This window comes from Genypterus blacodes, unplaced genomic scaffold (assembly GCF_046128005.1).
Source record: "Genypterus blacodes isolate CSIRO-AG114 ecotype Tasmania unplaced genomic scaffold, CSIRO-AGI_Gbla_v1 ptg000027l_1, whole genome shotgun sequence".
Classification (NCBI taxonomy): domain Eukaryota; kingdom Metazoa; phylum Chordata; class Actinopteri; order Ophidiiformes; family Ophidiidae; genus Genypterus; species Genypterus blacodes.
The window spans coordinates 549,696-693,874 of NW_027466840.1; the positions used below are offsets into that span (position 1 = coordinate 549,696).

The 144,179-nt window shown below is 45.0% G+C and overlaps 1 protein-coding gene across 1 annotated transcript; it reads right to left on the reverse strand.

The window, feature by feature from the left end:
• Window positions 1–5,132: 5,132 nt before the first annotated feature.
• On the reverse strand, window positions 5,133–106,444 carry LOC142993203 (adhesion G protein-coupled receptor L3). Its single transcript, XM_076143909.1, has 23 exons — window positions 106,227–106,444; window positions 84,926–85,035; window positions 74,687–74,701; window positions 71,288–72,088; window positions 59,828–60,178; window positions 56,097–56,200; window positions 53,269–53,454; window positions 51,058–51,096; window positions 43,953–44,136; window positions 40,833–40,955; window positions 39,199–39,404; window positions 37,118–37,294; window positions 29,705–29,914; window positions 27,258–27,478; window positions 23,616–23,682; window positions 21,655–21,746; window positions 16,657–16,683; window positions 15,628–15,796; window positions 15,188–15,313; window positions 13,280–13,376; window positions 10,033–10,158; window positions 7,021–7,315; window positions 5,133–6,936 (listed from the first exon to the last, which is right to left on the reverse strand). The coding sequence occupies exons 1-23, from the start codon at window positions 106,415–106,417 to the stop codon at window positions 6,330–6,332; spliced, it is 4,524 nt and encodes a 1,507-aa protein (XP_076000024.1). The 5' UTR covers window positions 106,418–106,444; the 3' UTR covers window positions 5,133–6,329.
• Between the last annotated feature and the right edge of the window lie 37,735 nt (window positions 106,445–144,179).

Here is a 144,179-nt window from a genome sequence, read left to right on the forward strand (position 1 = left end):
ACCTGATAATTCAAGGACATGAAATATATTTAAATGTGTTTCAAACCGTGCATTTCCCAAAACTTTTGGAACATTGTATAATTTTACAAAGCAAGTGCACACATTTTCAAATTCCATTACTTACAGCTGTTTTGTTGTCATAGACACCCTTACAACTGTCTATTTTGTATGTATTTGAAAAGGCATTTTGTCTTTCACAGTTAATGAAAGTTGAAAAAGGCCTGATTATCTTGCAAACATTCAAACAAGCACAACTACATTTATTTTCTTTAATTTTTCAATTAATTTTGGATTTCTTTTTAATTGTCGCTGGATTGGGATTCAAAGAAACAGGACCTTGACTGAAAAAGAAATTCTAGGCACTTTTTTTATTTCTTTTTAGCTTCTATCTTGTGTTAATGTTTTTGTAAGTATCGGGTTAAACAGGTTAAATACCCATCCCAGTGCTCCGGATCTGCAAACATAATCATAAGTCATAGATCATTATTCAATAGGTGTGTAATTCATTCTCAATCAATGATGGTAACTTAGAAACACCCTGTGCTTTGATCCAAACCCAACCTGAACCCTGCATCTCACATCCAAGATGGCTTTGTAAAGAAGACTTCAGATGGAGTGACAGAGTAGAGAGAGTAAAGAGCTGCAGGATGAAGTAACAGGTGAAGTGCGTCTTGCTGCAGTCATCTTTCTGCTTTCTCTCTCACACACACACACACACACACACTGCATCGTGTCACCTGCAGTAACACACTAAACTCCCAGGGTGGCCATTACGCTGCTTCGGCTTCTCTCGCTCCTTCTCTGGTGGCCTGTGCTCTGAAAATTATCTTCCAAATTAACTCACAGAGGATTCCTGTGAATGTCACGTAACCTGTTTGTCCCCGGCATGCGGGACCCCTTTGCGCCTCCCTGGTGAGTAAGTGTTGTGATACTGCCAGACATTAAAGGGGTACGAGGGGCTTTGCTGCCGACTCCATCTGCCATAAAGCGAGGCAGAGGTGAGACGTGATGCAGTGTATTTATGAGTGACACCAAATGACAAGGGCATATAGGGAATGCGTCAGGGCCTTAGCGAAGGACTTGTAAAGAGGAACTTGAGCGATTTATGTCTGGAAATGCACGACAGCAGGAATACAAAATAACCTGAACTACTGCAGCAACTACTAAAGCACACACAGCTAAAAAGACCAAACTGAAGCTGAACTTGCACTCAATGAAACCAATCAGCAGTCTTTGCAGTTATGATATGGCCTACTTACTGGATCATATACTTTAAATAAACATGCGCTCTGTAGATATTAAGGTTTGAAAATGTCTTTAGCAGTGGTACTCAATTTGTTCTGGGTCAGATTGCAGGGAAATTTCTGTTTCTGGCCCATATTAAATTTATGCCTACTGAGTAATTGAGGTCTATAATTTCCACTTCTGTGTGTATTACACTGAAATATAATCAATACATTTGGCATTGATTTAAGCTTTCGTCACACATGTCCATACATACAGTACAGTATAGTATCAGCAATGCATGTCTATTAACATTCATGTTATTCTATTTTTGCAATTCAAAAACGCAATCTTTTTCCCCATGCATTCTGGGACTATCTTTAAGTAACCTTCACTTTTTCAGTGTGAACACATAGGGGAGACCCAGTTAGGATTAATACGTACTGTAGTCTAGAACTGGGACACAGCTCGTAGCGTCGTCTTGTTCTCCCTCTTTACAGTGACATTAACTTACATTATGGACCAAATTTAAATGTCACTTGAGGCAGAAGCCCATTTTGCCCCAAAGTTTGAACACTTTGGGCTTCAAAAAGGCAAACATTGACAAAATCCCCTCCATCTTAAATCAATGTTATCTCGACTGAAAAAGGCAAAGAGGTATTTTCTTTTATGTGCTGAGGCTGTCAAGTTGTCCCAATACACAAAGCTGGAGATGACATTGATTCACCTTTCATTTGGAATTCTGCCTGGCACTCCGCCATTGATTTTCACCAGGGGGCGAGATATGAAATGTGCCATTTCATATATCACATCTGACCTGTGTGTGCACGGTTGTTCACATGGCACGTAGGTGTGCCTCAACGCTCACACGCACCTCCACACACAACCGCATGTGAACACAGACATATTGACCAACGCATGTGTTCTTCGTTATCTGCACATCTAGTGTCTTTGTGCGATTTCATCACCTCTGATCCAATGCTTCAAGCAGCTCTGTGGTGAACAATTAATATTTAAGACAGAAAATGCAGCACAGAACATACTAATGTAATATTCCATTCAATAATAAAAAGAATTGCATTTTCGCAAAATCACATAACAATACACATATTGGATTTTAAACCTCCCTAGGATAAATTAAGAAAGTAAAGTACATCAATGGAGCATATATGTCAGATATAACCAACATAAATAAATGCATGGATAAGTATAGATGGGAAGGTCACACGGTGGTGAAGGATAGTGGACGTCACCCTTACATGTCAGAAACAAGGATATCTCTCGTCATATGGATTGTCAAGTGAAGTGGCGTGCACATAGTGACACTTAAAATGATAGATCCATATGGTTGATTGACGTGTTAAGGGTGGCATTTGATGTCTGTTACTGAAAACAGTTTCTTACTTTATTATCAATTATTACTCATAATGTAACATAGTAGAAACCAGGCAGCCTATAGAATGCTATAGGTTCTGCTCTCGTGTAATTAGACATATTGTGCTGAGAATAGACCGGCATGGATGGAGTGTTTTGGCGATACAGTTTATAGATTCATCAAGGAATGAACTACCTGCATGTCACCATCAGTATCCTAACCCGATGGGAATTGTTGTCTCTGTGGTGTAGCTTTGATTCTGAAGTGTAGCGCCTGTTCACTGTTGCATTTTTGTGCCACGCAAGCATGTTCTGCAGCCCCGGGCGGCCTGTGAGCTTGCGCAACCCAACTCATTAATAAAGTGGATTGGAGGGGGGGGGGGCAGAGTCACATCTTCAGCACATTTCATGGACTCCCCCCACTTTGCAAATGCCAGTCAAACTGATGCAGTGGTGACGGCCGAAAGCACTTTCTGTCCACCCAAGTCATATCTCTAAGAGAAGATCCAGGCTTCTGACGCAAGATCCAGGCCGTGTTAGGGCCGGGGAGCACATCTTCGGTAATTTTTCACAATGACTCTGCCATCAATCACGGCGTGAGCCTGCTGAATATGGGGTCAAACCTACTTTTCTTCCTTGTTTGCATGTGGGGTATGCAGAAATGCACAAAAGCAATGGTAGAGAAAAGGAGGATGTCAGAAAGCCTGTTTCAATGAATTCATCAGCCCGGTGGTAAATACATCACTGTTATATCAGGCCAGGGTCATGGCTGTACATGTCATATGATGCAATTTGGGACCGGGATTCATATATGTAATCATTAACATTTAAAATTTGGCTGATGTTTATAGTTTGAGTATGCAGTTCAGACTAGTACTTCCTTTAATTTCCACTATGCATATTATTAGTCCTACTTGCAAATAGCCCCCCTAGCTAACCTTATGTGCAGTTATATGCATATTCAAAATACCCAATTCTTTTCATCTGGCTCATGGTTACAACAGGCTATGCTTTAAATCCAATATTTCTATTATTAAATTTCTGCGGCCTTCCTTTCTTTTTTTAATTGGAGCAGTAATTAATATTTATTTTTAAGCAGATAAACAGGCATGATTTAAACTGCCAGCTTGGCTCAATCAAGCAGCTAAATCGGAAATGCCACGAGAATAAGGAACTGCAAGAGGTCTAGGATTTCGAGCAAAAAAATATTTTGTTTTCTCTTCTCGTGTTCCAGATTTACTCGTTACTTGTCCAAAACATTTGGAATAGAGGAACATATTTTCAGCTTTGCAATTCCATTATTATTGAAGCATTTCTGACATTATGTTTTCAGATCCTGTTGAGAAACATCTTGAATTACTGTCCTTTCTTTTCACATACATTAACTCCACATATATGACAAATTACTATAATAGATTACTAATAGTATAAAACAAAAGGATTTGTATTGTTACCCACTTCTCTCCCTGTCTCCTTCTCCTGGTTGGATGACTTTCCTGCAGACCTGCAAACTCAAGAGCAGTGAAAAATGGTACACATACAAAGACAAACTGTAAATGAAGGAATTTTTCAATGTTTTTAACATGAAAATGCTTTGTTCTGGTGCATTCTGATGAGATTACAAAGAAAACACATTCAATCACACCTACATGACCTTTAAATCCATTAAAATCCATTACAAATCTCACGACAACAAGATCCCAGGAACAATCAGCTGTCTCAATCACACTAGTGTTAGTAACTACAGAAAGACCCAAGAAGTAGCACCGTGTTAGCATGTGTGTTGATGCAACCAGGAAATCAACACAACGCGATTACTTCTTCAGTCGTGAGACATAATGAACTGTGTGTTTATGCAGTTTATCAAGTGCTTCAAACTGTTAAAACCGAGTGTCACTGAACTCCTACAGCTCAAAGAGTGTATTTTCGGAGCAATGGACCTTGTTTTCCGGATGCCAGGCCGTTGGACTCATGGACCCCTGACTCTCGATCGTATCTTACACACATCTGTAAGGAATGCATAGGTTACACCAGCAGATGATATTGAAATATTTATTATTACAGCTTATGAAATCACTGCTTCTATTTGTAAAGCAGACCAGAGCATACAGAGCACATCATCCACTGTCACTGAGCCAAAACTGCAGAGCTTTTGGCATTAAAAAGGACAATGAGGGACAGTAACTGCTGATTAACAAAAGAATCCATCGTTTGTTTTTTAGTACAAAAGTGCTCCAAGACCCAGACAAAACACCAGAACCTTTTGTCAAAGCTATGTCATAAATCTTAATCAGTAATTTATTTGTTGGCAAACAAGTTTCACTGTTACAACAAATATTAGTTATGAGGTCATTCAACTTGGAAACCAATACAAAAAGGAATAAATAAAAATCCATAATCAGAGCCAATAATATAAACTTATCTGTGCCACTAAACTTATTCCCCCGCTCGTTTTATTATTATTGTTAAATTTAACAATAATCAAATAAATAAATTAGAAAAAGAAAAACACTTCCAGTTTTTCTCACTCCAAAACTTTGTCATTTGAATAAGTAAGACAGCCATTTTTCTTTTCTTTTTTACACAAGTGCCTGTTACTCACCAATGTTCAATTTGTTCACTTTGGGAGCGGCACAAAGCCACTCAGGATGCGCCGTGCACTTTAGCGAGGGACTCTGCATTGTTTACTTGGACCGTTTGTCTCCTAAACCCATCTCTGAATCTGAGCTCTGATATCTACACGTGAAAGGAACAAAACAAAACAAAAACCCAAAAAAAGAAACAGGAAGTCAAAGCAGAGCTGAAAGCAAAGGTGGATACGCTGCACAAAAATGCCTGTACGGTAAGTGTTGTGATTTCTTGTGTTATTTTGTCGCTATTTAGACGGTCATTTCTCTGAAAGAGCTTGAACAAAAAGAAGAAAACAGACTGGTACCAGAAACCCAGAGAGACCAGCACAACAGAACAAAATTGCTCCTAACCACTACATTTACAGAGACAAAAGATTTGCATGGAACAAATAAAAAGCATACTATTATGTGCAGTGCTAGTTATCTGTACAATTACATAGAAATATCTCATAGTTCTCTTATTAGTTTTTTTCTCCCTCTTTTAACAACTGTTATTACAGTAAAATGAACAAATAAAGAACAGCTATGCTTCAAAGCATACGATCAGTAATTCCTTTATGGTACCTGTTTCAAATGTGTGTTTTTTTAATTGCAGGGATACCTCAGCAAACAAAATGTGCTGCAACTCACCAAAGAGGAAGAAAAACTTTCAAAAAGTCAATATGGATACAGAAGTATAATAAAATAGTCCTTTTTCCATCTCCCATTTAATCTGCTGAAGTCTATAGTTTAGACTTGTTTCGTTATGGGCGATGCAGTTCCATCTGAACGTCGTACCAAAAGTCCTGCGTGAGTACTTGTCTCTTTTCACACTGAGACAAAACACATCAAACCACAGGGGGTTTGACGGAGAACACAGAGTCGACAGGTTTCCTCATGTCTACCCAAACATAGTCACATATGAGCCCCACGCAGCAAGTAACATCCTGCGTTGTGGTCGGTAAGAGCAACAGTACGGAGGGGCCTTCTGCTCGGCCTCAGTCTTCGGGACACAGAATAAAAAGAAAGGCTACCACTGCCAACGACTGATCGAACGAGGGGACACTGGGAAGGGAAAAGGACTACGGTCATCGGTGGGACACTGAAGGGGGTGGAGGGTGTCTATAGGCTGGTGACCAGGTGCGAGGGCTCCTGGTGGGCCTCGTCAGGAGATAGATCCTCTTTGTTGGGGGGAACTATGAAGCCGTCGCTGCTGCCCCGGCCCAGTTGGTAGTAGGAGTGCAGCTGGTGGAGGTGGTTACGCGAGCCCAAGTTGGGCATGCTCTTGTAGTAAACGTCATCTGAGCTGGCCTCTGGGCTCTTGGTGTCCCCGGCGTCCTTGGAGCTATCGGCGGATTCCACAGACACGTCGGGCAGGCCGGGCAGCATGGGCATGCTGGTGTAGAGGGAGTCTCTCTGGTGGTTGTGGCTGGGTGACAAGCCTTCGTCCTCAGTATGTTCGTTAGTGAGTAAGGGAAAGAAACTTTCGCTGTTCTCCTGGGGGATTCTCCTCCGAGACGAGGAGGATGTGGTGGCGGACGAGAAGGGGTGGTGAGGCAGCGGAAGAGGAGGCGGCACTGGCTGGTGGAGGTGATTGTGAAGGTTGTCCACCGCCTGCAAGGATGGGGGCGGCCTTTGAGGCAACAGGGGGGCATTAGACTCCTCGCGAATTAACTCCAGGCCCAGGCCTTCGTCATGGTGTGGACCAAAGGTGGAGTGGTCGTCCAGGCTCAGGGGGACATTCATACCCATACCCATCCCCATCCCCATGCCCATGCCCACGCCCACGCCCACTCCCATGCCCATTCCGTACCCACCGTCCTTTCCACCATTACTAACGTTGTTGACCAACTTGTTCATCAGGTTCCGGTTCTGCTCAGCTGAGCGGTCGTGGGTGTTGTTGAGGTAGGAGGGGATATAGTTGGAGGTGAGCTCTTTCAGAATCTTCTTTTCCAGGGTGGTCTCCTTGTGGTTGTAGCCCCGGTCAATGATCTGGACGCAGTCACTCATGTACTCGGCGCTGGCGATGCTGTAGCTGTTGCCATGGTTACCATTCAGTGGTAGAGTATCCATGACACTTGTATCCCGGGCATTGTTCAGGATTCCCTCTGCAACGACAAACACGGGGCGGGTTGGGGGCAGAGTGGGTGCATGAGAAAGCTGAAATCCGACGGGGCCTAATTAGCACAGCACCACACACTCATCAAACACACACACACTCTTATTCTGAAAGGTGTCGCGACCGGCAAGCATGCTCGGGAAATAATGTCATCCAGTGCAGTTTTACATTGCATTTGGTTTAGAGCACACTTACCTCGTTACAAAACACATGTTCTCAAACTGAATTCTGGGCTTTTAGTTCAAATTCAATTGATGAAATTATGGTAAAACACATAAATATGGTAACACTGATATACACGCGACACCAAACAGCACAAAGGTCGAGCACAAACACGAAAGCAAGAAAGCACAAAGCGTATGCACAGCCTTCAAGCCAAAAAAAAACACCAAAAAAGCCATGCACTTAATGCTTAAAGTGAAACACAAACCAGAACACCAACTGTAGATTTGGACCCCAGCCATATTGTCCCATATGAGCATAGCAAGGTAATATTAAATTGCTGACCGAAAGGAATAGATTTATGTATTTTCAAGATGTGTGTTACGAACAGGTCCACTTTTATAATTCTTGTATCAAAACATATTTTAGAAGAGGGATTTGAATCAATTAGAGACGAGACCGCCTGACTTGTTAAAATTGCCAAATCTCGCATCCGACGTAAGACGTTTAAGTGGTGTATTGTCTTGATTGAAGAGAAAAGCACGAACACAGGCACGGCTCGTTACAATAGAAAAGCAGAACAATCCAAATCGATTTGGGATTGATGTGCCTGGGATTGATGTGCCTGGTGCAATGATGGGTATGAATGTTGCCTGTAATTCAATCAGTTTAAAGGCTTCTGGTGTTTTTCTAAAGAGATGATCTGGGGCCAATGAACACCATGCACAAGAGGTGGAGTTTATCTGACCGCTTCCGCCGTTCGTGTCCGCAAGAGGGCGTCGCCGTGCCGTGGTCTCGCTACGACGACAGGGGAAAACAGTAAATGAACCTAAACTAAAGTGGGAGTGTAAATGGAGCCTGAACCACCATGTTTGATTCTTTATGTCTTTGTATGAAGCATTGAGTAATGGGGCGGTAATGTTCCGAGCGTGCTATCAAACGGTTGAAATAGCAAATTCCCAAACTGCGAGCAGAGAGGCCCCCGGTCCGATTTAGAGAGATTTGTTTCAAATGATGAGGGCCTCTGTCAGAGAAACACACGACTGCTTCCAAAGGGAGTGACATTTTCTCACTATCCCTTTGTCAGCGTCGGGCGGGGGGGTTGAAAAGAAAAGTAAAGCCGAAGTCAATTACATTTGGTAAGCAATGTTTAGTTTGACTCCCATACTTGTCTCTCTGTAGGGCTCTTTTAGTAGGGACAGCATGAGGGAGAGGAAAGAAGAAAACACAATAAGCATAACAGTGACAGGTAGAAGAGCAATGTGCACATACAATATGCTGATGACGCAATAAGAGAGTGTTCCAGGAATGCAATCTTTTTATGTCACCATGCAAAGAACCCAAACATATTGATGAATAAATACTGAAAGCCGGATTCAGGGCTCGGGGTAAATATGGTTACATATTTATATACCATCAAATACACCAGGAACACTAGGAATGCATCAGCAGTTTCAGCCTTTTAGAGGGTGAATTCAAACCTCCATCTTGTGCTAGAATGCTGCAACCACTGACCCAAAGCTCTCTGTGAATGTTCTAATCAGAAGTGGTTTTCTAATATTTACATGTCAATTGATCAATCGTTCTCTCAATAGAGGAAAGATCAATGTCTAAGGAAACTTTGAGATCAATCCAAAAATGGTTTTGCACTACCACACAAAGCCAATAAAAGTTCCATCAATCAATGACACATATTTGTAGATAACTGTGCTGTAAAGTAGCAGTTTTTAGAATAAAAGCATTTCAAAGGAAAAGACAATTTGCTTTCAACTCTTTTGCAGTTTGAATGAAACGAGCTTTAATGGTGTTGTTGTAATTGGCCAGAGGAAATGTGGTTATTTATACCATAACAAGGGATTTATATGTTTTCCAAAGTACCCAAACATTAATATCAAACAAAAGCCTCCAAATAGAAGGCAATCTCTCTCCCTTTTTGCTCTAGAGGCTAATAATTAATCTATAATTATTGTTATTCATTTGGGATAAGAGCTGCAGTGTAATGCACTGAAAAACAAAATTTGACAAACAAACAGACATGATAAAAAAATAAGAAATACTAAAACTAAAAACAGAGACAGAAGACGCAGCTCACAAGCTTCGTTGACATTAGAGCACAGATAAAACAGATGACTGGTGGTGTATCGGGCTCCGAACGTGCGCTCATTCTTCAATGTTCCAAATAGTTTGAGCGCTTATTAATGTCACAGTGTGACGTGCCCAGAGCAGGAGCCACGATACAACAACTCAAAACCCCACAGCCACACAAACCTGTATGCTTTTAGTGATGGAGCTGTGGACTTTTGCTGCCAACAGACAAGTTAGAGCAGTGTTTTTCAATTAAAACCCAGTAAAAACCCTCAAGGGTGAACACACTGGCATTTCAGCTCAGCGCAACTCCATTAAATTTGACTCTCCAATCATAAAGTTGCCGACTCTTGTGTCCTGGGCAGGAGCGAAGACGTGCAGCCTTAAAGGTTTCCATGAGCAGGCATTAAAAAACACTGCCCTAACCACAATGTTAAAGATGAAAAGAAGCTTGCACACCTTGTGTGTTGTACATGCCCAGAGGGTTGTTATAGACTGCCGATTCCCCAAGCAATGTATTATAGGGATTGTTAGTGCCATGAGGACGCAGGAGTGCATTAGGTATTAGATGGTTAGCCATAGCCCCTGGAGCAGCCAGAGAGAGACAGAGTGAGGGACAGAAAGACAGGAGAGGAAGGTGGGCAGATAGATTGAGATATAAACAGAGAAAAACAGAGAACATACAAATCAGTCAGGCGGATGCAGCTGAGCAATGACAGCCGTTAACATCCAAATGATCACACAATCATTAATGCGTGGAGTTTGGCTACATGAGGTGGCGCAGCTGAACTGATGCGGGGCCGATGGAAAGTGCATTCATTGTAATGTAAATGCTGGCCAGTAGCCATCCGCCTGTTTTTTGTGCATCACACTCACAAACCATAAACATGTTAGAGTCACCAGGACACAACACACTGTAATATACTGCCACATTCCTGCAAGGAGACCCAAACTGGACAGGGTGCAATAATCTCTTAAGACGCTTCATGCGACTGAATGCATGTTATACTGCGATTAAGGCTACAACCATCAACAGACAGTACATGACTTGATGCTGACAGGAATAGAGCAATCCATTTAAGAAGATAATAAGGGTAATTATTTTCATTTGAACACAGTACAGTACATAATTGTAGGCTGATGCAGGAGGTTGTAGTCAGAGTGTAAAAGCGTGTTGCAGAGATGAGATGAAACCATCTCCGCCTTTACTTTCAGGAGAGTCTGAGGGCTCTTTTAACTCCTTATCATGGCAAAGTTCCAATTGGGTATCGTTCTTCTGTAATCTAAATAATGTGATGGGACGCTGTTTTCCCCTCGCACAGCCTCCCTACCGAGCGGAGGCTAATTTTGTGTTTATGCGACGCTTGTCCTCAGGCGCTTGCTGCCAGGATCTCTCGCAAATGACTCATCAGTTTCCCAGCCACATACTACCACAGCAAAGCGGCGTTCACAGCCTGAGCCCTGTGATTAGCTGCAGATTTGGGGGGGCCGCAATCTTCGCTGTGAATGCCGCAGATTCGCTGATGTTTGTTTTGGTTACTGCCGATACAAATTATTCATTTTCCTGAATATATTACAGGGTGAAAATATTTGTGGCTCAGATTCATTTCCTGTTTACAAGATGCTTCTCCCCATCAACATGAAATCTATAATTTTTTGTTGTTGACATAAACCATATTCATGTGTGCACTTCCCAGCATGCATTGCACCACAGTGGGTAAACCTTTCATCTGAGGTATGAATATACAGCAATTAGTGCTTCTGGCAGAATATACTGTTCTTTTATAATGCTCCAAATCTGTCAGAGCGACCAATTGAGGGGGAGAGAGAGAGAGAGAGAGAGAGAGAGACAGAGACAGAGAGAGAGAGAGAGAACCCTGTTTTTAGTTGTGTTTTATTTGATTAAACTTACCTGTTACTTCACATTAACTCCTCAAACAAGACATCAATCATTATATATTATTAAACGACTAATCCAAATTCATCTTTTAACCTGAATCTGTTTTTTGGAGTGAAGCATGAATAGGAATTAATCCTAATTTTTCTTGTAAAAACAATTATTGCTTGCTGCTGTGCCCTAATTAGAGACTCTTCTGCAAACACCAGCCTCCTTTTGAATTTCCCCAATCAAAGATCCCCACTTATGCCACGTTTGATAGATTGAACAATTTCCAAAACGCTGATTGTGTGGTAATAATAATGAATGCTGGGGAGAAATTGAACACGGATTGCCATCAAGATGATTGCGTGACTCCCTTTGGAGAGGAGCGCGGCGGAGTGTCAGCTGCAGACCAATCAGAGAAGCAAAACTGGCTCCTCGACACATAATTCTTTAATAACAACACGGGAGCAGCCGCCACGAGTGCAATACTAATATACTAAGTATACTAATACTATTTGCATGTGTTCGATGTGTGATACTTGTGTGTCGACTCAATTCTGAGGAGGCTCTTCAGCTCCTTTGAACATTCCCCGTTATCAGATCTCGCCTGTGAAGAGGTCGCCCGGGGGGTAAAATACTGTTCATAATTTCTATTTCCTCCCTTTTTGTTTAATCAAAGATCTCCGTGTTGGCCTTTCTTCTGTTTCCTCGACTGCTGACCTACAAACCCCCCGCCCCAATTCAGTCTTGCCGTGACGGATAAAAAGCCGTGTCTGTTGATGGCGCTAAGCTGAGTGCCTAATTATTGAGATCTTGACACTTCCTCCCTGTGTCGAACATTAATCCATCATTGTAACGATGCATTAGTGTCGACGCAAGCAGGCGCCCAGAGTGAATTTAGAGAGTGAGCAGTGTGGAACTTGAGCCCTCCATCAAGAGATGCGATAAGTGAGGAGATTGTGAGGGAGGCCTGCCAGCGAGGACGCCATTAGCTGCTGAAGTCAAAACGCAGTCTTTCTATTTATTCTCCGTACAACCGTACGTATCAGATTTATTCCGTTCACTCTGCTACTGTCAGAGACATTATGGTAAAATACTTAAGGACTTCTGCGAGGGAAATCCATTTGATTGAATTTTTTTTGGTACAGTTTGTAGTCTGTATTATTCCTGAAAGCATGCCAAGTCACCGCTGCAGGGCCTGTGCAGTCAGATTTAGTGGTATTATTGCAGAGTTTAGGGGTGGGGGAAGTACATGTGAAACCTAAAAATGTCATATTTTATGCATAATGTAAAGGAATTACTACATTAATCTCATTAGTCCAAAGCCCGTTTTCACTGAATACCTTTTGCTGTCATAAAGTACTCTAAAAGTTCTCAAGTTGTTCCAATTTTTCTATGACTATGTGGCATCATAAAGGGTTTTATCCTTGAAATTCTGCCTTTTTGTATTCAAACGCCGACAGACCTACACTGCGGCCCTGTTCACATTTTAATTTTAGAGCCGCATATTCGATGCAACACAAATTTCGTATTCAAGATGTGGGCTTAAATTTGATAATTAGTCAGTGAAGAGAGAAACATTTATTCTGCTTGGAATTCTTGTAATCCGTCTCCTTTTGAAAATACCAACTCAAGGCAAAGGGACATTTTTAGGTGGCGGATGCAGGTTCTGCCATTCACCTCATAATACTCATAATAAAGCAAAATGTTACAGTGTGTGGGGAAGAGGACAACTAGAATGAATCATTTTCTGCAAGGAAAAAAGGTTAAGGCTCTTATGAAGAGTTCAATCTAGAAGGTACTATATGCAGTGCGAGGGAGTACCTCTATTGAGGGAAGCCGAGCTGTTGATGTCGGCGGTCATAAAAGACGACTCCGACTGTTTCCTGACTGTGTCGTTCCACATTCGGCGGATGCGGCTCTGCGGAGACAAACAACATAGCGAGAGTTAAGATTTGTTGAGAGAATGGAAAAGCAGGGATGGGCAGCTGATGTTTTCTCGTATTCACATCGTGACAGACATGAGCTGTCGGGACAAGTAAGCTCCACATAAAGACGAAAGCGAGTCCTGGGATAGGCGAAGTCAATAATAAAGTCATCAGCCGAGCTCTCCGATTCAGGGTCTTGGGTCGCAAAGGCTCAATTCAAGAGGGTTCATCCTGGTTAATTATGATGAAATCCCACAGGCTGTTGCACAAGCGGAGGGTCTGGATATTCAACCACACAGCTAACTACTTCTATCCTGTGCCAGAAAGTCTTGGCAGAGGATTTTAAATTAATACATCACAGGTTTGATGTTGTCGAAGAGAAAGCAAATGTGAGCAGCCCTTCTTTTGCACTTTCTTTTCTTACTTGGAGCTAAATTCATTTGTGGAAAGTAAAGCTTCCTGGTAAAGAGCTGATCTGACATCTGACATTACATGAGAATCCTCTTTTTGGTCCGCCATGAGCAAAATACCAGGGGGTCAACTCTCATAATAACTTCACATCTTTAATTATCATGTAAAGCCTTGAAATGGAGCAATGCTTTATTTTCCTGTGAATGCCTTCAACATATCATATTTGTCGGAGCTTAATTAAACCTTTTCCTGCGGCCAACAGGATTAAAGGAGGGAACACAACTCGTAAATGCCAAAGAATCTCCTCCAGAATTTCGAGGCCATACTATTTAAGTCCTTTGAACACATCAATGTGCGAAAATTTAAATAAAATACACACAGATCCACTTCTTTGTGTCCCTGATGCAACACCAACCTGCACACTGAGCGAAAACAGACCATTCTGGGTAATGTCATCCACAGACTGTGAATCATACATTCTCAGCACTTATGGTGTGTTGGTGGGCAAAATTAAATGTTACATGTTGATGTAAACAAGTTGCGGAAGTGTCATCATATTTTTCATCTTCGGCAATATTTAACCCAATACTGCACTGCAATTGGGAGAGGAATTGGGAAAAGGCATTTTTTATCCACTCTCCATATAAAAGGTAGCGGTGTTCTAATCAGTCTTACGCTCCTAGCAGGATGTGTCCCACACACATATATTTAGTATCAACTTCACACGACACTAATCTGACACAGCCCGTATCGTCTCCATCCTGTTCACTGCGCTATCTCAAGCACCAAACAGGCTTGAAAATGCCACTGATTTTTGTCTTGTTTTGGACGCATAAAAACCTGAAACGCAATCCAAGCAGTCAGAATGTATTTCACTGATGAGACATTCACTCAGACGGCGGAGAGTTCGCAGTAAACAACCGCATCTTTAGTGTTGCCATTCCTGTCTCGCCCATATAAAGAGAGAGAGGTCGGAGCCATCTTGTGTGGAGAACTGTGTATAATTAAAAGCTTTGATCTTTAGGCTGAATCCAGCTCGTTTTGTGGGCCTCAATCACGACTCTAAGGACTATTTATAATTGAACACCAAATTGAATCATAGCCTTTGGAATATGGATTTCATGTTCAATTATAATGTATTATAGGAATTCATTCTATCCTTCATGTCAACATGGGAGGAAGCCACTGACAATTTACGTGACATCAGGAGCGAACTGTTAAAGAATTTGCATATTTGTACAGAGACAGCCAATGCTTTAGTCTGTACTAGGATGCCATTATGAGGCTGCAAACAACTAAGTTATTAAGCTGGGTCAAGTTGTATTCCATGCACTATTTCAGTATTTTCTAGTAGATAAAGCGGAATGTGTAAGTAAAGAAAGTCTCATGCCACCTGTGACCCCGTAGCATAACGTCCTGGAGCGCGAGAGGCGGCACCCTTCGCTGAGCCAATGGAGCTCTCCGCGCTTTTGCCGCTGCAGCAGTGCGTACGCAGGCATTTCCCGTACTCCTTACGCACCTGTAGGGAAATACAGGAAAACTGACACAAAATCTACAGAAAACCATCTTAACCCAATATGTGATACTGTTTTTAGACCAATTAGTACTAAACAGATCTAATCATGAAAGAAACTCATATTTTTATGTAGAAATCATTAGAAAAAAGGCCTCCATCCTGTTTCTTTTTTGAAAGAAGCATTTTCCTTGCAGCACGTTATCTCTCAACCTTTTCATTGCTCTTTTGCCTGGTGGCGATTGCCCTCTGGCTGACTGAACATAAGGTCACCTTCTGATTTTTGTCAAAAATGTGATCTGGGCGCCGCGAGTCTGTACCTTCTTCTGCAGCACGCAGTGGAAGATGAAGATGAACATTCCTTGCAGGGAGTTGAAGATGGTGAAGAGGTACGCCATGACCACCGTGCTCTCGTTGACATACATGAGGCCAAAGGCCCAGGTCAGGCCCAGCAGACACAGCAGGGCAATGGCCCCAATCACCCACGATCTGGAACACAGTGTAACACTCTTACAAACCAATTGACAAACTGAGGATGATATGGAACGTGTGGTAGAACTGAGCCTGATAACTTTTTGTTCAGTACTGCTTGAGTAAAAGAAAATAGTTTCACGAAAAACAGTGAAACTTTGTGATGAAACTTTGCAGCAGCCCATAATAATGTATCACAGAAAAGCTAGGAGGATAAACAGAGGTTTGGCTGATTGAAGCTGTGAGTTTAAAGCTGTAGAGGACACTAATAAAATGGAAGTTTAGTCCTGATGACAGAAATTTATTTTAAAGAAAAAGCAGAAACCAACATGATGAAAGGAAGAGAAAATGGTGGTAACGTATGAAACGAGTGAATGCCTCTCAGCCTTTGAGCTGCATTCACTGCTTCAGTACTATTCATTGCGAGGGGTTTAACAAACCTACATTCAAATCTACAGCCTTGGGTGTTTGATGTCTTTGAGAACGCCCTTGAGAACTCAAAGTCGGAAGAATTCTACTGTACTACTGGCATTCATTGACTGTGACGAGTGATTGAAAAATATTTCTTTGCATAAATCCCATGTTCACTGGGCAAAAACACTGAAGTGCTCACAGATTCACAGAGCACACAGTTAAGATACTCGTGCCGTTTAAATCTAATCTTCTGTGTCACGTCTGTAGGCTGTGTATATCTAAGACACGAGGCGCGGCGTGCACGCTAATGCAGCCGTCACCGTGAGCGAGTGCTCCACAATACATCATGTTAATGATTCAGGAAGGGAGCTGGATGGGTTCTGAGTCCTGATTTGTTCATACGGGGGAGTGGATGACAAATGGCAGCGCAGGTGGGTGAGGGGCCCTTCTGACTTTTGTCTTACTTGATTTCAGGTTCGTAATCCTGATAGCTGAGAACGTGCGATGAAGACAAAACAAAAAGAAGAAGAACAGTCATGAAACGAGACAACAGAGAAGGTGGCAGTATAGAAAATGCAAACATTACGAGGGAGGGAGGTCACGGAAACACAAAGGAAAAGGGAAGAGTCGGATTTTGGCAGCGTGGCTTGAAAGCGTCCACATCCGAACATCAAGGCCGGGCATTCACACCTTTCTGGAAGCAATTTGTGATTTGCAGGTGCTAAGTGTAATTATCCCGGTTCAGGGAAGCATCTCGCTCCCCTTATAAATGCTGGCAGACCTTCGCTTTTAAGCCCTAATAAATGGGCCAGGTGTGCGGCAAAATTAATGATTTATGAATTCGCCGGGGCAACCATTAAACATAATTTTCCCAGGGCTGTCTTAATGACCTGGTGGGAGAAGTACTTCATCAAGCCCACTGCCCCCTAGAATGGACGGAGAAACAAGGCAGTTGGCGGAAAAAAAAGGGGGGAAAATATTGTCCTCTAACTCGTGGCGGTTTGTGTTCAGAACATGTTGGATGATGGAGACAGCAGAGGTCATGAGAAATGCGCCGAAGAGGACAGGATATGAAGAGGGTTCCACTCATATCGCACATAGTTTATCTTCCTCTGACGTTATCGGGTAAGAAAAATATGGATGGGTGTGGGGGTTGCACTGTTAGGGCCTTAACTCGAAACGGCTCGGGTTGCACAAAGCGGCCATTTGAAAACAACTCACGTGTATCACGGACTAAAAGGGCCGGCTCTTGCATGTGTTCCTCTGTCCTCAGAGGTGAACCAAAGTGGATCTCTGTGATATTTTGCAAGCGGGACTTCAGCTGGTATCATCTAAGTATAACTCTCATTCTGTGAGGATATTTTAATGAAATCCGGCTAGTTTCCCTTTCTTTCTTGTGTCGAAACGCAGATCCAAGAATACCACATGAGACTTGCCTTCCAGACAGCCGCAACAGAAGATTGAGCATGTCTCCAATGAAAACGAGAAAAGGCTTTTATTGTGCTAATTGTTGAGGGGAAACGACAAAAATGAGCAATTTCAGGCTGAGCACTATTTCAGACTGTGGCATCAAATTACTGCCAATTTTCTTGAGAATGACTTAATTTGCAGAGGTGTCATTCATTGGAATGGCGCAGATCATTTATGTATGAGACTGCAATTGGTCAATTTAACAAGGTTTAAATCTGCATAAAGTCATTTTAGGAGCCGTTACAGGGAGGGAAAGAGGGATTGGTGTGATCAACTCCACAGGGTCTTAATCGCTGCACCAAAAGTGCCTTTGAAAGGAAACACTAATCACCTGAGTGGCAAAGTTTTTGATGTCGGCAGGGGTGTTTTTTTGTATTTTTAATATCTGACATCATCAAATGTGGAATGTTACATTTGAAGTTTATCCGCGTGGAGACAGAGTCGTGCCCAAATCCATGAATCAAGACACAGAGGTAGTAGCGGCCTCAATTACGGGGTGAGGGGGGGAGAGAATAAAACACATCAAACACAATATCAATTCTATTCTACAGTACACCCACGGCTGGTAAATGTTGCATCTTACCCGTGCCATTCTACAATAACACATCCATCATAATAACGGTAGCTAGAATAAGGAGGGAAACAAATGGGAGATGAAAACAGAAATAAAAGAAACATAAAGACAAAAATTCAGGATGCGAGTACGGATCAAAAGAGGAACGCGACGGATGGGGGAGGACCAGAGACGCGCGGCGTTGAAAGGGAGCTGCAACATTCGTATGAAAACGAGGCAGAGTGATGAAATACGGACAGGAAACGTGACATCAAACCCACAAAGAGGAACCATGTAGCGGCGCGCTGAAACAAAGACACAGCTCATTAGGCAAAGCTAAGCTGACTTAATTAACCCACGGCGTTGGCGTCGTCGTCGCACCAGTTCACCTTGATGTGTAACTTTCGACTGATGGAGAGGCGCACGTCCAAGTCGGAATAGTCATCCTCTCAAACTATCAGCCATTTAAGAAGCCAATTTATTTTGATTGAGGCTGCGTTGACCCGTTCTAAATAAGTCAAATAAATCTCTGCTGGGAGCCTTAGCTAAACACAGGAGCTATTCAAACTCTTCAATCAAACAAGCAAAATTAGACCCAAGCTCGGAGCAAAACGATGCGTCCCCTTGTTTGTTCTGTCCGCCTCGTCCCTACCTCCTGACGATGAATTCCGGATACGCTCTGGTGAATATTCATGATCCCAGCGAGTTCTCCGATGCGTTCAATTGTGCATCGGATGAACGAGGGGCCGACAAAGCCCACAAATCATCGTGCCATTTTTCCCCCCAGTGGGTGTTTTTCTCAAAACACTGCAGATTGATTTGCGTCCTGAAAGACTGGAGGTGAAGGAGTCAGGTGTTTGGTACCTCACGGGAGGACCGGTGTAATATATCACGCAGAGCAGAGAACTCAATCCAGCGGTCAATACTTTTCTGCAGACCAAATGAGGCGATGCATCTATGAAGGAGCCAAAGTTGTGCGACACTCTCGGTGCAGGGAGTAAATATGAGCCAGATGTAATTCAGCCAAAGCATCTTAACGAATGTGAAGAGTGTCAGCTAGATTCCTGGCAGCGTTATCGACGTGACAGATGATAGTCAACGGTTTAAAAATAGTCAAATTCTTTCTTATGGTAGCCAAAAACAATGACGTCAACGGTTTGATGCCAGGACACACCAGCATTTCAGCCTGTGCAGTAGAAACCTAAAGCCTTATTTGGACACTGAATGAATTACGTGGGGACATTGGGGTACTCGCACCATTTACAGGTTGTTGATTGAGTTGGTGATGTCATTGCACGTAGCAATGAACAGTGTGCTTGTTTTTCCTCCCGTGACCTTGGAGAAAATTCATGACTGATCACTGATCGTCTGATGATATATATACCATCCAAATAAAACACCTCTGACTTTTCTAACACTGTCAACTTTGTATGTCGTTACAGTTACCAACATTAACTATTAATATACAGCGTTGAGGTAATTGTGGCCCAGGATTGAGAACCACTGATCTGACAGATAGGAGCTTTGTTGTTTTGGGACTCGCTGTTATTTTATGCGTTGCGGAAGTGCTGATGAAGTCAACTCCTTGTCAGCTTTAAACCTGCTGAATACACTTCTTTGCTTTACAGAGCAACACGGTAAGTGTCGGTGATTGACTTCCCCCAGCTGCTTCACAGTAAAACTCTTCTGGTGGCTCAGGATCAGGTCTCTGCATAATGACTATACTTCGCTTCTTGACAGGAGCAGACATGAGGTGCATCATAGTTATTCACAATTTTAACGTTTAAACAAAAATAGGGCCAAAACACTGCCAGAAATCTAATGAAATGGAACAAAAGGGAGGGAAGTGTCCCAATGTTAAGCATGTATCAACATTTCAAGGGAGGAATGGATCTTGTAGGTTCAAACGAAGCACGGAAAACAAAAGAGCGAGGCTCCTATCAGTTAATTGGGAGGAATGAAAGCGTTCAAGGGAACATGATGAGAAGTACAGCATCTCCTACTGCATGTTCTCTTATCAGTTAGGTGACTAAGACGTCAACACAGCTTGGGTAAGGACACATCCTACTCACCAGCAGCACCAACCCACTGAGGGTTCATAATGGAAACTCATGTTGGCATGGTAAAGTTGTAAAACTGGTGGGAAAACGTTTTCTATGCAAGTCTTTGTGCTGAGGAAAGCAGGACGACAGGGGCCAGTGTGCTGAGACACAACCGCCGATGTGATGCTGCAGAGCAGCAGCTAGTGCGCCGGCTATAAAATAGACTAATGTGTCCAGACAGCGCAGAGAAACGGCGAAGCAGACAGCAAAAACATAGCGGGAACGCTTATCTTTCACAGAAAATAGGCAGCAAAACAACTTTACACCATCTGCAGAATGAGTCTGCCCTGACACCAGGTAGCTGGAAGCGTTTGTCAGAGGCAACCACCGAAAACGCTGTGTCATTCTACAGGGCAAAGGGACTCGGAACAACAACTTTTTCATGAGAACTACACCTACAAATCGCATCCTGATTGTGGATGTGGTGGGGTGTGTGGTGCAAAAGTGGTATGGTATGGACCATCTAGCATCTTCTTGGTCACTGGTTTGGTTGTGTGTCCAAATACACTCCCTAAATCTCCACAAACAATTTAAAGCTATTCATAGCAAACAAGCTTAGCCAGATCAAAACCTAGAACGTGGATGGTGAAGACAGTTGAGCATCGTCACATATTTGTCCTGGAATGATGCAAGACAGCTGAAAACCAAACAACACAGTAAAGCGGTGCTGTAATGGATTAAAAGTTCTGTCACATATTTTGTAGATGAAGCTGAAGATGAACAGTTTTCTTGCTAAGTTATCATCTATTTCCTACTGATGCCTCTTTTTGCTACCCCTGGCTGCTGTAACACTGGAATTTTCCCCGTGTGGGACTAATAAAGGTCTGTATTATCTTATCTTATTATCTCCATATAGGAAAGTACTGCAGATACACTGACTCATACAGACTCAATATGAATATTCATCCAGGCTGTGTCAACACCATAGTAACACTAGTTCAGGCCTGTCATTGTGTCTCCTGACCTTTTATGATCCAGCCAAGCACATTCTCCAGATAATAATGAGCATGGAACACGATACTCATTTCATTTTAACCTCCCGCAGACCAAACCTATATCAGCTTTATCAGTTGTTTACCTCACATGCTTTATATTCTTGGACTGCTGTCAACAAACGTAAGTATTTTAAAATAAGGTTTCAATAGCAAAGGGAGAGGCAAGACAAAGTGGCTTGAATACAGCGAGTGATACACTGAAAGCTTGAGTTAAGTCTGAAATTGTAGGATTTGTAGGGGGCATGCGAGCCAATTGTGCTCGTCTTCAAACATTCTGTCCACTAACGCAGACAGCTCTATTTCTTGGATTCGAAAGGATATCTGGATGATGAGTGCTCTTACTTGATGTTGTCCAGGCAACCAGAGTCAGGCTTTAAGATGGCCGTGTGATGGAACATCTTGTAGAGGGCGATGCCCAGGAAAATCACGTTGAGCTGAGAGAGAGAGAGAGAGACAGAGAGGGACAGAGAGGGGCAAACACACAGACACAGACACACACACACACACACACACACACACACAGACACACAGACACACACACGCACACACGCACACACAGACAGCAAGGGAGAGAGTGTCACGTTTGAAGCTTGTGTGTTTCCTGATTCTGTTCCATTCATTTTAAATCAGGCCCCTTTGAAGCATGAAGCAGTAATGTTGCAGGAAGGCAGACATGGTTCCTCATTCCGCCAAACAGAGCGAAAAATCCCACGAAACTTCAATAGCGGCGCGTCGGTCTAAACAGGGACGAGCGAGACAAGGCAGCTGAGCGGTATGAAGGAACCTTTCCGTCTGACTTAATCGCACTTGTCTTATCTTATTCACATTTAGACTCAACTGTAGGGAGTTAGCGCAAGTGCTGAGCCTGCATCTAATGTCTATTATAGATGCGCCATGTGTGAGCACGGTTCAGTTCCTGTTGCCCTTTGCAATTTTGATATTCGGCAAAAACACATTTGTTGAAAAAAAGTTTTTATTCAGTGTAAAAATAATAAATACCTTTGATGCAAAAATGAGACAAATGATTTGAACTGACTTGGCTGTGTAGTGCCTGTGTCCCTGAATCCTCTTTAGTAAGATGTGCACTGAGCCTTTTATGTGAAAAACACTGCAAAATTAGTCAAGTACATCTCAATAAGCTGAAATATCCAAGGAAACCTAATTAGTCCAAAGGAAAAAAAAAAAAATGTTTTTAACTGCTGAAAATGATAAAACTTCCATTTTAATCCGACTCACTCGGGGGTATCTCATTATTTCTGCCTTCTTTGAGAGCAAATCACAAGAATAGACAGTAAGAGGATTTGGTCAAAACACAGCTTTGTTTTTCACAATAAAGTCTTTAGATTTTTTTGGGGAAAAAGATGAGATCACTTGCTGTGTCTGAGTCTTGTTACTAATTGCTGTAATTTTTTGAACTACGTCTCAACTGCATCTTTACCTCCCCCTGTGAAAACCCACAGGCAGAATTAGATCTGCACCCTAGCCATTTTCTAATCTAGCCAGTGTAGAGATTCTTGTTTGCGAATTGTAGAGCGAAGGCGGTGAGTCACAAGGCACACAGAGATGCTTTGTGAAAGATTACTCTAAACTGGAGCATGAAAGTGCATTATTCATGTTTGGATTTAGCGACAGGAGTGCAGCTGAGCATTAAGAGGCGGATAACAATTGTCAGATAAAAATGCATTTTTATCCTGCTGAGCGCAGAGTTGGTCCAGAGTTTATTTATTTTTACTGAATTTCAATATAGCTTAGAATGGGTGAATCAAGACAAGCTGGTCTCTGGTGACACATGAGCGTCCCCAGTATGATATTATCTGACTCTAAAAATTAATCAATAAATTTGATCAAGACTTAGATCTTCCCTCTAGACTGTGCACACTTTTGCTTCTGCGCTGGATGCGAGAAAGAGATGACACCAAGGCAGCGGGGTGTGAGTCAGAACAGGAACAACATCAATCATAATCCCAGCGCAGATTACTCCCGACGCTGCATACTGAGCAGAGTTCACTCCCTTCGCTCTCCCTCTATCTTTCTCTCTCTCTCTCTCTGTCTCTTGACTCTACCGCCAAAAGCCGTCTCAGTTAGTGGCTGCGGCGAGATGACAAACTGCAATATATTCCGCGCACCATTCATTCGTTTTTCCGGACGGCTCCATGCCCGGCGGTGGCGTATATGCTCAACAGGGCAGAGAGAGGAGGGAAGGATAGGACCTCGGAATGGGATCTCGGCGGACCGTTTAAGCGGCGACCCGCAGGCTAAGTAGGGTTAATGAGCAGAGGGGTGGGGGGGTGGGACACGCTTACCATAATTATCAAGGTTGCTGGTCCTATGAAACTCCAAATGAAGTAGGTGTCCAGGCGAAGCCAGCAACTGCAATGAACAATGAAAGAAATGGAGTGAGAGGAAAGGGGGGCACGGAGAGGAGTAGTAGAAGGGAGTGAGGGGGGAGGGAAAGGAGAGAGAGAGAAGGGGAAAAAGATTTGAGGTTATAGCTCTATACTCCGGCACAGAGGATATACATCAAGCAGGAGGCTGGCCTGACACAGAGGAATAGGCACTTCAAAACACAGATCCCCACAAGGGGCTTCAAGAATTATGGCCATCGCTAAGAATTTGGAGAGTGAGACTCTAAAGGGGGCTTTCAGCGCCTCTGACAGCAACGATGATGGCCTTTCATAGCTCAAACAGGTGTAGTGAACAAAGTGAGGGAGCAAACATGCTGGGGATGCGGCTAAATTAGTAAAGCATGTACCTCCAGGCTGCTAAACGAGGACAGTGACCAGACCGGGGCAGCTCGCTCTCAGTTTGCTGGGTTAAGGCAGCAAATTATCACCACGGATAATAATTTAGTGATTCAATTATTCCTCTGGTTCTTAACTGTGTCACTCCGAAGGGAATTGGATTGACCTTGACCCCGGCAGACGCCACCACGCTCACTTCCCCGTGTCTTACATGGTCGCAGAGTGTTGATGATGAAATAACTTGCCCGCTTGACCTCATACTTCCTATCAAAACATTCCCGGAAAAAAAAATCTTTACTGGGGCAGATAGCGGACGCGACAGAGCCGGCGGTAGGTGACAGTGTGAGCTACTCTGAAATGGCAAAAGAAAAAGGAAGGGACAAAAAAAATGTGATTCACGACCTGTGGCTAAATTATTAATCTTTTAATCTCCGCTGCTGCACCAGATAGACGCCTCCATTTTTGGCCACTGGAAAATTACAGTTCTCGCGGCCGTGTTGTCACTCAGGCTGACAAAGAGGGAAAGTGGAAGTGGCAGGGGATTTGCTGTAGTTTAATAGCATTTTAAGGCAGCTTGAAGTGTACGGGCCACAAAATCGCATCAATGTGTCGCTCTGCTTCAAAAAGTCATTCCTGATGAGTATTTGGGCTTACATTGATACGAAAAGTCCCCCGTGACAGCAAAACAAGGAACTATGAAATAAGTTATTCTACTGAGAAAGCTACAAATGCTGACTGATAAGTTCTGAGCCTGATGTATAAGCAGGTAAGGGGGGCAGTAATACAATTCTTCAGGTTCTTTTGGAGCATCAGCTGCATTCATACGAGTACAAGTTCCAAATGTACCCAAGGGTCTCCGAGTTATACACACACATCAGCTGAAGCCACAGCTGCTATGCCTGTGGCTCAGAAACAGTGTCGGACCGATGCTTGTTACACTATTCTGAGTTTCACATTTTCCCACACACACACACAAACGACGAGAGTCCAAAGTTCCTGTTTGCGCCTCAGGTGGATTTGGGCAAACAAAGATAAAATTCCCCCCAGCATTGTCGGTGGAAGTGTGCTGAGTTGAAAAGACACTGTGTGTGTGTTGGAGTCTCGGCTCAAAACTTATCAATCCTCATGTTTTCACTTAAGGAAAAACGAGCAGCAAAGTGGGCATCGGCGGCAACGCAGTAAACAGATTTCAAAATTCACACAGGGAGCTCAGCCGCCACAGCCAACTTTACACATTTTGCTTTTTGTCTCCGAGGAACTTTGCGTAGCAGTAGACAACACGCAGAAACACCGGGAGTCGATCACAGAAACCCGGGGACGCAAACTCTCCCCCTCACTGTTGTCAATAGATGACATGAGGCAGTGCGGATAAACACACACACAGACCCATAAAGAAGGGAACAAATGCAAACAAAGGATGCACAACATGCTCGGCTCTCTGGCAGCTCATCAAAGGCTCTACATGGCGTTGTGATAAATTATGCTCAAGGCAGTTTTGTTCATTTTTGGCTCTTTCTTCAGATCATAGAAAGATTTAAAGACATGGCGGGTGGTGGGAGCTGGGGGCTGTCACTTGTTCCTGCCTCCCCTTCCTTCTACTTGTGTCGCGTGTGTTTCTGTGCCGTTCGGAGTAGACTTTTGTCCATTTTCAGCGATGTTCCAATAGAACCGGAGCGCCACAAAAAAACACGAGAGCTGCTTTTGTCCCCATCAAATGCAGTCTGACGAGCATTTAGTTCCAGCGATCTGCAGTGAGCCGACACATCACTTTAGACCAGGACAAAAAGTGGCCTTCGAGTGGAGGTAAAGTAATCTGTAAATATGTCTGTGTGGGCGAGCAGGGGTGTCATTTTAGTGTCACGGGAGAAAACAGAGCACCGAGTTCCTGCACATGACTGGCAACCTCCCTCCTCTTTTTCTACCCAATGTGGGATAAAAGAGAGAAACGATTTCATGTCAGCTGGAGCAGTTGGGCTTTTCACCTGTGGGAGACGGGCCAAAGAGCCGCCCCTTCCAATTCTTGTTTACTGCCTCGCACATCGCCGTAATTCTGCCAAATCCCCCCTCGACTTTCCTCAGACACCACAATGTCATCAAGGACCGGGTGGCTTCATACGCTTGCTGATGCACCGTTTACAAGTCACACATTTTATTACATCAGGCTCACTTGTGACCAGAACAGTTGCACCTTTTCACGCAAAAGTGAGGCCACCATTCCAAAAATCAATTTGCAGCGGGGACACGCACCCCTCCCACCCCCACCCCCCCCTTTCCGCATTCTGCTAGTCGCTGCGTGTCACGCCCGTATCCCGTCCTCCATCCTTCAATGGCTGTGTATAATTGTTCCACCGGTGGCAGGCTTTAATTATTCACATGATGCCAAGGCTCGGGCGGTGGCAGCTATCGCCTCATCCATCACCAAGAACTATGGCTCTGCCAATCTACAAATGCACTGTCTACTAGTTACGTGTGTGTCTGTGTGTGTGTGTGCATGTGTGTGTGCGTGTGTGTGTGTGTGTGTAAGTGCTTGTACGTGTACGTGTGGTGTTTATGATAAACATCTCAGAAGGAAACTGCTGATGCTGGTCTTCATTATTTTCAGATGGGCTTGAGATTAACAGAGAGGACTGGAGGACCATCGCTGTCCCTCCCTCTCTCTGCAATCTCTCCATCCCTGCTATTGTTACTGCTACTGTGTGTGGGTCTCAATTCTGCTCATGTAATAGCACCTGCCCTGCTGTGTGAAATGCTAATAAACTGTATTTGCAAACACAACATCACAATAAGATTCTAATTAGGCTTGACAACTTGCAGACCAACACAGGCAAGTGGCAAAGCAGATGTTTGAGAATTGCATGATTACAATTGCATTTTATTGTGTATATTAACTGTGTAGAGTACAGGGAGGATGTTTGCACAACAAGCCTGTGTAAATGTTACACAATGGTACAAAAATGAGAGGATTTAATTCCATGTTTCCCCCCTGAGACGATGAATACAAAAGATACACCCTGTAAACATATTAAGACCTCTGATTTTGTCTGAGATAATTTGGTTTGCAAAGATAAAGATAGAACATGACAATGTCTGGTAGATTTGTCCTGAGGGATATTTAATTTTCACTGCTCATAAATGAACTAGTATGTTTGCCTCACAAAGTGACCTTCGGAAAACTAATTTCAAAATGACATCATGTGTACTCACATCCGGTCGGTGCCATAACTGCGGTAGTCCACGGCAGCCGAAACGGCCACGATGAGAGCGGGGACGCCGTATCCCACCAAGTAGAAGTAGCGGCGGCGCGAGTGTTCGCTCTCAAACACCTCCACCAGCATGATGTAGAGCTGCACGCCCTCCAGGAACATCCATGTGAACGCTGCCAGGAAGAAGAAGTGGAGCAGGGCAGCGAAGACGGCACAGGCGATCTGAGAAGGTTTGGCAAAGGGGAGAGGGAGCCAAGAATGAGAATCGAAGCGGAGAGTGAGGGAAGAGTTAGTAAAATGAGAGGGAAGGATGTGAGCGCTCGCTGATCAAATCACTTTTTTGGCATTGACCTGATTTCATAATGGATTAAATTCCCTGCTACAGGGTAGAGCAGTAATGGCTAAGTATGGCATCCAAGTGACTGTAACTAAGTAGGCTTTTTTGACATTTGTGTTTGTGTCTTTCCAACAATTAGCATAGCTAAGCTTTGTTTGGCTGTAGCAGTTGGAGGTTTGCCTGTAGTGGCTGGCAAAACAACGCTGCAGCTATTGAGCCTATGTACTCGTGTTTGCCGCGGCTGGCAGGGACCGAAGAGAAATATGATGAACTCCAGTCAACAGTCCAAAAGCCATTTGCAGCTCACTGGATCTCATGCCGCAGCCAGGTGCAATCACACAACGCAGTTACACACCGCGGGAGCAGAACACACACCTGAACACGGCGGTCCGCTGCGAAACACGTACACGCATGCACACGCATACACTATCAAGAATTAAATACATGACTTGCATTGATTGATCTAATTATTGGCACAGTTGAACATAACTAGCATATTTTGTCACTGAAATGGGGTCCAATTAAATAACGAAAAGGTTGAGTGGTCGTTAATTGCAGTTGAGGAAAGTGATCTTAGAGGTGGACTGTGAATCATATCCATAAAATGTTATGGAAGGGAAAGGTGTTGGGCCAAGGCATTACGGTATCTTTAACATCACAGTGAAGTAGCTTTGACATTAAAGTTTGGCTTCAGATAATTGGGCTCATGTATTGCCAAAAATGCGTTGGTGAGAAGCTATTTCAGTATCGAGCTGGAAGTTATGCGGCGTCTCAGAGAATGACGACGCTGAATTCAGAAAGTGCTATCCAAAATGTCACGATGGCGAGAAGCTGTGGGCGGAATCAAGCTTTCACCCACCATGTAAACATGCAAGTACTCCACATTTATCTGGTAGGGTGTGAGTGTTTTCCCTGCACACGCACACGCACACACACACACACACACACACACGCACACACACCACATCCACAGGAATGCAAAGGCAGTCACTTTAAAGAGAGGGTTTAGTGTATCGAACAGTCTAAGCCAAACTAATCTGCAGTGTTTACCACACTGAGAGGTGGTGCAGCTAGGGAGGGTGTGGAGTTAAAGGATGACTATGGAGAACTAAATTAGAGAGGAAGACTGGTGTGCCATATATGAGTGTGTGGGTGTGGATCCCTCTGTGTGCCCAGTAGATTTCCATCCATCTTGTGTGGACTTGGAAGGATTGGACTTATGTTGGTGCTAGAGGAATTATCTGGGGTTGGGGGGGGGGGGGGGGGGGGGGGGGGAAATCGAGATTCATCAACGACAGACTGAGTCAGACCCTGCTGTTAACCAAAAAGCAAAGGAAAAACCACAATCAAGGCTCCAATTAAGCCAGTTTTGATTGAAGATAGCGACAGAAATCCATATTCTGGAAGGAGATTGGTCTTAGAATATTGAAGAAAAAAACAAACTGTGATGTGTGTTCCTAAAATAATCTACAAAACTTGAAAAATGTTCTTTCCAAACTCCGCGGCTCCCATATTTCTACTCGCTTTTCATTTCTTTGCTCAAAAGCCGCGCAGCTCCACAGAAAACCCCTCAAGCTCGGTCGAAACAAGAACGCGGTCGACCCCTTAAGTGAATCATTTCACTTCCGGCATGATTGCATAAAGTATTTTTATCATACATTTGTCAATTCTGTTTTCTAATTTCTATGCAGTACTGGTCAGTTCCTTGCACAGTGTTGACCGGTGCGTTCATCTCCACTGCCATATTGTGCTGGGCAATCTGAACAGAGCCTCAAAGAGAAGGTGAACAGAGTGTGCACGGTGGTGCTGCGGTGAGGGAGTCGAGGGGGATCGATGTGTTTTAAGATCCTCCCTAATCTAAATCAAAAGGAAAAATGGCTCGTCTCCACTCATATGCACCACAGAGTTACCACTTGACATTCAGCATTTGGTAAACAAGCTTAAAAATAAATTGAAAATCTGCTTCCAGTTATGATTCACATACAACTTTTACTTGAACCCTCATTGATTTTCCGGCACATTAAATTGCTTTTCAATCGTTGTTTACTGTTGGAACATTCCAGACCTTGAACCGAGTCTTCCGTCTCACAGAAAACAGGCGCTCGTCTTACCGGCTGGTCCCCGCGGTTGATCCCCACCAGGAACAGCGACTCGGCGATGAACAGGCTGATGCACAGGTTCTTGTGGATGGTGTTGCGGTCGCTTTGGAGGCCGCGGAAGAAGCAGAAGGTGAAGAGGCTGATGAGCAGGCAGACCAGCGAGAGCAGGATGCCCACCCAGGTGATGACGTCCAGGAGCATGTTGTGGACGGGATCGGTGCTCTGGGAAGAGACGGGGGACGAGACAAAGCAGTCAAACGGGGGGCTATGCGTTCCTCACGGCCCAGCCTGGTGCTCGTGACCATTTGATTTTGATGGACCACTTTACCATCTGTACTCTGCTTACACACTCACTTTGATAACCCGTCACTGAGTGCACAATTTGGTAGCAAACAAAATGAAGTGTGAGCGTGTAGTGAGCAGCCATCTCAATGTTGTTAGTTTTGTCTGAAGTCATAAAGGACGCGTCGGTGAAAACACAATTAGTCTACTTTAACACATTTTGGCATTGAATGTGAAGTGTGAAAGCAAATTAATAAAACAATTACCATAAAAGAAAACCTTTAAATACTATAATAATACAAACCCTGCAGCTTTTATTTTGTTGCCAAAATGTTGTAAAGATTATTTGTTTTAAGGAGGCCACCTCCACCCAAACCCTCAACAGGGCGGCACACAGGCAGCCACAGGTGGGAGATATGAATCATGAATTAGTCAGTGTGAACAAATCTAAATTGCGCCCTTGTTGTTTCCTTTTGTTCCCGAGACAAAGTGAAACAAAGTGAGCACTCTGACAGGGCCGCAGGTGTCCGAGCCCAGCGCCACGGGACTGCAATCCAGCCTCAATGGGATCAATAATGCTCGCCATTGCTTTTAGATCATTTTCCTTTTTTCCGAACGGTAATTTGCCAGCGTTGCCAGTTGCGGGCTCTAAAAAAAAAGGGCTCTGCCAACGATAAATACGCGACTTTAGAGCAGATAAGCATCGCCGCTGATTCCGCGGCAGCCGTGACAGAGAATTTACATCGGCCCATAAAAGCCGAGGGCATGGAGGGGTGATTGGTTGAAAGTGACGGAAGGGAACGCGGCCTGAAGCGGCGGAATATGCAGAATGACAGACGGGGAAAAACAAAGAGATTTCACCAAAAATGCTCCCAGAGGTCTCAGAGCAATCCGGAAAACATCCTGTCGCAATGTGACAGTTCTGGAAATGGCGAGTGATTGAACGATGTTGCCAAGGCGACGGGGGAAGGGGGGGGGGAGCGAGATCTTGCTGCATCTAAAGACTTTGGTCAGCTTCCGAGACTAATTTCCCTCAGGAATCGTCCTCTTTTTCAGTCTGCTGGGCTTTGAGGGACATAACGGGGTTGGGGGGGGGTGGGGGGTGAGGTTTGGGGGGGGAAAGACATTTTGCAGAATCTGCCAACCTCCTTTCCAGCTGACTGTCATCCCTGCTGGGTCTCCGGTGGTTTGGGTGGAAACTTAAGATTTTATGACACCACTATGCCTGAATGCTAATGAAGATGGATCCGGTATCACTTCGGACGTTTGGAAGATGAAAGCCGCCAATATTCTAGGCAGACAGCTAATTAGCGTCAGCAGCCTGTTGGATATCAACACAGGTGGACACGGATTCCCACTCAGAACACACACGTGCCATCTACCTCTACATATCAAAGGCTGTGCACTAATTCTTCGCCTCCAGCCATAACATGCATGAAGAGGAGTTTAGGCCGGGGACACACCCGAGAAAATATTAGCTTACTTTGAAGAAGGAGATAAGCCAAAGCCAAAGCTTCCTATTTGTCTAGTGCGTCGCTCAATCAAGAAGCACTTGGTGGGAGTCAGCAGTTTTCTTTTAACCCATTTTCTCCCCTTATCCTCCTCCCACTCTGGTCAAGTTGCGCGCAGGGAAACTTCGGCGGGAATGAGTTGCACAAAAGGGTGTTGTTTGGGTGGCAGCCTGGCTAATGCTAGCAGGGAGAAGGGAACAGATGCTGATCATTAAGGGGCTCTGCTACAATAACAGCCGCAGTGCTCCTCCAGTCTGGGGAGAGCGCTCTTTTGATTTTCCTGCCTGATGAGCCGGTGTGTGTGTGTGTGTGTGTGTGTGTGTGTGTGTGTGTGTGTGTGTGTGTGTGTGTGTGTGTGTGTGTGTGTGTGTGTGTGTGCATCGGGGTGGGGGTGGTGAGGGGGGGCTGGCAAGATGCTCCAGAGCAGACGAGTGTGTGTCTGTGTCTACTGTATATGCATGAAAAGAGAAGAAGATTTCCTGATTTCACCTCTCTTTTTTCAAAGGGGCGCCTATGCAGAGGTTGGCAACAAATGTCGATGTTTGCGCTTGCGTGCTCTGTGGGTGTGTGTGTGTGTGTGTTTGTGTGTGGTCGACGTGTGCAAGTGAGCATGACACACAAAGCCTGTGCTCAGCCCACTGAGAGGTATTGATGCGGTGGGTGGTACTCGCTGCAGCGTATTGTGAGGGGACCCTGAGGTCTCCGAGGCTGGCGAGCAGCACGGCGGCTGCAGGCTCTATCCATCACAATCTCACCTTCAATTGGGAAGGGCTCGGTCAAAGAGGAAGAGGAGGCAAGGGGAACGCGGAGGGAAAAAGAGAAAGAGAGACAATGCCACCGAAACGGAAAGGGGAGGCAGGGAGTGCATCTACGCCGAGGTGATGGATTTACTGCGGGGCGATTTCTTTGTTCTGGGAGCAGGGTGATGACTGAGACATCGCCAGTCTCTGCTCAAAGTTGCCTTTTACCAGAGGGGCTCGGCCCAGGCTGGACGCCAAATTATGTGATCTGCAGGGCCCACTGCACTTGACAGGCCGTCACAACGTGAATCAATTTGGGGGTCTTGAGGGTGAGCAGACGGGCTCCCGAGTCATACAGCATACATGTTACTTAGCGGGGCGAGGTGTGTTTGTGCACATTCCGTTTGCCTTCCAATCTTTCTCTCCTACATTCTTTTTATACACATACTTTTCATTCCAGACCAACACATGAAGGAGATTGGATATGGCCCTGATCTGCCTGCATGTAGTATCGAATAAGGTTGCGGGGTACTCAAGCTGTGTGATGAGAAACAGCAAACAAGTACACTTGGCAACGGCTTTCCGCATCGCACACACACACCGGTCATTCCAGCCAAGCTGTATGAACCTGACATCACATTACACACACACTGAATTAGCATAACACACAGTGGCCAATGCCAGATCTCCGTAACTAGCTCTCTGAAATGTATAAGTGTTGACACGAGAGAGAGAGAAGAACAGTGCGTCAATCCTTTATGCCTCAAAGAATAGCTCACAGCATGGGGCCACGGAGCCAATCCAATTAAAATGAATAAATCTTCCGGTATGCGTCTGGAGCGGAGCTTTGACTCGTGAAATACGGCCGTCCGGGGCAGACAGTTGTGCTAAGGGGTGGTGGCCCGCTGCGGGGAGTCATGTGACAAGTTCACCTATAGTACGACCAAGGATTTATGATCTGCGCGCAGATGAGGAGCGGTTGCGGAGGGGCCGCATGAATCAGGGGCCCCGGGCAAATTTGTCACATTTAAAAAGGGCTGTGGGAGAGATTCCAGCTGCATGGCGGGAGTTGACATTCAGCACATGCGCCTCAGGTTGTCACAATGTGTTGGAAGCAGCCATAACTGTGATATAATGCTCCGACAGAACCTTCAGTGGCCGCGGCGCTCGAGATGCCCTCTGTCTTTCACGCTTTAAACATATGCCTGGATTTGTTATATAGAACCGCTTGCCTTAAAGCAAAAAACCGGGCGCACACACTCCTCAGTATGCAAACGGCACAGAATACACGACCAACCTTGATTGTCCTTTATCATCACACCTGTTGTCTGATGGTGCCGGTGGAGATCTGCGAGGACGATGATGAATGCTACCTAAATATCACCCTCCCCATCATCCAGAGGGAAGTCCCATTGATTTATATTTACTGGTCTGTCGGGAATCACGCCACTTACCAGGGATTCAACCTCTCGCAGAGGCCTATCTGAGTGCAAACGTCTGCTACATAAATAATGGGCTGTAGCGAGAACCCGAACAGGTCCATATTTCTTGAGCTTTCGCCCATATTTAAGATTCTTTTCCTGCGCCCATGAGCCGGCTTCACCAATGACGGGCTTAAATTCAAAGGAGATGGTTCAATACGGCGCATTTGCAGCAGGAGCTTGAAAGGGCACAAGCCATTAGGGAACCTTAAAGGATGAGTTTAAAGCAGACCCTGTGAAATATTGGCCATGGCGTTTTTGTTGCAGACGTTGGGGGTCTGAGTCTGTCGTATGCATCTTTGCATCCACTGAAGCCGGACCAAATGATATAGCAACAGTGATACCAAAATAGATTGAGGCTGACATCACCCCATTCTTGAGTCACATGAATTCTTTGCAAACGTCGGAGTTTCAGGTGTTATCTGGCTCAGAGTTAGCCGGACAGATCCGTCACCACCTTTGCAAAACCTAAATCCCATCTTTCAATATCAAGTCGAGTGGAATAAACGCATTCTTCGCGGCGTGTCGATACGTTTTAGCCGCCCGTAATCGCAGCGTGTCTGGAGGCTCAATAGGAGGACGTCTCAAGGTTGGAATTATCAACGTTCTCAGCAAAGTCAAGTCAAAGTACACCCACTCACGTCGCTCTTCATCATCCCCTCCTCCTCCCAATCACTCCAAAATGATACAAAAGAGACATAATCTCTCCCGCACAGCTGCCGCCTGTGAGTACAGTCTAATTTGTTTATGCAGCCAAAGGCAGTTCTGCACTTGGATTGCGGGATCAGTGGAAAGGCAGCAGCTCTCCGGCGAGATGGCTCACATTAAGCAAACAAAAGGCTACCAGTGGCGATGCAGACAGCGGTGACAGCACTTGATCCCCTCGTGATTGTCTCAGTGGCAGTTTCCTGACACTCCCCCCCCCCCCTCCCCTCAGTTCTGGTGGGTGCACGCCGGTGCAAGGTGGGAAGCGGGATTTAGTGAGAACGTTTCACTTCACCACTTCTATCTGGGGATGGTTGAGGACCATACGTTTAGTTATTCACTCGCCATTTTCAATCAGCGCTTAACCACCTACAAGCTGTGAAACCAGAAGTTGGTTTCAAAAAGGTAATAATTGACTTCAAACTTAATTAATCCCCGTGAGAGACACATCCTGTGGAGTTTGCACGAGCCTCTCCTGTGCTGCCTGTTTCATCACATATACAACATATTCAAGTTCAAAGGTTTCCACTGAATATGAATGCCAGTGTGGGCAAAGTTTAGTCATTTAAATTTTGAGTATGAGCATGACCGTTATTAAAAAGTAATTTATTGTACATGTATTCAAAGTAGTGAATGAATTAGAGACCTTGACGCTGACCCAAAGTTTACTCATAACTGAACTGATCACAATACAACTCTTTCCTACCTCAGTGTAACACGATGAGTATAAAACAACTGTGAGTCACTTGAGTTAAAATACATGATTTATATCAATGCTGCTGGATTCCACAGTTGAATCCGAGCGTCCAGAAAACACTCGGTTCAAATCCACGTCAAGGACAAAAAGATACGACTGGGAAGTGGGAACCTTCCTTTGTAGTCTGACTTGGTGCCAAAACGCGACACGGCGACACAAAACGTGAGGCGGATGACAGCTTATTAAAACAAAAGTAACAATCTCTGAATAGAACACTATCATTTCTCCCAACTAGTTTGCACAATACCCATCGGCCAAAAACACGAGATGAAAGATGACGGCGATAGGGAGCCTCTGTCCTCCAAAGGAAGACTGTAATTACAGCTTGACTATCTTTTTTCTCCTGCGATGCCACTGAGAAACAAACAAGGTTAGAATATAATCTGTTGCTCAGAGGGTAATGAGTAATAACAATGCAGAGATGGGCGCTGGAATGCACTGTTGCCATGGAGACAAAAACAGATCCTCTCTTCAATCTATGAAATTTCTTGCGCCGGGTCCGTCTGTCTCCGTACCGCACTTTGCCTCCATCCGCTGCGTTCTCCGATCCTACATACTGACAGTTTGTCAAATAAAATGCCTCCGTATCTGCCATTTGATGGCACAGACCAACAAGCCGCCTTTGTAACGGCAGCGAGGGAGAGGTAAAGAATAAGGGACGGGTGGAAAAAAGCTATCAGTCACAAGTGGGGGGTAACTACAGTCCACTTTACTCCAGTGAATGCAGTGCCACAAGCAACCTAGGATTTCCAAAATGTTAGGGGCTGGCTGGAGTGAAAGCGCTCCTTTTACTGCCTTTTTTCTGCTTTCCTTTCATGGCATGAAGGCGCCCATTCTTTGTTGCTCCCTCTCTATTCCAGACTCAGCTTGAAGCCCTGCAGAGAGCCTAGCGGGACCAAGAGTCAATGCTGCAGAGTGACAGCAACTCCAGAAATGGCCCGTCCCCTCGATCCGGGGCCCTGCGGAATAGTGCGTGTTTGTGTGTGTGTGTGTGTGTGTGTGTGTGTGTGTGTGTGTGTGTGTGTGCATGCGTCGGGTCAGGCCATCTGTACATGACACAGAACAGGACTTGGGGAGTAGCGGAGGGAGGTTAAGGAAGGTCTCAGGCGTGGCAGTTTCGTGGACGCGGAGTGTTTTTCTCTCTCACAGTGTCTTAGATAAGAAGCTCGCGAGAGACAGAGACGTCACGGCGGAGACGCTGAAGTCCTCTGCTCTGTCAGCAGCCAGCTCTTCAAACTCGCTGCGACAGAAATAATTAAGCTGTCCGTCACCATCACAACTGCGACACAACTTCTCCCTGACCAGCCGTTCTCCTACCTTTCCTTCTCATCTCTATTCTTTCTTCATCTATTCCCTCTCATCATCTTCCCTTTTCGTCGATTTGGCAGAACAGCCCCCGGTAATAGCACTGTTCCATCATCACTCCACGTCACTCCTATAATGTGCCGGACTCACTATTATTTAACTATTAAATGAGCCCTCCATACTCCCTATTATACATGTTTCTTTCACCTTGTTTCTGTGGTGACCCTCGAGGCACAAATGCTATAGAAATGCAATGGAATCCATATGAAAAGGCTGTATGGCAGCACTTCAGAACTCAGACTGCAAAGTGCTGTGGCGGTTAGAACACAATCCGTGCGACTTCACAATTTCAATTAAAAGCAAGTGGAATTTAAAAAATATTAAGAAGATGACAGTGGTAAATAAATTCTATCCGGACTTCAATCGGAATGTGCAAAGCTTGGAATTGAATAGCTCGTAAATGTGCGTTCTTTGTAATTTTGTACCTTGACATTTAATATTTGAAAACAGTTACATTGCTGTGTAAGACAAAAAATTTAAGGTATTAAATAATTTAGTAATAATTTTATCAACTAAGCAAACTAGTTCAGTACGGCCTCCATATTTGTCCTAATACAATCAGAAAGAGGGAGGATCTGTCCTACCTTCACATCCACGTGGGCCATGAGGACGGCAAAGTTGGTGAGGTGTGTACACGAGCAGGTGGTGTGTGTCCTGTTGGTGCCGAGCAGGCGGCAGTCCTGCGTGGACCAGAAGCCCGTCATGCTGCGCTTGGAGTAACTCCAGAAAGAGCAGTTGGGGTTGAAATTTTCTTCAGACTGCTGTTGGAAAGGAAAAGATCGAATCAATCAAGATGTGGACTCAAAGATGAAATGGGTACAAATTCTAAATAGTTTGTGGTCACCAGGCCAGAATAGCAGTTTGTGGGACACTTAACGCACACATCAGCTCACCCCACCTCGGCTTCCTTCACACACAAAGCAGCCTCAACATATCTTTATGGTTTTCCCACTGAAATCCATACCAAGTAGTAGTATAAACGAGTCGGAGGTGGTTTTACTGGCATGCAGCGGCACCATGCTTGTTTTTCATTGCGTTTCCTGACCTTTCTCTTCAAATTACAATGGACTGCCCCACTGTTTAATACGCGTCACCGCTGTTTACGCCATGCTATGACCTCCCTCGCTTGCCATTTTATAAAAGTCATTCGTGACATTGGCGTTGGGTAACACAAAAACTGCTGTCGAATACACGCCTCAACAATTTCTTTGTGCGCGTCTGTAAACAAAATTTCACACAGCTATCAAGGTTGAATAATCTGCTTTTCATGATAAACATATTTAGCTGCGACGGTTCATCCACTGTGCCACAGTTGGCGAGTGGTAATTAGTCTAAAATGGTTGATCTTCAGTGATTGAGCTGATTGAGTTTACCCTTCACAGCAGACCCTGTGTAAAATATTCCATAGAAAGCAGGCGCGGGCGAACCTTTATCCCATTAATGAAGGTAATTGTTCCCATTACGTGGCGAGGCAGGGAAGCGCAACAATAACCAGAGGACACGAGCATCATCCCAAAAGACCAATGATCCAAAACCTCATGGTTGAGGGCTACTTAACTGTGGCAAGCATAAAATAATACAAGCCCATGCTCAGTAGTGCATCTGGATAACTAATGCTCATTTCAAAGGGCAAACTGAAATAGAGTCAATGCACCTGAGACAGCTGATTAATATCTTGCGGTGTGGAAATATAACAAAAAATGAATCCACAACCTACAGTAAGTCTGTGTGTGAAAACACTCCTGTACCACCTGGGGTCAGTTTACAAGCGAGCCAGTTCTCAAAATGCAAATCATCTACATCACAATGTCGTTCTCAATATCTTCTCTTACTGTACTAACACTTTTATATTGAATGGTGAAGAAAAAAAAGACCCACAAAAAAGGGCACCATTTTATTAGAATGACTTCATCAGAAAAGGTTATCAAACCAGCTGGGGCCCCAACATTAGACCAACAGTAAAATGAGGGATCCTACTGTCAAAAGTACGAATTACACTTATGGCAGGTGAGTCACAGCAACAACACCCATCCCCCCCAGAACCCCCTGACATTTTCCCATCATTTAATCTGGACGTCCATAAGTGGTCGTCCATTTACCGGCCGTCCCTCAGTGCTCTGTGTTTTTTGTCGCTTCTTGCCGGGTTCCTCCCACACACAGGAGCCGCCGCAGTGGCTCTCCTGTCCCGATAATTGCTGAAGGCGCTGTTTGCAGACAAAACAGGGATATTACGAGAGTAGCCGTGTGTGGAGGAGATAATGGAGTCAAGTGGGAAACGTCGCGACTCTCCACAATGAACGAAGCAGCCTCCAGTGTGGCTCTATATGACTGAGACTTGTTCAGCCATTCAGGTTTCTATTTGTTCAGAGTAATAAAACGCAAACTGACAATGCAGCCGGGCCGTCGCTGTGCCTGCAGTTTATTTTCCGCTCTTTGATTTTGTTTATTTCAAACGCAAGTCATTGAATTAAATCTTCTCCTATTAACCTGTCAGGGGATTTGTGATATTTGGTGAAAGGGAAACGTCACCAAAAGGTTTGAAAGGAAAGTCAGAGAAAGAGAACAAGATGGCAAAGAAACTGACGTTGATTATAGGGAGCACAGACCTCTCAAACACACACACAGACACAGACACACACACACAAACACACAGAAAGACAATTACCTGTAGATGTCTGATGGTAAATATGACCGGATCTGACAGGTAGACTTTGTTGGAGTCCTTGTTGATGGCGGCGGTGATGACCGGTGAGTTGACTATGATGGAGTAATTGGTCGCCAAGGCCTCACTGCCAAACTTCATGCTGGCGTTTTCCGTGGAAAGGTAGACCCCGATGTGTTTGTACAGGACGAACGCGATCCGAATCTCACCTGTAGAGAGGAGAGATGGGTCACAATGTTGCACAGTCCTTGACTAGACTAGAAGAGAGAATACCTGGCAACAACTCAGGGCAACATACTGGATAAATAATGGTGCATTTCAATGTTTTATTCCATCATTTATGGTTTAATAATAAGCTTACAGGTCCCACATGCTCAACATAGGCAGAGTCAGGTCTAGATCCTAACCTGAGCTGGGTTGCTAAGAAGTGACACGTGACACACAGCTATCCATTCCCCTCCATCGCTGAGCTGATAGCAGGCTCACTAAATGGAAGTGGCTTTCAAAACTAGCCCACGGCACAAAATGTTGACAGGGAAATCGGTGCATTTCAGGATAATGAGTGCACTAAGAAATACATGTCCACTCTACTTGATAATACCAATTTGTGTTGTTTTTTTGTAGAATGTATGTAGTTGTAGAGTATGGGGAAATTGAAACACCTAATCTGCCAGGACTGAACATATGAAATAACATTTTCAACGCTATAGGCATAATGGAAATAGCGCAAATTCTGTGTACAGTAAAGCTGTCAAAACACAGCCAATGCCAAGGTTGCCAAAACAGCTCCGCGAGACGAAAAACAGAAATCATCCCCGCATCAACAAACAATTATTTTAATTCGGCATCCGAGAGACACGCTTACCACTCTTCCGTTGACACTAACAAAGGCGAGCGTTTTTCCTGTTAATCATTTCCTCCTCTCTCCTTCACATTCCCCTTCCCCTCCTGCCGACTCACTTTTGAGCGCCGATATGAAAAGAAAGCTCCCCCCCTGCTGTGACCGAGATCACTCGCTCGGATGAAAAGAAAACTATTTGGGCGCTGTACGGCGGCGGCGGATGGCGGGATGAAATATCCGCCACCCCGGCTATAATGATCCGTCTGGGCACGGCTGGACAAGGACTTAGTCACCCAGCTGAGAGGCATTGCGCTCAGCTTGAGGTAATTCTGATTTGAATGAGCTGATAATAAAGCTTAAAAATGGGGCTCCAATGCTCCCAAAGACTGCTGCACGTAGTTTCTAACAGCCTCATTTACAGTTTAGAGCTAGTGCTCCAAACTGTAACAACAATTCTACTGTCAGGGGTCTATTTGAAGTTGGCAGAAAGATTTCTCCGCTTTGTGTACACTCCAACAAAGGAACTGTAACTTATTCAAATCTCTATGAAATTCCCACAGAGCTAATGCGGCCAAATGCAAGGTGACACCCAGAAGTGGGAAAGACATTTTGATTAATTATGGCAGATTGTTGCCAAAAAAACGTTTCACATAATACAACAGCTGTTTTATTAAGCCTCGGTCACATTTTTTGCGATATATTTCTTAAAAGCAACCCAAGCTGTGCACGAGGCACGGCTGCCCTTTGTGCAACACGGGGAATAATACAAGCCGACACGGCGGTTTGGACGACTCACCGTTTCTTCCGTGTTGCTTCAGTGTGTTGGCGGACAGGTGGATGGAGTTGCCCTGTCCTCCGGTTTGGGGGAACTTCAGGTCAGGCAAATTCCCATCTGTGCTCATCCGTGCTACCTCCAATTCTGCTCACACACACACACACACACACGCACGCAAGTTAGATTTGACATTACTTGAGGTTCAAGCTAAGTCCAAACCCACGTGTCCTGCACTGCCCAGAATACTGCAAACAACCTATATCTTGGCCATGTCAGCTGAGCAATCGGAGCAGAGTTAGCTTTATTTCACTCAGTTTGCACAGCAGTGGTACAGCATCAGTGCATCAGAGTAAAAGTGGAATGTGTATTTTAAACAAATTAGCAAATAAGCATGTGGAACACTGTACAATGTGCTGAAGAGAGGATATTCTGAAGTGACTGGCTTTCCCCCTGACTGCAGCAATATTTCACTTCAAACATCTCTGATTCAAGAAGCCTGTTTGAAGCCGATTAGATTAATCAGTACATTTCCATTGAGTACTGAATGGAACATGCTTTGTTCATTCATGCCGCTTTGAAGGGCTGCCTCGCTCTCAGCTGTCTGTGTGTACGGGTGAGAGGCTCGCTATAGGCTTCTTCATCCTGGTAACTGTTGAGCATTCAGGTGACACATTGAGGTTTCTGCTTCGTCTGCAGAAACAAAGACTTCCTTTGGCTTTTGAATAAAAAAAAGGCACCTTCATTTCACGGAATCTGTCTCTCAACGAGCGCGAGAGAGCAAAAGATACATGGAGCAGATAGGGAGCACGGCGAGGGAAGGCGACGCCGCTTCTGCCGCAGCTCGACAGCTGTTGTGTCTGTGGCGAGCTCCTAATTTATGGTTCAAAGACTGGTGTCATACAGCAGAGGAAAATGAGCCGCTGATAGCAGCCTTGCTGAAATAAAAAGCTCATTCCATCAAAGTTATTACGGTATGATACAATTTGGTTTAATAAAACAGTCGACTGCGCTCTAATCTCAAGTACCGGTGACCCATGAGAAGTCTAGGTACTCCTAAATGTCACATTAACTCCCAAACCGCTGAGATGAAACAAATGATTCATTGCAAGGCAGAAATGCTGGGATAAGTTGCGCAAACGTTCCTGCTGAGTGGTTTCAGAGATTTCAGAACGTGAAACACAATGTTATCAAGTCTCAGAAATGAACCCTTCATTAATAAGGTGTTCAGCTGATGAGATGATGTCATTGGACTGTGACTTTTATCTCTCTGAATGTGGTCAAGGTTAGTGCTCAGGGAAAAGCTCCCAAGAAGCCATTATCAGCTTCTGTTTGTATCTGCTCCTGCACAAGGTCTTCCCATATTTTCCCTTTTGGGAAGAACTGCTTTGTGTGAACATTCTGGTGTGCTTTATGCAGAGGCCAGAGGGTTTGGGTGATACATTCCTATTCAACTTAGCAAAGACAATACCGCAGATAACTCTTACCATTGCCTACATTCCGAGGCTGCCTTCTGAATAAAGGGAGCATATTTCCTCTCGCCCGCCTCTCTGTTTGGCTGTGTGGAAGAGCTTAAGATGAGCTTAAGGGAATTTCTTTGATGCCATAGTAGTTGCCGGACCCAAAGGCTGTACCTTCAAAGTCAGTTTAAATAACACGCTAATCAGTGGAAATCTGCTCATGAGATTAGGATGAAGAGAGCGAACAAACGGCGGCACACCTACTTCGCATGTACACACAAACAGAAAACACAATAGTTCACGAAATACCCTCCCATGAAAGAGAGGAAGTAGTCGGCATAATCACCTTGAGCGTAAAATCGGGAATACATTTCAGGGTGCCTCATCCAAGAAGAAGTAAGAAACATTAAGAACATTATGCCAAGAACAACGTGTGAGAGCCATGAGCACTCCTGAAGGAACAAACCCTGAGAACTAAAATGTTTGTACGTGGAGAGATCAATAATTACCTGTGCAGTGATTACCAACGTATAAATGTCTCTTTGGTTCTCATTGTCCTCATTTAAGTCGCCCGTGAGGCATTAGAGATTACAGGATCCCAACAAAGCCAATGCCAACGTGGAGATAAGACCAACTAAACAACACCACCGCCACATAATTAACCAGACGACCATTGAGATCTCGTTTAAGTTGCGCAGGCATCGTTTCCTCCCCTCCTCCAGATGAGCCCAGAATCTCCTTAATACCCAGATGAATAGTGTGCCAGATACAATAAAATCCATTTTATTAATTCTCCTTACGCTCGCTTCCTTTTAAGTCAGCAGACCTATATTTTTAGGTTGCCATGACAGCAGGAATGTAAAAAAAAAAAAAGTAGAAGAATCCCACTCCTTCACAGAAAGGGCAATACATCATCACATTTTTTTTCTTAATTCCCTTTGCATCAGTAGCCACCACTTGCAAAAGAAAAGTTATTTTATTAAGTCTTTATCCTGCATCTGAAAAGCATGCTGGGAATCTAAAATGCAGAGTTGGTAAAGAGTCGTTGAGTATCTGGCTGCGTAAGGCACCGTCAGGGAAAGGCGGCGGCAAGCTTTACACGCAGAGTAATGAGCGCTGATGCCTTATCAGCAAGACCAGCGCTTAATTCTGGATAATAATTGACATTAACATATAAACACAATCATCCGAGATAATTGTCATTTTACAGCTGACTGCCAGCAGCCATAAGAAGCGCGACCAAACTTAACCTCCTGTCGTTAATCCGGTGACCTTCACTCTTTTTCCAGAGCCTCAAGAGCCCTGCTGTCAATATAAGAGCACCCGGGATCAATGGCGAAATGGGGAACTCTGTAACCTCGCGCCAGCAGCGAGATCGGTGAAGGGAGAAACACTCGAGAGAGGCGGCAGAGGCGCCACAAATACACATTATGAAGACCAATGAATGGAATATGACCCTCATATATGGAGAACGGAATGTAGACATTGGTCACACAAAAGTCGCGTTCAAACTTGTAGGCCGACCTTCGGGGCATGAATGCTTGGTTTTATTTCTGTATATTTCACATATTTCTACACAATCATGTATACACTAGAGTCGTAATGTTCTATCTGTGTGCTCGTCCCAAGGGTCATACATCATGCAAAAGTGTGCTAGCAGGAAACAGTTTTGCCATATACTCACGGATGTTGTCGGTGTTCTCTTGTACGATGTCCGTCTTGAGTAAGTTGTCAGCTAGAACGAAGGCTCCTTGCTCCACCGTGTCCAGCAACATGGTGGCCGCCTTTAGCTGCTCGCCCGTGCTCAGCTCGCTCCACGCCGTCTGCGCTTGGGGCTGCAGCAGATTGTTGACAGTCTCCACCATGGCCTGGAGAGTCAAAACCATCAGATTTCAGTGGCGGAGAAGCTAAGCCGGCCTGAGACCGTTGCTTGTTTGCTGGATTGATTTGGTAAATGGAATGAGCGAGCGAGGGAGGATCAAAGGGAGTCGAACTGAAAAACTAATCAGACGACCCTGCGGGATCGTGCGAGGAAGAGGCACGAGACATAACTCATCTTTTTACACCAGATAGACGCCATAATCAACTTCTCGTGACCCAGTTTGTGACAGAAATTGAAAACTTACTTTTTTTACAGGCATGGATTGACACCCAGGAGCAGCACCATCTGGTTGTGTAAAGCCATTAGGTATGCTGTTGGGCTATTTCTGTTTCTTTTTTATCTGCGGCAAGAATGAGCCATGTAAATTAATCAGAGCCAATGCTCACAAGACTAGGGGCCAGTGCTTACATGACTTGAGGCTACAGTCTTTAATTGGTGTGATAAATGTTCTTCCATGCAGACAATCCCAATACACCACAGCACTGCAAAATACCACAACAGTCAGAGAATCCACTCGAAATCCAATGGATCTACATATGAGGTATCAAAGCTTTTCTGCATATTAGAGCAGCTAACCAGTGATGTTCGCCCCCCCCCCCCCCCCCCACACACACACACACCCTGCAAACAATGCTCAGGCTGGTAAGCAAGGGAGATGAAAGCACATTTCTAATGAAACGATGAAGAATTAAGAGTCATTAAAGATTTAAAAAAGCCAATGGCAAGATCTGTGAATAGAATACTAATTGGTCAAGAAAAACTATTAATTCCTGGTGCCGATGCTCCAAAAGGGCAAAATTACCCTGAATGCCATGAGAAAAAAAGAGTGATTTCTGAGCTATTAGGTGCTTGAGCACATAGTTTTGGGAGATTCCTTGCACAGCTTGTGATATTAACATTCATACCCTTTTCAGAGACCCATGAAATACACCCTTTGGTGTATATTACACGTCTTGAAAAGCCAATTTACAGACTTTTGACACACTGGCGACACAGGCTGGCGTATGTAAAGATGAGAGGGTGGGGGTGAAGCCATCAATGCCAGTGCAGAGAAGTTGTTTAATATAGCGTATAATGATATTTACTTCAGAATGAAGTTGGCTTTTCTGTTTGATCATGGGATTATAAAAAGGCAACAAGCCTTTCAGAGCGATTCCAAAACAGCACGGCGATCTAGCCAAGGGCGATGAAGGAATCATGGGCTCCAAATGAATCAAATGAATTCTTGATCAAAAACGGCAATTATCAAAGAATTTTACAGTCACAAAGCGTGAGCGTAAATGGATCTCCAATCACGCAATGTCATAATGTTAAGTTACGTGTGAGTTTTCGCATCGGCGGCGCCACGGCACGAGGAGACAGGAGGGTATGAATGTATTCAGCTCACTGCCACTGGCTGAGATGAAGAGAATTTCAAAGAGCACCAGCTGGCTTCTCCTAAGCCGCCCACGCTGAGACACAACATAATACACACGCACACGCACACCTCTGCACCTGCAATTACACAGAAAGACACTGGCACACACACACACTTCATCTTCAATCCACCCAGACTTCCAACTTTGATGTAATTATTCATTATCTGCAGCCAATCTCCAATCACGCCTTTTGACATTCAGCGAGAGGCAGAGGTTGATTCGCTCTCAATTAATGAGCTCATCTTTTTTTTTTGTCTTTGTTCACCACTGAAAGATTTCCGCCACTTCTTAAAAAACGTCGCAATAATGGGTCGTCAGTAAACGGATTGATGGAGAGAAGATTGTCTCGCTCAATCGAAGGCAAGCGACGTCGAGGAAGACCAAGGTGGGAGAACAGCGTTGATTAGGAGAGAATATGCAATGGATAATTGATCAAGAGATAGAGGAGGGAAAGATACATATGCTGGATCAATGGTGATGGTTTCCAGCTGATTATTCTGGTACATTTGAAACTAAAAGAGGCACATAAAGTCAGTTTGAATAAAAATACATGTCAGTGTTTATATCTAGCTGTATTAGTTCAAGGCAAACGGGTGCCTTGAAGGCGTTTCGACACTCATCCAAGAGGGCTCTTTGGTTCTGAGTCATTGGTGAGAAGTGACGCAGTGTTCATGCTACGTGAGTCATGCACTCGCTCACTCACTGGTCATGTGGGAGTCATGTGAGGGTTGTTGGCATTAGAGTCACGCGACTGGGGGCGCAAATGAGAAACCGGTGGCGTAGCATCTTTTAAGACAAGATTCAAATAAAGCAAACATAGCAAAGGTAAACTTTTGGACAGCCGAAGACCTGGATGTCTGAGAAACTTCATAGTTAGTGAAATATTATTAAACTGGCCTTAGGGGACTATGATGTAACAACAGGGACCAGGACCGCATCTGGCGCTCTGGCATGTCTTGGCATTTCTTCCACGGTTCAGAAACACACACCATATGGTACATGTGCCAGCTGCTCTTTTATTCACTTTTCACTTTTGGGCTTTCAACTAGATTGGAAGCTTTGTAACGCTAAGTGGCAGCAACTCGCCTACAGAACTAGCGGCAGGGTCTGACGATGTCATCGCTTATTCGGATAATCTGTTATCCCCCCCGCCCCCCCACCCCCTGAACGAAAATGGAAGCGTGGTATGTTTGCATTCAGGACATTAGGGTGTACTTTATGAAATCTCAACCTGTGGGGAAAGCGAGTGAGAGCGATGAGGCCGAGCAGCACGGCGCCGCCAACATCATGGCCCGAGCAGTCGACTAGTGGGGATGTGATGGTGTCTCGCTGCTATTTTACTGCTATTAACACACTGCCACTCCATCTGTCAAATGCGCCAGCTCGCTCTGCTGCTGCAAAAAAAACCCCAACACCACTGCGCATCCCCCCTCTCCCCCCCCTTTTGAACTACTTTATATCTCTGTGCTGAGAGACTCAGACCCATAAAAAAACATATACTCTGTCCCGGCACATGACGAAATGCTAATCGTCGCCTTCCCCTCGCTGCTGGAATGTTCCAGTCGGAGCAGAGGATGATGACTGGGCGAGAAAAGTCGCATCGCATGGGCCATTTATACCGACGGAGTAGGAGAGGGAAGGAAGGGAGAGGTGGACATTAGAGTGTGCTTGGCTCAAGTCCAAGTCAAGCCATGGCAAGTGTGTGTGTGTGCCTCTATCTGTGTGCTGATTGATGAAATGAACTCGGGGTCTGGGAAATTGATTCTGGCCGAGGCTGATCTTCCCCCTCTGCCCCTCTGGCTCGCTCGCCGCCCTGCTTTCTCCTCGCGCACGGCCTGGCGTCCCTCATTTCTCCCACTCCTCCCTTCCCCTGTTCGCCAGCTGCTTCCCCCCTTTGCTTGTTTTCCCTCGCTGACGTTGAGCTCTGATCACAAAATGGGGGAGAAGGAGAGCATAAACAAGGTGAGGTATCTTGTTCTTGCTGTCCTTTCCTATCTAGCTTGATGTCTCTTGGCACAGGTGAAGATGTTGCGGGTGTTTTTTTTCCTCCCGCTGCCTTTTCTTTTGCCTGTTCTATTATACTTGTTTACTTGTCTTCCCTGAGAATCTCTGCTATCTCCTTGTTTAATATTTCATGAAACCTTTTCGTCTCTATAGTGAGCGGTATTGTGGGCGTGTGTGTGTGTGTGTCTGTGTATGAGTAGCTGACATATTACACATCATGTTCCTTTTTAATCATTTTCTTACACAAGTACAATTACGCCTGTATATTTGTATTAAACTATACACTGATACTGATATGCTGGTTGGTTGAAAGTACAGGTATTAGTCTATTAACTCGAGGCCCTTGAGCTTTACTTGAATATTTCCATCTTGTGCTCCTTACTGCTCCAATTCAGAGGGAAACACTACTTTTTGCACTTACGTCTCTCATCAATGTGGTTACTCCTTACTTTACAAAAGAAACCTTCATATTCAAGACGAGAGAATTAATAATATTACATATTTCTGTTGAATGTAAATCTCTTTTTGTGTGCTTTAGTGTCTTACTCTTCCCTGGATGGGCATGAAAATCAAAACCCACAAAATCATCCATCCTGGAGATACAAGGTTTTACACCAACAGAATCACACACACTGTATCTCTGTCCTGGTGATTTGAGGGCATAACCACAACTCATCATCAGTCAATTCATTCCAAACTCAGAATTGGAGATGTGGTTGTTCATGCTGTCAAGTTTTGGGTGATTTTCATTACCCCTGCCTTCATATCAACCTGGGCGTGTCTAGTTTAAGATTCTGACAGGGATCGATCTTTACGACGAGACACTGGAATAAATTTCTCATTTGATCGCAGAGGTTTCACTTCCACTGTGGTTATTAGTGCTTTTCCACTAAAGCAGAGCAGAACATGCTCCACCACTGCTGGGGCGCAGAATAAATATTTAGTTATTCTTGGTGGTAGAAACAATATTTATCGGATGTTTGTTGAATCATTCCACACTCTCCACTGTGAGCTGATTAGCCATGCAGAAATCTGCACTGCAGGGCCGGGAGCAGAGGGAGAGGGCGGGCGGGGATCGTTTCTGTTTATGAGGCTGCAGTTATCGTCATCTTTCAACCAATTGAACAGAAAGGATTTTTTTTTTAATCTTGTAACATTTCTGAACAAGCTCTGCTGCGACACTCCCACTGGTCATCCCTGCATACAAAGGTAGCGTTTTACTAACAGGTCGCGGAGCTGCAGCCCCTCCCCTCCCTCCCTGCCTGCATAGTCACAGTCACCTGGTTGTCATTGAGGCAAGAGACGTTATTCGGATCTTATACGGCATGATTTGCTGAGAAAGGGTGGGAGCAGCGCGACTTTAAAATGAGAAAAATGCAGATGAAGAAGCCTGTTGGAGTGGCTGACTTGAGATTTGAACAACACAGATATAATCACTGTAATTGGTTGACCAATATGTCGCAGCCCATAAACAAGCTGCCGTCAACATGACCAAAAGGCAGGGGAGGCTTGGCTGCCATTTTTATCATGTTTGTTCAAAATCAAAGGGTGAAACACAGAAACAGCCTCACGGGGGAATTGCAGAATACAAGGAGTTGATCATTACGGGCTTTGTAGCTTTGTCAAGGCCAAATCCATTTCAGAGGGACATAATTGGCTATGACGTGTAGCAGATATCGCATTTCTGAGCAACCAAGAATGTAAGGATTGGGAGGGAGGCATAATTAATCACTGTTTCTTCTGCTTGGGATTTACTGAGCCAAGGAAACTGTTGCAGGTTGAATTGTGTGGGAATATGTGACTAAAATGCAAATAAAACCGCTCTTTGTTTTGAAAGCCCCTGATGAGCCTAAATAGAGATGGAACACAGGATCAGGAGAATGTAAGTGTCATCTATTCCCACTTAAACAAGATGTAAACCCTCAATCAAGAAGATGAGGCTCCATTACACAGCAACCACCTACTCCTACTCCATCCTCCAAACTAACACTGATATCAGTAATGCATACAGAATCAGCACGGCCTGGAAGCAAATCAACACAGAGACGCATCTTACTTCCTCCCATATCTCTCCACCACCACACACACGGCTGTGAAATCTGCCACAGCTTTTTACCATAATGCCCCCTCCCAAAGTGCTCAAGGAGACTGTTCGCAGGATGGAACGCGCGGCCTCCGAGCAGGTGCTTCCCGCATTCGCTTTTGTATTCCTCTGCCAATCCCACTTATGTCAGCCACTAGGGCCCCGTTGGTGAAAACATCACCTAATTTCCCTAATCAATGAAAGTCCCTCAAAGCCTCGCGGCGTGCACAGTCAATGCCTGTGTTTACCTAAAAGCGACAGATGTTGCTTCATTATTCCAGTTCGTCAAGCGAAAGTGCGGTGCTTTTGTTTGGGTTTTTTCAACCCATTGAGGGGCGCGGATGTGAACGGGAGAGGCGGCGTGCGGCTCAACAGTTGTGCGCATGTTGAAGCACTGAGGAAAAGTGGAAGCAGATTCCCTCACACACACACGCGCGCGCACACAGACACACACATGCAAAGTAAAGATCACATATTCAAACACGCACTCCGCTTTATTCGCACAATCACATGCCTGCACCGCAACTCCCAGCATGCCTCAGAGGGATAGAGGTAAAACCGCGCGCTGCTCAACACGTGTGCTGCGGGCTATACATATATGGCAACATCTGGCTCTAATGTGAAGCTTCACTGAAGGCATCTGTGCGAAAGATGGGGACGCCGTCTATTCCCATATTTCTCCTGTCAAAGTAAAAGCGGCCCGGGTGACAGATAAAACGTCAAACCCAGCGCAAACAAAATAAATCAGCAGCCTGAGAAACAGCTGAGTGGAGAGACAGAAGTCCCATAAATTGGGACACATATGCATAATGCATCAGGGAGGACCGTAACATGCCGCAACTCTGGTTGACTTAGCTTTGACTTGATGCTATAATGAGGTCACGTCTTTGGCTCTCAACCGTATCTTTTTGCGGGGAAATAACAGCTATCGACTCCCCTACAGGAGGGGAGCAAGAGTGATGTCATAGTTTGGAGCGGTGCTGTGGCGATGAAATGATCCCTGACATAAACAATCCACAATTATATGACATGTGACAATGTGGAACAATATACAGTATATCCATCCTCCCATCCATCTCATACTCAGGGCAAACACATTAAGTAACACACTGCATGCAGAGGAATATGATGACATGTGACGAGCAAATTACAGGTAAATGCAATGGAAGTTACAGGGATATGACATTAAATACATGCTAAGAAAGAAATTTGACCCTTTGACACACGCAGCAGCATTACTGAATACACCGTGTGTGTGATCTACACAGTCAATGAAACTGACTGCGACTGTTTCCCGCCTTATTTTTGTGCTTCAAAAGGTCAAGCTTCATGGTGCAGGGTAAAAACATTCAAATGATGGAGGATGAGGAGGAGGCGGGGAAGCAAAAGTTGGTCCAAATACCTGAACATAAAAGCGACAAGAGCGCTCTCTTTTCTGCAGCTGCAAACCCAAGGAAAGAACATCAGCGTTAGAAAAAGGTCAACCACAGTCGGCGTGAGCGAGAGGAGGAGAATAAGTCAGTTAGACGCTCATTTCACCTCGGCTGTGTGATTAGATAAACGTATAATATTACAGCATACTTACTATGCTATACTAGCATTTTAATTAGTGCGCAAGACGAGACGTAGGAGGAAAGAGGGAATAGGACTGTGACACAGTAATGCTTTCAAGGTTACAGCCGTCTTTTTATTTATTTGATCTAATCTTCTTTATCGTTGTGAGAACTTCAAAAATCTTTCCGCCGTCACTGTAGGAGCGCAAACGCGAAAGTCTATTCAGCTCAACAGAGACTACTTGACATCAGCAGCAGCTCACAATTAATGAAACGCTCCCGGGCGCCCGCAGAATACATCATTTCATATGGCTCCTGCAAAAAGGTTACATCATCGGCGTGTGGAGCGAGGCGGCGTAGCCAGCGGAGTCACCGTGCGGTTTAACAGCTAGTTTGTGGTCCCGCGCTACATCTCACACAGATTAGCTCCAAAGAGAAGCAGTGCCCCATAAAAGGAGCCACGGCCCACTCTCGTGAAATCGGTCCCCTCAGTGCTGTCAGCCGGTCGTCCTTTGATCATGAAAACGAGACGGATCTCGCCGTTTGCCAATTCAATCCTTTCATTGTCTGCTGGCAGAGGGCATCAAATAAAATCTTTAATTCGCTTAGCTCTCTGCAGATTGTGTCAGAATGACTGAACTCAGGGAAGTAAACATCAGTCGCTGGCTTTTGTGGGGTTCCGGCTTTTCCCAGTCCAGAGCTTTTTTCCCCCTTAAACTCTGGAATGTGTATCAAAGAGGAGAAAATGACAAATTACAGCCAAGTCTCTGACCTCTTGAATAAATAATCCCGGTTTGGAAGCCTCCTGCTTTCCCTCCATCCAAACTGCCTTTTCTCCTTCTCTGTCATGTTTCCTTTCCTCCTCTAAGCCTAATTATTGCGACAGGAGCTGAAGATGACAGCAGTTGTCTCGCCTGCAGCTCTCACTCGCGTCTCACTCCAACGTAGCTACTCCAGTCTCTCCTTGACGTGAATCTGCTCGCCGCCTTCCCGTCCGGGGGTCCTTTCCTTTACTGCTTCGCCGTCCACTGGAGAATACTGCCACTAAAATCTCAATGGGGACATCTGTGTCTGTTGCGGCGATGACATAAAAACCCACCGGAGAAAAAAAGCCGATCGGAGAACAGGTGTTCGCGTTCGTCTGGGAGTGAAGCCGGGCCAACAAATTAACGGCTGACATTTTGAATTTCACTGATGTTTGCTTTTCTGTCAGCTGCTCTGCAGACACAATGTATTATTTTAGCTCGCTCTGCCCGAGTGCCCGTTAGTGTGTCCTGCTGTGAATTGGAGAATAATTACATTAGCTTGAGGGTTCAGCAAAAAAACAGAAAACTCTGCACTCCCATGGCTCTGATCGGGCCCCCTGAAATCAAAACCCTGTCCCATTAGCCGGAATCAAATGGTGCAAATGCAGTGCGTTTTGACGCGCATGACATGTGGATAAGATCTTTTAGAGTACATCAAAGTAAAAATTATAGAGAGAGAAAGAGAGATGTCTGCCGCAACTGAGGATCTGTTTTTAGTATGCGCCAGACCACAGGGAAATGCTGGATCTCATTTTATCTGACAGTGCCGGGCCAAATAGCAGATCATTAAAAGAATACCTAGGGTTCTGGGTTGACTGAATTGAAGTCTTGCAGTCGGGCCTCAATTTTGGGAATTGGGAAAAGGTTTCAGAGGCAGCATGAAAATGGTAAATCCAGGCTCCAACACACTGTGCGATTTTGGGTTTTCGGGGATGAAAGTCAACAATCTTGAGGCAATCATGATGACAACTTTGATTGTCAATCCATGGCGCTGGCCCTTGATTGTAGTACGGGATGATGATGATGATGATTACTCATCATGAGCAAATTAAGGACTTTTGCTTCAAAAAACTAAATGCTCTCAGGGCTCAAAATTTAGCAGCAAGTTAACTGCTGCGCCCAACTCACGTCCATAAGCAGCGTTTGAGCATTGATCAGGACTTCAATCTGCAACCTCAAATGCAACAAAATTAAGATTTCATTACACTTATATTTCGCTAAACAAGACTGGTGACAGAGATCTAGGGCGCATACCTTGTTTAGGCTGCGGGCGGCGCTGTCTTTGCCACCCGGGGTGAGGTTCCTCAGCTGCACGTCCAGCAGGTCCACCAGCTGAACCATGGCCTTCACCGTGTACGTGATGTCGCCTGGCTGAAGATTGCTCTTTGTTTGCTCTGCCAACTCCCTGGCAATGACGGCGGCGGTTTCTCCAGCTTTTATCTGGAGAAAAAAAAAGAAGAGGACGCAAGCAAATTTAACCCTCAACGGACTGATGCTGGGACCGTCCAGACATGGTGATGTCATCATAACAAGCTATTGAAAAGGGACATTTTGTGAAACTAAGCTGCAGCTGCAACACGGCACCCAAACAACGAAGCGGCTCAAATTTATTCCTTTCAAAGTGCATGAAACGCTGGATAAGAGGCACAACTATTTCAAAACTTGCACATTTGGAAACACAAATTGCAATATACCAGCATGAGCCTCCTTCATACGAAAGCTGTTTGGCCTATACATTTTCTGTGATTGCTGCTCTATAATGCATGCAATTAATATGGCGAGGCGGTGCACAGCTGACTGTACACTGGGGCCAATACTGTATCCGGAAGCAATTATGAAATCAGCTATTGAGGGAATTTCCCCTGATAGCCTTCCACCATTATGAACCTAATGGGTAGTACTGCAGCTCGGGGGGGAAGGGGCGTGTACGTCTTACACAGAGGACAGATCCTGTTTGATATTCCTATTCGTTTCGTGTCGGGAAGCTTGTGCGATTTCTGCGTTTCAGTGCCCTGGTGAGGGCTTTGCGGAAAAACACATCCGTGATTATTCCACGCCATTTCCCCTTTGGTGTGTTTGAGGCGTTTAATACGTTTTATTTTGTTTTGCCAGCCTCCCGGCTTTTCTCTTAGCTTCGCCATATTCCCCAGCTGCGTCATAAACAACTCTTCTTTTTGACTGTTCGTCTTCCATCATGCCTCCCTCCTCTAAAAATAGTTCCCCTATATGTATAACAACATTGCTCAAGAGCAAATCCATAGTGGCGGCATGCATCATGTCGTGTCACTTAAGGTGGGCGTCTGCCATTTCCTCTACAGGAGGAATGAATCATCTCGTGAGTGAAGGAGGAATCTGTATATCCGGCTAATGAGATTCTCCACAAACTCAAAAACATCTTTTTACCTTACCTTAGGTGGAGCTTGACATCTATTTCTCGCCACTTTAAATGTTTAAGTAATAACGGGTATTATTTAATGGGTATTTATTAATGATTCAGGAGTCAAGTCAATGATTTTCAGTCCAATCCCCTTTTCTCACGTACTGCCTGCGTGAAATGGATGACTTGCAGTATATGAATGCATAAAAAGGCAAATAGTATATAAATCCACAGCCAAGCTTCGGTACTTACTGCTATTACATAAATGAATAACAGGGAAATGATACGTTTGTTGTTATCATTTATCACAAAGTAATAAAATAGCATTAAGTCAGCTTCAGTTACCCCTTTGACTTTTAGATTGGATGCAATGAGATGAGCTGCCAAAATGCAGTGACAGCAGCTTAAAGCGGGCCCACGTTGATTTACTCTGGCATCAACTGCTATCATTTTCTGTGAATTTATTAGTAAAAAACCAATTATGCTGCTAAAATTGGTATTCACAGAGGTGTATGCAACAAAATGTGTCATTCCGGGGTGTCTTCTCCCTCCCTGGCTTTGTCTCATCAGAGACAAAGCTCTGATGCCACTCGTTTCGTTGTCTTCTTATTTCTACATCTCCCTTTCTTTCTTGTAAATTAACTGAAAATGAGCAACGCTACACACAGGACAAAGACTCTCCATATAAAACGAACTGCCAGATGGGCATGTCAGATCTGTGACAGGTTGATCCTTATTTAAGTCTCGTCACCACAGCAACAGGAGCACTGATCATTAAGCTTGTGATGTACTTTGTATGTTATGCAGCTTCAAGAAAAAGCATGCATTAAACGCCTGTGTTTGTAAAGATTTTAAAAGGGGGTATTTCGCATCATATTCACACAGAGAATTTAACCAACAGCATGGCAAAAGTTATTGATTTTGCTGGGTTTCAGTTCTCCACATGTCAGCATGTGTAGTGCAGCTTTATCACTGTAGCTGGAATGACACCGTGCTGCACAGAAAAGCACCCGGTAATTTCTCTCCCTTCTATTTTGCTCCCCAACAGCCGTTTGCAATTCATATCTGCAAACTGCCGTTTGTTTAATGGGCCGAGCTTTGTGCCGGTGCGTAGATCAAAAGTGTTATAACACGGACGCCTCGGGGTCCTGTGAGTATAAGGGAAAATATTTTCAACATTGACTGCAATTCATAAACTGGAACCCTGGAATCCTGACTTCCAGCAACCTTCTCATCTTTTGATTCAATTCCATCCAGATTTAAACACAGAATGCTTTATGTAAGGCTTTGCATAATTACTGGCCTGCAGAGGATGACATACAAATCCTTGTGTTCGAAAAATACACAACACAAATAACCAGTGTATCATGTCTTGAATTAGCCATTACCTGCAGCAGTCTCCACTACGCCCAACCCCCACATCAACCATACAAAAAGACACATAAGCATTGGCCCTCTATTGAGTAAAGCCTCTGACTAATCAATTATTTTAATTGGCCAATTAAGAAGGAACAAAAACCAACAAACACAGAGGTCCATTGAGACCAGGCAGTATATACTCTAATTTAATTATACAATATATCTATTGAAATATGCTAGCCCCATTATTTATGCTTTCTTAACCAATTGATTCCTGATCTGTTATTTTAAGCAGCACAAAATCAATTCATTATAATCAATCATAACATATTGAACAGGTCAGTACCTTCTGACTGATGAGGTTGACCCATGGGGAGGTGCAGTTGCTAAGGTCAGGGCCCTGGGGCTCCCAGTAGCCCTCTGGACCAACACACATGTATGAGGCCACGCCTGCAGGGGGAAGAAAGAGTGGCTAGGTTACATCAGTGCGCTGAAATCCATGAGAACAAGAGACAGAAGCATGTCAGCACAGGGATGCATGATTTGTAGTACGTCGGTGTTCTTGAAGGGTCAAAAGTCTGCAGGGTCCCTGGGGCGAGAACCAGGCATGCCTCAGCTTTCACATGATTTCTTCTTGTTATCGCTAGTGCCTAATACTCCTTTGTGTCAAGCACTTTTCTTATTGTAACAAACGTCCAAAGAAAACAGTGTGGAATAATTCTTAAGTGATTAAATTGATGTACTCCAGAAAAATATAATTGGATGGTTTTATCTAATAGTCACTGTAATGAAGCTACTTCACTTGAGGCTAACTTTTCTAACCCAGACAGTGCCTGTATTTAATCATTAAAAGTCAGACAGTGTCTGAATGTGTGTGCCTGTTCAACTTCAGCACAAAATGAAAATACACTAAAATAGGTGTCAATTATGTCTGTAGTATCAGGATTCATTATAAAGGTCAATTGAGATGGTTAGATGAAACGGTTTCTGCTGATGACTACGTAGTTAGTGAGTGAGTGAGTGAGAGTGGTCAAGTGTGTTTGTCTCATGGATCCTTACAGAGAAAGTCAGGAACAAAAATGCTCATTAGTGCTATAATTATAACATAATTTAGCAAAAAAATAAAAAAAATTGTTTAGTTGTCAGGCATAGCACACAATTCAAAGTAGTTGTATTATAGGATGTTCTTTACACTTTGCATGGGTAAAGTGTCAGTGTCACCATCAGACATTTGGTTACATCACATAAATCATCAATATACATACTTTATAAGTGGGTCCTAAGACAGATCCTTGTGGAACCCCTACTCTATGACTAACAAATGAAGAACAGTTATTAGCCTCTGTTGCATGCCGTTTCCTCATATGCAAAGAAGATCCCAGCTTATTTATTCAAGGACACTGCCAGGTAAGTACAGTTACAGTTGTTAGAGTACCGGTTGTAAATTTAGATGGAGAGTATTCGTGATTGTCTGAGTGAATGTTTTCAAATGAGGATAGGGAATTTATAATTTACAGGTTAAAATACTCACTGCACTGATTTGCTCCCCTTCTTTGTCACAGTGTTTTCCATATCAATTTAATATTCCCTTTAGATCATCAATTACTATTATAAAATCATCAGCTCTTTTAGCCTTCTCAATTTTTTTACTACTCTCCTGTCTCTCAACATTCTTTTATCAGGCCAAATCTCTCTGCTTCATTAATCTCCAGAGATGTCCATCTTGCCAAATTACATCTGTCTGTGTCTCTGCGTGTGTGAGACCTTTTCGCAGAATTAATTTTTGTCTCAAACCACTGGCAGCTCGGTAAAATGAACCAATATGGACCAATTCAGAGACAGCCACAAAAGGCGGCAGTAGCTCAGGCTTGGGAACCGGAGGGTCGCTGGTTCAGGTCCCCGTATGGCCCAAGGATGGATTGGCAGTAACTAAAAGTTCTTAAAAGAGAAGAAGAATTATACCTTCTGATGAGCTCTACATTGTTGGAACAACCTGCCACTGTAACCCCATACTAAATCCAGTTTACCTTTAACAAAAAGTACAGATTACTTCCATACTAATACAATTTGTTGTGCTGACCTGCTTCCACCCACTTATGCATCTCTACTGGCCCGGACATTAAGATAGATTCTGAGGTAAGTTTGGGTCATTATCCAGCTAGAGAACCAATCAGATCTGCCTTCTCACAAGGGCACATTTTGCAAGAAAATGCCTTGATAGCCTGATTTTTACTGAGCCCTAGACAGACCCGAGACAGCAAAGCAATCTGTAAACATCACCGAGAAGGCGAGGGAAGGCTCCATGCTTCGCACTGCGGCTGGTGTTCTTTCCTTTGAATGTTTTGTTTTGCAGAGAATATTTACCTAAAGAAATCTCTATTTTTGTCCCTGAAGGACTGTGGCTTGTCAACATGCATTGTGTCAAATTTTCTAGCTTCTCTCCCAGAAACAGGGTCTCTTCTCTTCTAGATCTACTACCATAGAGCCCATTTTCATTCAGACAGGGACAGAAGGTGCAACATCTCCATCATTCGCACAATCTCTCTCTTCCTTCTTGGGTCAATCTTCCGCTTGTGGCCGCACCCCAGGGATGTCAGCCACATCTGACGGCTGATATCCTTGTGAAATGCAATGACATGCTGAGGATGTGCCATCATTGTGACCTGCTCAGAGGCTTGGAGGCGCTCCCTTCACTGCCGCTCTTTCAGGACAGGACCATTTTGAATCCCTAAAATCTTGCTCTGTCATGCTTTGGGGGGGGAGGCCCTATAGCAGCTTTTTTGTCCATCGATTTATCCTCTGTACGCTGAGATTAACCACTGCTTTAGTAGTTTCTTCTCTATCCACCCCCTGACTGACTTTAAAATCATTTGCTGCCCCCATCCCTCTTTCTTTGGGCTCACCTTCAGAGTCCCTTTCATAAACTATCCAGTGGTCCTGCGTTAACTAACACAGCCATTGCAATGGCCCTAACGCTTGTCGCTGTCCCAGGTGCAGCGCCACTCTCCAATGCTGTCACAGGACGTCAGCAAGGCCACAAGCTGACAATAAATTGCCCTTATTTCTAGGTTAGAGGGAGGGGGCTGAAGGGTGAGGTGACCAACATTAACAGATATAAAGTTTGACTGACATATAATTTCCTTTCCTAGGCCGCTGCGGACAGCCTTACGTTTGATGGGTTTATGAGATAGAGGACTCTGCATTCTCCCTGTGCCGAGGAGAAAGAGCGCAAACGAGAGAATGGAGAAAGACACAGAGCGAGGGAGAGAGTCAGAAAGGCACGGGAGAGACAGAATGACAGGGAGTGAGGCGGAGTAGATGGAATGGGAGCTCGGGAAAGTTTCAAAGAGTGGCAGTGGAAACTCAGTGCAACCGCGCTTGGCAGTGCCGTCTGAAGAGCTGCGGCTTTGAAGAGTTCGCCGTGAGGAAGTGGCGTATGTGCTCCTCTTATCTTTCCATATGACGGCTGTTAGTGAGGTCTCAGCGGGTGCTGGTATTGCCCATTAATGAAGTGCATGTGCATGTGTGAGTGCGTGTGTGAAAGAGAGGGAGTCTGTGTGCCGACTGATACATCCAACAGATTTTCATGCCTTCAATCCACGTTTCAGAATAGGAAGAGGTTCTTACAATCGAGGGAAACAGGTTATAAAAAGATCATGATTGTGAAGATTTAAATATTCCTCTACGCAAACACACGCCACAGTTTCAAATAGACCAGATTCAATTTATCAGGTTTGTAATATAATATTATGTTGACCCCATTGTGCTATTCCAGTTGTAGGTACATCTATATCAGGGTAATAGTTGAGAACAAAATCTCCTAAAATGTCCAACTCGGACGAGGGAGTGGGTGCAACAGAAATGAAACTTTGTAGCTTACCCTGGATTTGTGCGACAGGTGAAAATGCTCTATATGGAGGTATAGTATAGGTGTTGACATTTATATTCAACAACTCTTGCAGCAGCTGAATGTTAACAGAGGTATCGGATACAGCAGCTACTTATTAAGTGGTTTCCTGTAGTTGCAGAAAACATTGGTGTATTAATGAGAAATGTAACAAAATGGATCCAGCTTACCTATGGTTCCCTGTGGACAGGGCACTTTGGCCACAAGGCCCTGCTTGGTCTTGGGCCAGAAGACATCCGACATCACCATGGGATTGCAGTACTCCAACCTGACATTGGGAAGCTCGGACGAGGGCGGAGACCTGCTGTGGTCCTGTGTGCCCAAGCCCTCCACCACTGTGTGCACCGGGGAGGCCAGTGTCGACGTGGTTTTCGGCCACGGGGCGATTGTGGTGGTGGTGCTGGAGGTCTTGGTGGTGGTAGAGGAGGCTGTGCTGGTTCTCATGCTCGTGGTGGTTGGCCTGGTTGTGGTTCTTGTCGTCGATGTCGTGTCCATGAACACCATCACAGAGGAGGAAGACTCTGAGGAGGAACAGAGCAGGAGAAAAATAGTCAACCATTGGATGCTAGATAAATCTTGGCTGATGCAGATGGCAGCAAAGCCCGGAACGGCAAATGTGTTTTCTTTTTTCATTCATGGCTCATTTGTGTCCGAGACGGAAATGTATTCTGGCGCAGCCTTCGGGAGAAAAAGAGCACACGGAGAGGTTCTATTCCCACCTTCTCCTGTGTCACTTTAAGAGATGATAGTTCAAAGAAGATCAATCGAAACTGGCAGGTGTGACGTGCACAGGCATCGACGGTGTCTGGTTTGGGACCGCCACCGGCTAAGCTGGAACACACACGCCACACACAGATGCGCACATCCAGCTGTGCAGGCTAAACGCAGCTGTGACAGGAGCATTGCGGTGCAAGTCAATAGCTGGGTGTTTAAGCTAAACGCTATCTGTGCCTGGGCTGAGGTAAACTGGTGTGGGCATTTCCTGGATGTGCGCACTGTCCTGTGGTCACACCGCGGGGGGTCCTGCTTAATGATACTGTTTACCTGAGCTGCTGTGGACAAGGACTATCATCCCACACACACACACATGCACAAACGCATGCAGACACACCTTGAGGCAACTCAGCACTCTTCCCCACTCAAATGCACATCACTGACAAACACACACACCCCTCTGACTGCCTGTCATCAATCATTCCATATACCCATCTGTTATGCCCCCTTTAAGTTCCCTTTCCTGTGCCTTGATTGGAAAACAGGGGGCACAAATTAATTTAGCTGCAGGCTTTGTGTGAATGTCTGGACCAAAAAAGGTCAGAGGTCAAAATACACAGTCTTTCTCTATGACAATGATGAGAGAGATATGATGGATGTGATATTGTTAGTTTTGCATGATAGTTATATTCTTTAATATGCTACAATGACATTCCTATATGTCACACTCTTATTACTGCGAGTGCCTTGCTGGAAATCATTTAAATAAGTTCCCATGAGACGGCACTCATCCCAGACACACAATCTGGGCCTTTGCAAGAAAAAAATGCAATTTTGAGCAGGCATCCTCTCTGGCTAATGCACTGATACAATCAAAGTGACAGAAGTGACAAATGTCGCAATCTTTGCATGAAAGGGGAGCAAAACAAAATTTAACGAGGGTCCATTTGGGGCTGGCAGGTGTAATGGACGTCAAGCGTCCACAGAACGTAGATAACAGGCATCAGTCCTTAATTCTCCTTCAATAGATTCAATTTGCTGTGCCGCTTTTTCCCCCTGTCTAGTAAATTTAAAACTGGTTTAGAGAGGGCATAAATTAGTGCTACAGTTATAGAATCACACGGACCCCCGAGGTCGTAATGACACAAGCCATACTGCTATCAGTCGTCAATGCATTTAACATTTACTGGCATTCGCAGACAGGCACGGTTGATTAAACAGGCTGCTGCCACAGCATGAGTTCCAGGCTGATTAAGTGTGTGTTTGCTCTTGCTAAGAAAAGCGCTTGCTGTGTTTTTAAGATCTGCAGGTATCACGGACACTCCTGTGGAGGCACTCTATCAATAAAGGCGAACTACAACTAGAATCGCATTTAATTACCAATATTCACATCCGCCTGGTAACAGCGTCCTTATATCTTTCAATTATTCTTCCAGAGGGAAAAAAAAGCTCCATCACCAAAGTCTACAGCAATAAATATGAAGCGGTGGACAGAAAATGTCTCATCGATATACTTAAACATGTCAGAAACACACTGATGCGGCCAATATAAACTGACACTACCACCCATCAACAGTCCTTAAAAGTAAATCACATAAATGCCCAAATAACATCTCCACCGCTCACCAAGACAGCGCCATTAACATTCTATAACCACTGTCTGACATTAGCATCAATCTGTGCCGCAGCAGGCCAACGCATCCTCCAGCTGCAGCAATCGGTAAAAATTATGGGGAGGGGGGCGGGGGGGGAGTATCCTCAAGGACACCAGTCTATTTATTCACTTATTCATGAACGAACTTACTTATGCATCGACTTTTAAGGAGGAGTGATGATCATCGCAAACATGTCACATCAGCAGCATCAATTTCGCGATAATTGAGACTCAGCCGCAGGTGCTTCTAGTGATAACGTGAGAGAGCCATCAGAGTTGGATCATTGTGGAAATGCACTTCTCCTTCAGAGGTCAACAGAGGTCACAGTGCCAAGATGAACCTCTGGTTAACAATGTGCTGAATGGGCGAGCGAGGATGTACAGTATGTTGCTTTAGCTTCCCCAAATGGTGCTAGAACCTAAATGAAACTTGTGATTAATTGAACACTGCAGCACACGCAAATTACAAGTGGGTTTTTTTTAATGGATATTACTAAACTAAAAAATTAAAAAAATACCAGATGAAAACAGGCTTCATTAAAGTGAAATGAAAAATTAAATATCCAACACAGGTTATTCATTAGCAACAGTAAATAGGTTTAACGACCTTAAACAAGTCTCTGAACTGCCAAGACAATTAGAACAACTCAGGTTAATAATCCTTCTTAATACTGATACAAATGGAAAGCTAGAAAGTGCAGAGCCTTAAAAAACTCCATCCCTTGATTGCAGCAATCACCACAAAGGCCATCCTTGTTCTTTATCACTGCACTTGATAAGGGATTCTTTGGCACCTCCTGAATGGAGCCCGGTGATTGGCTTAAACACACTTCTGTGATTCTCTTGGTAATAGGAAGTGGTCATCTTTGCACACAGTACATTCACATTAACTATGCAGCACGCATGTCATTCTACACTCCAGATAAGCCAGCTGTATTGGAACACTGTCTACACACTGCATGTTAAATACTAACGCAAGGACACACACGATTCAGAGAATGCAAAAGACCAAAACGTCCTTGAGAAAACTTGTGTATCCTTTCCACAAAATAAGCACACAAACAAAATTGGAAGCGGGGAGGAAGCCACAGTTCACAGGCACTATCGCCATGGAGACAACACAAGGACAAGTTGTTTCCTCCCTGACGAACAAACCCAAACAATATGCAAAGAGCAACCTCTATTTTCTTTCGTCACTATTAACCAGTCCGGATGAACAAATTAAACTACATCTATTGGGAAGGCAACTTTTCCAAAACCCCCCCAGGAATGGCACATCTGTGGTGCACCCCTGTTGCTTTCAGGAGTCGCTCCCGGAGATGAGTGTGCCCCCTTAACACCCAGCAGTAATGGCACCCCTGCTCTCCACTTCACCGTCCCAGTATGTAATTAATATGAACTATATAAAGAAACAAGACAACTAAACGCTAATGTGAAAATTATTTCTTGTAGGTGCCGTGGGGTGAATTGATGAGCTGAAGGCGCTTCAGGAATTCTGGGAAATTGTGCGGTACAATTAAAAAATGATGAGATAATAATGCAGTAAAATTGAAAATTATGCAGCATTACGAAACAATGTGGCGTTTTGTTTTGTTAAATTAGCATTGAATTCTGCGATGGCTGGAGAGAGAGTTTGGGATGCTAATTTCATTACAGGCCAGGGCCGCACGGACACAGGGCTTTGGAGATATAATTGAAATACAGTGTGTTGATCTTACTGTACATTTCATCGTTCAGCCGCTCTCAGCCGGGCATCATGCTTATAGAGAACCATGATTCTCAACATAAAGGACAATACGTGCCTGCAAGAGGTTCCTCCGCACAAACATGTAGAAATATTGAGTCCATTCACAAAAGACAAAGGCAAACTTCTCAGGGCACTCCAGGTTTCCTTCTCCTCCAAACCACAACTCCACTCGTCATTTGCACTCGACTTCTGTTGCACAAAATCCCCTCACAAAACGCACAAAGTCTGTTTCCACCACACACGGTGCTTTGTGATTCATTTCAAAGCATTCATTTCGAGCTAATTAGCCTTCTCTCTGTATCCCAGGGCTCGTGCCTTCCACGATTAGATAAGCCCCCTCTACTAGAGGAAAAAGACATGAAAAAAATTAAAAAACCTGCTACGCTTTTATGAAATGAATCAGGGTTGTATGACATGCCGTTTCCACGCCGGCAGTCGGCTCGTCGGCTCTGAGAAAAGTTCTGTGAGACTCCAGATCAAAAGAGGTGGAAAGGCCAATCAGCTGAAAAAATTAACAGCGAAAGTGATTCCTCCAGTCTTGTGTTGAACCCAATTATCCCATAATTTTTCATTTTGAAACTTTCTACATGGTTGCATCTTCTGTGAGGGCTCGGCATCCGATTTCTCAGACCAGATGTCTCCTGACAGAGCAATACTTGTGCTGTTGAGATTATAGATTATATAAAGCTTAAACGTTATTTAGATGCCACTGGCAATCCTGGGTCTTCCTATCGACTCCTCTTGGCTATTGGCCTATTGGTTCAATCTTGGAGCGTCTGTGGCTGGTAATTAAATTGCTTGCTATTCATCCATCCTCCATTCTTGCCATTGTTACGGTATGTTTAGGAAAGGTTCACTGGCTATTAGACGGCCTGATTTGCCCTTGTTTATTTTGCGCAAGATTGCATATTGACAAAAAGTGTTGACTTTTCAAAGGAAAAATGAGCTAATTACAATTTTCACATTAGTCGAATGAATGATACGAAGCTCAACCCTGCAATCATTGCTTTTTGCATAAGGAACAGCAACATACTTTGTTCGCTGTTGTGGGCTGCTTCCTCTTCAGACACTAATCTGCTCCTCACAGGGTTGAGTCCCCTATCAGAACTTATTCAACATCGTGAAATGGGTTCATACATGATCATTTCCAACATTTTTAAATTCTGGAGCAGGTTAATAGTTTGGCAGTAAGACAGTCAAGTCAACAGCACTTTTTTGTTAATTAACTTTGACTTTTTTGTACTTGTGAGGTAGTGGGGTGTTCATGTTGTATCTTCATCCCTAAAATGTGAAGTCTCACAAGATGCAAATTGTAAAAAAGGGGCAAAACATCTGTCTTTGCACTACACTTATGTTCCGTCTGTTTTTTGATGTTTCACACATCTAAAATAAACATGGTAAATTACTATTCCTGAATGTTGTTAGAAATTCATGCTAGTTTGCTGCCGTTTGCACATCAAGAGATGTCAGAATGGTGAGATGCTGCCGGTCTATTTGTGAATGCATTGCTAAGTAAATGACAGCTGCACGATTTGATGTGTGTAATGCAATCTGAATTTCGCAAAACTGAGACCGAAGAAAATGGAGCAAGAATTTCAAATAGGGGGGAATACACAAGATCCATGGATTAAGACTTCCCCAAACAGTTCATTATGCAGTTGTTAGTTGTAAGTTAATTAAACATGCAGTCATACATACTGCTTAATAATATGAGATAATATAATATCTTCTGCAAATCAATACACGCTCATAATGGCATGAGTCACTCAGCTCTGCAGCTTAGCATGTCCCTCATGTTTATGTCATGCGATCCCCCAAAATGCAACATATGTCAAGGAGAGTCAAGGAGATCGGTGGGAGAATGGAATGATGATAAAAAAAACCCTGTCTTTTAATGGAGCCTTTTTGTGGCAGGCCCACAAATCCATCAGAGAGCAACTGGGATGGGGGGCAGGGGGGTGCGTGAGGTGCGGTAAATTATGCGGCCAGACATCCGGTAATGCCTCGATATCATCTGACATGATGAGAACTGTAATGGATGGGAGCTATGCATTGTTTGGCAATTAATTTCTCATTCCCCAGCTCTATTCCTGAGACTCAAGAGGGCAGCAATGGAGGTCACACAGAGCTGCGAGAGGAATATGCACGGGGCTGATGTATATGCACACAGGCACACGGGCCCAGAGAGCCTCTTATTGTGCCGAGTTAAATGACAAAGCCGCAGCTGCTTACACATGGGATGCGGTGAGGTTGGGTTAATTCAGATGCACGCAACTACGACTCAGTATCATACACATTTCTAACAGAGGAATTTGGAAATGTCCATGTAGCAAATCATATTTACAAAGATTCTTTCAAAAGAGAATGGGAATAATTATGATGTCTGAGGCCGTTGACAAGGTCAAACGTCACCACAAAGCCAGGGGAGGGAAAAGAGCCGAAGCCTGTGAGGAGCGGACAGTGCAGTCACTGAGAGGTGAGGAACACTTCTCCAAGGTCTAAGCAAGTTAGTAAAAGCCTTGGGATGAAGGCTTTCAAAAGACTGTCAACCAAATAGATAGTGTAAATCTCTGCAGAGAAACTCTGACACTGGTGATTAAGGGAGTAAAAGACGCTTCAGAGGCCTCCAATCAGATTTCTTCGGCTGACTAGTCAAAATAAATCACTTTGGGCATGTGTGCCACCCAGGCTATTAGCTTTCACTTGGACATTTTTGGCGGCTGTAGAAAAACACTGCTTCGCACATATCATAGAGGTGTAGGAGTTAGGTTCAATAAGCATTTGGAAAGAGTCAAATCCAATCTTTAACGCAGAAGTTTAATGAGCTATATTTTCATCTGATCTGTATCAGGTTTGAAACCTTTGAAAGCACTGCCAATTCCTCACGCTGCGCATACAACTGCTGGTTACCCGAGGACACTCTGGGTGAAACAAAGAGTGCATTTACATATGGAAAACTAAGAAGTAGAGAGGGAAATTTTTAGCTCTAGACACAGGAAGGCACTTAGGAAGGTTTTAGACGTTATAAGCATGCAGGGACAACCAGGAGCTAGGAGAACTAAGCGTTTCTCATTAGACACAACTGTAATTTGTATTCTAAGCCCGAAGTTTTTTATTCTTCGCCGTTTCGGCACGTGTCAGAAAAGATGGATAGGCTGTGGGCCTTAATTGAGGGATTGCCTGCCACCCCTCCTACTACACGGGTGATCTGTGCATGATTTCTGGATCAAGGTAGAGTCGCAAAGGCCCGTGATGGATGGCCAGTTGAGAGGAGGGATGCCAGACAAAATCAAGTGATGTATAATGGGGCATGCACACTCTCGCACTCTCAAGCGTTTGAAACATGAGCTCGTCTGCTCATATTGACAAGGGTTTCATTCAGATACAGTATTGGAAATAAAACATGATCTGTTTGGAACTTGGAGATCAGATACTGTATATAGTATTGTGCAGGTAGGCCAAAACACACAGGTAGCAAGGGGATTTGAATGTACAGCACCGACAAAAGCAATTGAAGTTTGAGCAATTGATTTTCCTTGCCTATGAACTATACAGTGTGAAATAAGTGTGTGGCCGACATTCCAGAGCTTTTACATACACAAGGGACATCAATGAAGCAAAACAGTTTTTTGTGCAGCAGTGGCATTGAGTTACAATTACACATCCTATGATGCTTTGTAAAGGAGAAAGATGTTCCTAGAATGGCATGTGTCCATGTGTGAGACCGCAGTGTCCCTTTAATCATGTAATGGCACCTGTGAAGCCTCCTGCGCTGTGGAATCCAACAGACAACAATTTGTGCCTTGAAGAGAAAAGCGAGTCACACTTGAGTCATCTCGGCTGACTCAGCCAGGCTGCAGTTGGTGCTTGGACGGTCTTTACTCCGTTTACAATACGATGTTGTAGTTCTAAAAGAGCTATAGTGGACCAGAGGAAATGGCTGATTACATGGCTGCTTTCTCATGAAGGTAGTCGAGGACGCATCTGTCCAAACCCCCAACAAGATCAGCATCCTTGCTACCACGCCAATTGTAGATCGCCGGTTCGAGTCCCTGCCGAAGTGCCCTTGAGCAAGGCACCGAACCCTCAATTGCTCCCCCCTCTGCGAAGGGTGGTAATATATAATGTAAGTCGCTTTGGATAAAAGCGTCTGCCAAATGATCGTAATGTAATGTAATGTAGATGACATGCAGACATCATGATATCACAGTGACCCCTTTCTAAATAATATAATAATGATAACATGTTAATATAAATGATCAAATCTGGGAGTGAGAGCTTCTACACTCAGTCTTTGTACTCTTTTCATATCCAGAAGGTGCACAGACATTTCTACTAATAGATTTCTAAAAATAGTGCAGTGGCAACAAAGAAAAGACAGAGGGCAGGACATCTTACCCAATGCCAAGACGCCACACATGTGGACAGTAGGAATATACATGCTTTATTCAGTTTCTGAAATACATGCACGCAGATGTAATTACTCCTGCCAGTGCCCTTGACCGAGGCACAACACTGTAGACTTGTTGGTTGGTCCCTGGGTGCTGGACTGTGGCTGCCCACTGCTCGTTAGGATGGCTTAAATGCAGAGGACGAATGTCACTGGACTACCTGACAGTCTACCTGACATCTAAAATTAACTATAAAAGTCTTTAGAAATTACTGCACTAGAAACGATTCTTCAGCTGATGCGTAGTACCTGGTCTGACATGAGAGGGAGGGGGGGGGGGGGGGGGGGGGGGGGGGGTGGTTAACAGGTGGTTGCCTGGGTGAAGGATGTCAGTGGCGATCTTTCTAGCTCGCCTCCTGACCCTGATTTCACGCAGCTTTTCCACCACCAGCTGATCTGCCCAATGAACAATTTGCTGCAGTCTATCGTTAGTGGAGAGGAAGGCTGAGCTAAACCCCACAGAGATCCGTGTGGTGAGAATGCGCTCTGAGGTGGATCGGTAGAGCTGGCTAATGGCCAGAGGGGAGACATTGAGTTACCAATAAATGATTAATTACCATATGTGCTGTAGTGAAAGGTCTTTCTCATCACACCAATGCAAAACACAACTCTTTGTTGCAATATTTATAGCTCCTTTCCTCTTTGTTCTTTTTTTATATTTTACCATTTTAAAGAACACTTCATTTCCCATCTGGCCATCCATGTTCGGCAGTTTGGTCATGGAACAAAGCAGGTTTCAGTGTCTGAGAGAGTCTGCCTGCTAATAGTCATCTGTGCAACACATTATCACCAATTCAGTGAATTTAATTATCAATAGAGTTGTCATGGAAGCACTCTCGGGAACAAATCATCCGTCCTTGATAAAATTTCCAAAAATACTGTGTCTCCGTCTGTTGATGTGACCGTTCACACAGCACTGTCCCACAGAGGAATGTTCTGAGGGTATGTTATAAACAGAAAACTACAGATTTATAGGTTTTCAGGTATAAGATTAATTGTTTAAGACACCATCTTTTATGGGATGCAGGTGTTTCTGGAAGACATCTCTGTCAGCACTAGAAAACAGGTAGTGGTCCAAATGTTTTGGTCAATTCCAGCTAGAGTTGCCCCGCCCCTTAACCCCCTGTTTAATGTCCTGTAGCATGTGCAACGCCCTGAGCCGTGTGCTTTGGCAAACGGCTCAGGGCCCCAGCTGCGGTCCGGGCATGCCTCTCTTGCTCCATTGCCCAAATCTCATGCCCTGCTGGTACGGCAGATCACACGTGTCCATGAAGGTGGAAACAGGTGTCGAGGAGGAGAAGAAGAACAAGTGGAAGTGGAGATTGTGTCCGACTGACGGGAGAGAATGGCACCTTTCTGGCAGCATTGACAGGGAGAACATGGTGAATCAAATTCCAGAAACACACGTTCAAAAGAAAGAGTTAGAGTGGCTTAAGACTCAAGACACACTGCATGATTGTCCGCACTTGAGCCATGGAGGTGCCTCATTAGTTGTGTCGCATTGTGAAAAAAGTTGCCAATTTTTCCTCTGCTTCAGTGCCTTTGCTTAAGATCCTGCAGGCCAAGGGAAGTATTTCCATTTCAGTTAAATGATGTAGACCAAACTTCCTTTGTTGTTCTGAACAACGCAGGCTTGCCAAGGTCATTTGTTGAGTTTAAGAAGGACATATTTCTACATGAATGAAGTGACCTATTAATCTGTACAGTGTATTTGGAACACTGAGCTCATACATTTTACATTTCCTGCCATTTTGAAATTAGAGGGATAATGAGACGTTAATGTGGAAAATATAGCCTCAAAATGTGCACCGCAGCGAGTCCACCATCTCTTATTATACTACAGAACAGCGTTTTACTGGAAGTCGGTCAAATTAAATCTTTTACTGCTCCTGAGTCTGTTCAATCACTCTTTTCATTCCTTATCAGTCTGTATATCTGACATTTATATTTGTTCTTTGACTTCATCCACCCACTCCATTTAACATTTTACGGTCTATATTTGCTTGCTTTGAGCTGCAGCCTCTCCTGCCTGGCTGCTTGGAGGGCCGCCTATTGTGCACAACAGCCGCCAAAGACAAGAATCTCACCATCTCACTGAGACATCTTGTGCAGAGAAATAACATTTGTGCATGTGCGAGTGTGACTGTGTGTTCGTATTCACGGCCCACTGTTGTAAAATGGACGATATTAAAATGAGAAAAAGCGTCTAACAACAGCGGTCTATCAGAAATTACACTATGCGTTGCTTTATGTCAACAGAACCATGCACCGTAACCATGGCCACCGGATGAATGAACATATTATGGGGAGTTTTGCTTGTGATTGAAGCAGGTTTCAGCGGATACAAAGACTATTTCGGATAGAGTGGGAGGCGACTGGGAAAAATAAATTAAACTGGCAAGCAGCAAGTAGAAACAACGAGTTGCAGAAGAAAAGCGGTTGGGACTTCACAGTCAAATAACTTGTGACATTTTTGACTGGGACTGTTGATGAGATAGCGCAAAGAATTACCTTGGTGTGTCAAAAGAGTTCGGTGTGTCAAAACAGTTGGAAGAAATTAAGACTTCTCAAAGGAGTTTTTGGCAAGCTGAATGTGAGCAGGCGCCTCGTTGTTTGAGAAGAAAGACTAGTCTGATTGCCGCTGCACACAAAAATAAGAACATTTCTCTGTTGACCCCATTTGCATTCAGACGTGTAAGAACATTTTGTTTAGCGACTGCAAAATGTTTCCGTCAATATTCAAGACAAGTCAAGAAAAAAAGTGTATTTGGCCTTCGCAGGATCACATCTTTCCTCCAATTCATCCATCAAATATGATTGTTTCCCAATTTGCTTCTGTTAATTTTGGGTGATTAATTAGTTATACAGGGTTAACACATTGAGCATTGTTCCATATAGCCAATTATCACCAGCTCACACTGTCATGAAGTGCTAACTTTGGGCTGAGTGACAAATTGTTTTGTAAAAGAATAAAAGAAACTGCAATGTTCTACACCCACGATATGAACGTGTGGAAGGGAATGATACTTCATGTGACATTTAAGAACCAGAGAAGTCGGTCTTACCTAGCCTGTTGTCCAGCGCACCAAAGTCCAGCGAGTACTTCACCACGTGGTAATTGTTCCAAACATAGAGCAGATTGTCCCTGGGATTGTAATCCACGGCGGCGATGTACTGGTAGGAGTTGGGGAAGGGGATGTCCAGAAAGCCGTCTTTACTCAGCTCCGTGTTGTAGATGTAGTCGATCTTGTTTCCCGTTGCTTCGTTGTCGTCGTCCTCGTACACCGACTTCACCACGTAGAGGATTCCACAGATCATGAAGGCGTTGGAAGCCGATCGCTTGTCGTACGCCGTGTCCCAGGTCCCCTCGACGCGTAACGTGTAGGGATTGAGTTGGCTGATTACTATCCGCCCATTGTTCTGCTCAGTGGCGTAAATCACCCAAAGGCCATTTTCGTCAACGGCCAAGTCAATGTCCGACTTCCCTCCCCAGCGGTATGGGGAGGTGTCGTGGTAGTTGGCATTGGCGATGATGGCCTCCCCGCTCTTGATGCGAGTCCGTAGATCAAATTTGACAATGTTACGCGTGCGCTCCTTGTTGAAGAAGAGCGCCCCGTCATACACAACAAAGCCGGTTCCGTCGACACGATGTGGCAGTTTATAGGTTGTCGTCGGCCTTCCGGCAATGAAGTCTTCTTTGGAGGAGTACTCAGTCAACGTGTCCGTACGGTAGGGCGTCCAGGGCATGTAGTAGATCTTATCGGAGGCTTGCAGAGGGTCTTTGCACCAGGCGCCAGACTGGTGGTCCGACTCAAAGAGGTGCTCGCTCTGGTACACCCTGCGCAGAAGCCCGGGGCACAGGAATACTGAGGAGCCAAAATGGGAGAAAGATAAAACACAGAGTTACATTGTCAGGTATGGAGAAACAACACAAGAACCACAGCAAACGCAGCTTCAATTGGAATTCAACGCCTCATCACATCTGTGTTGGGATGATCGGTTTCAGATTAAAATCCCAAACAGATGATTATTTGACGACAAAAAATGAAATCAGTGATGAAATTTAATTCCTGTGCCTTGGTTTACATGTTTTGTAATATATTTCCTTTCCTTTTATTTCAATGATGTTTCCAGTTAGTTCCTGACCGGGACGGTAATTAGCTTGCAATGTCACTGAAGAAAAACAGTGTATCTGATGGTGGAATAGATTAAATCAGGGTTATCTCTCCTGACCATACTGTATGTATAGGAGAAAGAAGGGAGGGGACGCTATAAAACTTACCACATCGACAGAATTGTTTCATTTACAAGCTTACATATATTTGTATATAATTGTGGTTTTGTAACTGCTATTTTTTTTACATTTTGTAACCATCCCGTCACATTTAAACCCCATGGTTGAAGAAGTTGGTTGGATTGTTGAATGGTTGAATGTAGATCGATTATCTTAAACACATAAAGCTAGATTTTACTCAAAAGTAAATATCTGAGCCGGCCCTTTAGCAAAGAGAAAATAAACATAACCAAAGTACAGTACAGTAATTACATCATGTTGCCTGTGTAATGACTTTATGTCCGTTATTTCAGCCATGCGAGGCATTTTTAGTCAGGGGCATGATTTACAATACCGCAACTAATTATGTGTGAGCTAGCTTGTACTCTGCGTCTGATAAAGGCCAAAGAAAAGCAACTGAAGTCGGTCAATAGTGGACGTCCCTTGCTGAAGGGGGTTTCGGTTTGTTATGGAGAAAAAAATGGAATAAAATAAGCAGGGTATGAATAAAAACATAAGGCTTTTGTATATTTCATGTGTGAGCTGTGACTTGTTTGGATACCAAGATGAATCCACCAATGGGTTAATTTATTTATAAAATGGTTAACTTATGATAGAATAAAATAAAACAGAATAGAATAAATAAAATAAAATAAAATAAAATAAAACATGGGACAAATATTCATAAAATTAGCAAATTGTCTAAAGAAGGAACAGAAATTGAAACAGAAACAGATGTCAAAGTGCCCCTCTTGTGGAACACAACAAAGACATAAGATACTGGAGCTTTTCCCATGTGCTCTTGTCTGAACCAGTGCTCATCACAAATAAAAGCAAATTGTGTGTGAAGGCTCCTTTCATTCTAATGGGCCAGGAGCCTGACACGGTGCTGACAGGCTGTTGAGGAGTAAAAGCTCTGTGCTCCAAAGAGGGGAGCGAGATGGGGCAGGGTGGGGGGGTGGGAAGAAAGCAGCGGCTGCCTTTCCCTTGTAATCTCTTAAGATTAAACATGTTGTCTACCTGCAGGTGAAAAATGTGGCGAGATGCGTCCCGTTGACACAGCGCCTCGGCACACATCTCAGCGGCTGTGTCGCTAAATGCTAAGGGGGTTTGCCCCTACGCTTGAAAAAGACAAGCAGCACTCCCCGGCTGTGAGGGGGCTGTAATAGACACTTTGAAAAAGGATGGACGTTCAAAGACGCAGGAATGGATGGAAGGTATTAGAGAAGCGATACAAAAGCAATCATGGCTTTCATGGGGAATTGGGCAAAACTGCAACAGCAGAGCCATCTCTCTCTCAATTTTAGGCCTCCTTTACCTTCGCTGCTCTATCCCTTTCCTTTAGATTTTGCTGATGTGTCATTAATTAACGACAGCTATGAAACCGCAAATTTATCGCATAGCTATTAAAGCAGAGACTACTCTTTTTTTTTTTTAATGATTCTGTTTCCATATTTGACTTCAATCCAATTTTATGGTGAACGTCTGACAATGTTGGCTGCCTGGCTATTTCTCCTGGCGGGAGATGACGAAGCAAACTTGTGCTCTCAGGGCACAAGTGGGCTTCCGAGCTTATGTTCTGCAGCCCGATGTGCCGCTGATACGTTAAATATGAATATGAGGGTCATAATCTGTCTTCAATATTGACTTGTAGGTCCCTGAAGGTTATAGCCCTCATCATGTTAGAGCTATAATCAAAAAATGCTGACAGCTTATTGGACAAGCTATTGATCAACCTTGTATACCTCTGCTTTAATATTATGCATCTGATAACACAGCGCTAGAATAATCTTCCGTTATTACAGGAAATAAAACCATCCCAGGGTTACGGAGGCTGTGAGGAGATTAGGTTTGCACTTTACTATATATAGTAATGAGAAAATAATCAATGACTTGTCAGCATGTGATGTTGTTAGAGAGCAAAGTTTGGAAGGCAGGCGTGTGATCAATTTAGGTTGCTGTTCACAGTTTTGGACAAAATAACACGGAATCTGGTTGGATCTACAATTCTCAATCCTGATTCCCTGATCAATTAGTTTCCCCCATGAAAGACACGTTGAATCCCGCCAATGAAACACACTATTTGCAGGTGTCTGAAACCTGCTGTGGCAACCCATCACCAAACACACACACACACACACACACAAGTGCAGGTGGGAAGAAAAACCAAACGTTGTTGGCATTTAGTTACCTTTTTGTTCCACTTCTATTTTTAGGCATAAAGGGGAGAAGAAGAGACAGAAAATAAAGCACAGATTAATGATGTGATAATTGGAAATATCAGCTTTTAATAGTCATACAACAGCACAAGAAAAGCACCGGGTTAGCAGAAAAGACAGAACAATATTTAATCATAATCTTTTCAGTAGAAGAAGAAGTGAAAATACAGCTTCACTCGGGAGCCTGCAGGAACAAAGATATTCATTAAATCAAGCACAACATTTTTTCCAGCGAGACGAGTGAGAAAGATGAACAATACGTGATTTTACTCAAATCTACACTCAAAGCAGTCTTTAAAACAATCAAAACGGATACATTGGGTTGAGGTTGTGGGACACGTGTGACTCCAAGTAAAATAGTCCCTCTCGTATTCCATTGTTACAATATGAGAACAATGCACCATGTAACTGGATCCATTTAACAATACTGGCAGCGAGGCAAATCATGACCTAATTCCAATCAGACAATCACAATATGATCAATTTATATTTATTTTAATTGTTTGGAGATGAGGTTCATTAGTTTTAATTAGGCCTACATTCGCTGAGTGATACCGTTGCTATGGTGAGGCATTGCAACATTTCTCTTCGCCTGCAAAACTAGCAGGAGTGCGAGTGTGAGTACAATTTTGGGTCACACTTTATACGAATAGGCCTGTTGAAAGCTGACAGGGACGACTGCATTTCACCTCTCTGCACATCATGCGTCACAAACTCATGCGGACACAACCTCAGGTCCATTGTGCTGCCCTCTCCTACTTTGTGTTAGGGGTTAGAGTCGGGGCACACATCCGCCCGCTCCCATCCCATCCCTCCCGGTAATCCCGGTTTTAATAAGAGAGGATTAACCTCCGTTACCAGGGCTTACAAGAGTCCTCTCCTCCAAATGGAGAGTGCAACCAAGTGAGGTATGCAGGTCGGTGAGCAACGGTGTGTGTGTGTGTGTGTGTGTGTGTGTGTGTGTGTGTGTGTGTGTGTGTGTGTGTGTGTGTGTGTGCATGAGTGTGTATGTGCGTTTAAAAGAGTGGGAAGTAATTAAAGCAGACCAATATTAATGCAGCATGGTGAGCAAATGAAAATACCAGATGTTGAGCTTTTTCCGGCAAATTGGAAAGAGCAAAAAAAAAAATCTGTCATCTGTGGCTGGAAGATCATAACGCTGCACGCGGTTACAGTGACAACAGCACAAACCATTCGAGGTGTCATTGAAACACGATAAATCCATACCATGCCACAACGACAATAGCCCAGGGCTACTACTAAATTGCCATTACTGGCAGCTCAAATTTGCCAATAACTCTGTACTGTGTGTGGACCCCATACATCAAATCAAAGTAAACAGCCGAGCGTCCTCGATCAAAGGCTCCTCACCTCCCACGAGCAATGGCCACACAACGGGGGACCACGCGGCAGCCAGCCTTCCTGATTGAGCGATTGCTAACAGCGGTGAGGGGAAAGGAAGGTAATGATCTATAGGAAAAGGCATTAGCGGGGGGAATGCGAGAGGTGCTATGTGACCCAATAGCCAGGGGAGATGGTGTGAGAAAGGAGTAAAGACTGCGGATGAAATACCCGACAAGCAAATCAGCCCCTTCCGGGGTAAAGGGCCTATACGGCCTCGCCTGCCTGTCGCTCGACCAGAATATGTCGCCCGACGCACCAAGGTCGTCCATCGCATGGCTCAGAGTCGTTTCTGGCGGTGTTTCACTACAGCTGAGCCGTGGCTGCGATATGTACGCCCCCGAATCCACGGTTAGTGCGTCACAGATACAAGCGGGCAGCCGGGGAAAGCAGGAGCGAGATGGAGAATTGATTCGTCTGAGGAGGCTCCCTTCTCCACCTCACCAGCCCCATTGTGACCCTAATACGATTTTGTTCATGGTTGTCATTGAGTCACTAAGGAGCACTTAGCTCTCTCATCCTCTCCTCTATTGCATCTCATCCATTCCTCTGCTTTCTTTGTCTGTTTTTCAACCCCCCCCCCCCCCCCCCCCCCTTCTTCTTTGCAGGCTCTTGTGTCTGAAGAGGCTAAAAAATTCCCCAAAGTGAACCCAAATGGAGAAATAAGGGTCATTGTGAAGGCAATTTGGCAAAAGGCACAAAATAGCCACTGAGCTGTCTTATCTAAAGGTTCCAGACCCCAAACATTAACCAAAGGTATTGAACAGCTGTCCTGATGTTCAAGGTGAGCTTTATACAGGACCCCAGCGTGCTTCCTACTGGAGATTCATGTATTTGTATTGTTATTATAGCTTGACTTTATCACACTTAGACTCATGATCTACTATGTCTGTGATTATTTAGAGGCATGCAGAACGACGCCGAATTGAGGAATGAGTGGAAAACAGTAAAAATGTTTGCAATCAGTGTATTAACTAAGTATCATCTAATTAAAAAGAAAATCCTTAGTGAGCATATAATGTACATATTAATACCTTAATCTAACGTTCATTTCTGGTATATTGCTGTAGCAATGGGCTGCAGAAAGTGTCTCCTCAGTGCCATCAGGCTCTGGAGGATTAGCAGTGTTTCTCCCTTATTGGAGATGGCCAGCTGTAATTACGTTACGCTGGCTGCCAAAGCAAACCGGAGGGCAGGGTGCCATGATTGGCGATGAGAAAAAAACTGTTCCCTAAATTTAAAGATCTCATGAATAGGCACATTCATAGCCAGGAGTCCTTTTTTTTTTTTTTAAAGCCTTTATCTCGGCGGGATAGATCCATCGAGGACAAATGCACTTCTCCACCAACGCCCTGCTTCACGCTCACACAGTTACAGTACACACATACACACCTGGAAGCTGCCCAACACAAACACTCTTATCTGCCGGCCATTGAGCAGCTCCACTGGAGCAGTTGGGGATTAAGTATTTTGGTCCAGGACACCTCAACAGTGGGTAATGAGGGAGCACTGCTCACTCAACTCCCCCATACAGATTTTATCACGCTGATCCACCCTGCTGCCCACACAGATCTCATAACATGCCATGCCCATAAACAACTGAGTGATATACTTGGCATTTATAGTGTTTGGTATGATTACATTTAGCGTCGGTTTGGATATGTGAAGGTTATGGACGCACTAAGTGAACATAGATTTGAAAGGAAAAGGAACTTCATCAAGTTGTGAAAAAACACCAGTAGAATTTGATGGGAAGCCAAGGTGCATTGTTGAGATTGTTGTCTTGTCATATTTAACTCAAAGCTGCAATTTATACTAAAACTACTACTTTATGATATACGAGAGAAGACATTCCCGTCTGTTTCGACTCATCGCAGCCTTCTGACGTGTCTCACTGAACTCTTACGCAGTCAAGCTGTCCAATAAACTACACGGGCAAACTATGCCTTCCGTCTGAATGAATAATTATCGTTTCCATGGTAATGCTTGACGTAATGCTTGATGATTGACGTTTGCGCTCTACCAAAAATGTTGTCAATCACGCACTGCATTTCACTAAATTACCCTACTATTCATCTATACCATAACGATACAATTATCACGCCAACTGCTTAATATATTCTATACTGCCTTTGCTCAGATAATGCATAATTCACCTCAGAAGTCACTCCTTATCCTTATTGTAGTCTACTTCCTATTTCCGACGCATGCTGAGCAGCTAACAACAGAGACCTTAAGAGGCAGCGAGCGCCGACCCTGTCATGTGAGCCGCGGCTGTATGGATTTTCATTTAAATAATTAAAGCTTCCCAATTTCACACTAATGGTTGAGAGGTGTCGGAATGGTATCATTAGCCGCTAATAGAGATTCATGGCGGAATGGCTGCAATATTTTTTCGCAATATTTCGCCCCCCACTGCCTCAGCCGGGCGAGATGCGGCGCACGAGGCCCCTTAACTCCACGCCGCCCGCTTTTTAATTAATGACACAAATTACAGGGCTTTGAATAGCACGTGCCTAAGGATGGGGGAGGACGTGCAGGCGGCCATCTCTCTTTCGCCGTCCTCTCTTCATCTTTCCTATCATTTCCCTCTTTCGGCGCACATGAGTCTCCCATACCGTCATTACAGGCTCCATTTCTCAATAGCCCTCTTTTCCTTTCAACCACTTGTCTGTCCTCGTCTCATCCTTATTCTATCTACTTCCCCGGTGTCTCCATTCCGTCTCCATCGGGCCACTCCCCGCCCCTCGCTGTGAAGGGAGCTACAACATCCCATAACCTTGACAATGCAGGAGGCTGTGTATGTGTTCTCATTCTTTTGCGTGTGTGTTTGTCTCTCTGTGAGGGACAGGTGCAAGGACTTGGCGCCCGTCCAGCCAGCGACCCACGCGGGACGAGTCCGGGAGAGGGGGGGGTAAAGACGAGTGCGGCCGAGGCAAAACAAAATTAAATACATTTCTGTGGACATGGCCGCAACTGGAGCAGAGATAACCTAATTGCGCCCTGAAATGTGCCTGGATTTCCAAAGACCTTGAATTTATAAAGAAGCAGAGAGAGAGAGGGAGACGCAGGAGAGAGACAAAGGGTGTTTAGTCTGGTCCAAGCAGTGGCTGGACTTGGTAAACAAAGAGGAGGAAATGGCAAAGCTGCTTTGATTAGAAGGGCAATCATTAAAATTGAGACCCCCTGAAGAGAATGAGCTCTAATTAACAACATATCCTCCACACTGTTTGTGAGGGCTGCTGGTGGAATAAATATGAAAACCAGGCATAGAGATGTTAACAAGATGTTCTTGAGTGCGTTTTATTTTGAAAGGGACCAGCCGCTATGGAGGAAAAAAAAACATCCTGATAAATTACAGCAGCTTATTCAGCCATTAGCGAGGGGAAAAACAGTTTCCATGTCCAGATTCACCCCTTTCACACCACCATTTATCTACACTGGTAATCACAGCCTTCCTGTGCAATTACATCACCTCTCAACTCGGCAAATAATGGCTGTATTTAAAGAATATTGTTTATTTCCTCCTCACAAAAAGTCCTATTTTTAGCCAATGCCGCCACATTGTGCGGACTTTGATGCGAGTGCCGTGTAATCTGGAGTGCCTGGAGTATTAATTTCAGTTTTCTTTGCAGTGGTAATGCAAATACGAATGTAATAATGGCAAACAAGTGCCTTCACTTCCACATTACACATTCAGGCGATCAGCCAAAGTGGTGTGGGACTTGCAGCGAAGACATAAAAATGTATGATGAAGCACATGAATATTCAGATGGTGCAAATTAATCCTCCGGAAAACATCAAGCCCACCTGTGGTACTACAAGATAAATGCAGTGATAAATGTGCATGTGTAAGACCCGACAACCACCAGGGTGTTATTAGTGGTATTAAAGATAAAACCCCTCTAAATACGAATGATTGGACATCAATACTGTTCTTATATGTATATATATATATAATTCTGGGACCATGCATCAGACAAATTGGTTGTTTATGAGTGATATCTGTAGCAAAGAGCTCTAGTCCTGAAACATGAAACTCGAGACATATTCTTATTTGCTGTGATTGTTTAAAGGTTATGTGTTAAGATTTCCATTTAAATACAGAATTAGAAGAATGTTGTGTTTGGGGCCTTGGATCAATCTCTGCATAATCAGCCCCCTATAACAGTGTGGATTTGTTGCGTGAGAAATGTGAAAGCAAGTCATCAGAGCTTTTTATGTAGGTTGGGGAGGGGTCAGCTGTCATTGAACGATGACATGGCATTACAGCCCACCTCCCACACACACACACACACACACACAGACACACACACACACCAAAGAGCAGATAGTTGCTCAGGTGGGAGGAGAGAGCACATCTCTCTCGGGCTGTGAGCAGGAAGGCAAATGCTCAGTGGCATTTCAGACGGGAGCGAGGAGGGCGTGGCCGGGTGATGTATCTGCTGTCACCGTGTTGATTTCCCACGCCGGGGCCCGAGGAACGAGAATTAGAGAGCTCAAGGGCAAAAAGCCACTCGACTTCAATACAATCTGCTTAGTAGATTTACTGATAGCATCAAACGGAGTGATCAACACTTCAAGAAGCTTAAAAGTAGCTGTGAGATTATGGAGTGCAAAGGGAACTGCCTGCACTGTGACGGCGGAGGGTGCGGGGATACATTTGAAAGTGAGATGAAAAGCCATTGCAATTAATAATCTGAGATATGTACAAACACCAAACCGGTGATCCCGATGAGCCCGGGATTGGAGCGCCATAACAAATGGCGGCGCCTGCATTACAGCCGTAAAGTCCCATCCTGGTTGCACAGGTGGTGTTTACCTTAGGTGTGACCACTGCATAATGGGGCCTGTAATCACACCATATTACGCCTTGGCTGCATTGTAAGTGATAGCCGTGTGTAGAGCATCAATTTCATGGTTTACCTGCCAACACAGGAGGAAGGAGATGGTAGCAGGTGCCCTCCAAAACCCGCCAAACAATCTGCCCCGTTATTCGATTAGGGCCCCCCTGAACCTGTTAGGTGTGTTATTAGAGATACATTGTGTATCCAAGAAAAATGAATTACAACCGATTAGGCCTGCTGACAATAAACTCAGATTTCCGTTGTTCATTTCAAGCCTAAAGCCCTGATTGTGCGATTATACATCCTGGCTTCTCTTCAAAAGTGTGAACCGTGTCCGAGAGGCTGAGCTCGATCACACTGAGCAACCTGGGATTTTACATTGTCCTTATTAGCTACAAAACAGTGGGGGGAACTAGTGGCTCATGTTTAGTAACTGCTGCTGGCAGGCTTTCATCCTTTGTTCTTCAACTCTCGCCTAGTCTCTCCCTGTGTCCCTCATTCTCTCCCTCTACTGCGTCTATCTCAGATATTCTAACATTTCCTGTTTTTGGGACGAGGGATATGACCGCTCACCTGGGCCAAGATCAGTCGATTTGCCATGGCAACTACACGGATAGGTTTATCTAATTACCAGGGGGAGAGATACTACAGAGGAGGATAAAAAGTGCAACAGCAAGCTGTCAACTGAAGGGAGAAACAATAGAGACGTTAGTGAATGGGCTTTCCTCTACGACAAGGACAAGACTTTGAGGGTCCTGAGGGGATGTAAGCGTTTCATTATAGCGAGAAAGAAAACAGTTGGTAGCAGGGAAACTCGGTTGTGTTGACCTCCCATAAGCTCGACCTTTGGGAGGAGATGCCGTGAAAGAGAAAAAGACAAGGAGAAAAACATGGAGGGCGCAAGAGACAAAGGTTTTAATAGGGAGCCAAGAGAACCGACAGGCGTCTCTCCGCTGAACCGTGAAGAGCCAAGGTGAGAGGGCGGGGCGGAGACCGATGTCAGGCATTGCGGCGGAGTCATGTTTATGACTCATCATAAAGGGTCAGTGCATCACTTCTGCCTGAGGCCTTGCTAATCTGTAAAGTGCATGGGGGAGCATGCACAAGCTGCACCGGCACCATGAAGAAAGAGGTGAAAAATGAGCCCTACTCTGATCTTCACAGGACTCCATTATGACACATCATGTTCACATACATGCATGCGGGCAAATGCCATTTTGTGAAGCACTGAAGTTGTATCAATTGCTACTTTAGGTTTCCACCTTTCCATCAAAATTGTTCGATATGTTTCCTCGCACAAGAAACAACAAACTGGACGAAAGGGCGATGGCAGCTGGAATGGAACTATGATGGATCGCTTTGTGCGGGGACGCCGGCAAACACTGGCACTCATCGAGATTATTGTCCGAACATTTCTCATTCCATTACAAGTGACAGAGCGGATCGAATCCCTAATTAATAAAATCAATAATGTATTTGGAGCATGTGTCCATTAATTTAGCACACTTCTGCGCCATTATTAACGGTGGCTCTGATTGTACGGTCTTGAGAAGTGAAAGGTAATTTGGCGGGGCGGCTGTAGAAAGTGTAGATGAAGAAGAGGGGCGAGAGAGTGAGGATGGAAGAAGAAAAGAGGACAAAACAGAGTGGGTGAGCACTTAAAGGACAAATTGTAAGTGAAAGAGAGAGAAAAGGAGTCTTCGGACTGAGAGAGGACTTGTCAGTGGAATACACAGATAGGACTGCAGCACAAAGAGAGCTGGAGTCACGGGTGGCTGCTTCTCTTATTAGAGGCTCACATCCTCCAGGCTGTCTCAGTGAGGACTCACCCGTTTCAAACTTAGCCACAAAAAACATCATCCGCAGCGGGCCCACCCTCTGTCAAAATCACACCCCTTTACATTATCATTTGTCACTGCGGCGATAAAGCGGGCCTCAAAAATCTGTCTATGTCAACTTGTGATGAGATTTTGCTGTCAAACTTAATGTAAAAAATAAACGGCCCCGTCACTTTGGCGACGCCAGTGCGACGGCCCGCAGATTCTTCCTCTCGGCTTTCCACCGCTTTACGAGATGAGGTGACCTTGTTGTGCTCGACGGCTCAATAGCAGCACAATAGAAACAATACTGCCAGAAGCAGCGTTTGGAAAATACAGGTCAACATCACCTCATTTCAACGGCTTTGTACTTAAGAAATGACCCAAACAAATCACATATATTGTGATCAATCGCTGGAGATGAGCGACGAATCACATGGTGTCCTGCTCAGCTCCTTTGGGAGAGGATAACAATTATTATTTTGTTATTCGCTCCAGATGAGACAGATAACTAAGCCTCAGGCGTGGATGGGAGCCAGGAGTCATTGATATCCTTTATCATTATCATTCCCTAGCATTTGTCATTTTGTGTGACACTGCCGCGTCTGCATGAGGTCAAACCATGGCAATTTGCTCAATATTAATCCAGAATCAATTGAATGTGGGTATATTTTCAGATGTGTTGCCTACAGGTGAGAGAAGTCTGACGCAGAGGCTTCAACATTCAAACAAAGTCAAACCAGATCTCTGACTAGACTGTAAAGCTTTTAGAGCTATAATTTCATCACTTTTGGGCATTTTTGTGCACATTTCCACTCAGGCAGATGCCAAATATGGTCAAAACTGCAATCAGGGAACGCACATGGCAGTCACGTGTATCCATGCGACTCTAAATGTGACTTCACTGAGCGTTTTTCAATGCCCCTCAGGCGCATCAAACCAAGCAAGACAGGTTTTTAACGTCAGGTCTGTGAATGAGTGACAGTAAGTGGAGGGGGGTGGATGAGTTCTGTGTCACATGCTCGCTGCGTGTACTCTATGAAACTGTGGCGTTTGTTTGCGTCAGCGTCCTACGTGGGTGCCCAGGTGTGACAATGACTCTGCTTGGGTGAGAAAGGAAAGTGTGCATGCTGGGTAAACGAGGCCTGGAGCTGCCATCTGCCAGCTCTGGATCACAGGTAGAGACGCTTTCATGATTCAAAACAGGACACATAAAACCTCCGGACCAAACACTTCCACGTTCACATCAGTTCTGATCAAGCCACAGTGTTTGAATTTTGGCAAAATCCATATCCGCGTCCTGCATCTGAGGTCATTACAACACAATACAGAACGTAACGGGGCCACTTCCTCTGGCCTCATCTGGACTTCCTCTATGTCAGTTTTATCCCCAACCCCATGCTGGTTATTCCATTCCCTGCCCAAATGTTCCATTTCCACTCGTGTGTGTGTGTGTGTGTGTGTGTGTGTGTGTGTGTGTTTTGGCCTGCTGCACTAATTAAATCCCTTTCAGAGCTGTCTAAAGATAAACCGGAGTCCACTAAAGCAAACACAACAAGCCTGCTTCACTTCAATTAAAAAGTCAAACTTCCTTTGATGCCGCTGTGCTAAAACTCTCAGTCATTATTCCGAAAACAGATACCGGCGTCTGAACTGGAGGAGCCGAGCGGAGGGCTAGTGACAAGCACCAGCTGAAAATGAAACGTGGCTCGCGCTATCTGTCACTGAATTCATTAGCAGATATGCAGTTTTATTCTCTGTAACATATTGTTGACAATACAGCTCTCGCGCTGATATAAACGGTATTATTCTGTGGCAAGAGGAATCTACATCACTCTGCCACGGATATGAATGTCTCTCTCTTCAACTTAGTGAATCCCCCTCACCACCTAATAAAAATACATGGAGCATAAGCAAGTAAGCCGTTTTAATTGGTGCCATTCAGAATTAAGAAATCTGCTATTAGTTACCACAAACGCAACAACCGTGGGTTTAACAGCAACCAATACATGCACATCAATGGGTAAAGGGTTGCGCTGTCCCGATCAAAGGATTCAGGATATCATATTATAACATCATAAACACATAAGCAGACAAGGGTTAAGAAGTTGTTTGAGGATTGGTTATTGGAGACATGAATACGTACTGTAGGGCACACACTCGTACTGGACCTCCAAATATTTATAGGTTCCAGGGCAAGGGTCAGGAAAGACGTCCGGTCCGGCCACGACAGCACACTGGGTCCGGTTATTACATCTGGAGGGGGAAAAGAAAAGGAGAAAGGTCACGTTAAGTCGGATTAGAAACTGTGGCGATAACTTTGCCCGCCTACTGGCTGACCGTGCTTGCATTAGTCAACCGGCCATCAGTGAGCAGTTGATGAAGCGAAAGGAAACTACGCAGGTTCATCCAGGTAGTGAGACATCGAGGAGGATAAATGCAGTCACCAGTTTTGATAGAGGAATTTTAACAGTTTACCTGAAAGGGCTCATCAGCATTAGTATAAGGACTGACTCAATACATGCACTGCATAGGAAGACGATAATCTAATCGAACTGGGATTAAGGCAAAAACTCTAAATCCATAGAACATCTACATGCTGGAATAAATCGGTTCTATCAATCAATCTAGATTTCTGCTTCTCTAAGTACACCAATGTTAAATAATGCCGATTTCTATCCGATTACCATGTTTACAAATACTTAAAGTACTTTAAGTGGAGCAGAATCACACACAATTTCCACATTCCGGATAGCTAAACTGCTGGGAGAGAAAGTAGTGCTTCCCCTGTTTAGAGAGCGTCTCTCCAGTTTGACCTAAAGTAGCCTCTGTGGCGTGGAAATCATGATCTGTGTCAGTGTCTGATGACGAGTGTTGGCATCTCCCATCTGTATTTTGAACTATTATTACAGTGATGGATGGTGGGCGGCAGAGAGGGAAAGACACAATCAACTGAGTGGGAAATCGGCTCCAATGTGGAACGCGGGTCTTCATTAAAAAACACAATTACGGTGCTGGTGGTGCTCTCATCTGCCATTTTGTTTTTGGCAGTCATCAATCAAATGCTACTTCATATGCACAGAGTGCCTCTCGCCACGCAAAACAGCAACACTTATCCCATGACATTAACTCTTAAATGTTTTTGACGAGTATTGATCTGTCCGTGCTACGTGGCCGTTTGCAAAATGAGAGCCATGATATGAAGGGCAGTGGTGTTTCTATCTCAGCACCCGCTGTTCATGCGATCTTAATAAGGATGACTGTTGCGCGCTAAAGTATAGACAGAATTGCCGTCCATCAACTCTACGCTCCATTTACAGCGCACCATTATCTGGCAATATATAAAAGGTATTTATTCCAGAGCAAGACCGTTCACAGCCCGAGTCTGGTGAAGGTCAAGTAAGGGTCTGACACAATGATTCATACGCCACAATTAAAGGATTCTCTACACCTTAATTAACATTGATTGGCCAGCGACTAATCAATCGAACCAGTGAGGGACAAGCAAAAAAGGAGCCCATCTCATTTCAGACCAAGCGCTTAATGAGATATGGTCTGACGGGTCGCTCCCCATCACAGCTTTATGGGTTCACGACCCCATCCAGCCCCCACCCCCATCCCCCCCGTAGCCCTCTGCCAGTCACTCCCCTCAGTCGGCTGTCCGCGCTCCTCCCGATGAAGAGTTAATTCCCCTGCAGTAAATGCCAGTCAAATAAATAAGGGGTCAAGCCTATGAAACTGAGAAACAATTATAGGCGGCTCGGCCCTCATCTCTGGCCCCTTCCTCGCCTGCTTTTCTGCTTTATTCCGTTTAGAACAGCGAGGGGAAGGGGGCGGGGGGGTTTGTAATCAGCTGGAGAGAACACAAGTTAAGATTGAGTGTCACATAGAATTAGAAGTGAGATGGATAGCAGAGATGCAACTAGCTGGAGCTTGGTCTCTGAAACAAATGACACACGCACACACACACACACACACACACTGTTGAATTTAGCTTAACCACAAACAGTAGATAGGTATATGTCCCCGGCCTCAGTACAAAGTCACAGCCATTTGAGTGACAGTGTTTAATAACTTCCTCTTGAGGGATTAAACATTATATGTATTTAATATGGATGGCACACTTAATCTGAGCTTTGACATCTATCTTTCTTGACCCATATTTGGAAATCCCTTCATCACCGCCGCGCATTTCCACCACAGCCAAAGCCACTGGTCGGTTCCCCTGCAGCCATACACTGCACATGAATTAAAAAAAGAAAGGAAGTGGAGAAATAATTACAATTAAATGTATTAAGTGCAAATCAATGGTAGTGTGGGAGAGAATCGATACAGGGAGAAGCTGCCCGCACCACGTGCAATGATGACTTCACAATTACCAATTACGGGGGGGTAATCAGGATTTCATCAGGCACTTGGCTCTGACGGAGCCCTTTGAACCTGCGGTGGGAGAGAGAAATGGATCCACTTGATTTATTCAAACATGTAAATGAAGTAGTGGTTGGTATAGATTTAGCAACTCTCTCTCTCTCTCTCTCTGTGTGCAAGTAGAGAGCAGGTGGTTAGAAGTTGCTGCTGGCTAAATGTTTGGTGTCTTGCTGGCAGCTCTTTGTCGGAGAAAAGCAAAAAGCAAACAAAAGTGCTTTGATATAGTTTATTAAAAAGGGAACAAACTGGCACAAACTCTGTTTCTTTGTCTATCAAGTTATTCAGCGCTTACTCGTGAACCCACTCGGTCACGCGGCACACGTTCACGTGCGCCATCGTTTCTCGACTGTGCCACGAAATTAAATTCTGCAATTTGGCCACAGACCACCTTTCCGATCTGCATTTCAGCTTTGTCTGTTTTACAGTTACCTCCCACCCCTCCCCTCCTGCTGTTATCGCTGGCAGATTAGAGCTCAGACTGCCAGCTGACGAGGGGAAGATGTGGCACAAAGCAGCAGAGCCCAATGTAAGCACAAACTGTAATCACCATAATCTCTGACTGATCCTACTGCTGCCGCTGATGACTATAAGTGGGTTGAGCCCCCCTGTTGTACACTGACCGCTGACCTATAAACATAAATTAATAAACTAATGGATGAATGAATGCATGAGACAGCAAAATGTGAACGGCCAGCAAGTCTGAGTCAGGGATAGTGCAGCTGCTGTCAAACCCAGACAGATACGTCCACATGGGTGGGTAATAAATGGAGAATTAATGCGGACTGTTCCTCACAACTGCAGTGATTTATATCAGAAGAGGAATAACCATCCTAAAGGAAGGACAGACGCTTTGAGTGATTTTACATAGAATTGATGAGGCAATGCCTGAAGTCAAATAGGAATGGCGGGGGTTCCAGCGCTGACGTCCCTGGAGTTGTTGTATGTTAGGGGAAATCCTCCCTGTCCTTTAGTTGTAAAGATTAATATTCCTTTGAATTATGTCCATTTTTGCAAGCAGGTCTGTGTGAGCGCAGGACACGATGCACGTAGGTATCTTTTGCGTTGCTCGGTTGCCTGCAGGGAGGCCGCAAAAGTGACCGACGGGTCAATATCCTCGTCCCTCTGTTGGGACCCATTACGCTTTAGTGATGGTCCTTGCTGCCCACGGTCGACTTCATTCATTATCTTCCCCAGCTGCACGCCACAGCATCCATCTTTTCTCATTCAGCCTGTCTCTTGGCACGGCACAACAACAACAACGACGAAAAACCCAATAACCCTTAAACTCCCATGAAAACCTTGAGGAAAGGCTTCAAGAGGAAGGGCAGATTGACGATCGCCTGGAGCAGTTTGTATTTTGCTCTGGAGCAGGAGGGTAAGTGTTCAAAGGTGACCGTCGAGGGCTGATTAGCGTAGCTCCTTTATTGAAGGAATTAGCCATTTAATTATTTACATGGAGACCGTTGGCAAAGAGCAGATTTTTCCCGCCGCAGAGCTGCTCTAGAATAATGTATTGTTTACACGGCGCATACGTGAGGTTGTTTCACCTCAGCCTTTGTCTTTACGCTTTCCAGGGATTCGTATGTGCGACCAAATTCAATGCGGCGACCTCTTGGCATTAGAGCGCGGCGGTGTCAGCGCGTCCGGAGAACCACAGAAACAAAATATTTACTTCACGCGCCGGAGAAGTCGCTGCAGCAGGAAGGTTAAGCCGGAATCTTCTCCCTCATTGCACCACACGCTGTGCATCCATCACAACAGTCAGTTACATGCCCGAGGCCAACTTGGAAGTGTTTACATTATATCACTTTCTTATTCAGTGCTCGTCAATGTTTTCCTACAAACCGGCAGACCTTTCGTATCAAGTTTGTTCCTCCTTATTTAATTCCTTCTACAGGGTTATGGATGTTTCTTACACATATAGTCAAACCGCACACCATCCTACACACGAAGATGAGCACATATGCTGCGATAACGACTTCACGCAAATGTTGACGTGACACCCGTCCGTCCAACTAATCTACTGAGAAGCTGTGGAATTTCCTTGTCTATTTGTTCCCAAACGGCAAAGGCGACTTGACAAAGATAAAAAAAAGAAAAGTGCAACAAGAACGGAACAGCCGATTGAGTGTGGGGGCGTTGGGGATTTATGTGCATGGCTGAAGGGGCTCACTGTTTAAAAGTGCTTAAGCTCTCATCGCACGACACACACAGGGATAAATATCTGCATACATGCGAGCACACCTACACCTAGAGCCGAACAGAATGTGACACGTACGGTGGCATCGGTGACGTTTTCAACAGGCGCAGATGCAAAAATGTGAAGCCCTGTCAGGATCTTCGCAGAAATGTCGCCTGTGTTCCGTTGTTATAGGATTAGCAAAGGGGACCGAAGCAGACATGCAGCCGGTGCCAAGTGACTAAGTGGCTAAGGGTGGAGAACGTGGAGCGTTTACGACCCTATGCCATACGTAATGACCTTCACTGAGATCTTTAAGGCTCAAAGTACAGTTTCATCAGTGCAAAGGTCAACACCGATCAACTCTCACCAAGGCCGTGTATTTGTTACTACATTTCAATGTTGTTTCTCCCCGAAAACAAGCAGAACGAGCTCGTTTGTTTCCACTCCTGACAGGCGTAATCCTTGGCACAGATTAGCAGCTTTCTGAAGATTTTTACATCACGCGCTTCGCCTCTCTCCAGCTCTAACGCAGCATTGTACTTGCAAGATAAGCTGCAGCTCATGCCAACGCAACAAACAAACCGACAGAAAGCACAGCGCGCTTCAACAGCGGACACCAACACAATTACACACCCGTACTTAGTTCACATTGAGGGGCTTATGACTAGCAGGGAAGTACAGAATCGTGTGTGAGGTGTTTTGGCTTGGCGACCGTCCAGTAGACTCATGTGAATGCTGAAGATCAGCTGGATAAACACATGTTGTTCTTCACCCCTGCTTCACCACGTTTCGACCACCAGGAACTTTCACTTCTTTGACTCGGAGAAAACTTCAGAACTCAGCCGAGGATCCGGGCTTGTTTATGCCTTTGGATGATGGATGAGACAACATAGCCACTAGTCAAAACATTTCCCTTCCCTGATTTGTACATTTCCCTGCTTGCCTACGAAAGCTTTGCCAATAACGAATGCCTCATAATTCCTTTTACCTTACACTTTATGTCCCCTATATTATCACTTAATTAGGGGACCAACTGTATCTGCAGGTTTTGGCTCATTTGAATTTGCAGTGTGATGGCCGGGGTAATCAATAATGTATGCTCAGCAACAATGATGGCTATAACATTAACGGTGTGCAGGGTGATGGCTTATGTCCACTGGCTATATTCCTGCAGGAGCATCGGAGTCACGCTTAGTTCAAGTCCTGAATGAATCGGCCAGCAGCACAGCAGAAACCAAACAAAAATCTGTTTTTCAGTAGGATTTCTTAGATTGCAAAGATATTTTCACAGGTAGGACTTGGGTAAGGGAGAAGCAAATCTTGATTCAGATTCAGGACATTTATTTTCTATTTTATTTTATTCTCCTTGCTCTTTGCTTTGGGATTAACAACAAAAAAAAGTGAGTGATTTGCTCATATGGTAACAGGATTAAGTTGAGCACAATGATGTATAAACTATATGGAAGAAAAATGTAGTGTCCACATACGAGGACGCAGGAGGTTCGAAGAGATGGTACACACACTGCATGTATCTTCTGCCAGATAACAGGTGCAATGTTGCCTAGTTTCTGATTTTGATCCACATCTGGCAGATTCAAATATTTGCTCTAACAGACAAGGTCTCATTTGTGGTGTCCAAGCTTCACAGGACCACCACACAACACAAAGACACTTTTTCATAAATCTGTTCTGAATGTGATGACAGCAAACGTCTGTATTTATGTTGGCAAAAAGCACATTTAGGGTCTTGGCAGATGTATGTTCTCTCTAGTTTGTCACTAAAGGTTAAACAATTTACTTTTCCAACTTCCCTAGCTACATCTTCTTTAGTAAAAGAGGTCGTGTGCACATTTTGTCGTATAGGAACAACAGAGAGAAGAGGAGAGGACTGGAGAAAACTAGGAAAACTGAGTCACACAAACTTTTCCAGGCTATTGTTGTGTCAGGCAGCAGAGAGATTTGAGGTTAGAGCACATAAAGGTCATCGCCTCCCCATGGGGAGGGGGTGACAATGCAATCGTCCCGCTGCGTGCACCATTTCTGAGGAGGGATTTATTTACCTCACGTTGGCTGGCTTTCATGAAACCAGAGAGCTTAGATGTGTTGAAGAAATTTAATTATATACATTCAATAGAACCAGAAGCATACTCCTCCGTGTTTCTATTTGACATATATTTAATATTCTAGAAGTACAATCAATCACTGTCTATTGTGACCTGGGTCTCGCTGAGTGCATGGAATGATCATCTTCAGGAAATCTCTTCTGTTGCCGAATAAGATTATGATGTTGCTCGATGTTTCTCTCTGTTGGATCGTTACAATTTGCTGAGCTAATGTGATGACAGCATGTAAGGAGTGTAATGTGAAGCTTTATGTGGAGATCTCCTTGCTTAAGACATTTATAAAGACCCTTAATAAATCTCAACATATGGTAGATACGATGAAAAAGAAATGGAATAACAAAAGAAATTGGTTTATGTGTGATAAGATGTTCAGCAAAAGCAGTTTCAGGTCCCAAATTGAACGTTATCGACCATTTTTCACCCTCAACATTTTCTCGCCGCATTGGATGAGTGGAAGGAAGAGGCGCATGGAGAGACGTTTTTGGATTTGTTTGCCATGTCTTCTCCTGTTAAACCTGATGATCTACTGTCAACAAGCAGGGGAGCACAAACCTCTGAGCTCCTTTAGCAGATGTTTACTTCACTTCCTCACCCTCACAGCTTGCTCGCCCCTTCTCCAACCGCACAGGTGCAGACTCGAAATGAGTGAGATACGTACATTTCTTTTGGGATTTTCCGTGCCGATCTGTCTGTCTCCGTCTGCCGCAGATCACACAGTACAGCTTGCTCTTATTTTCATTTCAGGATCTATTTCGACATCTTCATCGTGCTTTAATGCGAAAAATACATCGACCCACTTCCACTATCCTTTACTGAAGCGCTGCTGAGTGAAGTCTTCCAACTTTCACACAGGAAAGCACAAACAATAATGAGCACAATGTGTCCCCTTTAAAGCATGAATTGAGAATATGTCTGACGCATCCCAATGCAATACAGACAGCACTTTTGCTAAGTTTCTTTTTTCTTTCGCTGTTCTGTGCGGTGAGTAAGCAAGGGCGTCTGTTTGGAATGTTAGGAGTGAGATGGCATTCACAAAGCACCTGCATTCAAAAATAACAGTTTCAAATAAATCATCTACTACTCTCTTTGTATTCCAGTGCCATTGCGTTTGTAAATGCTAAATCACAGAGTAAAGCACTTGGCCTTCAGTGAAAGAATCATTCAAAGGAGCTTCAAAGTTTGTGATGCTGCAGACTGTGTTCTTTCAGATCTTTGGAATATCTAACTACAACATGAAAGGACAATAAAGTTTGGGCAATGACTCAGAGGCACAATCTACTCGAATACACACACACACACACACACACAGCTTCTCATTGCGTCCTCTAAAGGGCAAACTGACCATAGTAATTCTCAAAAACTGCACAGATGTCTAGAGACAAGTTGAAAGTTGTGGTTTGTATAAACTTGATAGTGAGTCTGAGCTCTGTTAATATTAGTTTTAACTATCTTCCTCTCTTCCTCTCGATCTCTCTGACACACAGACACACATACACGTCAGCAGCAGAGTGAACAAAATCACCACCATTGTTTTCTGGCATCATTACCATTTCAGCTTTTACATTTCAAAATTCAAAATTGTCGCAGCCATTCAATTTGCACCGCGTCCTCACCAGGACAGCACACTTGTATGCAAATGAAGCGATAATAAATGCAGATACATATATGATTTATATGCTGCAGTAACTATGGGTGCCAACTGATTACTGCAGCCGCACGAGATCGCCTGTCAATACATCAGTGAGGGCTTCATTCCATACAAGACGATGGGGATTTCTCTCTCTCTCTCTCTAGAGTCTTGCATTTCAATATACAATTTATGAGAGTTTGTAACATACTGTACAGAATTTGATTATTCCCCTTGAGGCAGCCGTTTCCCTCAATCCCCTCCATCAGTGAGTAACATGTCAATTGTTTGCAGTGTGTGTGGAAATCTTGCAGGCGTGTCTTGATGAAAATGTGTGTTTCGTGGTGATTTCATTTCTTTAAATTAAAATCTTCTCCCAGGTTTCCAGTGACAGGCATGGATGGAAATCTTCCCTCAGTAGATCTTATTTGGACTTATTATTACAAAAATAATGGAATGTGATTTCCACTCCCCATGTAGCGATGGTTCATTAAACCATGCATCAAGATTTGTAGCTGTGGGAACTGATTGTGTAAGCACAACAAATTTCACTCCTACTCCACAACCTGGCACCCACACCATGAATCTAACTTGTTGACATTGATATTCATTAGAGAAGCATAATATCACCTTTTTAATAGCTCCCTGCCATATTAAGTATACAAATGAATAAAACTCAGCGGCTCATTTTGTCCAAACCAAGCAGCTTTTAATCTCCCTGCATGGATATGTAAATGGTATCGCCCACAGGGGCTCTCCTTGTGTATGTGAGGGGAGCTCAGGCACGATTGAAATGTGCAATAACCTCACAAATCGATTTGTTTGGTGGGTGAGGCCCATTTGCTGGAGCCTACCCGTACGCTGATTTACGGCTTCCAGGATGAATTTTTCAATTCTTGCCAATAAATGATGCAGCGCCCCATCCGGCTGGTGATGCTTGATTTATCTCCCCGCCGAGGCCCCTGGGACTTCCCAAGCCTGTAGGCCCACTTTGGGCTAAGCCTCATTCCAGGGGTAGTCCGTAAAAGTGAGCACTGGGCCACATTTTTTTATAGTCGCATGAATATTAATACGTCGCATATTGAAGAAAAATGATGATGTGACGGGCAAGGTGTGAAGTTACATTCCTTTCGAGTGCGTGCGTGCGTGCATGTGCATTGCTGTCGTCTACGACTAAACTCAAAGGAGTCCATCCCATTGGCAGTCCCTGATGAAGGTGGGTTCCTGCCGAGATGCTAAGCACATCTCAAGAGCGTCCCTGTGAGCGCAGATGCTTTGGCCAGATACCCAGCGGTGCCACTGCTGCGTTGGCCTTCACAGGCACGGATTGGGATAAAAAAGGGAGAAGAAGAAACGCTGTGGCTTTGACTTTTTGTGGCATCAAGTCCTGGACAAAGAGCTACGGCTGCTGCTGTTTGGAGTCAAAGGAGTGCTTTGGGAGCTTATGTGGCTTCATGCTCTGCACAGCCACAACAAAAAGATTCTAATCCTTCTCTTGGACCAGGATTCAATCTCCACTTTAGAAAAAAAACTGAGGTTTCTCTGCACTAAATAATTCCACTACTTTGCACACCAACACTCACATAGCACTCAATACAGTATAATATACACACCAATCAATAAGCACACTGTATCATTGTACAACCCTCCACACCATCTTTCTCACTTTCCCCCCCACACACACACACACACACACACACACACACACACAAACCAAGGCCTGCCTTTGAGCAGAGATTTTTCATTTCCAGTTGCTGTCACCATGGGAACCTCCAGTGTCCGACGCAGGGCTAGTGTGTGCTTCCAGCCCTTTCCTTGTTCAAAGCCCTTTTTTCAAAGCACCAAACCATATTGCTTCACTAATGGTCACCCATGGCGCTTAGCTTCTAGGAGTCGTTTTGCTGCTAATTACCTCATATGACAAAGGGACGAATGGGTGCGTCTAATAACAACCCGCTCTATCTGTACAAGCCACAAAGTTCAGGAATAAATAAACCTCTCGTTACAACAGCTGATGTTCTTTAAAGTGAAGACTAAAAAGAGCAAAAAGGAGCAGCTTTCTCAAAGCCCCATGTCAACCTTATTGTAGATTCTGAAGACCACCTCTGTCATCATGAAGAACAACGTCTTGGCAGAGCCACAAGAGCGACAATCAAATATTCCTGTGTTGACCGATCGATGAGAGCCCCCTCCTAACCTTGCTCATTCACATCTCAATAATGAAAGACGAGCAGGGGTTACGTGTAACCTTAGTGCTCAATACAGGAGGGGTCAGGTGTCGATTGCTCGGCACAGGTCCAGGCCTGCATTGGCATGCTGGAAATCACCACACGTCTTAAGGAATTCTCCTGAAGGATGCATGGTTGGGATTAAGAGCTTTGGCTGGACTGAACTCTCCAGTCTCCTTGGTGTCAATATACCCGCGGTACTGTCAGTCACTCTGCTCAACCTCAGCCTGAGAGGAAAGTAATTTACTAGCTCATGAACGCATTAGTGGTCTAATTCACCTTACAAGATGTACTAATTATATTGGCGCCAGAATGTCCAGAATGTCAGCAAAGGCAGAATTAACCTGATTATGTAGCTTTTGTAAGGTTTTCACCAAGGAATCATTTTAAAAGAAATGATTGTACTCGCCTGCCTGAGCTCAAGATCTCCGAGGCTTTCAAAATATCACCACGAATAATTGTTTCTTAGTTTTAAAAATAATGGAATAGCGATGTGTCAGTTTGGACATTTCCTTCACAGAGCAGAGGGGTCAAGGGAAGTGAACAAGGAAAGAAGAGAGATGTGCTTAGGCTGATGCAGTTCTGGCTCCTTCCTCGACTGCTATAACTGACAAGGTGTTTGCTGCATTTCACCCCCCTGCAGCAGCACCGTCCCATCAAATTTGTCAAGCGAAGTCAAAGACGTTAAGCTGTCTTTTTACGTCTCCTCCTCGTACCAACAGCCCTCCGGAGATCCAGCCTGAGGAGGAGACGCGTTGCATTTTGTTGGAAAGCAAAGTTAAGAGTTTGTCATCTTGTCGGTTTGTTTCTGCTCGGCTGCTTGTTTTCCCGACTGCGGTTTGTATTCCATCTTTAACGTCAGTTTGCTGCCGAGGATTTACTGCGAAACACGTAACAGCAGCTTTGTAATGGTGCTCTGCCTTGTGTTTATTCGATACCATGAATTGTCAGATGCTTGTCGACGGACGTGATAATGTGAGAGCAATTTCTACAGGATCTCTAAGAGGACAAAAATGCTGCATTCACGTTGAAGAGGCGAGGAGCCAGAAGCAGACCGCCCTGAGACGGGGGCGTCAAACCATGCGAGAGGCGGCAGGCTCTCAGTCCAAATGACGCACCGGCTGATTTCAATGATACGCACACCCTCAATCAGCGAGGTGGCACCAATCAGTGAGTTCAGCTGGCGGGTTCGGTTTGTTTAGACTGAAAAAGCTGCAGCCTCTCAATCTGCCGGGATGACTTGCAAGTGTTGTTTTGAACAAGAAAGGAGGATAAAGTTTAAAAGCTTTGATATAAAAGAGTACAGTCAAATCTAAATGAGTTTCACATTTCAAGTTCATCAAGTTTGGCCAATCTCTGACCTCTCATCAATGGATTAACCAATCATCAACGGAATTTTCAATGTTTGCTGTATTTTGATGAATAACTCATATATGTGATGTTTTTCTTGAGGAAAGTATAGTTAGTTAGTTAGTATAGCATCATTACTGACACTCAGTTGCATCGCCACAACCAAAATTGAATTCAAATTCTGATCTCGCCACAGAACAAACACCGGCAGATGTCTAAGTGTCAGCTGAACAGCGTTGTAAACAACACTATGAGGGCACAGCCACTGTAATGTGAATCCCATCATGTTTTCAGGGGGACATGAGGAATCTGATTGTATAGGGGCAGTATCAGCCAGCACAACACAAACAGGCTCGTGTTTGGGTCTAACTCCTTCTGTCTCTGTATTCCATACATAGATTAAACTACAGCTGATACCGCTTTGGAGCTGGCACTGTTCTGTTGTAGTAGCAACTATAGTTTACAGTTACCACTTGAAAATCTATAATAACCAACCACATCAGCTAACTGTTTGTTAAACCCAAAACAAAATATCTCCTGTTTTGTCTCCACTTTCCCTTATTTGTTTCTATTTTGTCCCATCTCATCCTTGCATGCAAGCACACAGAGCTTCAGTCACAGGGACTCATATTTTCAAGTGTGACTGGGCCATAAACTTCACTAATTTCATATTGTTTTCATAAAGAATATCAATATGCGACTCTGTGGAGGTGGCTATCACAAAACAGAGGCCTCAGATATGTTAAGTGAGCAAATCCGGGGCTCAAAACGTCAACGTAATGGTAGTTTAAGGGTGTAATAGCTATGGTCCAGCTTAGGAACTAAGCAGCTAATTTACGTGCTGTAAAACGACTCGGAGTGGAAATGTCTGCGTAATGGTTTTGAAACACAATACTGTGCACTGAGGGCCAATAAAGGGCCCTGAATAGGCTACTGCAATACTAGACCTGAGAGCCGCGGAGCACATTGCAGTGGTTAAACTGATTTCAGACAGGGGATGAGAGTTAGAAGAGTCCCCTCGAAGGCGGAACATGTCTCGCATTCTAGTCTGCTGAAGCTACTGTCAATGGCGAAAAAATAAATCCCCTTCCCCTGTGAGATTGTCAGTGCCAGTACAAAATGCAGTGCCTAGAAACCAAATATTTCTTGTTTGATTGTCAAGCGCTGAAATCTGTTCCGTGTTGGTCCCCTGTCTCCACCCCCCTCACGACTCAAGTGGGTCTGAGGCAACGCCTGGGCCAAAAAATGAAATGGCCAAACTGATGGAAATGGCAGAATTACAAAAATCTATGACAGTGCCAGTTCTAGAATAGTGCAAAGCGAGGAAACACAACAGTCAGTGCAAATAGACGGCTAAATACTGTAGATTTCCGTCTCATGGTAACATCACATCCTGATCCTAATCACATTTATTGACTCCCTTTCTCTGCAAACATGGAGATATATTAGATAAATAATTAGTAATTGAGTGACTATCAGGCTCAGCGGTCGGGTGCATTCATTGCAACGCCGAAATACATATATATGCAAATATTCTGCAAGAAATCGGTGCAAATGTTTAATGAAATTGGTACATAATCAGTGGACTGGTTCATACATTTTTTTACAATAGTTAAACAAGAGCCAAGGTTGTAATATTTCTATTATATATAAATGTTAAAAGTCAGTTGGATGTAAGAAGAGATGACATTTATCTTGTAGTACCACAGCAGGGTGGCTACACTGAGACAATCGATGCTGTAACACAAGCAGGTCATGTGTGGTCAGAAGGGGAGGCCATGAAAGTCAGATCTTCCATTGGAAAAGGCTCTGTTGATACGCAGGGGGTCAAGGGTCAAAAAAGACTTTATTCCTATTTTCTTAATAGAAAAGGGCATAAATTGAACTCTGTCTCTTTTCTGCATATTGAATTTGAATCAGTCACTTGGGAGCAGCAACAGCATTCTTTGAAGCACCAACAACGGGTTCACGAGGCAGAAAAAGTTTGGAAAACTCCACTTTATTGAATTTATTCTATACATTCAAGCTGAATGTACGGACCTGCTGCCCAGCACTGCGTTGAGAGCTATTAGAGTCAAAACACAAACAGAAAAACAACTTGTTTCCGCTTAGTCACTTTTGATAGTGTCAGGCTACATGACATCCTGAGCCCCTGCATGTGTTTACAGTACAGTATGTACACACAAACACATGTGTAAAGGTCAAAGTGAGATAATCAAAGGTCAACAATGTCCAAGTCGATACATAATAAAGTCTGCGGTGTTATGGCTCTGGCATTATGATGGTGTTAACTATGTCATTCAGTCAAGGCCACAGCGGTCACATTAAATCCATCTCTTGTCCTGGTTTCTTACCTACAAAAAGTGTATATTGTGTATACGTGTATATTGTGTGTATATGTGTAAATTGATTCTTGTGTGTATTCATTTTGTATTTCTTCTTCTGTACCTTTCCTGACTGCATTTCTCATCTGTGAGCTCAATAAACGTCCTATCCTACCTTACCTCACTGAAAGTCAGGCACAACTAAGCAAACCCAAATCCATCACGCTACATGTCTGCAGTGGAGCGCTTCCATATGGATGACTGTGTATGTATAAAGTTCAAGTGGTGCAAACTCCCATGAATATTCAGCTGCATGCGTGGCCATGATCAAACTGAATTATGCAACTGTGCAAAGACACATTTATCATCAGCGAGTGTCAAAGTTTTCTTGTTGTTTCTATGTTATAGTACAGATGGTTCCAATCGCCACAGATCAAACAGGGGTCCAATGGGATCCGTTTAACCCATCAGAACTTAAAGGCTGCCTCGTTGCGGATCAACTGCACAGTTTAACCCATTTCTAAGAAAATTCCATCTCTGTCAACGAAACGGATTGAAGCAGATGAGAGATGTGACAGTGGCTGAACCAGAGCAGGCTCATAAAACCGCTCCAACTTCTCCCTGTGCGCGGCCGTCGGAGTCACAAGGTGAAATCTCTACTCGTCTCGCTCTCTTAATTCCTTCTCGCCAAGGTGAGGGGGGGGCACGATCCCACTTTCGCTGCCCTCGTGAGTGTGGCGCTCTGAATATTTAGACTCGCTCATGCCCAGCTTTAAGCCCATTAGAAATGACACAAAGCAAAAGAGAAGAGGCTCAAAATGAAATAAAGGAGAGGGCCGCAGAGGAGGAGGAGGAGGAGGAGGGCTCAGGAAAGAGAATCCAAGTCGGGGAAGTAATTGAGAGGAGGGAAAGAGAGAGAGAGGGAGCGATAGGAGGATTAAGAGAGGTAGAGAGTGTCTTTTAATGCTGGGTTGAGCAATGACTGGAGGTTTTCCCGGCCGAGCAGTCTGAGCCATCCATCGCATGGAGGAACTACAGAGCCTCATCGCAGCCTCCACATTCAAAGATGAGTCAAATTGTTCCGGAGGAGTGTTTGGTGTCAGATGATAAACATCCACCGCTACACACACACACACACACACACACACACACACAGACAGACAGACAGACAGAGCAATCACAGACTTTAAAACTCACTGACAGAATGCAGGAAATCCAGAGGAGCGCAAAACAAGAAAAGTCGTGGCATGTCATCACCGAACCAAAGAGCCATTTGACTCTCAAAAAGCTTATCGAAAAAGCACAGAGCTCAGGAATCACTCCTCATCCTCGCTATCACACAGTGTTACTTCTCCAGGAGCTTGGAGAGACTGACGTGACTGCTGAGATCTGATCAAAGCACAGGCAGATTCCATGGAACCACAACATAAATACTCTATTAAGTTTATTCTGACACATCTTCTCCCAGCATATATCGGCAATCTAGCCTGTTTAGTTTACCCGGAGACTCTCGCCTGAAATATTTCAGCGTCAGTTGTCTCATTCGATTGATACCTTTCAGTTACAGATTTTAAACACACGAAATTCCCATCAGAGAAAGGATACTTCATGGTAAAATAGTGCACTGAGCGCATGAAAGCGCCGCAAGGAGATTTGGAACTACTTCCAAAAATGAGCCAGGAAGCTGCATGAGAAGCTGTTGTTTTTATCGCAGGGTTGAGATGATGAATAGCCAGTGATGTTATTAAAGGTCAGTCGAACTTGCGTGATGTCCCCCCCTCGCCTCCCAAACACACACACTTTATTTTGAAAGAAAAATGCGCTTTGGGCCGCGGAGAGGAGACGGAGCAGCAGACATCAAATGCTGGATACTCCCACCTGCCAATTAAAAAAAAGGAAGTGGCAGGAAACTCGCAGAAGAAGGAGGATGAAAGATGACGAGCGCGGAGAGAAGGGCAAAATATCATACGGAGGACAGCAAAAGGCCTCGGCAGTTCTCGTGCACTCAAACCAACCACCTGCTCCGGCATCAATTAGCCCTTTCTTTACTGTTTGGACTCATCTGAGAGAAACCCACTCCCCTGGCTAAAAATGGACCAGGGCCTCCTCCATCCATTTTTTTGAACACTTTTCAAAGAGCTATTTAGCAAACCACTACAGGGTTGCCTATTAATCTGATTCCATAAGGCCTCAGACCCAGTTCGGGGTTTCCTGAGGGTAATATGAAATGTAACAAGAATAAGAAAACATCTAAACTGCTGGATTCTTTGCCAACGCTCTCGACATCCTCGGGCCTAATAAAGCCTATGGGGCATTCAGCTCAGGCTCCCAAAATGGACACAGTTACGGTCGTTTCAAACCACTGGCTTGGTCCGAGTCAATCTGCTCCTCTTTTATCTCCGTCTCCTGAGGGATATCAATCCGCTTTCGTTCGGTGGGGGTGGGAGACGTCCTTAACCGTTGCCCATTTGCCAACCCGGGTCTCCTTTTCTGTCTAATCACAACAGGGACTTGCCGGGCCACATCTCGGCCCCCCCCGGGCCTCCCGAACGTCTGAGTGGATCGGCTGCCGGGGCCTGAAATTTACGGCGACTAATTGGCTAAAATTGAATGCGGCAGGTTCTTATCAAGCCCGGGGAGGGCTGAGAAACGAGACGGGATAATGAATGTCAGCTGATGTCATCCGACGGAGACGAGAACAGAATGTGGAAGAAATAAACCTCTTTGATTTAAGGCGTCTTTATGAAAAAGAGGGGTTGCGGCGGGGCAGGAAGCAAACGCACACAGATGGGAAGGAGCTTTAAATTCCGGCAGTATTCCAAAGAACTTTTCGGGTGTTTATCATTTCACATGTTTGCTTTATGGTGAAGGGATTTTTCCCATCACTTTGCGTCGGAGCTTTTATGAATAACCTTGGCGTATAAGTCTGTTGCAAAACCACCCACATTCACTGTTTGTGCTTTTGTACGACAGGCAGTTGTTCCCCGCTGTGTTCATCAGTCTTGTTTCTGTTCTGTAATTGTCAGATGCTCAACACAATACTGCACATGCTTCATAGAAAACACAATACACAATATACAGAAGATCTATACAATGCATATACAATACGTATCAAATGTTATCCTGGCCTCAGACGTCATTACTGAGGGTTTCTGAGATCGAAAGACAAATAAAACAGCAAATTTAAATGATATAATAGTCAAAGAGCAAACTCCATCATTTGGTAAAATGTATTGAGCAAAGATCAATGTTAAATACTTGAAAGTAAAATTAAGTAATGCAGTCACATTTAAGGGAGTGCAAGGGACAAGGGAGGAGGCAGGGGAGAATAAAGCAGATGGTGGTGCTCTTGTATCTGCCTGACCACCCTCAGAGTTGAGGGCAAGCAAGGACAACTGAGCATGTGGTCCTGCTTTAATTTGACTGGAATTACAACTGCCATGTTTGTGTTTGGAATATATCACAACATGTAAGATCAGTCCACTAATCTTTATGTCCATCTTCATATAACTTTGTTCCAGCGAGCATAATCCTTCTTCTTTTATCTGCACGTTTGTTACGATGTATGGCAATAGGACGATGCGCGGATATTCCGGAATATCGTTCTCTCCTCCGAAGGACGCAGCACCGTGATTGAGATCTAGGGATTTGGATGAAGGTGGTGCCAAGGAAGCGAAGGGGAGTCTCCTGCTAATCCTTCTCTCCTGCTCAAACAGCTATCTCATCAAATCCCTCAACTCCAAAATGGGGTCAAAAGCCAGGGATAATGAGTAATGGAACGTACGTGGAAGTCCAACTGGAGGAGGAGCAGTGAGGCACTTTCCCTCCTTATCCCTCCATCACGCTTGTCCCACTGTCAGCACACATTTTCATTCAATGGGAGTAGATTTGCCTAATGTGATAAAGTTACTGTATGTCCATCGCACACAGAAAAGCTGTTTATCGATTGTGCTTCATTTCTACCCTATCGATTAACTGTCCCTTTTAAATGCACGAGGACAATAATATGACGTCCAGTTAACGGCATCAAATGTTCCAAGAGAAAGAAAGTTAACGCTAAAAGTGATGGAAAAGACAAAAAGCAAATAAAAAAAGTGTTTCTGGAAAGTGGGGGATGGGCGTCGCTCCTCCCCTGACCTGCTTTTCTCCTTTAGGGGTCACACACGGGCCCGGCAGAATGCTATCAGCTGTCCCTTAAGGTGTGAGCCGAGGTCTACTGAGATATAAGGTGATATATAGCTTTGATATAGCCTGTAATTACTGGCCGTGAAGGCCACTTCGCCTTGGGGAGAGGAGAAGGGGAACACAAAAACGGCGGGGAGGCGCACCGGGGCACTGATGAGAAAAGGGTCACTGTTGTTTGATAGCAGAACGGGCCCGCTTCTAAGAGTCCAGTCTCCCCAGCGATTTCGACCAGAGTGGAGTGCTGCTAGATCTATACATGTATTAGAGACAATTCAGTTTCTGAACAATAAACTCCAAAAACATTCTAAAGACAATAGCTCTCAGGGTGTAAATTGCCCTAAAATTGTCTTAAATTAGCCCTTGAAAGCGTGTGTCGATTACAATATCATGACCCCGCATCTGGCTGCAACACGGCGCCACCTATGGCTGATGCGTTTCCCAAAGGCCCCAGCGCCACACCGCTGGCAGAGGGAAGAAAGGGAAGAATGAGCCATTTATTCAATCCTGTCACAGCGCACTGTGGGACAACCTTCGTTTTCAGATGCATTAGAGCACACACCAGCTCAGTGGCACGCTACGACTCCGATACAAGGTGCTATTAGACTGCGATTAGAAGACTGTAATGGCACATTACATTACATTACATTCAGTGCCTTGCTCAGGGGCACCTCGGCAGGGCCTCGAACCGGCGACCCTCCGGTTCCCAAGCGGAAGCACTACCCACTGAGCCACTGCCTCCATGGCACCAAACACCTAGCTCGAGTGGCCCCGCGTGTACCATTGTAGCCTCCCCGATTTACGAGTGGCCTGAAATGGAACTGGGTGAAAGTAAGGTTTGATTGCAGAATATCAATAGGACACGTTCAGCAGCTGTGGAGGAGGGGAGCGGGGAGCAGTGTGTGTGTGTGCGGGGGGGTCGAAATGCGTCTCGGTAGCACGGGACACGGCTGGGCATTTGCCGGGGCCAAATTGATGCGAGCCTGGCACGAGCCGGTCGCCATGACTTCCCCCCGTGCCAGCAGGAGAGGCAGGTGGTGCACGGGGCTGGGAAGAGGTGGGGTGGGGCATGATAATTACATTCCCTCCAAGTTCAGGCGACGCTAAAACAAGTGCCAGTGTCACGTGTGGTTCATCTTATTCATTCAATTAGGACAAAATCTGGGCAATAAATGATCACAAAGATGGACATGAACATCTTAGTAGTACGGAGTTCAGATGTTTTGATCGAGAGTTGCAGCAAATTCAAGAACACGGAAAACAATAGGTACGAAAGGAATCCAATCCGTTTCCTGTTCTTAATTTGTGCGACTAATAAAATGCCTCCAGCGCACAAACAACTGGTGGAAAGCCTCATTATTGGGGCGATCAGGTTACTGTGAAGCGTGCAAATACTTTAATCAATTATGACCTTGATGGGGTTATTTCAAGTGATTGGCTGGTGATGCGTGTGTGTGTGTGTGTGTGTGTGTGTGTGTAGGAGCGGAGAACAATGGGAGGAAGCTGCAGCAAGACAAACCAATGAAGGGAAACAATTTACTCTTTTTTTAAGAGAATTGTTATGAAATGTACAATTGTGTATTTTGAAACAGGCTTGTTAAGCAGGTGTGTCTGCCGTTAATCTCAGCCTTATCTTGTCGTTGTAGACTCTCTGTTCTAACTGCTGTTTAGCTTCTGTTCTCCTCTCTTTTTGAGCCGAGCTGCCGGGTGCCGGGCAACGCCTGTGACGGCATCGGCACTCACCCCCTTGAAGAAGTTTGTTTGTTGTGCTAACCTTCGAAAAGCTAATGCCTAGCCCCGCTCTGGCATCCTTCCTCCAACCTCGATCGCACCCGCACCTTTCATCCACTTAGCAGCTTCCTCCCCCGAGTGCACGCCGCCTCTCCAATTCAGCTTTTTCATTATCTTTCTCGCATCTTTTCAAAACATTCCCAGTGGCAGCCGGACGCGGAGAGAGAAAGTGCTGCGCCCTGGCACCCTGTGTTCCTGACAGGACCCGTTCATTCATCCCCGCGAGGATTTGGAGGCAAAGTGGGCGACGGTAGAAAAAGGATCCACCGTGTGCATCAATTATCTGACAAAGTATCTCAAAATACCATTAGCAGCTTTTCACACGGCACCACACTAAAAAGCCAAGAGCTCGATTGAAGTTGATAATGCAAAAAAGCTATTAGTCTACACCAATGAACAACATCCAACGTGAAGCAAAACCTTGTGAAATAAAGAGCGAGATGTATGTTCATAGCGACCAGCTAGATAAAGTGCTCAACGCTGTTTTGACCTCACAGGCCAGAATAAACACAGCAAGGCCAAGAGGCCGCCATTTTGTCTTAAGTGTGGCAATAACTCAACAAAGGAGCGATGAGAGAATGTAGACGCAGTCGCGAGCTGCTGAGCGTCTTGTTCTCTGGATTCTGGCGTACGTGGGGAAACCCCGAAACACGTGTGTACCTTAACTTAATGTCAGCCATCAATTACACTCCTATGGGGGAAAGCTAGGGTCTGGCAAATAGGCCGGCAGGTTTCTGCATATTGGAGTCCTAACACGAGCCTCTCGTCTGCCAGCAAAGCTCCAGCTTTACACATTCTGCCTGAATATTTGCTCCACTTGATGATCTAAGACATAAAGATGGTGTCAAGCCACAAACTCACCCAGAGGACCAAAATCAATACTGACTTTCAAGAGGGAATATGAAAACTAACCCTGTACAACACTGAGGTGAGGTGTTGTTAAACTGATAAGCGATTAGACTGGAGATTATTATTTCCATTCATCGACTAGAAACGTTTGAGAAATGATAGCAAACACATCACGCAACAAGAAACCAATAAAGTAAACTAGAACTCACAATACAGTCTTTTTGAACTCTTGTTGAGTGTTTCTGTACTTGTATGATAGATGTATTCACTTTAATTACTCTGAACTTCCTCATAATAATCTCTGTGAAAGTTCAACAGAAGAACATTAAAATTCAACCAAAAGCTGTCAAACTGCAGCGGTACCTTTGAGACATGATCTTGTACGCGTCCGGCAGGTAACACCGAGTGTTCTCCATCTGCGCCGGGTCGGCGTCGCAGATCTTGTCATCGGTGCGGCCGTAGTTGGCGCTCTCGATCATGATGACGTCGGTGCCCGGGCAGCGCAGCTCGATGGGGTAGCTCTCGCACGACAGCTCCCTCCTCACCACCGCCATGGGGATGGGTGCTCGACTGAAGGCTGCAGAGGAAAAGTGACAGATTAGTATGATTTGGTGATGTATGAAATGAAAAGAGCGATCCGCTGAGCTACAGCGAGCAAGAGACGAGACGCTATCAGAGCTTCGCTTGGGAATTAGTAGGGAAACCACAACAACAGACGGCGTTGACCTGAAGAAGAGTCGGCTCCAATCAAAAGGTCTGACACGGAGACAGTTGAAAAGAGGTGACCTCACTGGTCTAGAGGCTGTAGGTGGACAGGCTGTTTGCTGGTAGTGCGGAGTGGGAGGATGAGCAATATCACGCCGGCTCTCCAGGGGCCCCCGAGTTGTGGAAAGAGAGCGAGAGATCTACACGGGTCAAACAAAGGGAAGTAGACACGCTGTTTGCATTCGCCGGCGAGGAAATAAACAACTCATTACATGGGCATTCATGTGAGAAATTACAGAAACGGAGACGGCGGAAACAAAGCGGAGTGTGTCTGAGCCTGGCTGTTATGATGTCCCCTTCATTTGTAATCTACAAGTTGTAGCGGCGCGCACAGAGGGACACAAGGCGCGGCAGTAATACACACGCAGGAGGTGGAGGCTAAAACAGTCTGTTGCTTATTGCTTCAAGTCAAACCGGCAGTCTGCTTGGCTCCAATCCGCCGTTTGCCGCCGAGCCAAATGACCACGAGGCGAGCTGGACTGAGCTGCGAGCCCAGAGGTTGCTGGTTTGCCTCGACTCCGCGACAGGGGTCTGTGTGGGACCAGGCATGTGCTCGGCCGACCGGAGGAGCTCTGTGTTTACAGCGGGGATAAAAAATGAGCCAGAAACATAAACAGAAGCATGAGCGAGCGCAGCAGGACTGTGGCAGTTATGGATTTTCATAAACATTCTTTCAGACGTGTGTTAAGTGTAAGGGCCAGCGCCGGACTGTGTTTATGGCAGGCATTCATCATCGGCAGATCGAAAAAAGAGGCAGAGAGGGAAAAATGCATGCATGTATGAAAGAGGTAGAGCACTTTGACCGCTTTGCTGCTTTTCAAGGGTTTTCAGGAGCCACTCCTGAACATCTCTCTCCACAGGCGGTAAAAGACGAAAGCGATAAATGCAGCGACAAACACCGAGGTACAACGGCAGCAAAGCAGTTCGATAACGCGGCGTTTAATTTCATCTTGAATCATTCAAAGCCCAACACAGACAAAGCGCACTTTGCACTGAAACATCACAGATTGGAATAATTGTGTTCGATTTTGTGATGAAAGCCATCAATTATCTTCCCGCTAATGGGAAGATTTATTCCACCCCCTGAAAAGTACAAGTCTGGATCATACTTAACTTCTTTCAAACTGACAAAGGCAGAGAGGAGAATGTCACGGGGTGAGTGAGGCAAGTGCACTTAGATAAATGACAAAGGAACAATGGAGTCGAAATGGAAAAATCATTCCTATGTTTACCATTCTCTCTCCCCCCCTTTTCCTCCCCATCCTGCATTGTGATTGATTCAATTACGATCATTTGCCGCACAATCAAAAAGCTCGACAACCTTGATGTTGGTGCAAAAACCTGAGAACGACCTTCTGGAGCCAGAGTGCGCCTTTGAGGGCAGGGGCCAGATTCACATCAACGCGGACCAGAAGCGACACCACAGCAGGCAGCGGACGCGGGCACCAGCAATCCCCTAATGTAAGCAAGCCAACGTGTGCCAGCAGCGTCTCAGATTACCAGGCTAGTCAACAGGGGCGGTGTAATTACATTTGTGCCCAGAGGCGGTGATTGATAGGGCTCATATTCCTCGGGTGCCAACGCCAGCATCCTGCCGTCTACTTGCCCGCGTCGCTGACAGAGCCACGGAAAAACCTAAAGCCGCCTTATTCAAAGCCCGTCCCGTTATCTGCGTCCCGGCGTTCTGCAGACTTCATCTCGCTCCGAGCGGAAACTTTAGAGGAGTATTTATATGCAGGACGTATCTCCCTTTTTTCTTTCCGCTGCGGATTCTCCCTGGATAATTCCTTTGACAAGTGCACTGCTGAATATGGAGGGGAAAAAAAACAGAGGAGGTTTGGGGCGAAGCAAAACTGCTGGGTGAGAGCGGAGTGGGTCACACAGGATACTTCCATTACTTTCCCACCGCCGAGCTGTGTTTTATAATCACGGCCGCTTGCACGTAGGCGCGCAAATGAACATTTCCAAAAAACGCTATTAGTCACCAAAAAGGGCATCGGAAAGGTCGCGGCGAAAAATGGTCAGTGGGAAAATGTAGTTCCCCCGCAGAGCTTTTAAGAGTCACTCAGAGGGGGGAAATCTGTGCAGCTTTAATTGTGCTTGTGTTAATAGCAGGTTTAAGTGAGAAGTGGGGGGAGGGGGGCATTTGTGTAAAGTCCAGTTTGTTTGTGGCCCAAATGACGTGCAGCCAAGAACCGCTGCCTTTTCTGGAGCAAGCTATCAATGACATTTAAAAGTCATCATTAGTAACAAATTGTGTGTGTGGTGGGGGGGTGGGGGGGGTGTTTCATTTCATCAGAGAGGGGGAAAAAAAGGTGTCAGGGAGGAGGAGGTAAGGTCAACCACCGCACATAATTACAATGAGCTCATCTAAATGAGCCAGTGACACAGAGGCAAACAGATGTCTGCAGTGTGAGGCGGCTCGCAGGAAGGAAGTCACTTTGGTGAGGTCGTCGACAACGTTTAAGCCCTAAACGTGGAAACGTGTGAAATGTGTAAAAGTCGAGTCAGATTTTTGAGCGGCGGCGGTTGACTGGGACGAGATCTACACAGATCTAATCTCCAGTCGGGCGCAAGTGACACGGAAATGCGGCATGCGGTTGACATGTGCTGCGAACATGTAAATGGTGAATAAGCACGAAACAATCACATCCTATCTGAAATCCCAGTTTGGATTGCATTCTTGTGTGAAATCTGATGTGTCTAAGATTCCATTTCCCTCCCATCGGGACTCGGGCTTCATGAAATGAGCCGATCTCTCAAATATAAATGATCCTTCAGAAAGCAATAGCTTACATAATTAGCTCAGTCATTTGCAGGACTTTGTTTGACTCGCTCTGTGTGTGTGTGTGTGTGTGTGTGTGTGTGTGTGTGTGTGTGTGTGTGTGTGTGTGTGTGTGTGTGTGCGTGTGTGTGTGTGTGTGTGTGTGTTAGAATTCAGATGAATGCAACAGAATTAATGTGAGATAGATGGCGGAGAGGAGCGGAGATGTAAAGGCGCTGATTCAACACATCAAATGTCTTGTTTTTTGCTGCATGGGTCCAACCCGGTCAGCTCCTGATTAATGAACTCATGAATCTAAAAACTCTTATTTGATTAGACCGATGAAAGGGGGTCACACCCACTTCCTAGTTTGTGATCAATTCAGTTGAAAAATAAAAGTTAATCATAAACTACTGCAAGAAATACACCAGAGGTTATTTATCTTGAAGTGAGGAAGAGTTCAGGCAAGATTGTTCCATGAAGTAAATTAGGAAAGTAGCTGAAATCTCAAATGCTTCCACACAGAGAATGAAACCACCCAGGAAGCAAACTGTCCTCCCTGAAGAAGAAGCATTTAAGAGAGCAAGACTACTAAAACAACCTCTGCTCCGCATGGAAAGGACTCCAGATCAGATGGTTTAAAGTTTGACCGTTTATCAGTTTGAATAAAAGAAATCGAAAATATCTGCAGCTGGACGACAAATAGTAGCATTGGCGGTGAATTGGTGAATCTGCGCCTTCCGTGACAAACTTTTCGAATCAGCTTGATGGCTTTTGACACAATAGCCAATGATGCTGCTAAGCACAATTAGCATTCGTCACGGTGACGGGACCCAGATATCCGCCTCAACGTGCCAAATGAACGAGCCATTTGTTTTGTTTACGCTCGCATTTGCCGACACATATTTGAACACATTAATTGGCAGCCCACTGCACACTCTGCGAGCTGGGGGGGTTAGTGGGGGTGGTAGGGGGAGGGGAAGACTGATGGCCTTGCGCGGGGCAGCGGCGTGCAAATGCGCATTTGCGGCTGTCAGTCAAAAGAGGCCCTTGATGCCTGCAGGGAAATTGCCTCTTCAGTGTTAACAAATTAGCTCAGAAGGAGAACAAGATACAAAGCAGAGTAGTGTACTTCATTGGATCTGTCACCCAACATGGGAAAACAAACACACTGTAAAGAAATGGGAGGAGATTGTGCCGCCATTCATGCTGCAGCTGATTCTATATTCCCTTTTCCTCTTGCTTATATCCAGGTTTTTAGCAGACTCTTTATGAATATTTACATCTTACTTCATCACTTTGCCCCATATCTACAACATATTCTTCTCATATCTTCCAAAGTAGCCGTGGTTGCTCATTCATTTCATTTCATAACATATAGGCCTAGTCAGCAGACTGTATGTACTGTATACATCCTACATATCCTTCTGCTGTGCTATATTCATACTCATGCCACTGCTGCATTGCTTTTGTATTTTGATGCGTTGGTGTCTGAGGTAAAAAAGTGCAGCAATAATAAAACAAATAAATCCTATTTCCAAGTTGCACAACCACGTAATAGTCCTTTAAGGTGGAACATCTTGGGGTATGGCATACAATTTACAATAATTAATAATTGATTATAATTCTGATGACATTCGCACCCAAAGATATGCGATATATAAATTTCTATCATGTGAATTACGTTTTTTCTGCTCGTCACGCGTCGCTGCTGCTGGTGTGACTGCAATATCTGAGTGGATGCAAGTAACAAACACAAGATGCCTGCCATCACTCCAATAAGGGGCCTGATTCACATACTCACAACACAAGGGTGAAGTGACTTTCCATCTCGCCAGCACTTTCACTTAATTAATCACTACTTCAATTCATTAAGTGCAGAGCCATGGCAAAGGAAAAAAAAAACATAGGAAGCAAGTCTGCCATCAAGGTCTAATGTTAAAAACCACTCCACTGTGCAAATTACAACATTAGTTTTTAGGTCAAATTCACTCCCAGCGCGCAGAAATCAGTGATTACCCTCAGTGTTGTTCCATATTTATACGGAGGTTAGCGTAGATCAGCCTCACGTTCAGAGTTGATCAAATCAAAAGAGAGTGTTCGGGATTGTTACTCGCGGTTGTTGGTTTGTTTTTACACTTTCTCTCGGGCCTAACGGAGCCGTGTCCACCTCCCTATCTCTCAGACGGCACGCTGGAGGTTAGTCTGCCGAGCTGGCCGGCTCTCTGACAGCTATCTGGGTTTTGTTCAGCTCCCATCATGCCTGACATGGTTTTGCTATTTCCTCTCCTTTCACCGCTTCCCCCCTCCTTCTGCAGCCCACCGTCTACATCACTCAGGGGAACATCCTGGGCCAAGACTAATGCACCTTTCCGCCCCCTCCTCACACACACACACACGCACACAGTACCGTGCCTCCTAGGCAAAACTGAAAACAATTTCTGTCATACATGCAGCACCCATGGAAGATACACACATGTAAACACACAGCTCCCGGTGCAGGCTTGTCTTTACATGCCCCGGTAGTACCATAGTTTAATTGAGGTCAGAAAAGAGAAACAACAGGCCGGTTTTTGCCCCCCCCCCCCAGTTCTGTTTCTTCCACACATCATCTAATGTCATCGCCTCGCAGCACACCAGAGGCCGAGGCTGGGCTAAGTTTAGCATCGCAGCACCACCGCGCTAATCTGAACCTCTCAGCAAATGGAGGTTGTTCAGTGTTCATACGAGAGAAAACAGCAGCGTACCGGAGCAAAGTAATCAATATGAAATAAACGCAGGCTTTTCAAAACCCCTCAAGGGCCTGCTTTGGTGCTAGTGGCTGCTGCTGGGGTTGGTTTGTTTGTCCGTTTTTTTTATTTAAACTTAGACTTGAAGCACCATTGGAGGAATCTATTCTCTAGTTTTCCTGGTGGTGGGAAATTAAGCATCTCTGTGGATTGTTTTCCCCAAGTTGCAGGTGGGTTATTCTACAGTAATCATAGGGAATTTGTCCGAAGCAAGTGGACACCAGGCATTCAGAAATCCTGCCTTTCTCTCTACACAACAAAATAAAAAAAGGGACAAGAAGAAAAATTTTATAAAGAAAACAGCAACAACAAACAACAACAACAAAGTCGTTCCGATCAGGCGGATGCTATTCTGGTACGGCACTCAGCACCTAGTGTGCATTTAAAATGGCAAGGACAGTTCTTCAGCGTACTCTCTTGTCCGCTCCCTTCATTATCTCGCACAGCATCGGCGCTTTTGTGACCATCGTTTTAAAGCTACGCACAGCTCCGTCTGCACAGCAACACGCAGGCCCTGCAGCCAATCAGCCGGTGCTACATTTTAAAGAAGCATTTAGACAAACGCACTTCTATTCACTGCCCTCCTCGAACTCTTTTCACATGAGATGAGTGCACAAAGTGATGACAGAAAACCTAGAAAATGCATTCTGCGGTAATGAATAAGAAACCAGGCGATATTGCCGTCTGAATGGATCCCCGGGGCTCAGCGTACGGAGGCTGTATTAATAGAGGGCAAACCGTGCTGAACTGCAGCAATCACACACTAGCCACAACGTTAGAACCATTGTGATTATCACAATGTATAGATATAGATAACCATCCGCCGCGGCACCGATTGATGAATGTTGTTTGACAGGATATGCGTCTGTGATTTGTATCTGTGTGTGTGTGGACCAGGGGCAATGGTAAAAAGCACTTAATCAGTCGACTCTAAAAAATGAACCACCAACACACACACACACACACGCTCCACCCGCACTCTGCTCTCTCTGTATGCAACAGCCAGGAATTTGCTTGAGGCCGACAAAGAACAAGAACTGTTTATTCAATTTCAAGGCCCACAAAGAACAAAAAAATGCTTTTTTCAATTTAGATCAAGCAGATCAGATTGCGCGACGATTTATACAAAAGTGAAAATTGCTCAGTGATGAAATTTGGAGAGGAGAAGTGAGAAATTCAGCCTCGTTAGGAATTGAATGGCTTCATACGAAGGGGAGGAAAATGCAAATCGATGCCCATGTATGAGGTTTTCTGTGGCAAAGCAACTTCTGAAAAAACCCAGAGATGTTCCCGTTTTTCACTTTAACGTTTTTACTGCAGTGTGATACCCGAGGGGCAAGAAGCATGAATTAATACCAATTAAAGCGCAGTGCTGTAATGTTTACTTACATAATGAAGAACGGGACATTGTGGAGACAAAATGGAGATGTGAATTCATTGCATATGGATCTGTTGTAATTCTAAGTGAACAAAGACTTTGCTTCATTGTTTCACAAATTATTTCTGCTTGCAGAGTGGTAATATCACGTACCGCTTAAAAATAACCATTCTAAGTCACACTTAGATTCTTCACATGAAATTCTACCTCGTATTTTCACACAGCTTGTGCAGGAAAAAAACTAAAAACCACACACACACACACACACACACACACACACACACACAAGCACCCTAAAATGTATAATTCATGCGTATGCGACTGAGTATAGTCAGATGAAGTTGATGAAGGTGGTGGGGCTAATTTAATGTGCCGGGTGGCGTCTGCAGATTAAATGTGGGGTCCTGATCTGTATCTGTATTTAACTGCCGCCTTGTGTCTTTCGCCCGCCTCCCTTGTAGCCGCGTATGTGTGTGTGTGTGTACATTTGTGTACCACTTTAATACATTATGCATCAGGGCGGGGGAGGGAAGTGGCGTCCCTCCCCTGAGGATTGTGCTATCTGGCGTGCGTACACCTACGCGTACGCACGCCACATGCAGAATGTGACACTGTTCAAGGATGATGGTTTTAAAAGAAGCTTCCACCCCCCCCCCACCCCCATTCTATCTCTGTTGTTATGTCCTCGTCCCTGCTGGGGTTGGGATCTAATTCAATCCAGTCCCAATCCTTTGCCTTTGCCCTGGCCTGTCCAGTCCAGTCCCCTTCAGAGAGAGCAGGAGGAAGGGAATGAGGTGCGTGGAAAAGGTAACAGCAAGCACGCAAGGAAAGGCTCCACTGGAACCAAGATGAAGTGTGAGAAAAGCTGCCGGAGATTCAAACCCAGCAGCGTATGGAGACAAAATTGTATTCTGAAGCGCAATGAGCGATCTCAATCCACATGTGTACAATCAGGGCGGCAGTGGTGCCGCAATTGCCGTCGCAATTAGCTGGAGTGACTACGCTACATCTGGGACACACGGCGGCGAAGATCGCAGCGTGTCTTTTCTCCCGTATTCAGCATGGCAGGTATCAGACACGAGGTTATTGTTCCGAGATAATCAACTCTGAATATGTATGAAGCAACATGTACACGCGGCGCTCGCGCATCAAATCATCTGGCTGCGGCTCTTAACACATGGTATTCTGGAATCTGGCGAGGAGGATGAGAAGCATGAAATAGGGAGGGAATATGAGACTTTCGGCAAAACATGACACACACGGTTTCACACAAGCAGGTGTCGCCGCAATGCCTGTCACAATATCACATTGAGGCAGGCTTGCACCCTAAAAACCAACACGTTTATTTGCCAAACCTGTAACTGGGAAACATAGGTTTGCTCCGCCGGTTGCATTTATTAAAACGCTCCCTCCTGTAAAGACTCAACTGCTGCAAATCAGGATGATTTGTTGTCTGGATTTTGTGCTCTTCAGCGATACTGGAACAGGGTGCGCGCAACCTCCCAGTTTAAGGGCGTTACGAAGCGATGATCGCCATGACTCAATGAAAAATACTGCGTTTGATGCATGCACTTGAGCTATAAATAATGACTTTCTGTACGGCCTGCCGCGGCGGCCTGCTGTGGAACGACATCCTTCACTCCACCTCTCCTGTTTCAAGCCTTCACTCAGCCCATCCTGTGGGACAGAAAGGAGCGCATTATCACAGTGAAAGAGGATCTCCTCCTCGCACCTCCTTCCCACCACCAAATGAGGGGCAGCTATCGTGGAGTTGGAGACCGAGAGAGAGAGAGGGAGGGAGAGAGTTTCTGTGTGCGTTTCAGTGTGTGCGCGCACGCTTACATGCATTAATATGGGTGTGTGTGTGAGAGAGAGAAGGAGTCAGGAGGGAACGAGTGCACCACTGGGGAATGTGCACCTGCAATTTTTCTCCTTTGACACAGTTGGTCTTTTGTAGGGTCTGGGGCACAGGCCCTATCGCTCCGGGAGATGTCTCCCAAAGTTATGGCTTCTGCCCTCTCCCCCGCAAAAATATCTACAGTGTGCATTTCTCTGTCTCGGTTGAAAATAGATCATCTCCAAGGTTGTTTTTCTTACTGATTCTCACGACATCCACTACATATTCTATACCAATTAAAGAGGAAGAAATCAGTTAAGGAAGTAAAGTAAAGCCCGGTTAAATCAGAAGTAAATGAAATATTTAACAAGCTGCAAAGTATTTATGTTTCTCAGGATCTACAGCCTCTGCAAGGTCACACACACACACACACACACACACACACACACACAATAGTTTATTGTCTTATTTATGTTCTGCAGGCTGTATACATTCTGGAGAAGGTCACACTCGCTGCTACTATGTCCACTTCCTGACTCCATCAAACAACTCAGGACCTTAAGCAGTGGGGTCATGGGGTTTCTTAAGGTCATGCGGCTGACGCTGTTGATGACGCAGCGCGGCCCAGCGACAATTAGAAAGCTGAAATTGAAAGAGCGTGTGTGTATCTGCAGAAATGTACACAGATCGCACATAAAACACAAAACAAACAAAGCGTGTTTGTGACACCTTGTAAACCACTTGACCCGGGCATCCTTCCAAAGAAGCGAGGCAGGGGCCCACTCTGCCTTGACTGAAGAGCGACCATTGCCTTTTTTTATTTTAATGAGAGTGCAATTAATAAGGAAATGGAACGGCTTCCCAAAGGAGACGCGCTCCTCCACAATGGAAGCCTTCTTTTTGTCAATGGCCGTATTGAATTCCCCTGCAAGGCCACTGGGCCATATTGAAGGCCATCTCCAGTATCCCCCCCCCCCATTCCACCACCCGCCACCGCTTTCTCACTCTCGCTCCCAGAAGGTCTCCTGGGCTAATCTGTGCCACAGTAACATTTGATCCCCCCCACCTCCACCCCACCCTCTCCTCTGAATGCAGACTTTACAATACTTCATATTGATTCGCCGGGGCGTAATGACCGGCTACTGTGCATGCTTGGCTTATTCAATGAAAGAGCTGAAAGGAGAGGGGGGGAACAGAGGAATATGGAGAAGGAAGGAGAGGCACAGAGAGAGACGGAGATAAAAGGAGCAGAGCAGGGTCACTGGCTGCCTTTGACTTTAATTGGCACGTTAGAAATCTAAAATTCACTTTCATACCGAAAAAGCTACAAAAGCAGGGAGGAACAGGTCAAAATGACTGATAAACAATTATTTCTTTTAAGGCTCTATTTATTCCTTTCTTTCGACAAACAAAGGCAGTATCGACTCAGCCCGTCCACACACACGCGCACACGCACTTTCCTCTGCGCTCCTCTAATGCCCCCAATTGCTCCTAGAGCGTTCAACAACAACACGGCCACTATTCCTAATTCACCAAACACAGCAGGGCTGTAATAACGACTTACCTCCAAGACACAAATGGAAGCAAGAGAACCACTTGTTTCAATGCTCCCATTGTGCTTCAGAATGAACAAATTTAGGCCGCAGCCTTCATTTTGAGGGCTACTTGTGTGTTCTTGTCACAGGCTGCAATTATGTTAACCAAAACACTTTGTTGGTTGCTGGTTGCTGCGGGGCGGCCTGATAAGCACCCACGTTAGCCAAGCTGAATCAGCCATTCACCGCGTCAAGGAGTGTGTCCGTTGAAAGACGATCCTCTGTGTCTCGGTGTCACCAAACAAGGCCAGAAACCACGACAAGCTGATCGATACGCCACTGAATTCACTCATAGGAGGCTTGAATGGCCGTGTGTGCCGCTGAGTGTGGCGGTGTGTACTCTAAAGATCAACTCACATAATAATAATAGTAAAAAAAGGAGTTTTTGAAAAAGGGTTTTCAGTCAGACTACTCGACACGGACGAACCGGTTGTGACGCTGAGGCCACGTTCAGAAACACGCTCACACAATGTTACACTTGACCGATCTGAGCGCAATCAATAGGGTTCTGACCTTACCAACTACTCATCAGGCAAGACAGGCAGGCGGGCAGGAAGAGCGACAGGAGGCCGGGGTAATGATAAATCTGCTCTGCTGGGAATGCGGGCGGGGTAACGGGCTCGGCCGTAAATTTCTCCGCGCCAAATTTATAGTCTGCGGCATGGAGCAGTACGCAGGAAATGATTTTAATATGATTAAAATAATGGGTCGCTTTCAGAAAATGATAAAAAACGTTGCTCGTGAATTTTACTCGCCGATATCCACGGCGGGAATGTGGCACTTGTTCGCGACTGCCACCTAGCTGCAAGGATTGGTTCGCTACGGTCTTTACCCGGTGCTATTGAATGATTCTGATGGCTTTTACATCCGATTATGAGCCACTGACATCATTCCTCGACTCCCGGCGGATGGAAAGACGGCAGGCAGACAAACTGATCAATTGATTCAAAAGAAGACACTTTAATGACTGTTATTAGCCACGCCATTTACGTGATAAGAGCACATCTACAGATAGTGGGGTTGCTAATCCAAATAATTAGGGGACGCATGTAGTCGGGCCCCGGGGGCGTGGATTGTAATCGTACAATTCATCATGCGAGGATGTTACAGGAGTGGGGGGATGAGGGGAGGGGGGGTTAGAAAGCCTCACCACGCTTCACTTGCACTGCCGTCACACCTCTCCCATCCATGATTGGGAGAAGCCATGTGGTGGAGACGACGCTTAGGGGGGCAATCATACAAAGCTGGGAGATTTGCATATGCAGCAACATATAACATTGTTGCATGGCATGTAATCATCAGCCGAGTCTTTCGCAGCACCTCCCTTGTCATCTGAATGCAAATATATCACACATGCAAATCGGTGCGGCGATGGATTTTGGACGTAATAGGTGAGGGATAAAAAGGCATACGCTGATGGAATGCATTCCGTAATATGGCTTGCATAAGGGGAATAGCAGTTAATTCCATAAATTGAATAAAAAGCAGAGGTCAGTGCATGGTGTCGCTCTGTGCTTCCTGTTTGGCCTCCTCCATCATCACATCCCGCCCACGCTCCATATCACGGCCTCGCCCTGGGAAACCCTGCGCTGTGATCTGGTCGACAGGGTTATTTAGCGATATTCTCTCTCCAGCAGCGCGCACGCACACACACACACACACACACACACACACACACACACACACACACACACACACACACACACACACACACACACACACACACACACACACACACACACACACACACACACACACACACACACACACACAGAGAGAGAGAGAGAGCCACGCACGGCGCTACGCATTATGCAACCTAATGTAAACTAACATCCACTGCTACTTGACCTTGCTGTCAATATCTGTCCTCATTAAACACCATTCAGCCGGCTGAAAGTCCACTCTAAATGGCATCATTCAGCCCTCACCAAATTATGCCTGTGCGGCCCCGGCTGAGTAGATGGGGATTCTAATTCACTTATTTGGAAGATATACACAGGTCCCAATACGGACACCTATAAAACATGCAGAGGTATTTAACCCCGGGAGTGTAAAGCAGCCTGCCACGCCTAATGCGCCTGTCATTCATTTCCAGCCCTGACAGTAATTTGGCAGTGACAGGCAGCGACGACAGAGGCGAAAGACATTTTTTTATTCCCCATTATCAAGCCGCTATTGATTTTTCACTCATTACAAAGGAGCGTAAAAAGCCAAGGAGATTTTTGTGCCAAATGCCACGGTAAATTTTGCTGAAGGATAACTGCGTGCGGAGAACCGGGGGGGGGGGGGAGACTGAACGCAAGAAAAACTGATTATATTTACTTTACATTCAAATTTAATGACCAAAACGAATCGAGGCTGTGTTGTCCGGACGCTGCGCGAGACCGTCTCTGACCCCAGAGGAAGAAGAGAGTGATGGAATATGCTGGCATCCTAATGACAGCAGAGGAGGCCCTGAGGGGAGGTATAAAAAGGAAGCAATTTTTTCCGTAATGGCAGAACAATTTATCTTTTTTTTGTTGGGGAAGCATTGTGTGTCTTATGGGAAAGCCATAATCCATTCCGAGTTAAAAAATAGAGGCAGGTAAAATATAGTAAAAGCATTAATCCCATTTTTTAAGACAATTGTGAAGTCGTTTTGAAAACCATCACATCTGTCTGTTGGTAATAACACTTAATACTTAATGTGAGGCAGTGGCTCAGTGGGTAGTGCTTCCGCTTGGGAAAAGGAGGGTCGCCGGTTCGAGCCCCTGCTGAGGTGCCCCTGAGCAAGGCACCGAACCTTCAATTGCTCCCCCCTCTGCGAAGGGTGGTAATGTAATGTAAGTCGCTTTGGATAAAAGCGTCTGCCAAATGATCGTAATGTAATGTGCACTTTCTCTTTGGATAAGTGGTTTTCTTTCATTCTAATATCCACATTCTGTCTTTCTCTCTTGCAGGGGAGACGTGGTTACATCTGTTCACACACATCACTGGTCCTCTACAATTACAGTTTGGGGGACAAACTGCAGGTCAGAGGGCAAAGGTCAGCGTGTTAACCTAACACACACGCGCCTGTTTTGGATGGTGGGGAAACCAGGAGCACCCGCAGGCCCACAGAGAGGGCGACACCTCCACACAGAGAGGACCACGACGTGATTCAAACCTCCTCCTCCTCGCTGTGACTGTGAACCTCCCCGCACAGCACCGGGCTCATGCAAATGAAGAGAGCACACACACAAACAAACACACACACACACAGCTGATTCTATGCTCTGCAAGGGCCTCAAACACGCGCAGTGAAAATCATGTATGTGTTGGAGACGGTGAGGCAGATCACACAACTCTATTTAAATGTTTGAGGCATTCAAAAAAAACAAGAGGGAGATGCCAGAGCAGCTCCATCTGTTGCTTTGTTTTTCATCAACGGGATGATGCGGGTTTCAAATCGCACCAGAAATAAATGAACGTTGGTCTTGTGAACAACAGGCTGCTGCAGTTTGATCACTGCCACAGCTGTTTGTCTGCAGAAAATACACACACCTGAGAATCAAGAGGTCAAAAAGCTAAATACCACTCCAGTGGTACAGCAAAGCACAGAAATGAATCCATAAAGCATCTATATGCTTTCCAACACCAACAATCATGAACCTGAGACCCATACACCTACCTAACACACCCGCACTCTCCCTCTCCCCCCACCAAGCAGCTTTGTTGCTTCACTCTAGCCTCTTTTATTTGGCAGGCAGCTTTAGGTTGTAATTGATTTCCATCTCAACTTGCCGCTGCCCACTCCTTCCCAAAGCCTTTTTTTCTTTTTAACATATCGCAGAATATTTGGCCATATTTTTACACCGTTGTTGTTTGACACGCGAGAGTCAAACAATGGCGCTTTAAATATCTTCGCTCGCCTACGTGGTGTAGCTGCAAGTCGCTTCTCTTAATCAGTCGGATTCAAATGCATAGGCAGCCATCTAATCTGCGTGGCCGTGAGAGACACCCGCCCACTGTAAAGCCCACACGCACCGCCGACACGCACCGTCCGTGTTTCAGGAGGCCTCTTAAAGTCACCACAAAAACACCGCCGCGTCACTCTTGTGGACGTCTCCTTCCCCTTGAAATATGAGCCCGAGTAAATCATTTGTTTAATCAATTAAGCAAATTAGGCAAATCCAGGGATGCCTTGACGGACGGAGACGGCGCCCTGGCACAAGGAGATTAATTAAGTGGATCGGGATACGGGAACCGTGAGAGTGATGTTTGACTATTTGTTGTCCCTGTATGGTTTAGACGGCGCTAACCTTCGAAGCCTCCTGATGGTGTTTGTATAGGTGTGTGTTGAGTATGAGGGGCAAATACTTCAGGATGTGAATGTGACGTATGGATGTGAGTTCGCCGGTGAAAGATTTAGGCGCCTGCACGCTCGTCTTCCCTTTTCTTCCCGGCTGCGCCTCCCCTGAGCCCCCCCATCGACGGCGTCCGTTCACCTGACATCGTTCCGGGCCCCGACGGGAGGCTCACATATGCCGAGCAGATGTGTCAGGCGCACATCTGCCTCGTTGTCTCGCCCGTGGCAGGGTGAGCTCTGCTTTCAGACGCCTCTTGATGTATGCGCACGTGTCTGACCATTACAAATGCGTCAGACTTCACGCTTTCTTCTCCCGCATTTGGTCCGCGAGCCGTCGTCCATTATAGAGTCTGTGTCTCGGATTCCGTGGGGTGGCATTAAGTGGTATGACTACAAAAATCCTTCCTGGAGAATTTTACATGCGCAGAAATGTATGATTAATGTGCTACTCAGACACGGCACGAGTGTCTGGGGCTTTGCTTTGCCATTGTTATTCTTGCTACCAAACAATGACGAGTGTGTGGCTGAGCGTATGTGTGTGTGTGTGTTGCATCTTTTTGCAGCCTGGTGACAGCATCTGTGCCAGCACTTTTGTCTTAGCATGTTAGGACTTTGTATAGTATCACAAACCTGCAAGCGCACACACACACAAAGATCCCAAAGTGCCTCAAAAATACACTCTCAAACCTCACACCTCAACCTACACACACACACATACGCTCAGCCACACATGCCTACTGCTGCTCCGACAACTTAATCTTGGATTTCTCTTCGCCCTGTGATGCTCGTCCAAAAATATTCTTGTCTTCACTTTAAAAAGTGCAAGGACTTAAGCGTAAGTGTTGGACAGCCGGGTCGTGAAGACACCAAAATAAAAGGCGAGCAAGTGCAGGAAGCAGGTAGGAGCTGAGGCTGAGCAGCTCCCACTGACTCCCGGCACACTAGTTTGTGTGAACTTGGCATTTGTGTCAATAAAAAAAAAAAGAAAAGAGTAAAAAAAAGCAGCACCGGTGCCGGAGTTTGGCTTCATTTGTCTGTGCTCATACGTGTGCATGTATGTGCCTGGCTGTACTCAAGACACCAGGGACTCTAGATTACCATCCCAAAGTAGGCCAGCATCCCCTCGAGTACAAATTTCCAACACTGTCAGGGAGAAAAATAGTGAAGAATACTTCCCGCTCCACGCTGAAGCCGCCCCGGTTACCATTCGCCGGCGACATCTGACCTCGTCTGATTTGCGCCGTTGGATTTGCCCGTTAAAAGAGATCCTTTGTTCTATAACAAAGTGGCCGACAATTAAGTTAGGATGTGAACGACTTCATTTTAGAGGCGAGTGGTTGTGCGAGCAGCTTCCCAAACGTTCCGGCGTGATTCCTTTTTGGACGCTACGATCTCATCAAGTCACAGTTTTTCCAACTAATGAGATCAGTGATTAATTATTGTGTTTCAGGCCATTTACTATAAATCATGTATGCGTTTGTGTTGAGGTGTTTCCAGTGAAAACAAATCTTGGGATTGATTGATGTCTTTCCCCCGCTTCTTCCAATTCTGACCCAAGCGACTTAAAAATTCAAAACAAAAGGGACGAAGGGAGGAAGAATGCGGTCATCCATTCAAAAAGCAAAGTAAAGCAGAAGCACCTGTTCTTATATGCGACGTCCAACATTAATGGGTTAAAACCTTTAAATCAATCAGGCTGATTTCTGAGTCAGTCATAATCGTAAACACACACACACACACACACACACACACACACACACACACACACAAACACACACACACACACACACACACACACACACCACTTCTCCCTGCACAGCAGAGTAAATGAGGTTATGAGTCGAGACACTACGAGACGCTACGACCTCATTTCCTTTGTATTTTGTTTTGCTGATTTCCATCCGCTCTTCTAGATTTTAAACAAATTTCAGCTTTGAACGCTGAAAATAGAGATATCGCCCGAGAGGTGTTTTTGTAAAATGAATGGACTGCTGGGTTGAAAACAAGGCCAAGGATGTTCTGGGTGTATTCTTACATTGTTACCTGTGTGGTAAGAGTCTTTATAGATTCTAAGATGGTTGTGAGCGTGTGTATGTGTGTGTGCGCGCGCTAACAAATGCCTTGTTGTAATTCAGGCCGAGGTGGAAGAGGCGTCGAATGCGTTCCCATCTCACCTTATTATTTTGAGAGAGAATTATGGATTTTTCACCCTCATTCTTTCTTCACGTCGGCGGCTTTTCTTTTCTGCCGGCTCGCACTAAATCAGTGTCCTCGTAATGTCTCGGCGCCGGTCAGCGGAGGGCCATAACGACGGATTTCATGACATATCTCCCTCCCCTGACCTTCTCCTATTGAGCATTAAGACAAAACTAACGATGCCCGAGCGGCGCGCTTTCATTAGCACCCCGTCGCCGGCACCCTCTGCAGAAATCACAGCACAAAACAATTCAATTAGCTTCAAATATCCCATTAATGGTTTTAGCCATATCAGATTAACATTTTTTATGGGCCATTGCACGACTCCCAACACTCCCTACATCTAAACCCTAGTTGATTGTGACCGAACACCACACACACACACACACACATACATAAACTACACGGCCACCAACCACCGACTTCCTCTAATCTGAATTTAAATGACTTCATTTACTTTGTCGCTGAGACGATCCACAGAGGCCGAAGGGAAACGCTGCAAAATCTGCGACGTTTTCCGAGACGGCGAAGAAGAAATAAAACCCTTGCAAATTAATCTTACGATCTTAATGCGTGAAAAGATAAGAGACTCTTCTTTATTGCCGCCGTCCGCTCCCGTCCTAAACATGCACCACAAAGCGACGTTAATGATTCTTTGAAAGCAGTTTTGGTTCATTTTCTATCCACGCGAGAGCAGCGGATGGAGGCGCAAAGAGGAGGAAGAGGGACCGATCTAAAAATAGGAAATCAGAGAGAATGAAAGTGAGGAAATTAGTTGAAATGATAGAGTGTAGGAAAAAGTTTCAGCGACTTTGGGAAACTGCTAATTAGCAACAGAGTAAAAAAATCATGACAGACATAAAGTCGGAAGGCTTTTATCACAGTTGGAAAACAGAACTCGGCACTTTAGCAGCATAGGGCGAAATTCTGATGTGGCTTTAAATCACGCCAGGGTCTGTTTGGAGCCCACATCTGTGCCTCGGTGCGCAGACAAACACACAGGAGCTCTAATGAAGCAAACTCACCCAGAGCGGCTGGTGCAAAGAGGCAGGCGAGGAGTAGCAGGCGTGCGGTCCACATGGCCTCCTCCTCCTCTTACCGCCCGCTGCTGAAGGTCCCAGTTGAGTTCAGTACTCGGGATTTCGCTGGCAAACGCCAGAATCTTGCGCTCGCTTTATGGCACGCTTCCCTCCACTGCGCCACTCTCCCCACAAGTCCTGTTGCAGCCGGTGGATGTCGTCCAAAAGCCTATGATGAAAAACAGAAATTACCTGTTAGCTGAGCAGATTTGCTTTTGATCAAAGCTTTGTAAAAGAGGCGGTTTAGGGCGAGGCTGTGACCCTGCGACCCTGATTTTTACAGGAACAATAGCGGTGAGTGTTATACAGTAAGTACCACGACAGATGGATGCATCAAGGCTGTGTCATCCTTACACACAGGCCTTATGGCACTGTGGATGGCAAGTCGTCATGAAGTGACACAGTGCAAGTTGCTCAATCTCTCGTCAGCTGAAGCCATACTGGGTGTGATCAAGCCACGCGAGGCGCAGTGTATTTTTGGATATTGTGTTGTTTTCTTCTGGAAGTGCTAACTCCGCCACGCAACCGCCGAAATCACTCCCACAGTGAGATGGAGAGAGAGCGATGAACCACATACTGTTATGGGGCTTTGGTGGACAACTGCGGGCAGCGTGTGTATGTAGAAGTGTGTGCACCAGCCCTTATGTGTGTGTGTGTGTGTTAATGTGGCCCTCTTTTCGCTGGGGAGGCCTGATGGTAATCGACATAGGAAACCCAGCAGTATTTTCGTTTCCTGGAGGCACGATTCATAACTTAACAGTTGGAGTTTTTGCACCTGTGAATGTGTGCAGAACCAAAGAAACGACAACTGTGCTCCAAAAACCCAAACAAGATGGCACCACCAAAGACACACAGAGAGCGTTTCCTCCACGTACACAACACTGGTGACAGCAGATGAAGTCACTGATAAACTCTCTGTGCCACTCGTTGTGCGATTAATAATAATTAGTGATTGGAAATGTGGAGAATTGAAGAAGCTCAACCGTATGACGATGTGCACAGAATTCTCAAGACGATCCATATTAAACACATGGAAAATAAAGTCTGTTTTAATGATCATGCCGTTGCAGAAACAGTCTCTGCACAATGATCAGACCCACTGCCATTATCCTCTGCAGAAGCATTATCCTTGCACATTAGACATTCTATACAGCAGGGACATAATTCCATTGCGGCACATCAGAAACTCTGGTTACAAAAGGTCAAAACGTGCACTGCATCATCCCGCAAGACATCCGAGGACATGAACTGAACTGAAATCCCAAAAGTAAAGTATCGCAGATGCTGTGTCCTTAAAACGCAGCTTTCCCCCGTACATAAACATCATTACCGTGCAGTGACGTGTTCCCCTGTCAACTAGATCTTAACGCCTCGTCGAAAACTCTAGATTGGAGCAATCGCAATTTTGGGAGCAGACACCAGTGGGTTCAAACCGATCACGAGCAGCATCTCTGCATAAACACACCATTCGGGTAACATTAAGAGGGATTCATCAATCAGGCCTTGGCTGAGTGCCACAAGGAAACAAATGGAGCTTGAATATCCTGCGAGGAGCAAATAGCCGGGGCCGCATCCATCGCTCGCCTGGAAAATATATACCATAGCAGGTTTTGATGTGCGTGAGTGAAAGGCTACATTGTTGAGATAACCTTGTGAGCGGCATTTCTAATAAAACGCTGTGAGAGCTGCAGGTGAGGTAAAAGCACGGTGACAGCAAAACAGATCTTCCCTTTGGCAAAATATGTTATTCCAAAAATAATCTCATTCTAATGCAGCAGAAAGGCCCCAAGCTTTATACAGATCAAGTACAAGTCAAGTCTTAAATTGGTATGAGAGACGCAAACAAAAAGGAGCCACAGCCACAACAATAAACTAGATATATTTACATAAGATGTATATAAAATAGATATACGCTGCTTGGCTTTTTCCAGTAAAACACTCACAGAAACACAGCAGGTGCACATCCAGGCTTCTTCTCTAGGTAAAGACAGTCCCGACGTTTAGCTCCACGTGGAAGCGAAGAGCTCCAATCAGCCCCATCACGTGGCTCAATCGATCAAGGGGCGACTAGTTGACTAGAAATGATCGCCCTGAATGAAAAACACTTTGTTCGTCAGAGTTGCTCATTTGCTTTCAGAAAGGAGAAGGTGTGGGCTCAGGATGCGGGAGCAGCGAATAAACAGACAGAAGAACACATAATAAAATACATATTTATGAGTCCTGGCTAAGGGGGGGGGGGAAGAAGAGAAAGCAAAGACAGAGCAGCGGTCCGGCGCTGCCAAGTCGTCTTGTATTCCAGAAGGAGCCTTATGATACATTATGGCGCTGACGTTTCAAGGGTACTTGTTCTGGGGAGGATTTAGGATAACTCCCTTTGATAAGTTGGCCAACATTTAGCGGGCCCAGCAGCCGGCGGGTTTCCAGCCACATCAAGGAGACTTGTTCATTACCGCCTTCGCCGCTTCCCCGGAAACACTTCCTCTCGTCGACAGGGGTGTTGTTGTTTTTGTTGTTTTAGTAATCCGCCGCGTGCCCAATGGGGCCCGGATGAAACCTGACAATCCTAATTAATTGACTTGTCTATCTGTTTATAGTGAAAGAAGGGAGCCGGCTGTAATGTGGCGGAAGCAGCGTTTTTAAAAGCACTTGAAACTGAACCCTCCAAAAGTATTCAAAATGATTATAATTGAAAATATTCTCATAGTAATTTTCTATTCCATACATCCCATTCAGTGGATTCTTCACATACATAATTCATTACGTAATTAATACCGATAAAGAGAAAAACACCTTTTACGAGCGCTAATAACAAACCTATTCGGTGGTAAAAGCTACATAAGGTGGCTTTCCGCTTTGTTGATTTGCCACTAAACACCTCTTGCCATCTCCCAGGCGTAGCAAGATACCAGGTGAGAGTCAAATGTGTGATGTTGCAATTAAGACCTGCCGAGAGACGGCGCTTTGTCAACAACTCCCGCAGACGAAACAAAGAAGCCGAGTCGGGAGGGCACCGGCGGGACACCCAAACACATACAAATGTACACAAAATAGAGAGGAGAAAACGTATCACAAGCTCACCCGGGGTTGAGTCATGATCATCGTGACAGCAGCGTCCAAATGTTGTGTCTCTCTGCCTTCCTTCCACTTTCTTTCTCCATTTTGCTTTACATGGTTTTGCATCTGCTGTTCATATTTAAATACACAACTACTGCTTTGCATGACACTCACTGTCTTCCTACTGTGATTGTCGAAAACCCCTTGCAAACCACTCCAGGATCTCGTGAAAACACATACATATCTTAAAGAAAATTACATATGAGACTTCACACTGTTTGCTATTTTGATTTAAATGTCGTGTGTCAAACTGGAGGCCAGATAAGTGACGTTATATTGAAGTTAAAGGGACATGGCAGGAGCATTAGCACACGATCTAGGCGGTTATTGCAAGAAAACAATGCAAATTCTTGTTTACAATACAACAAATGTCCCTTTAACAGAGAACCCAAATGAAAATCAATCAGAAAATCTCAGACAATTTAAATATTTACCCTTACTTCATTTGCATACCAGCAGCAACAATGGGAGCGTGCTGTTCCTTGTATCTCTCTTTAGATCGCTGTGTCCCGTACATGAATGGACAGATCACATGACCACCTGAGGGCATTGCTCCGACTACACTGATTTTTAATAACCCAGAGACGTCCCACACGCAACAAAGCGAAACCCGATCCGCCCGCAAGTGTTATCTGATGGGGGCACGCTAAGTATGATGTTACGAGTCACGCCTGCTTGAATCACTCCCTGCACAACACTGTGTAATGAAGTGTGATGGCGTTGCCGGGTTAAGAGCAAAGTCTGGGGTTTGTCAGCCACGTTCCTCGCCCTGATGCTTCCCGCGCCAAGGGGGAGGCGCTTGCTAATTTTTATGAGACAGGCGGCGTGTGGATGCAAATGAAGTGTCTCGCGTAAAACGAGTATTAATCAAGCGCACCGTCTGCGTCTGCACGCCTTGTGATTGATGAGCGCTCAATCCGAGATGAGCTCAGGTGAAGGACAGCGTCGGTTAGGAGTTAGGGGTTATTTTTACCTCTTTTATAACACTGGAAAATACAACAAACGCCCAACATGTCAAAATCAGGCCTTTCCAATCCAACTTGAAAGGTGTGAAAAAGTGAAGGTAAATGAAGAACAGTCTTTTCAAGCACTGTGCGCATCCCTGGAGCTTGACAACTTGAGCAGCAAGGCATTCACTCATACAATTGGTTTTCCACAAGGGACTTCAACACAGCGAGCTGGTGACAGGCGGATAATAGCACTAACTTTAGCCCGCACCATCTCTGAATGGTCCTATATGATAGCCTTGTTGAGTGTGACTGATGGCTTGGGTTAAATAATGGGACTGTCCCTCCTCCCCACACACACACACATAAAGACAACGCATCCCCTGGTGACACACACAACTCTTCTAACTACAAGACAATGGCAACACAAACCATTAGAGGAAATTACTTGCACACGCCATAAAAAGCCCAGCTGCAAAGCAAATAAAACAAATTACCATTACAGATATTTAACATTACGCCAGCTTACAGCAGGAATGGGTAACAAACCCACGACATAAAAGTGCACAGGGCTGTGGACGCACAGGCGGGCAGATAAATGCAGATGGATGCATCGTTTGAAGGCAGGGCAAATCTGCCTCGAGACGGCGCTCCATTATAATGCAAAGCTCAGACACTATCCATTTTCCACGTCTTCCCTCTTTCCATCTTCCCTCTCACTCACTGCATATCTTGCCTAATGCAGCACAAATGGATCTGAGGGAGATGTGGGGTAGAGAGAGACGGAGACAGAGGAGGAGGAGGGAGGTAAGAGGAAGGACAGGAACAGAGTTAAGCGAGAGGGATGGGAAGACTGCAGGGAGGACAAGGGAGGGGAAGGGACGATCAGTGAGATCAGTGGGAGAGAGGGAAGACAAGAGGGAAGAGGGAATTGAGGAGGCGGAGATGAGGCCGTAAAGCGGGGGGTCTTTCGCTTCTCTTTGGAGGTCACGAGTTGTTGTTTGTCTCGTCCCAGAGTAAATCCAATGTACAGCACTCGCTGCCGCCGTTGCTACAGCAGCTCTGGTTGGCAGGTTACCATGACAACCATACCAGTTGGCCATTAATCACCTACCGAGAGCTATTGGCATGCTGTGCCCACAAACACTGGCACTCATTAGGTGGCCGGGCCCGATCTTTGATCAAAAGGGCAGAAAATTAGAGTGCAAGCAACTAAACCAAACAGCCACAGAAACAAGGACATATTTAATCTAATACACGCACAGAGAATGTATAGATTTATTTCTAGACAGCTCCATCAATATATTGCCAATGTATTTCGCTGGCAAGGCCAATTTCCTAAGATACAGGTTGATAGATATTGGCGGCGCAATTGGTTTGATAGATATGTGGTGACCTCATCCTGCATCTGATGGCACCACAGTCATCACATCAATGTTTTTTTCCAAATGAACCCATAATTCTGCTGTGTCTGAGCAGCAGCTGATGATTGGTGGGCTGCGATTGGCTCGTGCGCCGATTTGACCTTCCCTACAAACACAAGGTCTTCCTCGCTTTGCTGCTCGGACGGCATATGGGCAGAGGACAGTCGCAGACCACGGGAAGCGCTGTAACCGTGAGTGCCAGAGCTCACAAAGAAATGCAGCATGTGGGCCAACGCCCTGTTGAACCTGAACCTGAGCCATTTCCTTAATTACCGCAGTCGGACGGTGTCGTTTTTCAGCCACGTTTGGACAACATCTGCTCGCTGAAGATCTCCAGCTATTTTCCTTTCTTTGTTTCTCCAATGGTTCAGGTCTATTACCCCTCCCCCATTTCATTCTCCCTGTAACTGCATTTCCATAATTCTCCAACAGACACTTCATTCAGATTTGAGTGGGGCACACACACACACACAAACAATAACAGCAATTTCAGCTCAGCCCCTGAATCAGGAGTACAAGAAAATTCCAACGTGAACAACGCTGATCCCCGATGGTGCATGCTTTTCAATATCATTATCTGATGCTGCGCCGAGTGCAAGCGATATAATGAAATCTTAAAAACATGAATTGCAAGCCGTGCTTGGCCAAGGAAATAAGACGCATATCACACATCAAGCTGCACACTCGACACAGATTTGATTGGATTGTTGATTTTGTCTTCCATCTGTTCCCGCACGCCTGTGTCCGTATTTTCGGACTGCTAATTGCTACGATATGTCTAGGTGGCGTAATGACGGTTAGCTTGAGTGTTGCCAATGACAAGAATATGTTCTAAATGGTCTGGAAATGAGAGGTACGACTGTGTCACGACGGGCCGCAGTGGTCACGGCCGCGGGGAATTGAAATGGCTTCCACCTGGACTCCACTCACAACTCAATTAGGGGGAGAGTGAGGGACGCTGGAGGTGGGAGAGCAAGTGAAAGATCCAGAAATCAGGTTTAGGCTAGCATGTGTATACAGATGTGAATATGTACAAGAACGTGCGCTTCTATAAATGACCACAGCAGCATAATATAGATCTTTTAATAGCATCCTAATTTAAACACGTCCTCATTTATTGCACGTAACACTTGTGTACAACGTACAACACCTTCTATAACCTCAAGGGGCAATTGAGAAATAATTACAATTCTTTGCATTCCATTATTTCTACTACTTTCTAATGTGCCTTCACATTATTTTAATTGCACAATAATTGCATAAAACAAAGTCATAGCTCTTGTGTTGTAATCTGGAACATGAGGGCGTGGTCAATAAAGGAATATATTACAGCCTTCTGTGTTGGTAATGCATTCTGTTGTGACACTGAGGCATGGGTGTGCCTGTATTTTCATCGGCCTCACATCTGTTGTCGATAACGTTCAGTGAAAACGCCCTAAATGATACTGTAAAGATGAGGAATAGACAAAGGGTAGACTACTTTTTATCCAGTTTTAAGTATAAGGGCTTCTTCATTCGGACAGATAATAGTGTGGTAGTGCGGGTTTATGCGACCTGTATCGGACCACCATCTTTGCCTTGAGCAAAGCGAGTGGGCGAGCTTCACGAAACACAACTTAACCATTGATTCCCACCCATCAATGGGACTAGAGAGCCTTTCAAAAATATAAAAGTTTCTTCTGCAACTCTGCACTTTAAACATTTAAAAGGCATGGATAAGGTTGACCAGCTTGTTATCTACCGCCCGGACCCAACTTCAACCCTACCAGACGAGCTTTTTAAGATTTAGAAGGAACTATTTCCTGGTGATATCAGGAAACCTCATTCAGCTGGTGTTTAGAGGTAGATAACAATTCAAACCTGGTTCACGCAGAGGTCAGTGGTCACTGTGGTTAACTGCTTTGTAGGCACATTTTTGTGTTATCTGGCAGCGTTGGAAATTGTTGACTGTAATATGAGGAAGCTTCTTTTGTGGAGACCCCGGTGACCTGGATTTTGAAGTGATCGATGAGACAACAAGGATAATTCCTCATGCATTGCTTCAGGGCAAAAGAGTCCAGAGTTAGGGTCGTGAGGGGAAGATTTTAAGTAATACAAGGAAGAGAAGAGAACGCGAGGAAAGAAGGAAGACATATTTTTGAAATTTGACATTTTTATAAACTTGATAGTCAGCCCACACACACACACAAGAGAAACAACCTATCCTGGAAACAGCTGGCAGCACAGCCAAGATCCATTTCCTCATCATTATGGTTGAGGTCACCCCATGGAGCCCTGCTAGTTGCCAGCCTTCCTCTGTCTGCCTTCCCTCAGCCCAAGTCATCACACGAAATGCTCAAAGATAATCATCTATAATTGTACATTTTGTTTTGGGGAGCCGCGTGTGGGTAGGTGCCTGCTGTGGGCTGACACGGGGAGGGGAGAGGAGGAGAAGGGAAGAAAGTGCCGAGGGCCAGCAGGCTGCCTGGTCCCGAGTGTTCTGCACCATGTGAGATGGCGTTTGATGAAAGCGCGATTGGTCCAGGCAAACATCCTCTTGGGGTCTGTCTGCACAAGGAGGGCAGTAGTCTTCCTCTCTTGTCGAGGCGAAACGCTCTCAGGTCTGACAAATCACAGCTGCTCTCAAGGTGCCTGGTCTGATCACCGGCTTTAAAAAGTTCTATGTAGCTGTAGTAAAAATGACATTTTACCCTTTTCCTTTCTTCCTCTCGTGACATTTTCCTCTCCTAACAAGCAAATATGATTTTTAGTTTTTACTCTAGTGACAGCGTATAGAAAACATAGCTGCGCAGACAAGTGATGTGCAGCAGCACGGCATAAAATGGGGATTTCAACTGCTGCAGTGCAGACACCACTGTGTGTGTGTGTGTGCACTTGCGTAATGAACTCGGCACCGTTGGACCTCATTTCTTGCAATTTACAGAATTGAACCAGTACATCCATTTAGGGTATACTGGTTAAATTTCACTGGATGCTGACTAATTCTAATTAAGTAATTAGAGCTTAGTGTGAAGTACAAATCTGCTAACACAGGGGTTTTAAGAAAAGGAACTGGACTCCTCGCACCAGAGAGAATCACTTTGACACTAATCTTGAAGCCATCAGGAGTCGGTTTGTTGCTGTTATGTGTGAGCAGGAGGGCGAGGGTGGAGGAGGCGAGGAGAGTAGAGGTGGGTGTTAATCGTGTCCTAATGCACTGGGAATGAATTGTATCAGCAGTGTGTGGGGGTGATACTGAGTGACCCATGTTTGCCTTTGGGGAGTGGCACCGCACAATCCAGTGACCTTGGCCCGCTGAGGAGAAACGTGTTTGGGTTGGACTCAGCAGGGGACTGTCGGATATCTAAAAGCAGAGGTCTCTCCCAGGGCGCATCGGCCACAAAACAGTCAGGGTAGTTGGTGAATGTATTATGTTGCTGTGATTGGAGCTGCGGCCCATACATACACACACGTGTACGCACACACTGCTACATTGGGCAGAGTGTTACAGACAGAGGTTTCAGTCTCATGTGGATTCAAATAAAAGGGTTGGACTGGAGGTCTACCAACTGCGGTGTGATCAGGAAAAGCTTGGCACGTGAAAGGACAGGGAAGCATAATAACAGGTTTTACACCCAGATCTTTTGTTGAATGTGTAATGCTGTGGGAACGCTGGCAGATGGAACAAGCTGTGGTAGACGGCAAGTGCATGTATACATACACACACACAAGCCCGAGCAACCACATAGATTTCGGTGTTCTGGAACAAACACATGCTGCCTTGATCCAACCCCCGGCTCTCGCTCTGTCTCTCCTTTTCTGCTCTCCTTTAATTGACAGCGTGGACTCATCAGGACTTGTGACCCATGCAGGTCCGGTCCTAATTGCACTCCGCTGTAATGTTATTGGTCCACTTGCGCCACAGCCGCAAACGCCATTCTGTCCTCTCTCCAACGGAGCAGACGAAAGCAAGGAAGTCTGTAATTGCTTTTGACTTTACAGAGCGCCGCACCCCAAGTGTGTGGAAATTCCGCAGACCCCAGTTGGAGCACGGTCACTTTAATGAGATTGCCTCCTGTTTATGCCGACAGGATAACAGAAGACTCTCGGCTGATGACATTGGCCTTTCCCCAATCAATATCGAGCGACCCGATGCTGGGAGGTCTCTGCGAGCAACCTGTATTTAATTTGGCCTGTGCTGCGTTAAAGACTCGTCGTCCAGCTGGTCCTTTTAATGTAAAAGTCATACCACAGAATGAACCCATAACAGTCGTTGGTGAAAGTAGTGGAGTCCTAGGAGGAAAACTATACAGTGCTTAACTGTAACCTTTCTGTTCGTTTTCTTATCCATCTATTGCTGATGATCTTCTTTGATCACAAACTCTCTCAAACAGAGTCCCACCAGGCACCTCTAAGCCACAGTCACGGTCGGGTGCCTAAAATCAGCTAAACGGAACTTTCCACCTCTCCCTCCTTTCGCATTTCATTCTTGTCATTTCCTTTTTGTATCAGTCTGACACAGGAATGCGAGTCAGCCTGCACAACAGGCCGCCAGGCGTGGGGGGTAACCTTTAAAGCAAACACTGAAACTCTATCCTACCCCGTGCCCCTTCACACTTCATCCCCACCCTGTTACTCCTCACTGGCCAAAGCCGAGCAGAAAATTCATTTCAGAGGGTTTGCTTCTGTACCAAAAGAGTCCTCTGCAGTGCCAGAGTCTTTCTTTTGACTTGGAAAAGGAGCAGAGCGGGGGTCTCTGGGACTCTCCAGGAGTCTGGCATGCGATTCCTGGACCAGTTGGTTTCGGCACATGGGGGAGTCGGGGAGGCGGGGGGGGTGGGGAAGACTCCACTCTGACAGACATCCAATACACACAGCTGATGCCTCCGGCTGGCAAGTCTAATAACATCATCTGTGTGAGACATTACTGGTGGATCTCGTATTTATTACCCAATATGTCCATTGGGAAGGGTGGAAATATCACTACAGCAGCCAACACCACAACATCCATGTCAAGAATTTCAGAATGGATATAGTTGGACGCTCTTGGCAGGGCTGGGCATTCAAATTAAATAATGAGGAAAATGCCTCACCACTAGGATAATTATGGTTGTTACTGATTAACAGATGACTTGGAACTCCCAGCACGGGGCCTGCTTTCCCTCGAAAAATCTGGTGCCATCTTGAGTTTGAGACGCTTCATCAGATTTGATGGATATACTTTCAAATTAAGATCTGAAAATGGCTAATGTGACCCAGCCAAGGAAAATCATGGGAATGGTTGGTCGGACTCCTGACAATTTAGAAAGTTAGTAGTTCTTTCGATGATTATTGTTGATAGCCTTTTATTTCTCGAGAGGGTAACGTGTGAATAATTTCAGAAATATATATCATATGTGATGGTTAAGATAAAAAATGGGCAGCAATTAAAAAGATGGAAAAATAAAGCTTTCTAAATAAAGCTTTGGGTCAAGTGAAAGCAGTTTTCCCAGGTCTCACCTCTGATGGCACACAGAGCCACACCATTCTAAAGCTGTCTCATATGTAAACAACCCTTTCATTGAGAATCTGGGTTTTCATGCCTTGATGCATCACAGTGACGGAGTCTTTGAGGTGATTGATGGTGGCAGCATGTCCGGCTGGGTTCCTGCATGTTGTCTGAACCATGCGAGAACACTTGTGTGTAGAAGGAAGGCCAACAGCTTGAATACCAGTTCTCTCTGACTGTGGTGCTTCTGTGACATTTGAACACATTGCCTCATTAGAACCAGTTTTACCATGCATTTCAACATACTGAATGTTACCTTATATACAACCCACAATAGATTAAAAGGGACTTTTTGAGGCCTGATTTCATTCTAGCATTCCCTGCCTTACACAACATGAGACCGTAATTCAATACTGTTTGGCCCAGTGGCACACACGATATTTGCACACATTTCCTCAACACCCGCCTATATTCTATCCAACACAGGATCTGTCACCAGAACAGAATGGGCGCGCGTTAACAGGACTGACAAAGGAGAAATGTTCCTGTTCAACCTGACTCCGCAAATCATTATTCAGAGGAAAACGCAGCGCTGCTGTGATCCAAACCCTGTCCGTGCGCAGTTGCTCGCCAGAAATGGCACCAGATGATTTCCTCCATGTGCTGACAGTCTTGCCTTGACTGACGGTGAATTGTTTGAAGCTATTCAAGTTAACCTATAGATCTTGCACCATTTTTCGTTTGCTTTCCCAGGATTTCTCTTCCTGTTTCTGTATTTGGTTAGCCGACTTTTCCTGGTAAATGTGGCGTGCAGCTCCGGTGAAAAAGTTGCAAAGCACAAATGTTCAAGTCAAGCTATGTCTCCATTCACGTGGAACCGCGCTGACAAGCATGACCCAGGCATTAAACACTGCTGCGCGCTTATTAAGTCAAGGCCTGAAATCTGGTTTATGTCCTGTTCTAAATTGAGTGCGAGAAGCATGAATGCACATCTGTGTTCACATGGAGCAAGTGTCAAGTTCACACCGAAAATCAGGGCATGTGTTAATTCCAAAGCTATGAGTAATACCTCCCACTAAATAAGTTCTCAAAAACACCATCTTAAACATTTAATACTGCATCACAAGTATTATTTAATCACATTATGATTAAATGCCTCCAGTGTTTCATAAATGACTTCATTATGCATCTTCAAAGCAATTGCTTCCTAATAAGGCTTCTTTACCGAGGTCATGCTATCAAACCGAAGCAGTACTGGAGTAGAGACGAGCCATCACAGTGTGTGGATACTAAAATATTTAAATATTAACATAATGTCCCGAGACACTTTCAGGGCCGGACCTGCCGCAAATTAATTATAAATACAACCTACCTCATTCTAACATGAGGAATGAAGCTCTGTGCTCCAAGTCTCCAGAGCCGCGTTGTTGTTTCTTGGCCAAGTAAACTAACCACAATCAAATTTAGAGGTTTCTTCACTTAAAAGACACAACAAACAGTGGTGTAATCCCTGCTTTGAATGGGTGTGGATGTGTTGGGCCAAGCCTCTAATTTCTATTTATTCTAAAGTGACCCTGAGATAACAGATTGTAACACAAGATTTGGCTCAGGTCTGACAGCACAATAGATGGCATGGAGTCCACAGCACATCAGAGAGAGCCTGTCCACCACCAAATATTATTCTTGGTTAATATTTATATATTCAAAAGCATCCTTCCCTGTACCTCAGCTTGTGGAGTAAGATGCTTTTTGTCAAAAGAGCTGACGTTATTTGTCCTGGCACTGGCGCTTGTGAGGGATGCCTAATATATCCCGAGGGTCCCCTAACCCAGTGAAGAACATCGATCCGCTTTCCTTCAGGAGAAAAACAAAGCAGGACGCTACCGAGCCATTTTCCGAGCCAACATCTCTGCATCGCCGCTCAATGTATTGCCCACCACATTAAAAGGTCAATGAACTTTACTTTTGCCACTTTTCATCCAAGAAACATTTCAAGGTCAAAAGGCAAACTGCTCAGGCGACCTTCGCGTCTGCAGTGCAGGAACTTTCTATCAGATCGACCGCATCTCCAGTTTTTTTGGCAGCCGTTTCAACAGCCGTTTCCATGCAAATAACATTCTCTGCTGGGTTATTGATTGATGTACAGATGCGAGCAGCAGGTTTAAATGGAAATGCTTACACCGCATGGGGAGAGTTGTAATATGATCTGATGAGCTCCTTTCAAAAGGGGAGCACAGACCATTTAATCCTTCTTTTAATCATAACTGGGAAAGTCTGCAGCAGCCGCACAAGTTAATGCATTTCTACTCTCAGGAACTACTAATTGATTGTTGGGCTGATTAAAGCAATTAAAACAATGAATATTGGTAATCAAATTAAAAGGCAATAATCTGCCTCGCCAAAATCCAAATACATCTTATCTAATCACCACTGACAAAGTGGATATAAAAAGCAACCTTACACATTCCAGTCTCAATAAAAATGAATAGTTTGATTATAATCAAACCATTCCAATTTTGGAGATGAATCATGTTTTTGGCGAGGATAAAAGAATGTAATGTTCCTTTTTTAAGAATACAACAGAGGGGCATATGTTAGTTTATGTTCCTTTTTATAATCTAGCACTAGGGACTAAGAGGATGGTAAGAAGAGCCAAAAAGTATATCATTCAATCTTCCCATTCACCTCCAGAAATTTGGAAAAGCGTCTTTTGTCCATTTCACATGCCCTATTTAGGAATTGCAGGAGAACTGCCAATTTTCCATCTTTTTCAGGATATAGACAAGAGAGCCAGAATTGCGCTTTGCTGTTGTGGCAACAAATGGATTACAAATTCCCAGCATTAGAATACTGAAATCCAAAGTGGTGGACAATGCAGTGGAAAAACATTTACAACTTTATTACAGGAAAAAGGGTCTGGAGAGTGGAATACATGGAAGACGAAGCTCTTTGCTGGGGAGTGATTCGCAATAAAAAGGAGTTTGTTTACATCTCTCTCTTCATTAAGGTAAATATAGAGCTGCTTCTCTTGGGATATAAAATACCAAAGTCCCTTTTCGTTCTCTCAAAGGACGTTTTCTGTGTGAGCACAGGGCTGAAAATAACACAGAATCCTCAGGTGGGAGCCCTGAGGGACACTTGGAGAGGAAACATGGCGTATGTTATCATGGCTACCCCATCTCTAAGTACCTCGCTGCGAAACGCATGGAAAAAATGTTTAACAAAGTATAAAATGTCCCATACGAGTGTTGGTGTCCCTGTGGGAGAGGACAGCAGGCACGGGAGAGAATATCAAAGTTGGACATAACGAGTGCAGCCGTACAGTTTATTTAGAGAGATAATTAAAGTTTTCTTGTTTGCCTCCCTCACCGTTTTATGTTGGGGCCGGACCGCATCTATTTAGTTAAAAGCACAAGAAAGGGCTGGGTCATTTTTCAGAAATTGATGACGGTCTTGAATAAATTATGCAAACTTTTGTCCTTGTGCCAAACAGTGCATCTACTGAATAATAATGGCCAGGGGGACTTTGGGGAGGATATGAGTATGCAGAATATGAAACACATGCCAGCGTCCCCCTGTCGTCTGTGGCCGAATCGAGAAGAGGAGGCGAGAACCGCAAAATTGAGAGATGAAAACAATCTCACATGTTTCATAGCTCTGTAGTTTGAGGTCGTATGTAATCCATACACACGTCAGAAGTCAGCTGTCGATCATATTTAACATCACGTGTTGGATCGGCACTCTTGAAGTGTCCGGACTGGTGTGTAAATTCACCAACCCATTACTTTATTGTCACATTTAGTGGCTTGGAACGCTGCTGGACATTTACAAGGATTCCATGTAAATCCTGTCATTTGCAGATTGATAACTTGGGGAATAAAGCCGTTCAAATGTGCAAGAGTTCAGCTGGATTTTGTGTTTGCCAGTGAGTGGAAATAGAGGAAATGACACTTTTCAACAGTGGCACGCTTAAATGCGGCAGCTGAGCACCGCGATGGAGTTGGCAGCTAAATATTTCGCCCAGTTTCCGACACATCTTTTCACACAAAGTGGATACTCGCGCTTTTGTTGTCAACTAAAGTACTGCAAGCAGACAGACTGTGAGGGGATGCTTCAGTTTGCCATTGCACAAGTGGCACAAGGAGAGTTGGTGGTGATCTATTATGCAAATGAAATGACTTATTTTACCTATCCCACGTCCTTCCTTTAAGAGGACACTAGTATCCCATTTCTAGTGAATCTTATCACGTTTAGTATCTGTAAGCAGAGAGCGGTGGTGCTTCAAGAGGGTTCGCAGCTTCTTTGGTCCGTTTTATGTTGGAAATTCTTGTCTGAACACGGAATATATCTTAGGAAGGGAATGTACTGTGTGAAAGACAGTTTCATGTGCTGCTATTTTAGCTTGCATTTTTCAGTGGGGACGAGCCATATTGTGCGGCTCATCGTGTATCCATTTTATAGTCTTTGTCCAGATGGGTCCAGTAAATTATTCCGGTATCGCAACTGCGTGGTGGGTGGTGACGGGGCATATTTTTTTGGTTGGGGGTCAGACGCCTGGGGGTTTTGCTCCAGCACACCCCTGGCAAATATCCAGAAATGCATTCGTCTTGTCTGAGGAAAACAACATTGAGGGGTTGAGGGGTTGAGGCCACAAAACGCATCATCAGAATGGATTAATTGATTTAATAAATCAGGATGTTCCTCAGGGTTTTGGCTCGGTGCTTCGGGATGACGCACTTTTAGATAGTTCCTTCGTCGGCCATCTTGCGGAATAACAAATTAATTCCCAGCATTAATTAGTAGGCATGTGCTGTTTACGGCATTGTATTAGTTTCTTTTGTTTCATCCCACTTGCGATCTGTTTTGTTGCAAAAGACGCGGGGGGGTGATGATTGACTGAATTGTTTATTGTCCTTACGAAAATTCATTTGGAGCTGACGACATCCATCAGACACTTACAGTAATAACAATACTGACAGCAACAATGACCACTCCGACATCACACTAGGGGCCGATGAATAAAGGTGCACGGAACACAATGATAAACAAAGACAAAGAGCTGCGTCCACACACACACACACACACACACACACACACACGCACACACACGCGCACGCACGCACACAGACTGAATCAACTGCGTACGTTCTCAGTCATTGAACAAGGAATTTCTTCTCTGAACACCCAGGAAAAAAAAAAGAGGAAAAAAAAAAAGAGCGATAGCAAAGTAAAGACAGACTGACGTGCTTAAATACACACACGTGCACACACACATCTGCTCATCAGCGAGCCGGTTGGAAACTGTCACATGCCTGGCAGGTTCTGGAACTTGGGCAGATGGTGCAGCACAATTAGGCCCGCCGAATCTCTCAATCAATCTCGGGTACATGGCATATAAAGAAGCCGGACCTGAGTTGGCTGCTTCCCTGAAACCTGCATGACTGTCCGATCACTCTTCCTGTCCTTCTATTGTCTTTATTCACCGGCGTTGCACGCCATCTCTCTCTGTCGCCCCTGTCCCCGTTCCTGAAAAGCCCTTACACTTACCTCTTCTCTCACCCCTTCTTCTTTTGCAGTTATTGTCCTTACTTCCTTCATTTTCAGGTATTTGTACCTACATTTCCCTCTCTCGTCTTCTCTTTATCTCTTAATTTGTACTGCCACTGACCACGCGTTTACGGCCCTCTCTCTCTCTTGGCTTGTTAAACCACTGGCCTGAATGTGAGCCAGTACTGTACTATTATAGACAATAGGCAATGAGAGTGTTTCATTCACACCCAATTACTGTGAAAGGGATTTTTTCTGGCCGGAAATTCACCTAGGTGCACAATGAGGGTGTCGCACAGGAACAAGATATCCCTGCCGTCTGCGTCGCGTCCCGTGTTCGGCACACAAAAGACGAGGAAAGCGATCCGGCGTATCCGACACCAGCGAGGGCCATTAGTCGGAGTCAGTTAAATAAGGATAGCTCTAACTGAGGCAATAACAGAGATGGAAAACATCTGCTACTCGTGCCTAGGCCCGAGCTGGCCTTAAGGATTCTGCCTTTGATCAGAAGCCGTGGCAACCGGCTTCCGACAAGAGCTCGGATGAAACCGCCTCTTGAATGCACAAGTCGAGTGCAGAGGAGAACACCCACAAACCAAGATATACAACACACCAGCAACTTGGGCCGAGTTTCACTCAACATACATATTCCAACAGACATTTTGTATCAATCTATAGTATCGCACATACAGAAAGACAGGACGCATCCTCATTTCCGAACACCTCACTCAACAGTGGGCCCGAAGCCACCTTTGGTCTGCCAATCCCACTGTTGTATTTCCCCCACCTGTGACGGGAAGATGATTCACCAGGCCTGCCAGACTGCATCTAGGGACTGTGTGTACTGGGGCGTGCTCGCTGCCAGCACAGACAGAAGGGGAGGGAGGAGGGGGGGATACAACACCACCTTTTCTGCACTGCACCGTGACCTGCAAACGCGTTTGATAAAATAATGTGGCTTGTGAGCAGATGTATCATCCGTCCGCCGGGTGGAACAATTCACCAATTTGAATGGAGGCATCGGGCCAAACGAGCGAGCTGCTGCTGCGGCAGACGGGAGCTGAACTGGGCCTTTCACAGGGGGGGGGGGGGGCATTAAAAGCCACAATACACAGAGAAAAACAATGCGAGAAGAAATCAAATTGGGGATTTTTTAAAGCTCATGTAAATATATATTTTTTCCCCATCCGTATTTTGAGCTGAGCTGAACCCACACCACATCTCATTTGGCTCCTCTACGAATGCACAAGCAGCTCGGGAATGGCTTTTCGTTCTCGCAATACCAAAACGGCGCGCTCAGATATGTACACCGGCACCGCGGAAAACACCAACAATTCACAGCCACGCTGCAAAAGTTTGTGCTCAACAATCTCAAAATAAACAACTGGGTTTGGGGCGGATTTCTGCAAAATATCCCCCCTGTGCCTTTATAAGGATCATCTCCAGTCAGGCACGGGAATGAATCATCAAATCATTAAATTACAACTCTAATTAATGTAAAGAGCGAAATGAATTTAATTGGTTTACATCAGAATTCCCTGGCACTAGATGACATTGCATTGTATTTAATCCAAGCGTAATAAATTTCCATCTTTCTCTAACTGCATTATATCATGGATCATGTGTCAGATAGGAATCTAATTTGCCGAGCTCGGAGAACGTTACCCTATAGCCTTGAAGGATTCAAACTGAATTAGAAAAATTAATACTTTGGGTGTAGAATAACAAGGGAAAAACTAGAAACAAATGCCTGTGTGTGTGATTTGTGCACCAACCAAATGAATTTTTTCTCCCCCCCCCCTTGCCTTTTCCAGGTGTTCATTATTCTAACCGTAGCGAACACACTGGGGGTCGTGCCATGTTCTAATTCCTAATTAACCACCCAGAACGGGGATCGTGGTCGGCGGTGACCCCGACCGGTGAGCAGGTCCGGTCAGAGTCTCGGGGCATTACTCTTACTCGCATCTGTAAGTGCTCAAGTCCCAGTGAAACTCCACCAACATGGCTCCCATACCACATGTCATGTAATTGTAAGAAGTGGGTCACACTTTGAGAGGGAGGACTTACACTCTGCTCCAGGCTACAGGTTTTGAAGGAAACACCTGTGGACTTCAGGTCTGAGGGGTAAGCATTGTTAGAGATCCTGATGGGCCTCTGTTTATTTTGCACATGCCACCTATCTGTCAGCCATGAATAAAGAGGGGGGCAAACGCAACAAATGAAGAATTCCCTGACTTCACGGCTAATCTCAACTAAAGCCACATACCTATCGCTGGTATGTTTTTACGCCGTCTCTCCGATTAGTCATGTGTACACTTGCGGTGCACATACATATTGGGGCATTACCGGCACTCGTGGAGAACACAAAAGCAGCGGCAGTGACTAAATGTCTATGTTTGCTTTGGAAAGATCAGGCGAGCCCTCTGTGTTACAACACGGGCCACCTGCAGTCTGGGAAATAGCTTTCTGAAGGGAATTAGAGGATTCTGATGAATGAACAAGACAGACATGAGTAACCCAGCCCAATATAGTCGCTTATCTCGAAGCTTCTATTGCACAAAGGAGGGAGATAAGCAGAGGCATGCCAGCAAAAAGACAGAATAGAGCACTGAGTGGAAATGGGGCCGGGGGAGACGGAAACTTACCCAGGTCAGGACCGACAGGGGTGCGGTCAGTTGCGACAGAGCCTTGGTGCTTTGAATTGCCGCAGAACAGTTAACCATTGACTACATGGATTCATAGCTGGGGCTCCATTGCATTCATGGTTATTCTATTCCAAAGACCATGAAAACAAAGCATAAAGTCATTATTAGGGCCTCTAACCTGCCCTGGGCAGTGACCGGAAGACTAATCAATGAGAAAGGAAGGTATTGTAGCTGGTCTTAGAAGATGGGATATTATGTTGAGTGTGTGTGTGTGTGTGTGTGTGTGTGTGTGTGTGTGTGTGTGTGTGTGTGTGTGTGTGTGTGTGTGTGTGTGAGTGTGGTTAGGATTATCCTGCCTATTACGGTTTTGTTTTAGGTAGGTGGTCTGCACGGTGGCTTGTATTATTATACTTCCTTTACAAATAAAGGCCTTATTGCTGAA

Coding starts and splice junctions, on each gene's coding strand:
- LOC142993203 (XM_076143909.1), bottom strand. CDS start 106,417: ATGGCGGTGGTGAGGAGGGAGCTGTCGTGCGAGAGCTACCCCATCGAG. Junction 23,683..27,257: donor AGTTATGGCACCGACCGGAT/GTGAGTACACAT, acceptor TGTTCATTGCAG/TTGCTGGCTTCGCCTGGACA. Junction 15,314..15,627: donor ACTGCGTGCTGCAGAAGAAG/GTACAGACTCGC, acceptor ATTTCCCTACAG/GTGCGTAAGGAGTACGGGAA.